At 36.9% G+C, this 144,179-nt stretch overlaps 3 protein-coding genes across 4 annotated transcripts; 1 reads left to right on the forward strand and 2 right to left on the reverse strand.

Moving 5' to 3' along the window:
- Nucleotides 1–28,147: 28,147 nt before the first annotated feature.
- On the reverse strand, nucleotides 28,148–54,259 carry RASSF9 (Ras association domain family member 9). Of its 2 annotated transcripts, none has more exons than XM_079304123.1 (2): nucleotides 53,814–54,259; nucleotides 28,148–31,870 (listed from the first exon to the last, which is right to left on the reverse strand). In XM_079304123.1, the coding sequence occupies exons 1-2, from the start codon at nucleotides 53,858–53,860 to the stop codon at nucleotides 30,595–30,597; spliced, it is 1,323 nt and encodes a 440-aa protein (XP_079160249.1). In that variant the 5' UTR covers nucleotides 53,861–54,259; the 3' UTR covers nucleotides 28,148–30,594. The 2 variants fall into 2 exon arrangements, with proteins under 2 accessions (XP_079160249.1, XP_079160250.1); XM_079304124.1 differs by lacking the exon at nucleotides 53,814–54,259 and adding an exon at nucleotides 49,328–49,644.
- A 17,178-nt stretch (nucleotides 54,260–71,437) lies between these two features.
- On the forward strand, nucleotides 71,438–84,195 carry NTS (neurotensin). The gene is made up of 4 exons (XM_079303726.1): nucleotides 71,438–71,765; nucleotides 75,831–75,892; nucleotides 80,649–80,873; nucleotides 82,321–84,195. The coding sequence occupies exons 1-4, from the start codon at nucleotides 71,705–71,707 to the stop codon at nucleotides 82,465–82,467; spliced, it is 495 nt and encodes a 164-aa protein (XP_079159852.1). The 5' UTR covers nucleotides 71,438–71,704; the 3' UTR covers nucleotides 82,468–84,195.
- A 27,153-nt stretch (nucleotides 84,196–111,348) lies between these two features.
- MGAT4C (MGAT4 family member C) lies at nucleotides 111,349–120,695 on the reverse strand. Its single transcript, XM_079304122.1, has 3 exons — nucleotides 120,548–120,695; nucleotides 116,190–116,337; nucleotides 111,349–114,370 (listed from the first exon to the last, which is right to left on the reverse strand). The coding sequence occupies exons 1-3, from the start codon at nucleotides 120,686–120,688 to the stop codon at nucleotides 113,214–113,216; spliced, it is 1,446 nt and encodes a 481-aa protein (XP_079160248.1). The 5' UTR covers nucleotides 120,689–120,695; the 3' UTR covers nucleotides 111,349–113,213.
- Nucleotides 120,696–144,179: the final 23,484 nt, after the last annotated feature.

Here is a 144,179-nt window from a genome sequence, read left to right on the forward strand (position 1 = left end):
CATAGCACTGTATAAAGTTAAGCAATTAATTTTGAAAAACATTTTTCAGATTACATGTTTCACTTCATCAACTGCAATATAATAATCCATTATTTTTTCACTTGTATATATGCCACAGGAATCCTCTCTTGCCTAGATAAATAGTTGCATTTGCATAACTGCAGTTTGAAAATGAGGCCTCTCAAGAGTTTTAGAAGAAGAATATTATGCAAACGTAGATATCATATTTTTTCAGTATTTTGAATATTAATTTCAGATAAATTAATTTCTCATCATAATTGGTACTTAGTTAAAGTCCTCTTTTTTAATATTCCTTACTTATAATTCACCATGCATATAAACAGTTCCAGGAAATTCAATCACATCTTCTAAGAAAAGTTTACTATCTAAAGTGCTTCAATGATCTTCTAATTTTTGTAAATTAAATTCAAATTTCAAATAGTTTTTATCACATCCCAGAGTCACAATTTAACTCCTATTGAACTAATTGAGTAAGCCTGAAAATCAGGCTTTAAGATAAAAGTCACCTTTATTTTCACTGAAACTAACAAAATTTTTAAAAATTATTTAATACTATTATATCATCTCCTTTTTTAATTAATAATAAAGGTGTTCTGTGTGATTACAAAAAGAAATGGAAAGTAATTATTCAAGAAGCATAAATTCTTTCAAAAGTTTTTCAACTGCTTTCTACTGGATTTTCTTTGCTAGTGCCTGATTCCTTGTGCAATTTTAACTGCAAGTATAGAGTGTAATATTTCTCAAAGGAAACCCTAACTTTAACTAGGAAATGGTCCAAAGATTGAATATGAAAACAACCTATTTTATTAATATTGCATGCACAGATCAATAAAACTTAGATCAGATCTCTTTTAACTTTACCCAGTCTACTTCAATCATCCAGAAGGCAAAAGGCTCAGCAAGAGAAACAAACTCAGCCCATGGACCTTCCTGTGCCTTGAGCACAGCATTTTGTCCAGTTAAAGTTTTCCACAAACAGTAAAAACTGTATTTACTATGTCCATATGCTACAACTAAACAAGGTGCAAAGTTCTAGCAAAACCCATAAAAATGTAATGATGCCACCATTATTTTAATGACTTTTTATGTGGTGTACTGGCATCAGGTAACACTCTTTGTATCAAGTTACTTTTCACTTCTGAAAGGATTTTTTGAAACGTATATTTACACTTATATTCATGTCTTATGACATGGAAGGAGAAAGCTTCCATAATGGGAGTTAGAAGGATGGTTACTTAGAAACACCATCAAATCTCTTTTCATGAGGCCTTGTGAGATGGTAGAAAATTATTTCAATCAGCCAAAATTTTCCACTCTCTTCTCTTCCTTGAGAAAGGAAACCATAGGGGTTTTCAGGGTGCACATTTACTACTGCACTTATCTTGTGCAGGATATAGGAGTCTTAGGCTATCTAGCAATTTCCATTTGCAATATTACAGCATTGTATTTACCCCTTAGCACAGACATACAAATCCACTGTGGTGTGCAAGGTTCCCTGGATTTGACACTTAGTCTTCTGGGAGAATATCTCAAAAATTTTAATGCCTCACTAAACAAAGCATTCATGGGCTAGTGCACAAAGGCATTGAGCAGTAGCAAGTCTGTTCTTCCCAGACTAATAAATGGATTTGGATCACTGCTGCGTATATCTCAGGAACTCCCAGCTCTGAATATGTAGATGAAAAACTTGCATCCTCTGGGAAATAGCTCTTTGAGTTTGATTTGTATATGGAATTAGTGTGCTAATTGATTAAAGGTTAATCTCCATGAAAACTAAGAGCTAGAGGAACACCGACAGGCAGAAAGCACAGAAATGTCACTTTGAACTGGAGATTTATTCAGCAATGCCAAATGGAATTTACCAGCAGAAGATTGGAGTTACTACCTTTGAAACAGAAGTCAGCTCATGGAGAAAGGGTTTTGCAGCCTGAAGGAGGTCTACAAGCAGCACAACAGCTAGCAGTGATCTCTGTTTGCCCACATAATTCTATGTTAATTTCAATTTTTGATTTTTGTATATGCTTCACATGAAAGACCTACTTTGAAAATTTGCAAAATTTGCTACAGAGGAGTTCATAAAATGAGTCTGACAAAAAGTATCTTTTTGTAACTGTTGTGCAAGAAAATGCTGTAGATAATTATAAATGCAGTTTTGAGACATGACCAATCTCTCATGCCTTAGCAGATGAAATTAAACCGTGATCTTTATGCATCTGTCAGGCTCCAGTTGCATGAACAATCACAAGAAATTGTGATTACTGATGTGCTTACACATGTGAAGGAAAACTGTACACTGAAGGAAAGTGAGGTGTATAAACATTACTTAACATGGCCTAGACAGCTAAATATGGCCATTTCACAATCCCTGGTTTCTTGATACCAGCAACCCATTTAATTAGAAAATGCTGGAATGAAATCAGACTTTGTGTAGAGGTGAGTGATCTTCTGTGTCTATGATTAGCTTAACAGGTAACTTTTTAAAAAAGAATAATTCTTTTTGATTAAAAGAAGCAATATAACATATGAGAAGCTTCTTACATTAAGCAAATCACTGAAGGGTGATCATTATATAATGCTTAGATACAGTAATAGCAAGCTAGACTTTCATCTTCCATTACAGTTCACCTTCTTGAAAGACAGAGATGATGAAACTGAAGTATATGTTTTATGTATTTTTAAGGAAAAATGGGACTATCTTGTTTTGCTACAAGATTAAAACCGTGGTTTAATATATCGATTATCTTGTATAATACTCTCCTGTGCATCATTTTACATTCAAATTTGTTAGTATATACAGGTTAAAGAGAAGTATGTTTCACAAAATATTTTATTTTGATATATGCATATATATATATATATATGTGTGTGTGTGTGTGTGTGTTAAAAAAACCTGTTCAAAAATTCAGTTGCAACAAAATCATCTGCAAATATTGTTAGACATTGTTGCAGCATCATTTTAGTCAAGTCAGTTTCCAAAGTGCTAATCTCCATGCGGTGTAAGAAAATAAAATTTTCATTTTTCAGGGCATGAAAAAGATGCATCGGGTAGGGTGGAAAGCTGTTTAGATTAGCACAAAAGGAAGATGAGTCATGCCAAGAGACAATGCCTTCTGTGTTTACATTCTTGCCTCCCAGTGACTTGGCTGATGAACCAGGGCAGGTCGGGTTGCTAAAGGGAGGCAGAAGGTGTTCAGTGGTGACACACGCAGCCCTGGGCGCTGCCTTCACTGAGCCACCTCCAGAGCGAGCACCCTGTGCCTTCCTGGAATAGCCCCTCTGCCCGCGGTGACCAGAGCATGGCTGTTCTGACCCAGAAATCACACTGAAATCTGCCTAGGGAGAAGCACATATTTCACTGGCTCTACAGATTTCATGATAACTGGGGAAGGAGCTCACAATTCAGGACTGTTTGATACATTTTGAAATCCTAAAGTGAGAATGCAGTGTTAGGCGCAACTCATTCCTTGCTGTCCATTTGAATCTGGTGTTCACATAGGGATGGGGCATAGACAACACACAGTAAATCTGTAAGAACAAGATCTGGCAGTGTTCCCTGATGTGTCTCCTGTTTCCTTTGTAGTCCAGGGCTGACATTGTCACTCCTATGTCCTTAAAGCCAGGACCACAGACACCCCAAGAAAAAGACTTGAATATACAAAATAAAACCAGAAACATAAACTGGGAGTTCTGGTTAAAATCTCAGCTCCCTGGGAGTTCCTAAATAAGACTATATTAAAGTAAGTATTAACTTAAAGTTTTCTATTTCACTTTCACATTGAGAAAGATGGGTTTTTTTCCCCCCTGTGCTCTGAAGGGAATCATTGGACTATATTTTCACTAGGGAGAGGAATTGCAGACAAAGCCAGATGTCCTTCCATAAAGATTAAAAGTAAAGTTTTTGTCCTATAATCAGTGATGCAAGGTTGAAAGTCTAGTACGACTTTCAAACAAATGGCAAATTCCAGAGGTTTCAAAATGTATTTTTAGAAGAAACATATGCTAATCAAGATATGCCCCACATAGTTCAAACAGCATGATTCACAAGGGAACTTCATTAGCCTTAAAGATGAATAGTGTTACAACTCCTGGGAGATCCAATAAAATAGGTGATTTTAAAAAAACAAACAACAACAACAACAACAAAAACACCAAAAAATCTGCATTCTCCTAGTTAATCCCCATGGCCTTCCAAAAGGATTTTTTTTTTTTTTTTTCTGTTCTTCCATTACTATTTTTCTGTCACATAGAAGGCAGATTGCTATGTCAGAAAAGAGCAGCATTACTTTCCATTCTGCCTGGAATGGACAGACAGATCATTAATGCTGTGTAATAGCAGGTTGAGTATCTCCTGTCTTCAGCAAAACTGACAGGTGAGCAACTCATCATCCAAAGGGGACTAGACAGGTAGGCTCACAAAATGCCCCAAAACCATAAACCCAGCAGATTTACTAGAATAAAGTAGCACAAATAAAATTAATTGGTAGGCAATTTAGAATATTATGCCTTAATAAAATAATGCCTGCTATCTCTGAACTATGATAGAGAAAAAAGTGAAAATGCAGAATATTAAAATTAATTTTGTTCATAATCCATTGAAAAAGAGCAATCATTGCCAATTTATGTGATGCAACATTTATTTTATTCCTTTTAGCACACAACTACTAATGAGCTCTTAAATATTATTTCTGCTTTTTTTCTTTTTGTATAAAAATGTTTTTTTAGAAAATGAAAATTAAATATAAGGCAACAACAGGCAGAATAACTTCAGCATCGTGCCAGACTTTGTACAGCCGGTGAATTTTTTCTTGAACAGAGGAGCCAAAGGGCAAAGCCACTGCTGACATCTTGCAGGCTTCATTTAAATCCTAAATCAGCCTCTCCTCTGTGACAGGAACAAATTCTGAGATACCAGAACAAACTCACTCCTGGAAAAGTTTCACAGAAGAGCCTCGGGGCTCTTGTGATATTTCATTCCTGCACTTGAACTGTGAGTAAGGACACATGAAAACTGTTCAGGAATGGCTGGGAGCAGGATGAAGTCACTGTGTCTTTGCTATCAGGTCAGAAGTCGAAGTGACTAACTATCCATAATCCATTTACTTTTCAGAACTCACTAAGGCCAAGCTGGAGAACATTAACAACTCCCAGCTTTCTCTAGCACACCCCTGGGCCATAGCAGAGGGGATTTGATCTGAAGGCTCTTGCTGGCGTGAGAGGCCAGCAGAGCTGGTCCCTGGCAGCTTGCTGGGCTTTGGGCCAGGATCACCCAGTGAAGGAATGCTATGGCTGAAATCAGTTTGGCTTCTGGCAGCAAGAATTCAGCATCCACACATGGAACATTAGTCTCATTAATCCCATTCTCCTCAGCACTAGCTGAAGAATTCCTCTATTCTTAGACAGTAAGGTAGTTTTTCTGTGTTTCTAATAGGGAATTAGCAACGACTTCCCCTTTAAAATAATTAGTAGGACCTACAAAGGATTTTAAGTTTCTGCATGGCTGCTTCTTCAAATGTATGTGGACATTTTCCATGAAAACAGTTTGCAGCTGGAACCCAAACTGAAATCTTTTTCTAATGGCAGGCATTTCTCCTGTGGTTGTTCTCCAGTTCTCTGGGATTTGAATCTTTCCATCGATATCTAGCCTGTATAAAATTTTGAATTTAGAGGAGAACAGCCATACTAATTCTTTTCTCCCTCTTTGTTTTTTTGGTAATCAAAAGATTGCAGATTGTACATTTTGCTTACTAAGTATAGAAAATGATGTTATACTGTCCATTGCTTGTTACCCAAGAGTAATCTTGTAGTGATAGAGTAGTTTTCTTGTCCAGTGACTCCAAATAACTTCTCCCTAACACACATTTTGACTAGTATTCCAGCTGTTTTGACGAGTATTTCAACTGGCTTTAGCATGTCTAGTTGCCACTGATCTTCATCTTTGACTCTGCTGTCAGCTCCTGAGTACCATTTCACACTAGTGTGGAAGTGTGTAGAAGTGCTTCAGTATTAAGTATTAAAAATAAATACTACATGTTAGAGACCCAAAACTAAATGGACTTTGCAATAGCAAAATATACAAACACACTAAATATTCTTATCCTTTAACTTGGTTTTTTTTCACTTGGAGATAATTTTGATACCTCACATTACTAAAAAATATCTCTTGGAAGAACAGTTACTAAAAGTGTAGAATTAAGACAAGAAAATGTCCCAGTCTGAGGTTTCTCCTTTGCCCTGAGATCACCCCAGAGGGACATGAAGGTGGTTCAAACCCTGGTTTTCTCTGAAGCAGCCGAAGAGAGATTGCTGGAGATGGTTTTCTCTTGTTCCAAGGATTGTTTATTATATCTTATCTCTGGGACCTTGTGCTTGGCCAGCAGCAGTCTGCTCTGCCTGGCATCCATGGTGGAATCTGCCTGGTGAAGGCAGGGCTTATCTTATATAGTTATTATTACGTACGACATGTTTACAAAATTTTACCAATACAATACAATTTTATTAAATGGTCCAGCCCTGACCCCATCCAATCTAAAAGTGCCAATGTGTCACCCAACATGGATGACAGGGAGAAGAAGGAGGAAAAGGTGTCCACCCCCCAAATTCTCCATCTTGGCCACGTGTCCCTTATCATAAACGTTCCCAAAAGTCTATTTATCTACGTTCTGAAGGTCTAATTTATACTTTACTAATTTTGGTAGCCTGTTTCCATTCCCTCTGGGCTTGTAATTTTCCCCAGGGGTTAGAATTCAGCACCTGTGACACCAAGGTCTCACTCAGAGGTCTTTGAGACCCTTGCCAGGGGAATTTTGAGACCCTTGCCAGGGGAGTTTTGAGACCCCCAAGGAGGCCAGGGGTATGCCCTGGGCTCCCACAGAAAATTATTACATTGAAACTTAAAAAAAGCTCGTTAGGATAAGAAAAGTTACTGGTGAAATGCAACCACATTGCAGGATATTAGAGCTCTATGGTTTGAAGAACCTTATACAAGAATCAGGCTGTTTAGAAGAGACAGAATTTGTAATCACAAAATATCCTAAAACACACATACTTCTCAAAATGAAATTAATGAACACAAGTTACTCCACAGAGTATAACTTCTAACCATCCAAGTTGTAGGGGCTGAAAAAATTTAATAACAAAGCAGTAACCAGTGATTGTTTTGGTTTTCCTTTTGGTAAAATTAAACATTTTCTCACGGGATTATTTGCCTTATTATTGTTGTGTGACTGAAGATTTGTTTGGAAAATTTTGGAATAAAAGACTGTTGAAAAGTTAGCCCCATGAGCTGCTGATAACAGCAACTGCTGCTCTGTTTACTTGTGCACTGAAATAAAGGATGGAGTTTCCTGCTGTAGCTTATGTAAAGTCCAACCATTGTTAATCAAAGGAAGCTCCTTTCCCTGATATCTGGATTGAGATCTGATTGAAATATTCCAGAGTTACTAAGGCTGGACAGAGTTTTAACGACAGTCATTCTTGGCAGATTTCCTCGAGGGCTCCTGAAAATATCAATCTTCAAGAAGAAGAGTTAGCAAAGGCAGGGGAGCTCCCAGCTCACTCAGAGTGCTGCAGTTCCCTGGCTCTGTGCAGCTCCCCTGAGCCCATCAGCTTACAGCTCATACAGGAAAACCAGAAAGCATCAAGGGGGCTGCACCCGAGCTGCTTTGTCCCATGGAAAAGGCATCATATTCTCACATCTAGTCAATAGTAATAATTCATAAAAACAACTACAACAACAATAATATATTCATCTGTTAAGAAATGTATGTGTATAATATATACTATATGTGCTATACATTATATATTAATATATAATATTAATATATTTACACTGTCTTTTCTAGAAGAGGTCGTATTGACTGTTTTTCTCCATATTTGTACAGACAATAAGCACCTTGTAACCCAGCGTTAGGAAACTGCATGTGCTTCTTCTCACTCTTTTATACATGAATGTCACAGGAAGGGCAAATCACGGACAAAGTAATCTGAATTTCATCTACTGACTTTCCAGAAATTCTTCAGCTGTAACACAGCTGAAAACACAACTCTAAACCAGAATTTTTTCTTTTTGTTTTAGTTATTGCAGTCAGAACCTGCATTTGTGATAATGATAACTCAAGAAAAATAGAATTAGATTACAATTTTTAAGTTGAGACTGCATACTTTAGGGAACCATAAAACACTTACTTTCATGTCTAAGAAATACTGTATACACAGTATACAGTATAAATATTCATATCAAACTGTAAAATTAGGATGATGTTTAATATCACTTTAATCTTACTGTGAAATAATGAACTGTAAGAGCAATTTTTAGGTATATATCAAGAAAAATAACTGTTAGACTAAGGATTCACTTGGCCAATAACTGGAGTACTTAGTGAACCATTTAAATAAAAATTGTCAATTCCTGGTTTATTTTAAATCACCTGCTAAAATTAATTTCATTTGGAATCACATCTTTCTTGAGGTATAGATTTCTCATTGCTTCAGCTTTTTCTTCTTTTTTTTCAGCTTTCTTTTTTCTCTTATATCCACATTTATGATACTTTTATTTAATATATTCCTCCTCCTTTCAACTGTTTCAACTTCAGGCAATGCAGTATAAGAGCAGAATGTAACACCAAGGACTGGTGATATACTGTGTTTACTGACATACACTAACGAGCTTTATTACTAATATTTTTTACATTTAAAAAGATACTAAGAAGCATATATTTATTTATACTAAGCAACAGTTGAATGACTGGCTTACAGGACATTTTAAAAACCCCAGACTTGCCAGATAAATAAGCTGAATAAAGTCTGCAATAAACAGAAGTGTGGGGGCTCTACAGGTAGAAAAGGGTTCAGTCTCTGGGGACAGAATACACATATGAACCCACCACCTTTACTCACTGGAGAATTTTAAACTTTATTTTTTTCTTGCCTTAGTTTTCTGCCTACAGTACCTTTTTAATTTTTTAATACAATGTTTCTAGGTTAGTTATATATTTATTTTTCAGTCTGTATTCCTTTATATTCCTGAGCAATAAACAAGATCAAATAAGGTCCAGTCCCAATTTTGTAATCTCTCTATATAGTAAATTTTGATTGCATCATTAAAGTGTCTTCCTAATTTGCAAATTTAAAGTGATAAAATATTTTTAAAGCTCAGCTAATGGAAAAAATGTGGGGTGGTGGGTTTTTTTGTTTCTTTCTTTGTTTGTTTTTTTCCTGGAGTATTTTATTTTCCCACACTGGAAAATATCTCTAATAAGGAGCATGCTCAAACACGCATTAAAATCTGAATGTATTTCAACTTCCCATTGAGAGAAAAAGCAAAATTATGCAAAATTATGTTTCTGTTTTCACCTGAATGACACTACTTTGATGTTATCAGTATTCATCTTTGCAGTGTTATCCTGCTAAACCTGGGAGCTTCCAAAGGACAAGGACACTCTCTCTTGGCCCGTGTTTCCTAGCTCTGCATGCCTGACAAGTCTCCATATGTCTTATTATATATAGATAGCTGCAAACTCTTTGGAAATGTAGCATACGTGTCTCAAAACTTCTAGTCCTTGCTTCTTAGAGGTACTTGTATTGAAACTGGAGGCAGCTGGGTATGTAAGCACATAGTAATTAGCCTAAACAGTATTTCAGGGCCTAACTTCCATCATTTTATCTCTAAATATCTTTCAGGATCTGGCTTTGAAGATTTCAAATTTGTTTTGTTTCCTTACTTTCTTAAAAATCTCAGTTAATTGACATCAAGTTTCCTGTCCTTCCAAGCAATGAATCTTTTTAATAGAGTAACTTACTAGAGGATTTACATTATTTTCTACCTTTCTAAAATTCTAATATTAAATGCAGTCTTTGAGTGATCTTTATGTGCCATGTTGGACCTTCCTTTTTTTCTAGAGAAGTGAATTTAAGAACTCTGGTTGGCTTCATTTGGTGCTAGAACTGTTCTACAATAACATGTATGTTATTGTACAGGCCAAAGGGAAGGTGTTTTCACAGTATCTATTTCAGAGCATGTATTCTCTGCCAATTATTATTGGCACTGCAATAAATGTCCTGCAAATGAATGGGACGCTAAACATGAAATAGATTTCAATATATTTGCCAGCATTTGTCTTACTGCATTTTGGTATGAATGGTCTTTCCTTATTGAGTTATTGTATAATATTGTATAATATGGTATAATATAATATGATTAAAGATTTTAATTTAAAATTGCCATGAGAATTAATTGATTGTCTTCATCTGTTGCTTGGACAAACTTTCCTAAAAAGGTGTAAGAAGCATTTATATTTCCACCATACATTGTTTCCATGAAGAATCATTTAAATCAGAAGGCAGCACTATCTCTGCAAGATAAAAGTACAAGGAAGGCAGGCCTCTTCCTATTCAGGATAAGACACATGCAGAATCACAGCAATATGAGAAAATCATGATGCCTGGGAAAAAGCTTCAGGGCAAAAAAGATGGGTGGAGAGAGGAGGGAGAAAATAAATGAAGTGGGATGGCTCTAGGGTTTTGGTTTGGTTGTTTTTTAACTACTCCATTTAATTTTACCACAGAAGCAAATAATGACTGAAAAGTCTTGGTGAAAATCTACTGCTGTCTCAACACTGTTGGGAACAATGTTGAAAGAGAGCACTTTTGAATCCAAATAAGGCCCTTGTGGGGCAAGGGCCTAATGCTGGGCAAATTTGGACCAGATACCTTATGAGGGGAGCTACTAAATGGCTAGGAAAATAATTTGAAGCTTATTACAGAAGAAGAGAGCAATTGTTTGTGGGAATATGAAAGTACTGGCAATAATAAAATCCTCAACACAGAACAGAGAAAACAGTCCTTTAAAAAAGCTAGAAGGAAATTTACATATATTTAAAAAATAAGTGCAAATATCAGAAATCAGCTTTTCAGTTTAGACAAGGTAGGTAGTAATTTAATTTGTATTCTGAGAAACTGGAATAAGAAAATGAATTAACAATTTGTCCATTATAATTAGGTCAACTTAACCTGGAAACAATTTCTTTTGGCAGGAAAGAATGAACCAATATTTTATTGAGAGCTCTGGAGAGGACTGAGTTCTGATTAATGAGAAACTGAGACACTCAACAAGCAGCAAAGGCTTTGGACTTAGTTATGATTATAATTACACCAATATGAATAAGAATAATATTTTTAATGCATTTTCCAGTGAGAAAGTCACATCACAAACAAGTCGTTCATTCTTCAAGATCTACCTGGAAGAAGTCAGCAGAGAATAGTAAAGAAAATTACTTACACTTACAAATGATGCTACTTAGAAGAATCACTATGCAATTTAGAATAAAGACAGTTCATTATTTCCAAAGGGCAGCAGATAAACTGAATTTGATAGCAGGGAAAAAAAAAAAAAGCAAAAAAAGGATTAGATACTACTTACACTGTTTCCATGCTCACATAATATATCTCTCATGATTACCTTGATTATGACATGTTAACTTTCATAAATAATTATATCTCAGGTAAATATGTTAGATGGAGCTTGTTTTGCTCTTTCTTAATTTTATTTTTTTTTTTTAAATTGGAAAGTTCCTAAACAGCCTGAAGTGATGTGGCTCAGGATGATTTCCTAGGTAATATAGCTAAACTCCATAGATACCACAGCTAGAGATCTCATTACTCTATAAAATAGAGGGAAATTTTCACTATTATTATACATAGAGTGTGAGTTAGTTTGGGAAATATGATGTATAGAGGGGATTGTAGGGCTTTGAGCAATTTATCATTAAAAGGAGACTGCATCTTCATAATACATGGGACACACACAGCTCTTCCTTCATTGTTTTGAACTCTGTAAAAGTCTGGATGTCACAATTTATGACAGGTTGCCAATGCCTTTTTTTTTTTTCCCCAGCCTCATCAGTTATTTTCTTCACATTTGTTTTTTTTCTGTGAGGTCTTGTATCCTGGCCATATTGCCAAAGGCTACTAGACTGTAACATGCCCTGCATAAGAATTTCAAAAGCATTGCACTCCATAGGAGAACATGAAAGAGTCCTTCATGTTCTTTGGAATAATAAATGAAAACAAAGGAAAAGATCATGTTCCTCTCTCCCATGCTACTTTGAAGACATGCTCAAAATGCTTACAAACTAAAATATTGCTAAGCAAAGCAGCCACAACAAAGAGCTGTAGTGGAACATTTAGAGAAATGATGCAGAAATATCAGTTTATCAATTTTCTTCATTTTCCATGAGCTTGGAAGTCCAGCCCCTCTGATCACATTATTCAATGAATAATTTCAAGGAACAAGTTTAGGGATTTCATTGGATGCATTCATAAAACGGAAGCAAAAGTAGTAAATGCAAATAATATATTCATGTTCATAGTAACTCGAAGTACATTCTCATTTTTAATTGCTGTCCAATCCACAAAAGCACTTTAAGCATGTGCTAACTTGATTACTGTATGAAAGTTTAAAAATTAATGGTCCCATTGGGGTTTTTAGCATTGACTTCAAAGGGAGCCATATTAGAATTTATACAGATTTGGCTAGTGGTGCTGCTTGTTATTAAAAACCTTCTTTCATGTTGCATAAAACTTTGCCAGATTTTAACCATTTAGGCTGAAATTCCATATGCTTCGTAGCTGCCTCAGGCTGAATTCTTCTGGAAAAATCCAAACAAAACTATTTAGCTCTTTTCAAGAGCAAGGACTGAAGGGCAGGACGGGTAAATCCGGGAATGTGAGTGGAACAGGGAATGTCTGGAAAACTCAGACTGTCAGTGGCCAAGGCAAACTTGGACTACAAGGAAAAACTGAGAGAGAGAATCAAGAAATATATGTCTTTAAAAAAGGAGAAGTCTGAGGAGCTGGCGATAAAATATTTTGGGTAGGACAATGTGACTGGCACAATGAACCATTTGTGGGAAAGAAAGAAGCTGGGATATGAGGATGGACTATAACACTGGAACAGTCTGTGCTTTCACAGCACCACCTTCTCTGGAGGCTGGAGCAGAGTCCTGAGCTCCATAAACTCATTGTTTATTCTTCTTGTGGGCAAATGGCCATAAAAGCCACTAGCAAAATTTCTCATTCTTCTCTATGGCTTGCCCATGAAGAGATTTTGTTAGCATTGGTAAGTTTATAACCTGTTTCTCATTCCATTGGTTTAAATAAGGGATATAAATATTTCAGCTTGAGTGACCCATACATGTATCAATAGGAAACCACATCATAGAACTAATTTCCTCCAATTTCTTCTTCAAAAAATGTTCACTGATATCCTCACTCCCTTGATATAAAAAAAAAAAAAAATGCTATTTCTCCTGTGAAATACCAGATTTCGTGGCGGATCTTGGAAACTTTTCCTTTTTGACCATGTGAGTCCAGCTGCCACCTAAACTCTTTCTGGTAAGGAATAGGAATTATATGCTAATGAGAGACCAGAAAAAAAAAAATATATATATATACAAGAGAATTTTTGCAAACCAAGTAGGAAAACTCAGGAAGAGTACAGAGAACTGAAATTTTAGACAGCAGCCCAGATTATTCTTAGAAGTTCTGACAAGACTTTGAAGAAAAGTGTGTATTATTTATTTGCTTCCAGCTTGCATATGCCTTCTTCCCTATCACAGAAGGTGAGGGAGACTGCAGAGAAAAGCAGAATAAGAAAGAGGAACAATAGCAAGGAGATGGGAACACAAACCACTATTAGAGATCAGAGAATGGATGTCCCCAAGAAAATGTAAGGAGAAAATACCTGGGGACCAGCAGGGACTGTATCATTTACTGCATGGCTGACTGGCAGATAGACAGGACATGTCTTTAGGGACACAGTGGACAGGCAAGTGTGACTTTTTGCTACTCTTTTTCTAATTCTTTTTAAGTGCATTGTAATGTCTAATCCAAAATTAGCTGCAGATTTGATACGGTTGCTTTGATAGATTTGATTAGATTAGATTTTTAATTTTTTTTAACTTTAAAAACCTTGGGTTGCTCGCCATAAGCAAATGGTCTATGGCATTGGCTGAAAGATAAGAAAATTTGGGGTTCTGACATGATGATGAAATAGATGTTTCAAGGGCAGTTAGTGATCTTGCACTCCTTGACTGCCAAGCAGAGGTTCCATAGAAGGAAGCTTGATATGCCTTCTGTCTTTCTGACAAACAGCACCAACCCAGTGCTCCCTGTGCTGTGCACCATGCGTGGTTGCAGTGCTGAAGCTGCATTGCTTCCCTCCCCCTTCAGCTGGACCATTTTTGCTCCTGACAACCTAATGTATGAGACTCAGTGAAGTGTAAATTAAGTCACTGGAGGGCAGGATCTTGAGCTTGTACCTTGTGTCATTGACCCTGTATCATTGTGGGCTGTATATTACTATGAGTCAAGTGCTGAACTTGTGTTTAACATGCCATACTAACGAAAATATTTCACCTTAAGGTCTTTCTGCTTCAGATTCTCTTCTTCCAAGAGTGACTTTTACAAAGAAATTTGTAAGTTTTTGTGAATCATATGTGTGATTTCATGGATGCTTCCCACAATGAAAGGAAAGGGAATGAATAAGTTTTCTAATTATCTGCAGAGTATGCAGATGGCTACACAGGGAAGAGTAGAGAATAATACCTGAAACAGGTATTATTCTATATTATTCTATTATTCTATATCTACTACATTATGTAGTAGAACTTTACCTGCACTGCATAAAGGAAAGTCCTGCTGAAAAATAGCATGTTAATGTGATTGGTGCCTGCATATTATAATGGAAGAAGTCAAAGGAAGCGAATGCATATTGTGAAAGGAAACTAACCCTAGTATGCTTAATTTTTTGCTAAAATTACATGGTTTGTAGTGCTTTTCTTGAATAGTGCATTTTAAAATAAAAAAAATTGCCTCTATAATCTTCATGCAGATTTAGTACAAATATGAAAAAAATAGGAAACTACATAAATCTACCAAATGTTAATTATAGGAGAACTGTTTTTATTAGATGATTTGAAAATTTACAAATCTTTTGTATACAGTAACTGCACACTGACAAAGCAAAAAGACAGCACTGTATTTTTTTCCATATGAATATTACAAATTATAATTTAACATAGGTTTTTTGCCAAAAATTGATAAAATAATTTTACTATTAAAAAAATTTTAAAAGGAAATTTTATCTTTGAAATTCTGGATTATTTTACAAGTAACTGTTTGATATTTTATGCAATCCCAAAAATCTTAAAAAAGCTGTTGTTCTACTTGCTATTTACTGCATTCTCTGGATTAGATGGAAGAAAATCTAAATGGGTAGAGATTAGAACTAGGCGTTCCCATTAAAAATCCCAAATCTCCCACTGTCTGAATGACTAAGTGATCCCGGCCAATTCCACTTTCTTCTGCCTGGCTTTATCTAGGAAATAGTAATACCAACACATTCTATACAGTGTTACAAGGTCTCAAGATGAAAACCATTAGAGGAGCTAGGCTTTCCTAAAAGCTGTCACTGAAATGGGTAGATGTAATTAAAATGCTGCTGTGTGCTATGAAATTCAGACATTCTCATTTGTATCTATTTTTTCTTTATTCATCCTCCCCAGTACACCCAGTATATGATTTTTGCATGTCCAAAATAATGCTTATGAATCTATCCCACACTACTTGGGTCCAATAGCCTCCCCAGTATGTACTTGCAAAAAATCTCACCCCTGTCAGGAGGCACTTGAGCATGAATTTTCTGTTTAGCTAGCATATAAGAAGGGAAGTTTCCAGAACATATCCCTAGTCACATCTTAATAGACCCAAGTCACAGTCACAAGTGTCAGTGGCTCTGAGGTTAATACCTTTCTCTCTTGCTTTTGATTTGAAAATGTTTCAAGACATGATACTATGTTGATAAAAAATGCCACGAGAACTTCTATATTTTGAAGCAATGGCAGATTCTATGTTATTTGTTGCCACAGCAGCAAACTCCTAACCATGCTCCATATGACGTATTGTAAGGCAGAAAATTTAAAGTAAATCCTCTTCATACCTCAGTACCCACAGCTCCTTTTCAGTATAGAACTAAACAGTGCTGCAAATATAGTAGAGAGGCTGTTGCATAACCCCTGTGCTCTTGGCAAGACCTCTGCTATTGTGTTTGGAAAATGACAGCTGGTAAACACTGAGAAGTTTTGTGCAATAGAGACTTCCTCATGAGGAAGCAATAACTGGCTGTGAATCTGAGGATTATTTTTTTCTGTATGCAATCAATACTCGATGCTCAGCTTACCTGAGGTCTGTGATCAGCTTGGAGCAAGTCCCCACAGATGTGGCAGCTTGAGCTCTAGAAGGAAATCAGATCAGAGAATGATTCTTCTTCCTGGGCATTGGCACTGCCAGCACATTACACAGTTTTTCACCCTCTTGTGAGCTCAGAGAACCCTTTTCTCCCTTCCTCTCCAACATCCTAGTGCTAGCAAGAGAGTATGGAGGGAATTTCAGTACTGCAACTCCCTTTACCTCTAATCATTTTTCCTTTGTGGTACAAAATCCATTCTCAAAGAGTCTAAAGGAGACCTGCTCTGTTGCATGTCTGGATTGCAACTGACCCAGATTTTGTAATGTAAAACTTTGTACAGTACCTTCTTATAAAAAAGATTTCTTCTGTGGGTTGAGATCAGTCTAAAGTGAGTAGCAACTGAGATGATTGGACAGACTTTGAGTATTTTTCAGTATCTTACCATTTTTTCTTCTCACCTGTGTGAAATGCTGTTTTCTTAGAAATCTGCATTGCCATAACTAGTTTTGAACAGTTATTCCTGCATCAGTTTTCTCTCTAGCACATTCTTCCTTTGATGTATTTATAAAATACCTTATGCTCCTTAATTCTTTCCTGACAGAAATAGTTTGCTACAAATTGCTTCACTCTCAATGTTCCTGCAAAATTTTACACTTCTAAGTTGCATGCAAGTTTTCTGAGATTTATTTAAAAACCTCTATCAGCCTATGAAAAGAGAAGGAGCTCAATATTAAAAAAAAAAAGAAAGAAAGAAAAAACAAAAGAAAGGAAAAAAAGGCGGGGGGGGGGGGGGAAGCTACCAGAATTTTCCATTTTTAGATAAAGATCCATAGCATAGGCCTGAAAATTACACAATTTCATAAATTACTCGTTATGGACTACTTGCATCCTAAACTGGGAGAGCATTATGTTGCATCCTGTATAAACACATGGTACTTTCACACAGAAAAGCAGAGAAATTGGTTCTTGTAGTCTCATATAGCATTTCATAATTACCATATTTGCTGTATCAGCCTTGAAATTGCCTGGAGATTCAACATAGTCTTTGCTCAAATTTCAGTCCTGCCTATTTTAGAACTAAGTGTACCAAGTTCCCTGCCAGTTACATGAAGTTAAATCATGTTTCCACATTGACAACCCCTGAGCAAACTTTTTTTTTTTTTCTACCTCTCATGGCTTTGCAGACTTCATAGTACAGTTTCTAAGTATATCTAGGCTTTGAGAGAGACTATCAAGCAACAATCCCAATTCTTCTTTTGGTATTTACTTCTTTTTTTTCCCAAGAATATTGTATCATTTGCCAAGTTAGGTGAGGAGAAGTGTATTTAAATAGTGAGAAAAGTCATGCAACTCTGTATGAAATAGCTACTCTGTAAGTAATAAATTGAGCTTAAATTGCAGATGTTCTTCTGCTTTCACATGTTATTTGTTTCTCAGCATGGGTGTGTATATTCAGAGATCCACAGTTCTGCAGGAAAGGAGGCTGTTTTCAAATGTTTATTTAATAAAAGGCTATTTTAAAAATTACTTTCCAAAGGGTGCTATCAAAAAAGCACATTTGAACCAATAATCTAACAATTTTGTTTTATAGCAAATGATCCAATTTCCATTACAATTGATGGAGTGCAGCAATTAGAGGATGTCTCATATGGGACAATGTGAATTTTATTAGCTGATGTCTTTGCTGAAACTAAAGCAGAAAAATTCACAGGAGCATTCCTACTTATTGTGATCTCACACTTTAGATGAGATCCTTCATCTTACTTTTGTCAATCAGAGTAAACACAATTATACTGAACTTTTAGAGATTGAACTGTCATTGTGTGGAGTCCTTTTTGTGTTAAAACCTGAACAATCCATGATGAATTGCAGTTCAGTGCACCTGAACCTGACATCACAATGAAGTTCTATAGATAATTTAAAGATGGATAGACTCTGGTAACACCTGATTTTTGAGCTCAAAAAAGTGATACTTCTATGGAAAAGCTTTTGTTTTGTTTTGCTTCCCTTTGACTCTTCCAATACAGATATTAGAAGTATCAGTATACAGATATTAGAAGAAAGTGAGATAATGTATTGATGGTAAAATAAGTTTCAGTTAAGTAACTGCTGGTGAAATAATTTCCACAAAATGCTTTGCAAACCATGGGTGAGGAATACCATGTAGGAGGGAATATTCATGTTAAAATAAATTCAGAGAGATCAATCCTTCTAAATCTTTTCCTTTTACTGTCTAATGTGCATTGCCCACAGTCCTATCAAGTATCTTAAAGCACGATTTTGAGGCTGTTAAAATTTCATGCTTTGGTGACTAGAGGTTATCAAACACCCCAGATTTCTCATCCTATATTACTTTTTCAAGTTTTTTTATCATGGCCAGGTATTTTTTGTGTTCTGTTTTGCCACTTTTCTTACTCAGGGATAAGTTTTCACATGCTATTCTTCTGAGATCCTTTTCCAGCCATGACCAGTGTCTGATGTAGAGGGACTTGAAAGGAAGAAGGGACAGAAATATTCTCTTCCTACAGTTTTATGGGGTGGGGTCATCTGAAGAACTCGTTGTGTATAAACTGCTGGAAATATTCTGAAAAATATGAAAAACTCATTTTCCCTTGCATACACAAGGTTCCTTTTTTTTCTGTGCAAGCCTGAGAGAGCTGATCAATACTTTGTGATATAAAAGGGTATAAAAGGATATATGTCAATACTGTGACAGTGTGTTATCATGTTTTTGACATTTGCTACAAGTACATGTAATGTACCTCTTATTCCATAATCATGCAAACAACTTCTGAGAATTTACTAAGCTATGCAACTGGAAGTGCAGGTCAAACATAATTGCAGCATTTCTGTTTGTGTGCTTCATGGCTTAAAGTGAATGCATAAAGGAAAAAATGCAAAATCATCTTTGCAGCTACAGTTTTATGGGAATAAATTAAAGCAACTTGACCATGATTAGACACACAAAAAAAGTTTAGACTGAATCAGGTCAGATTTAACCCTAATAAAATAAAACCAAGATTTATTTTTAGAATTTTATGTACTACACTCTCATGCAGCAGAACTGTCCCAAATCTAAACAGAAATAGTGAATGGAGAATTAAAAATTAAAGTTGCACTAGTTTGAAAATTTATAATTCATTCTAGAAAGGATGAAGTGTAAAGCTAAAAGCTAAAGCAGAATATAGAATTAATAGCTTTTGGCTTTAATATTTGCCATTTCTATCACTTGCACTGGCTCAGAAAAGAGGCAGAAATTGCTTCCCTTCTCTTATCTCATGTGGTAAATTATTTTCCCTTTACATTCATCCATTCTCCCCATCTTCTTCTCGTCTGTTTTTAGTGTTGCACGCAGAAGGCTCCCACTCTCTGAGGCCTGTGTAGTGTCACAGCTTTAGCAAGAGGAAGCAGGAAAGATTTACTGTGTGTCAGGACTTTGATAGTCTACTTCCCTAGGACCTTTTTTCTTCTCTCCCTCTCTTAAAATGCTCCATGATGTGAGACAGAACAGCAAAAACTGGATAGGAGGGAATGCTTCGATACTAGTAGCATGATAGATTCATACCTAGTTCTATTTATTCCCTGGCTCTGACAGAAACTCCACAACTTTGAGTGACTCAGTCATCCTGAACTTAATTTCTTGTATGTAAGAAGACACCATTTCTTTGTCTGCATAGGCAATCATTGCACAGGCAGGTAAATATCTACATGGCTTGGCATGAGTGATGCACACTGCGGAGGTGTAAGCAATATTTCTGTCAACTGCCAGAAGAGAAAGTACTAGAGAACTCACAGTTTGCCTTTTTGTGTTTATGAAATTTTTGGTTAGGCCCTGTCTATGAACAAGTCTGGGGATGTAATAATTCCAAATAGACAGAAATGCCCTATGTTCTTGGAAACAATGGTGCTTTATTGTAAGGAAAACTTTTCAGCTTGGTGTTTCAGTCCTCCTCTTTCCCTTCATCTTTTGTTTTTTGAGCAGCTGTAAATTTTAAGGACAGATTTTAAGACATAAGGATCATCTGGTTTGATCTTTGCCTAACGCAGGCCATAAAATTTCACCAATAATTCCTGTAGTGGAACATATCATCTTCCCTTAAATTGTAAGTGAATACTGTCAAGCCTAATATCTTGTGGTTTACTAGAGCATAAAAACATCCTGTCTCAATTTAAGGAATCCTGGAGATGATGAATTTCCTTCTTCCTTGGCAATGGATGATTACTGTCACTGCAAAACAGTTGTTTCTAATTACTGTTCTGAACCAAAATCAAATACAGGGCTGCCATATGATACTGGTGAGTATGGCCTGAGAATTTGTCACACCCACAACAAGGAATGAAATATTCTGCTTTCTATCTCTGCATATGTCCTTTGTCTGCTGGCCTTTTATAATTATGTTTTAAGGGTTTTATACTATGGTTGGATCCAGTTCAACTTTTACTTTACTTTTAGTCAACCTCACTTAAACTCATTCCTTTCTCAGGCCTCACCAAAGTGGTGCCAGATAACAGAAAAGAGAAGGCAGGAATTATCTGGTATGTCATGGGATGTAACAGACAGTGCACTGTGTGATGATGGTGCTTTTTACTCACAGAAGATTATGTGTTAGGAGAGAAACTATGGTAGCACAAGGCAGCTATCTGCCTTGTGGGCCAAGCATCTGCCAAACATAAACTTACTGACTTCTGTGTAATCACACTGGGACTTCAACTACCAGGCACAACAGGTCGTTTTTGAGCCTGCCTGACTGAATCAGACACAGGGGATCACGGAGCAGCACTGTCTCAACATGGTGGATTGCAGAAATATTAATGTTGTAGCAGGGAAAACTCAAACTGAAAAACATACATCCAAATGCAACAATCATAACAAGTCCATTCCATTTCCATACTCTTTTGACTCTTAAAATAGAAAACAACAAATCCCCTAACCTCTCCCTCAATGAAATCCTACAGATAAGGTTCCTTTATTCTCTTTATGAGTTGGTGATTCTCCATTTTTGTTGTTAATCTATCAGTACTTGGCAAAATCATGTATTTGCCTTAGAAACAGATGTTTTAAAGTACTGCTACAGTCTGTCTCAATAGTGTACTAGCTGCATTAACAAACCAAAGTATCTAAATATGTGTGCACTGATGAGGGTCAAAATGCGATTTTCGCTAAGTCAAAGTCTAAACAAAAGAAACACCAAATATTAAATTAACAAAGTACATATTGAAAACAAACTGTAAGATTATTACTTAGCAACATAAATACTAGTTAATACATAGTGTATAAAAGCCCATAATATGTTTTATAAAATAAAATGGAAGTAAAGTAGCTAATGCTATAAAATTGTGGAAAATTAACAGGGAATCACAACTAACCGTTGTGTTTTCATGCAGAAATATTGGAATATTGATCTACTCTTAAAAAACAGATGAAAATATTTCCTTCTTTTAGTCCACTGAATTTACTTTTAGCACAAATGTGGACTACTGGTATCATTATTTCAGTGTATGAAGGAGTGCAATGCTTACTGAGGAATTTACAGCAATGAAACAGTTACACAAGCACAGGACTTGGCTTTTCTTTAAATGCCTGTACTGCATAGCTCAAATATTGACTTAACTACAAACACCCTCAGCCTGTAATTTTAGACATCAAAACCAAATATATGAAATATGTCTTGGAAAAGAACACTGAAAGCAGCAAGAGTACATAAGTGAGTATTCTGTACAGAAAGGAATAATAATATTTTTAAAGAACACTTGAGCTGAAATCAATTTATATAATTTTGCTCTTTGAAAAAAACAGAAATGAAAACCAACTCAAAATCTGCCTGTTAATGCTAAGCCCTTCCCAAAGAAAGGGGGAACAGAATTTTTTGCATAGTAAAATAATCATCCAGATGGCAAAAACAACCCACCCTGAAAATAGTAAATGTTAAGATGAAGGTTATGTTTCTTGAGGTTATCATCAGTAACAGTTTCATAACAACTCTTACAAGCTCTCAGCTGTAAGGATACCAATGAACTTTAGCCAAACTATATTGCTAATCTATTATTCCAGAAATGTGTGACTGCAATACAGTCCTGGGTTTATGATTGACCTGGCCCTGTTTGACATGAAAATACCAGAAAGATATAGCAGTTCACTTGTTGTTTTGTTTTTTTGGTTTTTTTTTCCTAATAGAACTCCTCTGCTTTCAGAATTCATTATTACATAAATATAGATAATGTTGGAAATATTTTAATGATATTCCTATGTTACATAAAATGATCTTCTGATTCACATTGCTTTTTTCATACATAAAGAACTGCAAAAGTAAGGGCAATTTACTATACAAAAACTAATAAAAGGCTAATCACCTTGGTGAACTGAGATTTAAGAAGTAACCTCCTTCTCCAAGATAGTAAGTATATCTATTTTGTGAACATTTGAGCAAAACAAAATATGAAGCTATTTAATCTACAGTTTAAAACAAACGCATAAACTCAGAAATAAGAACTTGAAATGTATCTGTTCTGAAGCAAAATAACAATGGACATAATATTAAAGAGCGTGATACTTGATGTTGGAAGACATTATTAATAAAATCTGGTTGGACCACTGAAAAAGTAAAAAAATTGCAGACATGAACATAATGAAGTGCTGTGTGGAGCTGAAAATACATAAGATGGGCAATTATTTAAGGTAATTTATGGAGAAAAATCAAATCAGAATGGGAAAAATGGGCAAATAAGGTTTACATCCATACAACCACTGGAAATTTGCAAAAGAATTAAAATTACCATGTGCATTTTTCTGTCGCTATAATCTAATACAAAAGGAGTCCGCATTACTTCTAGGTCATGCATTACAAAAGCTCCATAAATCAGAAGCCCCCTCCCTGTGCCTTGCAAAACTTCTTAATACAGATAGAAAGGTTAACCACTACTTCCTCATAATAAATAACTTCCTAAACAATTATCTCCCCCTATAATCTGTAACAGAGTTTCTGGCAGGTATTATTCCGAGGAATGCACTGATGAAGGGCTCAGTTACTTTTGGATCTCATATACTCCAATTTTTTTGCATTGTGGAACAGTTTTACATTGTGGAATAATCATAGCAAGTGACTGCATGACTTTCTCCATAGTTAATATTATAGGATTTATCCAGCCTCAATACTCTTTAGGATTATACTGAATTTATCGATTGAACTGGACTTCTTGTACCAGCTAAGCTTTTTATTTTATATTAACTGCATCCTAGCAATACAATCACTCTATTGTTCTTAACAAAATAATTCCCCTCTACCCATAGTATTATTTCCTGAAAAATTGATGTTGGGGAATGGATTGATCACAAGTTTTCAAATATTTTAAAATTTCAACCAGCAGGCTAGTAGAGTATAATATATATATAGCCATTGAATAAACAAAAACCTGCACTTGCATGTCCAAAGATTACATTTTCCCACCCTTATGTGGATCCAGAAAACAAGAACAGCAAATTCAAATTCCTTGCTCTAATATTTTTGAAAATTAAATGATCATATGCTTTGAATAAATAATTTATTCAAATCCCCTTAAATTCCAGATGAATTGTAGAACACTGACTGGAATACCAGTCAGATCTTTTAACCTGAAAAATATATGTAGCAAAAATGTAAGCATATAATTCATAATTCAACAAAAGCAATACACTACTCAGACATAAGTAGCTAGACGTTCTTGTGAAGGCTTCTTGAACTAAACCTGGAGGTTTGTAAAATATATGCAAAGTTCCCATTGAAATCAGTGACTGGATTCCAGTTGGACTTGATCTGCCAGCAATGCAAGGCAGCTACAAATCTAATTTCAGAAAATCAGTCTGTAATCATCTGTCTGAAATGCTATATTTGATGTAAGGCATATTAACTATAAATTAGAATCTGTTAAGTATTAGGAAGAAAATCTTGATGCTTGTACTTTAACCACTAACAGTCTTCTCTTTGAAAGATAATAATTTCAGTCCTGGACAGTTTTGTTTGAGATTTTGACATAGTATAATATATTCTGTGTTGCTTATTAAGTTAAAAAAAAAAAAGCAAACAACAGCAAACCTCAGAATGACATTATTATGTCTTACAAAATACCATATCACAAAGGCAGTATAATATTAACCCCCTTATAATAATTTCAAATCCTTTCAGCAAATATTAATGGGTTTAATATATGGAAAATCATTCTATTATAGACATTGAAAATTTAGTAATATTTGTTTTGAGTTATGTTTATGTTGTCAGATAGAGCCCTGAAAAAGACAGCAAGTAACAATTTCTTTTTGGAAGTTATAAAAGGCAAAATAGTGTAGATGTCTTTTAAATGACATAGTAAAACACCCAGAAGGATAAACAATAAAGCTCTAGGAAAAGAAAAATACTCTGTGTGGAATAATCTTGAGCACGCCACTGTTGGAAAAATACAGTCATTTATGTTCAATGTAATTAGACTTGTGAGACCGGATAAGATGGTCTAAGGCAAGTTTAGAGAAAAAAGTCCTTTGGATTAGAGACTTCTGTTCTAAGATGCATGTTTCACTTGCACTGTAAATGAAAATACTTATAATTACCAAAGAACTTTTATTACAAAACCAGAGTTTCATGGGATGAAAACTGAAATTAATAATTTTTTGGTGGGGGTTTTTCTTTGTATGTTTGTTTGTTTTCTTCTTCTAGCAGAATGAAAGTCACAAAAATACTAGAAATTTAACAAGGAATGCTCAGATAAAATTAAAGAACATATAAGCCATACTGTTTTGTTGATCTTAATTGGATACTAGCTGCCCAAAGTTGCTCTATCCCCTTCTCCTCAGCTCAGCTGGGGAAGGAAAACACGGACAAAGGTTCTTGGGTTGGGGGAAGAACAAGAAGAGCTTTCTGTTGTGGACAAAACAGACTCAACTCATGGAAATTAATTTAATTTATTAATTAAAATATTAATGCATTAATCAAACACTAGTAGGATAATGAGAAATACAATCTAAACCTTAAAACACCTTCTCCCATCTTCCCTTTCTTCCCAGGCCCAACATCACTCCTGATTTGGCTCTACTTCTTGACCCAGCAGTGCAAGGAGTTAGAGAATGGGGATTGCAGGCAGTTTATCACAGGTTTCTGGTTCTTTTTCCATCTCTTATTCTTCATCTGCTCCAGCATGGGGTCCCTCCCTTGGGACACTCCTCCACAAAGTTCTCCGGTTTGGAACCTTCCATAGTTTGCAGCCATTCAGAAACAGCCTACTGCAATAAGGGTCTCCCATGGGGTCCCAAGTCCTACCAGCACAGGCTCCTCTATCCACAGATGCCTGATCCAGATACTCCAGACACTGCCTTCTTTAGATGCACCCTCCTGCTCTCTAGAGGGATTCTCCTTGGGCTGCAGGGCAGTACCTACTCCACCATGGACCCTCCACAGGCTGCAGGGGAATCTGTGCTCCACACCTGGAACATCTCCTCCCCCTCTTTCTTCCTTGACCTTGGGGTCTGCAGGGCTGTTTCTCTCATATATTCTCATTCCCCTTTTCAGACACTATTGCCTAGCAGTTTTTTCTCCCTTCTTAAATGTTATTCCAGAGGCCTTGGCCAGCCATGGCCTTGCAGCACTCTTGGAAGTAGCTGGAATAGGCTTTGTTAAACATGGGGGAAGCTTCTCACAGCTTGTCACAGATGCCACCCCAGTAGTCCCACCGTTGCCAAAATTATGCAACACAAACTTAATGCAATCACACAAAATCATTCAAATTACTATTTGCTTAACACTAGATATAACAGTACTTTGCTGGATTAGGTGCACAGATCTGAATCTTTCTCCAAATTAAAGATTAAGCAATCAGAAATAGAAATTATATGACTTTGAAATACTAATTTATTACATTGCATTTGTTTATATCATTACACAGTTAGAAATATGCAGAAAAATAATGATTCTCAGCAGGTAGAGAAATGTAAACCTATCTTAGCAGTCTAAAGTTGTGAGTTGAAGCTCTAAACTCTGAATTTCAATCTGTCAATATCAAACAATTGAATCTGTGTTAGTGATAAGCATGTATGATGAATGTATAGAGCACAAGTCAGCCAGTAGAACAACCACTGAATGCAGTCTGAAGACAAATATATAGTCTATAAGTCTGAAGTGATAAAAGCTCTTAGGGAGTGTTCACTTTTGCAGGAAAAGAAAGACAATAATTTTTTTAATTATATGGTAATTTTTATGAACATAAATGGATAGTAAATAATGCAAATTTCTATATGAATGATAATATATTTTATATTTGAAACAGTCATCAAGGAACTGTAGCAGGTAATTAAATTGGCTCATCTGCTTTCATCAAATTTGTAAAAGTACATAACAAAGTCAGTCAGAAACATGAATTTGGGGTATACCCTATTCCTTGGAAATTGCTGAAATCATATTGTTTGTAAATATATATGTGAGACTATTCGTGTATATAGGATGTAGAAACATTATATTAGGCAACTCTATTAATTTCAGCAGTGTTAGCCCAGATGACAGCCATTGAATGTTTCTGCCTAGGTTTATGTTAGAGGCTAGCTTATCCCACCCCAAACAGCCATAATACAGGCTGAGCCTGGCACCTTTCAACACAATATTCCTCTAATTCAGAGGAAAAGCAGGAATGCCATGGAGCTCTTACTGCCTGGGGACAGATGAGAAGCTGACCAAGAGACACCAAACTCTGTGGTGCAGTGCACATGCTGGAAGGAAGGAATGACATCCAGAAGAGCCTTGACAGACTGGAGAGCTGGGCCCACGTGAATCTCATCAAGCTGAACAGGGCCAAGTGTGGCAGGTCCTGCATCCAAGCTAAACAATTCCAAGCACAAATACAGGCTGGGCACAGGTCAAGACTAGCTGTGGAAAGAAAGACTTGGTGGAGATGGTGGGTGAGAAGTTCAGCTTGGCCTGGTAATGGGCAGTCATAGCCCAGAAAGCCAACCACGTCCTGGGCTGCATCAAAACAGAGGTGACCAGCAGGTAGAGGGAGGGGATTTTTCTCCTCTGCTCTTGTAAGACCCCACTTGGTGTGCAGCATCAGCTCTGAGCTGAAGGCAGGCTGAGAGTTGGGGTTGTTCATCCTGGGGAAGAGAAGGCTCTGGGGAGACCCTATGGCACCTTCCAGTACCTAATGTGAGCCAACAGAGAGCTGCAGAGGGACTTTTTACAAGGGCATGTAGTGACAGGGTAAGGAGGTATGGATTCAAACTGTAAGAAGGTAGATTTACATTAGATATTAGGAAAAAATTCTTTACCGTGATAGTGTTGAAATACTGGAATAGGTTGCCCAGAGAATCTATGGATACCCCATCCCTGTAAATGTTGGATGCAACCATTAGCTACCTGATGTAAAGAAAGGCATCCCTACTCCTGGCAGGGGGTTAAAAAAGATTATCTTTAAGGCCCCTTCCAACCCAAATAATTTTACGATTCTATGAAATAACCACCCTTCTGATTTTTGTTTCACTTTACTTTGAAATGTCACATTTCCACTCCCTGGGTAGAATTTGTCTCTCCTCTTATGCAGGACTTACTTGATCTGCTTTTCTGTCAGTAAGTGTTCCACAGTTCATGCAAAATTTTAGAAAATAAAACCAAATTTGAAGATGGATATGTCAGCTGGCTTAATGGAATGACAGGAAACAATCCAAAGATTTTTATTGCGTATTTTAAATTATGGGAATTTTAAAATAAAATAAAATATAGATAGCTGTGACAAAGGAGGAAGTAAGCAGCATAAAGCTTCATAAAGAATATTTTTAGCATCCTAAAACCAGATGAAACAAATGTATGGAAAGTGTAGAGGTAGATAAACAGAAAAGAATGCTTTAATAATCTTGTACATTCTAAATTCTGAAAAAAAAAAAAAGTTTATTTGAGATATCAAAGTAGTCAAAGTACAAACTTCAAATACATTCTTCAAAACACTGGATTTTTAATATTGCTTTATTTTTTAAGAAATATTCTCTCTCAAACTATTGTTCTTAGTTTCATCTTAAAACACAGTAATACTCTTAAGACCTACAAGTTGCAGGGGAGGTACAATCAACCACCAAGTGTGGATAAAGATTTGCTGAGAGAACTCACAGAAGTTCCTAAGAGCAAAATAAATCTGGTAGAGTATGAGTGGAAATTAATTTTCCCCCCCACGGGTCTTGTACTAGCCTGCACAGCTGTGTATATTACTCTGTTTCAATTCTCTATCCTCTAAGTAATTATATATAAAAAATGACTCAATAGAAATTGTAGCTATTGGTAACTAAACTCAGAAGAACTCATAGAATACATTAGTCTACCCTCAGCATTCAGAACTCTGGGTTTAACTACTTGTCAGAGTGATACCACAGAGATCAACAGATGCAGAGTTGCGTTAATAAATTATTACAAAGATAAGATAATATATTTCATACATGTGTTTCCATCAGGAGCTGATGAGTCTAAATATCACACATTATTATTGAAGTATTCAAATTATATTGTATGAAAAAAATACAACACAAAATATATTAAGGCAACTAGCACACTTTGCTGAAACAGAAACTATTTATAATATCCAGGATTAGGAAAAAGATCCACAGCAAATAAACCACAAAAATTTCTTTTTAGAAAAGATTTTTCTTCCTTTTTTTTTTTTTTTTTTTTTTTTTTTCTGCATTAAATATGTGCCAATCAGCAGTCCTAGTACTTTGGCCATTTTAGAAAATGGTTGAAAGACACTTAGGAGAAGAAAATTATAGAAAAAGAAAGCACTGTATCTGAAATAATTTTATATTTACACCTTCTAGGTACTTTGCATTTGTTTACACTTTAGGCTGCTAATTCCAGCATTGCTTTGAATTTTGCAGAACTTAACTTTATTCAGAAATATTGTAATTGTTTTTCATTCAATTCTTTTAATCAGAAGTATTAAACTGATTGACCTGCAAAATATGAGCATGACAACCCAGAAATTATGCATGTGTTCTGTATTAGCAGATCCTCTAGCACAGAGTTAGAGATCTTGTTTGGTAACTCAATTCTCAATTTTGCAGCTTGATTTAGGACTTAGAGCAATATGTTGGAGAAGGATTTGAGATAAACTACATCCTAAATGAAAAAAAAAATCACATAGCCACACAGTTGTAAAATTCTCATGCTTTGCATTCCTTTTTTTATTATTTTTTTTATTTTATCTGGAGCCCGGTTTTTAATTATATAAAGTGGATCAGCTTTTGCTGTATCCCAAAGTCCTCACTGAGGAAGTAGGATTTACAGGTTCCTGGTCCAAAACAGTATGAGATGGGATTTGAAAACCTACTTGCTATATGAAAATAGTTGATAGCTGGCTATTGAGAAACTGTGTCTAGCCAGAGACTAAAATGTCTGGTTCCTACCTGTTGCTTCTGTTATGCTTTTTTTTGGTAGCCGTGATTTCAGGAGGTTTAAGACACTGGATCCAGCTGGTGAGATAGGTAGGAGAAAGTCTTGCTGAAAATGCCCCTAGGGTTAGGTGTGAGCCTGGGATTTCAGCGTCTCGCACAAGCAGGATTTAAGTAGTTCTGACATGCCTGCTGGCAGGAACTCTGTGGACTTAAACATCACTAGGGCAACTACAGGGTAACAGCAGATAAGTAGGGGGTTTAAGGATCTTAAACCCAGATAAAAGCTGCTGAAAGAGAATCAAAATTAAAAACCCATGTGTGGAAGGTAGTTTTTAAAAGGGAACTTAGGAGTTTTTAAAAGTATCATCCTGATATTATAGAAACTAAATTTAAAATGTGACATAAATGCAATTATATTTCTTCTGTTTTACATTATCATAAAAATTATTTTTTAACAGATTAAATGCTAAATTATATAATCTTTTACAGCAACTTAATAGCAAGGAAACTCCGTCTGCATAAAGCTAATGTAACAGAGCAGAAAATCAAGCTCTTGGTCTAGCTTTCTTTAGTCTCTACTTCACATTCCTAAAAAGTTAGGGAGATGCAGGAGCAGACCCAAAGACCGAAGGATATGAAATCTCCAAACTTTTGGTCCAAGGCAGTCAGAATGCTCCCATTTCACTGAGTATCAACATTACAAATTCTAAACAGTCTTGATGTAGCAAGGCCAACAACTTTGCACCTTTTACCAGTTAACCTGTCCTAGCACATAGCATTCTAGCACAAGTATACTATTAAGGACATAAATAGACACTCTTTACTTTGCTAAAGCAGTGCCACAGCTTCAATACCTTGTAGAGCTTAATTTCCAAGACAATAGGTTTGCTATTTCTTATAAATATTCTCCAAAATAAAATTTTAAAAAACGTGTTACTGTTTTCAATTATGTTGACAACAGTACCATGTCCCCTGCAGTTATTTCAGAGTCCTGACTGTGTGTAGAGCTGATTCCAGTGTCAGAGTCTGTATCGTTGATGTCCAGATTAGTCACTCTATGAACAAAGTCAGGAACAGCAATGCTGTTACTAGAAATGACACTGCCCTTGGATGGCTCTTCATTTGATTTAAGCCTAGTTTCAATGTTGTCTTTAACATGTAGCAAATTAAATTCCTCTGTAAGAAGTTCATATTCTTTTTCCTTCTTTTGAAGAAGTGAGTCCCTGTATGTAAGTTCTTTCTGGATGCAGCTCAGGTATGAGTTGATTCTCAGACCATCTTTCATGCTTTTTTCTAGCTCATATTTTACACTTTCCAAATCTGAGGCTTCCAGTTCGGCATTAGCTGCTCCTTCTGTGTGAACATCCTCTCCGTTTTTTTCCATGCATATACCGTGTACTTCTCTTTCAATTTCAGCACACAGATTCTCTATTAATTGTTTGTGATGTTTCAGTCTCTCTTCCACCTGTAAAATTCCCTCACTTTTGCTCAAATAGTCATGAATATCTTTTTGATCATCCGGCCTACTCCCTTGATGCTCAGCCTCACTTGTATTGATCATTAAATAGGAGTCCTGCACATAATTTTCTCCATCATTCGCCACACGATCTAGATGGAATTTTGCTTCACATTTTTCAATTTCCATATCTAGTTCCTTCATTCTAAGGACTTGTTGATGAATCGTATGATCTTGAGAAATGATCAGATGAATCAGAGTCTCCATATTATCTCTCTCTTGCTGAACACTGTCCTGCTTAAGCTTGGCCAGTTTCCGGAAAGTCTTCCTCACAATTTTCTTTTGCTTGTCTATTGGCAACATCTTCATGTAGTTTGCTGGGCTGAGATCCCAGTGCTTTTCTATGTTTTGTACTACCTTGGCTTCTGCTGTCTTCCACAATGGAAACGAGAGGAAAGCATCTGACTTTACCAATACAAAATGCAAATTGGCCTGCTCTTCCCCCCAGGCCTTCCAAAGTCTCAGAATCTTTGTCAAGGGAGGCAGTACTCGCTCTGAGCCTCTCCATTTTTCTACAATGCAGTAATCACTAGGTTTTCCAAAAAGGACCTTTTTCTCTCCAAATGTTGTCTGATGTTCCTCAAGCAGTGCTTGAACCACTTCTGAGCAAGTTGTGCGCTTTGTCAGGCCACATACAATCTTCTCCTCCTGGCAAACCCAAACCACAATCTCTCTTTCATTTGAAGCCATGTCCTTGCTGTGAGATCTGGAAAACAAGAAGAGAACAAGTATAAATTACATATCAATGGCAGAGACAGTATGAATAATTACTATAATCCTGATATGACTAACACATTGAAAAACTCCTGTATTGTTGTACAAGACAATACGCTTGCTTAAATTGTATGAAGAAATGTTTTTGGATTAAGTAACAGCCTTAATTAACTAGTGCTTTAACATCATTACTAGTCCAGCTGAATGAGAATCTCACACAAAATATCTTTTCTCAAATCTCAGTTTTGTCTGCATAGCAAGAATGCCTTAACAATCAGTGATAAAGTTTGGCAATCTGCATTACACTTTCAGACTGTCCTAGGACAGCATGGCTGTTGGATCTTCATATTTGGTCTCATTACAAAGACTGCACAGAACCTAAGCTCTTAGAAATGGCTTCTGAAGGGAAGAATGCACTCAACATAGGTGGACTGAGGAAAGATGACTGAACACCACCAGTGAATCTGACAATAGAATAAATCTATAGTTCTTCTGCACACTTGCACCCACACAAGTATAAAAATAATTGTTTTCTTTTTTTTTTAATACTAATAAGTGTCAAGACAGTTTTTGCTCTTCCTGAAGTACCAAATACCCTGAATTCCAGTGAGTTGTGAGAGAATACCAGCTGCAAGAGAATACATACATGGGTATGCATTTTATCTTGTTATTTGAAATCATACAGAAATGCAAGAAAAGAATAAAGTTGTTTTACTTAGTTGCTTATTTATTTGTTTATGAATTACAATGAATGTGCTGTTAACCTGGTACATCCTTGTACACTGAGATACCTAACTCCAGGTGTCTGAGATCCCATTATAGCTCCAGTACAACCACTAGTGCCTAGGCAGCAACTCAGTTGGCCAAAGTTAGTAATTCTTCACTTTGCCCCCATCTGGTCTTGGACTGCTGTGGGCTTGTGTTGGCAGTGTTGCCTGGATATTCCTGTCCTCAAGACCTTGAATACTTTTCTTCTTTCACAGACCCAAAGATTTGACCTCTTGCATAAAATGATAAAAGAGTAAATTCCCTGAGGAAAAATGTCTTTGGATTTTTCTGGTATCTCTTTCAGTTGATTTGAATGAATGAGGTTAAACCTAGTCTGACAGAAAAAGCTTGAAAAAGAAAATAACTGTTCAGATGATATTTAAAGATGCAATACAGAATTTGTTTCTATCTAGGACTACTTATTCACAGAACTTTTTTGTTCTTCTGAGTTGTAAGCATGGAGTTTTATTTGGCTTAATTATGGTTATACCCTATGATTAGTAAAGCAATCCAGCTTATATTTTTTTCTTAATTATTACACAACATGACAGACACACTGCAATCCAATAAATTGAACTATGATTGACTCAGCTCTAGGTGCCACTCTGACCAGGAGGCAAAAATCCTTAAAAGAAAGGAAACTGCAAATGAATACTAATAAAACTGACAAGTGTAAGTTTATTAGTATTATTGCACAAGAGAGCTCTGTCCAACTACATTGCTTCAGGTCTTGGAACATTCTCTGTAAAATGTGTGTTTTGGTAGATGACTCTGAGTAATAGCATCATTTTTCCTCTCTAATAGCTCCCCCTCACAGGCCAGCATTTTACAGTAATTATTTTTTGAAACTAGAGCTCAAAAAGTTAATAATGTTTCCATAGACAACTTCTCAAAATAAGAAAGCACATATCACAGGCACAGAAAATGGCAAAGTGGCACAAAGAAAGAGTAATACTCAAGTTTAAGGAGGGGGAAGGAATGGAGGATGATATTAGATTAAGTGACATTACTGTGAAATATATCACATGCTAAAAATTCACTATCTGTTAAGTCCTCTGAGATTTAAAATATGCAGGTTGCTATTTTTTTTTTTCTGTCGACAGATTGGCAGTTAAGTGAAATTCAGGTAAATAGCCTGTTGCAACATAAGTCAGCTGTGACTAAAATAACTCAGTATTTGCTTTACACTACATACATGAAAAAAAAAAAAAAAAGCAACAAATCATTTATTATGCATACAATTATGCAAAATAAGTCATGAAAAATACAGTGTCTCAAACCATGCTCACTACTGATACCTAAATAATTGATTTACAAATATAAGTGTATTACCAGTCATTGAATTTTAATGTATAAAAGTACTGTAAATAAAAAAGAGGCATAAAAATATAAGAAATACCATACTGAGGACTCTGAGGCAGTAAACTCAGGGTGTATGTTTCTTGATTTATTTTGCAATCAAGAAATGCATTTCAGGAAATGAATGTCATCTCTTCCAGCCTTCTTCTGAGTGTCTTATGCAATTTGTTTTCAAATCAAAACTATTCCTATTTATTGGTGGGGGTGGGGGTTGTTTGTTTTTTCTTGTTCTTGTTTGATTGGCATACTTTCTCCTCCCCAATATTTTCAGTAGGTAAACAAATTATGTGAATTAAGCAGAAGCCTACTGTCTCTTCTCCTCCTGGTTCCTTTAAAGCTTTTTTATTAAGCCAGTTTCTCTCTGTGCTATTAGCAAATCTTCAGACAAACCTGCAGACCACTAGACATCCCATCACTATTGTATTGATGAATACTTTTACTATACTTTCTTATATGAAATTCCCACAGAGTTCGGCAGGAACTCTTAAGCAAACTATTGATGGAAACACATTGTATATTGCAAAGCAATCTCTACAGGATCCCTGGAAACAATATAGATTAGAAAATAACATCTATAAATTACTGTTTTCAACCCTTTTCTAGCTGTGTATTGCCCCCTGCAACTTTTGCAGTTATGATGCACCTGTCTGCCCAGACTTTACATTTAGCTTTTTTGGGGAAGGATTGCTCTTTACTTTGTCCATAGTATACAACTATTAGTAGCACAATTGGTTAATGTATGCACATGCACAAAAAATCAAGTAACTTATACATGAAAATAAGTACTTACAAATACTTACGAGTACAATGTATGCACCCTATATCTTTTAATTATATTGTCAAATTTTACAGTAAAGGAGAGAAGAAATTAAAAGAACTTCTGAACATCTCAGTAATTCTTCATCAAAGCAGCATGGTAAAGTACAAATTATTTCCCTGAAGTTTCTGTGTGTTTGTCCCAATATGTACTATCTTAATTTTTATTCAGCCACTTCTCTCAATTTCTGGTCTTTACTTCTAAGCAAAAAGAATTATCCAGACGTTTATAATTTTACATTGCCATGGAATTCTAATATATTCTAAAATATCAAAAGTAGTTCTTTGTTCTCTTCCACTAAAAAGGGTAAACTGGAACCTTACCATCTACCTTTTAAATAAAATTTATTTTATAACCTTTTTTCATAGTTAATTCAGGTAGTTCCAAACAAAAATGAAGCATGATAGTGTCAGTCACAGAATATCAACTACTAAAATCTTGCTTTCAGGATGCAAGAAGATTCCAGTATTAGGGAATCTTTTGTTAAACTTTGCATTCCTCAGAGAAAGTGAAGAGCAGATTCTGCATTTATGAAGTGGAATCCATCTTGAAGTTAAGACTTCAGTAGAAATTCACCATCAAAAATTCCTCTTTGTCGAAAGAAGGCCTGCAAGAAGAATCCTTACTGCCTAGCCCATCTTTGACCACTGGGAATAAACAACAGGAAGTTTTCCCTCTTTCATTAACTATAAGAGACCTATGTGGCCTCCTTCAATCAAATAGCTCACTTTTAGTAGTTAAAATCATGTGAGTTAATCAATCAGATTCATTCAGGTGATATTAATCCAGATTCTGGTTTATCTGAGAAAAATGTAACAAGAATGGTTACAGTAGCAGTTGATTTAATATAACTAAATATGACTAAATATTATTATAACTAATATAACTAAATGTGAGACCTACACATCATAGCTTCACAACTTAGTATAGACCTTGACTGTTCAATTTAACCAGTGATTTATAAGAAAAATCAATTAATTCACTTCAATACTAAGAGGCTTTGAATAATTTTTGGTCATTGACAGGAATTCCTTTCTTTTCTTTTTGCTTTTTTTCCTGAGATGCAATACTAAAGGTTACAATCTTCAGGAACAAGATTTGCTTTTTAAAAGTCATTTAAACAGAAAGGCAACTTTCTCATATTACAGGTTGCTTGAATTTCATGTCCTGTAACTTTGTCAAGGACACAAAAGAACCAGCATTTTTAATAACCTAGCAGTTAATAGGAGTGTAACAGCCAAAGTGTTGTTCCAGTTTAATAGCTGGGTGTTCCTGAGGACCACAATAACAATTTCTTTAAAACTAGCTAGGCAACTTATACTTTTTCAAAAATATGCTGCTGTAAACAGGCTTTGAAGTTTTCAGTTCTGGCTTGAATTCTGTTTCTTTGAATTGATCACTCAAATATTCTACTTATATATCATATCTAAGACTATAAAGTCATGATGATAACAACATGAAAGACTATCTTTTTTTTTTTTTTTTTTTTCCTAATTACTTAGGAATAGATGGGAATTTAAACTTAATAATGGTCAAAAGTACGTTTCCAATCTTTTTTTTGCTTGCTTTGATTGCAGTTTTCTGCCTTCTGCTCCTTGTTTCTCTTCAGGATGACCCAAAACCCCATCCCAATCATGCTCTAGACCTCACACAGTCTTAATTACATCAGCACAAACTGATTGTTGTGTGTCAGATATACAATTTGTTAATTTATTCCTTTGGCCTAAGGGAAGGTAATACATTCCAGCAATGTACAGACAAAACAAAAACATTTATTTATGTCTCACAAAGTCAAAATAAGAGAGCATAAATGCTGGAAGGAGCACTTTTGATATTCACTGACTTTTAGGTATGTCTGGCTCAAAAATATACATATCAAACATAATTCTTTGCCTTCCTGCAATGATCTCCCTCAATATGTAATGTATCAGTTTTACAAACAATCATGCCAATCAAATAAAGGGATCCTCCTACTTTTTAGAATTTCACCTTGACATGTACAAGATGCTTCTTCGTCTTAACTAATTTCTGCAAAGATTCTGCTGGAACTAGGTCACTAGCAACTTAATGCAGTGTTTCTGAAATGTAATGGACACTAAAAGAATATTTCCCGCTTGTTGAGAAAAAAACATAGATATAAACCTTGCCCCATTCATGCAATAAATTCTTTCTAGACTTCTCCCCCCCCAAAAAAAATTAACTCCCTTTTTAATATTACCATATTTTTGACATACCCTTTGCGAAGATAAATCAAACTAATCAATTAAAAAGTACTTAGAACAGGGATTCAAACCTGAGATTTGACCAAAAATTTTACTAGCTACCTCCTCCCAATCATTGAAATAATTTATATGGAATAAATGTCAGTTGGTGAAAAAAGATCGCACACCAAGCAATACATTAACTTTTCCTTGCAAATACATAGAACATTCAATTATTTATAAATTTTACACCAAAGAGCTCATGCTAGAAAGCCATTAATGCAAAATATCTTCATCAATTTTTCATTAGTTTTTTGGGAAAATCATGTTTTATTCTATGACAGCCTAAACCCTCTCAATAGCCCATATGGTCTAATCTGCAACAAATCAGATGACAATTGTGTTTTATAATTGACAGATTGCCATAGTGGGGTCCTCAGCTGACCAGAGTATGTAGGTATGAAGGTATGCCTCTGCCCTGATCTCCCCAAAGTAAGATCAAAATACTTCTAAGCCTCTAAGCAAACCCCTACACTATGCCAAGATACCACCCAGAATAATTCACTTTTTTAATGGAAAAGACAAAAAGGGTCTAAGAGAGAATCTTACTGCTGCCTACTGCATCCTTGCAGTGAAGTGCTTGCCAAGAGATTCAGGGTCTGCCATCTAGGTGCTTTCCTAGAGTTCTTCTTTTCATGCAATTTCTGAAAACCTTGTTATCTCAGTGCCAAGATTATTAATCTCTGTTATCTCTTAGAGCTGAGCAATAACTATCATAAAGATAAAACTGACTATCGATCAAAAATGTGATCGTTTTTAATCATATTTACTTCCTGGAAAAAATAAGAAGTCAATATTACAGGGATACCTACTTGACACAAATGGCCTACATTTGCAGCATAAGGCACAGGCTACATATAATTTGAGAGCTTCTAATACCAGTGACTCTTACATGCCAGGATATATAAGGGCAAATATCAGCCAAAGAATCACAGAGTATCTCAAATAGAAAGAGACTCAGAGGGATCATCGACTCCAATACCCTGCTCTTCACAGAACTATCTAAGATTAAACCATATAACTAAGAGAATCATCCAGGAACTTCTTAAACTCTGACAGGGCTTGGTGCCATGACCAAATCGTTGAGAGACTCTTTTCGCACCCAACCCCACCCTCAGTGAAAAACCTTTTCCTAATATCTAATGACTTGTGGAAATGGTGTGGGAATGCTGTTTCTACCAGACCTCTGACCCAACACAAAGTTAATAATCAAATATGAAGTCGAAGTGTAGAAAATATGCCCATCATCACATACCAATTAGATAACACTGCTTTTACTGTTTTTATTGTATTATTTCTTTTATTGTATTGATTTCATTTATTGCATTGCGTATATTGTTTCTTTTTCAAAATCTCAGCATGTTACTATATGTATATGTACATATATATGTGCATATATATGTATATATATGCATACATGAGACAATAGGTGATGATTATGAAAGCAAAGATTAAAACATATTTTGGCTTTTTGTGATTTTTTTCTGTGAAATTTGCAAAAGGATAAAGTGATTAGGGCTATGTGTTGCAGCTCTTGTGTGGAAGAAGCTAACTTAATTTGATACAAAGAGATTTTTGAAAGTGAGTTTAAATGTTAAAATATAGAAAGCTGGGGTCAGAAGTCTTTCAACCTTTCCAGAATAAATGGCTCATGTTGAAAGTCCATACGAAGTTTATTTAGATTATCTACATTTAAACCACCTTTTCTCTTAATTTTCTGTCCCCTTCTGTAAAGTTATTCAAAAAGCAATAAAGGCCAAATCTTATACTCGGAATGCCTCCTGCCTAAGTACATTATATGCTTCTGAGTTTCCTAAGGGCAGCAATGAGGAAGTAGCTACTCTCTCACTACCCCATGAAGCTGGAATTACTCCAAAGCCTTAGGGATTCAAGGGAGCCTATTAACTAACTGTGTTCCCGTTCCCCTTCACAAGTCCTTAAAAACAATATTAATGGAGGCACAGTTAATATCCATGTCATGTAAGACACAGAAATTCCATACATGACATGTCAGAAACTTGGTTCTTCTTCCCTTTTGCATCATATGAAAGTCAGGGAAAAGGTCACCTGAAAGGTATCATGGCAAGGCAGAACTAGTACTTTAACTGTGAGAATAAAGCTCTCAATACAGATAATCAGTGTAGTCCCAATACTGCAGGTAGACTTGGAAAGAACACCACAGAATTTCTGTAAACAAAATAATTATCATTTATAGAGAGAAATAAATTTCTCTCTACCATCTGTTTCTCTATTCATTTAATCTGGCTCTGCGATAAACCTTCCTTCTTTACATAGGCATTTATTAAAAATGAAAGGGAATTAGGCATCTTGTGAGCCATGTGGTATTTTTCAAACATACATATTTACACAATAGTTTGGATGCTCTAATTGAAATATTTCAGGTATTTGAAGAAATAAAAAAATTTATGAAAGTCTATTTTTATAACTAGCTAGTTACAATGCTTTTTTTTCCCCCTGATATACATTTAAGGTTCATTTTTCTGTTCTTTTTTAAAGGCATAAATTTTTAATTCAACAAGATACCCATACTGTCAGGAAGACTCTATGAAGCATTTTAATTGGCAACAGCTGTTTCAAATTATGTCTATATTAATTAAAGTTTATGTACTTAAAACTATAAGTAAGTCCTTCATCACTTCTGCAGAGAAATGCCATCACCTTAGCTACTGTACAAAATTGCATACATTATAATTCGACAATGATCTGTGGTTGAAATTTCTGTTCCCCTGAACACTTTATACTATCATGATCCTCCATGACAAATTTCAGTGGAATAAGTTTGAATTGCTATGGGATAGTATCATTTTTTATAGATAAAAACATAAAAAAGTATGACAGTTTGTAGAAAATAATTCTGATAATTGTTTTACTGCAAATAACTTATTCACACCAGACTGCTGCTAACTTGAAATGTCAGACTTTGGTAAAAATCCCATGGGAAATCATGTGCTTCATTCTAATAACTGTACTGTTTAGAAACAGGTGTCTGAACAGGGACCAATTGTTAAGAAAAATAAAATGGAAAAAAGCCTTGACAGTACTTAAAACAGATAAAAAGGAAACTAAAGTATCCAACAAGGCTGACAGTAATAATTCTATCATCTGTTAAGTGGATGGATAGCAGAGTTTGTACTACATAGAAAGTAAGCCAAGAAATTGCACTAATTCAGGATATGTCACTAACAGAAAGACAGAAGTAAGAGATACTGTAAGATGAATTATACACCTCGTTCACTAGAGAAGAGCAATAGCTGTGAAGGATTAACCTGAACACTCCCCTGCTACTCTATTTAATAATGGCAGGACTCTGTGTCTTTGCTACAGTGGCCAATATTATTTTGCAAAACCTCATTTGCATGGGCTGAGTGCAGATGTTCAACAAAGCTGACCAGAAGTTTACTAGGCCCTCCCTTTCACTTATTGTGTCTGTCCTATACCATGTTTACACTCCCAGTCAACCTACAGGCAAGTGCAAATGCTGCAGTGGAGACTGCATTTACCCCTGCCCTTTCCTCCTGTCTTACCTCTGCAATTTTCCTCTGCCCCTAAGGTGCACATTCCCTACAAATTACATCTGCTTTAAATCTGCCTTCCTGTCAGACTAATCATCATTTCTCCATTGGATAGTCAAAATTGTAAGGTTGGTAAGTGGATATTAGTCAAAAAAATGTTTGGAATTCCAGCAAGTGTGGTGTGTACACAAAATGACAGGTAACACATTTATCATACTAGGCCTGTATTTGCAGTAGCCTGACACAGTGGAGGTTTCAGTATAGAAGAGAAGAACTAGCTGTCCACCAAAATATTTTCCAAGATGAGTAACACTAACATCAACAATTTACTTTACTGGGAAAACATGCTTTGATGTGTATACTGCAACTGCCGCTGAGGAAGCAGCTGTTATACAGGAATGGAAGATCCAGGGAAAACTCCAGAGCCAAAACAAACACTGACATATTCAGGGACAGTAATTATTTAGATCATGTTAGGGGGATGGGACAATTGGCATTTTCAAATTCCTCAGCATTAATAAGCAACATGAGAAGCTTAGAAATATCAATACAGTAAATACTACATCTTGATTTTGAGCAATGAGTAATTCTCACTAGTGAACAAATGAAAATGCAACTGATACTTTTCATACAAGAATTTTGCTACTTTGCAAAACCACAAATCTTTAAATTGCTCCTGTGTCTAATTTAAGTGCAAATCCATATTTAAGCATAGGTTACACTGTACAAGCTTTATGGAGCTCCTATTAATAATGTACAGAATTAGTTTAAAACTCCATCACTTTCAGTAGTATAGAGGAGGCAGAATAATTTATAGCTCATCTGGAACAGCTTCTAAATGACAGACTTGCTGTTAGAGTTAATAGAAGTTTGTGTTATCTAACTTCTCCCATTAGAATTTTATAACTGCTTTTTAGAAGCACCCTGGCTGTTTATGAGCTTTCAAGATCAAAGAAGTGAGGGGAATTCCAAGCATTGAGAGTATGAGGGGTTTTTTTGTTTGGTTTGCTTTTTGGTTTGTTTGGGCTTTTTTTCCTCTTTTTTTGTGGTTCCATGAGATTCAGTTCAGCTTTTGTTGAAAGGCAGAAGCGTACTGCTTCCCTCCCCTGTCTTTGTTGACATTTTTCCCAGTGAAGAAACAAACACAAAGTATTCTGAGGTTGGGTCTGAGCTGCCAAAACATGAACAAAGCGCACTGTATGTAGACAGATGATAATAAGGCAAGTTAAATAATGGAATGAGATACTGACAAGGAAATAATAAGGCTTCATGCTGCTTTTCCAATACTGATCTGAAGGAGGCTGGGATGGTTACCTTCTTATGAACCTTTATATATGCTGTGCATGTTTTGCACCTCTTCTCTGCTCCTGGTGGCACCATGTGAGACAGGTGCTCTTCTCATTCATAATAAATGGAATGCCCAGTTGGACTTGGTTTCTTTTTGCCAATCCTAACGTTAAATTCAGGCTCAAGAAACAAAATAAGAAAAATACTCATCTGGGTTCTATGGAATCAGGCAAGAGTAGCAGCAATGCAAAGGGAATGGTAGAGAATGACCAGGAGACTGGAAAAGGGGCTTAGGACTGCTCTTTGTGCAACAGCAAGCCTTTAGAGGTGTTTAACAACTTCAGCCATCATTACCCTTTTCTAACTTCTTAGAATCCAGTGATTTGTCCACATAACATTTTTGTATAGCATAAAATCCAGTTTGAGTATCTCTCTACAAATTGCTGGAATTGAGAAAGACAGGATGGGCTTTAATATTCTCCTGTATGTATTGTAATAAATTTCACAGAGTGAACCACCCCCCTCTGAAACTACATTGTATGATCTTTCCTATTAAATTTGCTTTCATTAAATCATTTTGAAAAAATATCACCTCAAAGGATGTTCTATCAAGACTTAATTTACAATCAATTCTTTCTTTTCTTTTTTTTTTTCCTTTTAAATTTCTCCCTCAAACTTTCTGAAAGACAATTCAGTGACAAATGTGTTCCATTACTTGCAATATTTGAAGAACTGGAAGGAAAAAAAGATGAGATAATGAAGTGGACTCTTATATAAATGTTCATCCTAAAGAGCTAAATTGAGTACAAGATACATAATTATGCTAACAAGAAGAGTGGACATAATTGTTTTTCAAAGAAACCTGAAGCATTTTTACTGTCCATTGTCAGATTGAGAGATTTGTGCAGCTTATGCTTTGAAGTAATTTTCTAAAATTGCCTATCAATGAATGCTTCAATATGTGGTTAGTCAGCCACAGGCTGATAGGGTTTCTGAAATATAACCACATCTTCTCTGAAGAAGCTACTGAGCAAATGAAATAAATTGTTAACCTACCAACTGTGCTCTTCCCAAGCAATGGATATGCCTAAAGAGGGCATAGGAGATTGCAAAACTAGCTCAAGCCAGCTGATAGAAAAGGCAAAAAGGGATAAATTGCTGTCTGGAAGCAAGTTTAAAGCTGGATCATAAATATTACCAAGAGCAATGGGAAATTTATGAGATTAATGCAAAGAAGAAAGGTGTAGACAAGAGAGAGATATAGAGTATGGTGTCCAGCAGCCCACACCCCAATTTTTTAGTTGTAAGGGGATGGAGGAATCTGACTGCAGAGGAAAGACATTCCATATGATTCAGATAAAACGCCATGTGAATCCTAAAATATGTGAACAACAATGACTTAAGCCCAAAACCTCTTCTATGACAGACATAATGGATTCAGATAATGTGTTTCCAGCTGGCTCCATATGAAGAGGCTCAAAACCATGTCAGTTGTCCATCACAACCGTCCCACTAGAGCTGAGCTTCTTGTCTGACCTCCAATGAGTATGATTCAAGCCATATGCTTAAATCCAATGAGGATGAATCAAGCCATAAAGATTAAAGCCTTGTAAAACCATCTGAGATGGCCACCCAAATGTGACCAAACAGTTTAGGAAAAAAACTTCAAAAATTTAATGCAGCTGAAAAGCTGGTAACTCCTGGCAAAAGAATTGTGATGAACAGGGAGAGCAGGTATAGGCCAAAAATCTGCACAGCTGAAGCTAAGCATGGCAACAAAACTGTGACCAAAGACCAAGGTATGCCCAAGAAATAATGGTGCTAGTTTTGTGAGATGTACCTATGGCAGGATAGTTATTATACCAAGCAGGCTGTGACACCAGAAAGACACTGCAAGCTACTTGTTGTCAGTTCACAGAAAGTCAGACTGACTCAACATTCAAATTAATCCTATGTTTCTTTATTTCACATACCCAAATGTCTTTGTAGGTGGGGATGCTTTCAACATATGAGCAATTCAGATGGCTTCATAGCTCAGGGAGGATAAAAAGGCATTTTAACAAGGCACTTCATAAGCTGAGTGGTTACCACAGTGACAGCTGGGTGAAGGCATGCTTCCCTCTGCCATGTGAACAGCTCTGTCATGTTGGGAGAAATACACATATTTAGCTTTCTTCCGGGACATGTGCACATTCTGTTTGTCACTTCTGACTGCCTGGTGTATACTCAGGTTTGTAATATGTAGATGCATAAATATGCAATCTACAGAAGTGGCTATTTCTGCATGCATTGTTTATATATACAACGATTTGGGGGCTGTATTGTATTTTATTGTACATATGTGACAGTATATCTTATGAGCTATACATATGCATTCTGTGATCACATCCAACAAAAGCTGCCATAAATGCATTTTATACTGAATATATGCCTACCAGGCACAAATGCTTTAGCACAAAGAAATATGTTTAACATGCAGCTCAGTATTGAGAAATTTCAGACATTGTTGTTAAAGACTTCCATGCTACTTAGTTCAACAAAAATTGATTTGATTCAGTGTACCCATAGAAAGATTCATTCTTTGTTGGTCATCTGCCTCACTTAAATGTGCATAAGAGATGGTACGCAGTTTTGTCAGAGATACAGAAGGTACTGAAGCATTGCAGACACTGAATTTTATAACTTTCAAGTATCTTCCTTGCTGCTGAAATTCATAATGCTCACTTGGACACCTCAACTTCCACAGAAAGTACTACAGAAGGACTGAACTTCTAACAAGGGAGTTTGCTGACACCAGCAAATTCAGCAGGAACTGACCTAAAGCAGTCAGAAACACGAACAAAAGGGCAGGACTTAAATGCTGTTAGATCATGTCCAAATGTTCATTGCATTAAAAAAAAGAGACATATTAATTAGAACAGCAGTCCAAACTCTGATTCTTTTCTCTCCGAAGCTGAAGCTTTCAACACTGATCCTTGTCCTTGTCTGCCTTACCGTAACTTAAGCCAACACAAAATGAAGCAGCTTTCACATGAATTACTGAGAGAATTTCAGTTTAGAATAACTTCACAAGACTTTTCTGAATAATGCATAATGAGGGGAGCACAAATTGCACAGTGTTCAGGACCAGTGTAAGACATGACAGGAGTACAGGTGGCTGGGGAGTGCTACCAGTCAGAATTTAAACATCCTAAGTTCTTAAAAATTGTCTTAGCTGACTAGAATTACATTTAGGCATCTTCACAAAACTAGCCCTTATTACTTACATTTGTTCAATATATGTGCATTTTTATTTGTATTTTTTCTCCTAGGTATGGTAGAACGCCTTTAGAGGACACTTTTCAAAATTTAAACTTTTGATACATGCCCTTTACCATCAGAATATTACACTGCTTTTCAGGCTGACATTACTGAATTTATCTCCACATACTCTTGTAGGGAAAGAGCTTGCTTTTACAAACCAAATCTATCCACTCATTTAAATTCCCACTCTAACTGAATTGATATCCATAGACATATGCAAAGTAAGGCACTCATAAACTTCCTTTGCTCAGCCCTTATGTAAAAGAGTTTACAGGACACCGAATTAGCAAATGAGGAACACACAGTGAATAACCAGTTCTGTAAACTGTGGTTTATGTGTCTTGCCCAAAACTAGGCAGGAATTTTGTGGCAGGGTCAGGGAAGACATCCATGCTATTAGGATGGCTCTCCCTTAATCACACATTATCTACCTGTAATTCACCTCTCCGTTCATGTTTCCCTTTTTAATTTCTAAAATGAGTGGTGCAAAAGATGCCTCATAATCTGCTCTATCTGAGCATGCTCCAAGAAAAGTGATTGGGTGGAGCTCATATCAGCTACCTTAAGCTATTTAAAAATGTAGATGTGCAGTCAAAGATAATTTTCTGACCTTCCTCTGTAATCAGTGGCATAAAATAGGCACCTCCAAAAGAGTGACTAATCCCATACTGACAGCTTGTCTAAGATTGAATGAATTGCCCTCCAGAAGTGTTTAGATGTATCCATTAACTACAAAGAGTACCTAGATGACTAGATACCCAAATTTTCAGTGGCTCAAGTAGAGTAAGATGCAGCTTGACATTTGTGTTTTACTGTGTACTTGAATCTCAGGAGCAATATGAGTGTCAGCAGAAGTACTATGATCGTCCACAACTGCAGTTCCAAAAATAACTTAGATCTTTGTCTGACACCTGTATGGACTTCCATGGGTAAACAAACATTATTAGTTATCTACCTAATCTTTAAAGTACCGGGAGTCTGGGAAAGTGGGGCAAAGTCAATACCAATCCTAATTGTTGTTAGAAAACTGAATTTGTGCAGGGTTTTCAGTAAGGTAGGACATTAGCAACAAAGAGGCCCTGAGAGATACAGGCAATAATCAAGTTTAAAAAAGTATATCCAGTCCCTTTGCAATCAGTCCAGAGGAAGTCTGTCAACAGCTAATGTCCAAAGGAAACAGCAGCTCAGAACATCCAAAGCACCAGCAGCTGAAAAAGATCAGCACAAGATCCCATATTTATAAATATCACTAAACCACTCTTTGATCAGTGATCAAAATCTGATAACTTCCTATGGCAAATGAGGTATACTTTAGGTCATCAAAACAGAGTCTCAACTGTTGCTCTGAAAAATGTTGCAGCTTAAAAGTGCTTTCACAGTGGAAAATACTCTCTGTAGAAATAACTCCTTTGAATTGAAGGAGGCTGGGGAAAGAAAAGTAAGATGTTCTACATGGATGATGGAATCTATTAACACAAAGCAAATTGCATGTTCAAGACCCAGGGGCAGACTCTTAAAAATTAGTAGTCTTCACTCAGCTGCATTATTCCAGTGAGGTCATACACCCTTACAAGCTAAACTAAGGTAAACATATTTATACCTGACCAAAAAAAGGTCTGATAGATTATTAAATTTTCATAAACCTGAATTTGTCCTTGAACATGAGAATATTATGCTTCTGCATATTTATTTTAAATTTATATTCAAAATTTATTAAAAGGAGGAAAAAATAAAACCTTCTTTCCAATAGAGATGATTATATTTACCATTATGATGGGAAATTCGTAACTCAGAACTCTTTACATCAATGAAAGAGAGCAAATAGGGGTGGAGAATAAAGAAAGCAACTTAATCAGATTCATGATTTTTACCCTCGATATAAACAAATCATATATTATATTTACAAAAAACTACATCCCATCTCTATAAACATGCTTTTCTCCTATGATTATTCTGCAACTTACTAATTTATGTGGAAAAAAAAGGTCACAAAAAAACCAACCACAACCCAGAAAAACAGAGGTTTGCATCACCTCCAAGACTAAACATAGACTGGCTTTTTCTAATGCTGATGCTCAAAAATACATGTCTAGTAACCATCTAAACTACAATTTAAATGTCTCAAACTGACAGAGGCAAAAATGCACTTAAGCAGACAGGAGTGATAATGTAACAAGAAAGCTGGGAAAGATAAATATCTTCAAATAAAGGGTATAAATAAAGTGTTGAGAAATGTGCCAAATATACACCAGATTTTTTTCTTGATGTCTTTTGTTCATTTCCACATGGCATCAGGGCTTGTGTTTCATAGCATTGTAAATATGTTACATGACAACTTTATTATCATTACTATCGAGAAGCTTCCTTTCTGTTTTTTTTAGTTTCTGCAGGTAATTTTCTTTTCTTTTGTTCACTTCACAAAACCACGTCAAAGTTAATATTAGGATGCTCATGAAATTTCTCTATTTATTTCTCTTTCTGGGACACTAAACCCTCCTTACAAGGCATTTTTAACATTATGAAAGATTTTAGGCAATTGAAAAATTCCTCAGAAAAATCAGATAAAATCAAACCTAAACAATCCACAGTGTATTCTCACTTCCCTGCACGGCATCTAGGTTTAATGGTCTTATAAGGGCTAGAAAAAAAGAACTCACAGATTTAGTTCATACCTCTCCCCCTAACTGGCTTTCACACTCTACACTTCTACACATTTTACACTGTCTGGTCATGTCCTACTTATTTTCCTGAGGCATGTAAATATTAACACCCAAATTACTGCTAAGGAAAACTAAGTAAGCTTATCGGTTGTTTGAGGTCACAAACAAGTTGGTATCGTTATCACTATTGCAACACCTGCACCCTAGGTGTATTTCTGGCTAGGTCAAACCAGGAAAAGGCAATGTGGTTCATCCTGGAGCCTATTTGTGTCAAGTTCCAGAAAGGTGCTCAAAAAACTTTTGGACAAGGCTTCCTGAAACTCTTATCTGTTTTGCCCTTTGTGATACCTGAGGAACTGCTAGCATGGAAACACTTTGCAGAAGACAGAAAATCATCATCTCAAGCGTATCATACCATGTAAGAGAAACAATAGAAGTGAGAATAATAGCCCAACATTCATGTCCAACATTCAGTTCTAGGCTTCACTTCATGCGTGGTCTTAACATTTTTATATTGCATCATCCTTTCTGTCACTATTAATAAGGATTTACCAACATACTAAATATAGAAGCTGGATGAACTAATTAAGGCTTGTACAGCATATGAGATGTTAATGTTTTCAAATAATAGTGTTTCATACGGGAGTTTTAGATGATTATTAATCATATAAAACAAACAAAAACCTTTTTTTTCCCTGAGCATAGGTAAATCAAGATGTTCTACTCTGTGATTATCACTGACTTGTATTAAAGTTCATAGAATTTTAAAAAACATCCAACTCTGAAAACTTACTTCTGTCTACCGAATTAATTACATATTTAGCAATGTGCCTTTCTTCATGTACAATACTACTTTTTCAACAGTAAGAGAGGAAATGACCACTGACCACCAAGGTTTCTCCTCTTTTAATCTTTCACTAAAAGAATGGGAATTTTGTCTGAAATGTAACTCTCAGACTGACTCTACACTATATCAGTGTTTCAGATTAGCTTCAACTTAACCTAAGTCATGCTCTTTAGATGGTGTAGTATTACACTTCTATTACTCATTTTATTTACTCCTTCAGGATGAAATTGCTGCCTGCCCTCCTGGAATAGTAGATAATTAACTCTTTAGAAATAAGGTTAGTGTTTTGTTAGACAAAAAGCTTTTCCTGAAAGTGAAGTGAACAAATATGTACAAAGATTATTAGAAAATGTATGCAACCATTTTGACCCCTGAGACAAAGCTTCCAAGGCAGACCAGAAAATAAATTACAGTGTATGAAGTCTGGCTCAAAAAGGAACAACTTCTTTGATAGTTCACTAATACATTTCACACTCAGGGAAAAGTTAAAAAAATATGTAAAAAAGAATGCATCCTACCATTACCAAAGAAGCACCATCTTTTCAATTTAAATATTTAGCATAGGTAGCACCACTGATTCTAAAGCTTTTATCGGCCCCCTCCAATATACATACCAAATATTTCGTAGTCTTGTATCAAAAAGCACCTTTATAGCTTCATATACACTTTTATCCGGGTATGCTCATCCAAGAGAAGTATTAGACATCTCACATGGTCCCATGAGACTTACAGTGTGGGTCACACACAGTTCATTCAGACAAGCAGCTGATCTCCAAGAGCTTTACCAGTTCAAACCTCAATGCTGAGCATTTTCAGCTTTACTTCATCAAGGTTTAAAATGTACAGCAGTGTACTCAACCGTAGGTAGAGCAGGAGAGATGTTCAGAGTAATACACAAATCACTGTGCTAACTAGATGCAATGAGAAAATACTGGAGGGAGGGAGAAAGGGAGGGATCATGGAAATGCTAGGGCAGTATCAGATAGATGAAGCCTCTAATCTAATTCACTACCCCGCACTGTAATATATAAACTGAGAGAATAATTGAATGTCTCTCACTAGGGAGGGGCCTCTGACTGTCAGGACAGGAAGAACTCCCTTTTATATCCGTAACACTGAATGGAGATACATGGTCTTTCTTTCTTTTACCTCTGAACCAGAGATAAGCTGATTAAAGAAAGGCAGAATCAAAGAGTAGACAAAGTAAGTCTTTCCCGCCTACAGAGAAACACTAACTCATGTGGCAGTGAGTAAAAGTGAAAACAGTGGAAAAGGGTAAACAGTAAAAGGTAGAAAAAAATACAGGAAGAAAAAGAAAAACCTGTAAACACATTTTAATATTACCAGATTTGTAACACAACTGTTTAATCATGAAACACTACTCCGGGTTCAGAATTGTTGCATGCCAACAGAGCGTACAAACATTTGTGGTAAACATAAGACCAGCATGAAGTACACTGGCAAAATGCATTTCTCAAGGTGTGTTGAGCACAAAGGGCAGTCCTATAGCATTATACAGGATTATATGTACCTGCTTCCTTTCAGTATCCCAGCTACAAGACGAATGAAACAGTAGAGATTCAACAATTTTTTCTAGGCTTATGTGCAAAACCCATGGAAGTGATCTTGACGAAAGAAATAGCAACGAGGTCAATTTTCTTTCTTTGACATAGATCCAGATATCCTTGAAGTATTTAAATAAATCTAGACCCATTTTCAAAAAATTATCAAATCTAGCACCCAAGAGCAGAGAAGTCTTAATCCTACCAAAAATCAGTGCAGTGTAAATTCCTGTTCTGCTTAGCAACTAGGAAATTAAATACAAGGTGAAACCCTGGTACCTAAACACTGCAAGTATGTATGTTCTATATTTCTCCTATTTGGATAGGGAGCTGTTTTGTCTCTCTGCAGAGCAATGTGTTAGATCAATGCTAGACTTTATGAGCAGAGAACTCGGCAGCTTTTCTCTTCCTCCACCTTCAGCTAAGCATTTCCTGCCCTCACTAAACTTTTGAAGTGTGATGTGAGCTGAGCATTCCTCTCACTCTCAAAGTAAGCATCTTTAAGAGATTTGCATAAAAATAAATCCCCTTGAGCTTATTCATGTTGCAGAGCCTTAGTCCTGCAGGAAACTTTCGTTTTTCCTTTGTTGCCTTGGAGGGTACAACCTGTCCCTGCTGCGCACATTTGGGTTTGTAAGTGGGTGGGGCATCTCGGAAGCATTGTTCTCTTGGGGACATAGTGACAAGCACATACACATTTTGGCGACTGTGATTACTTCTGGTTGTCACAGAATGACAAAAAATAGTGTAAAAACTGCTTCTAGGTCTTGAAAAAAGATATCAACTTGCCAAGAAACACATGTTGGAGTCATAATCCTGGAGGCCACTCCCCTGAAATCAAACCAGGGTTTAAGTTATCTATGGGCATGATGGGCTTTGTACTGTCTCTGTGTGAGTGACATTTCAGCAGCCCAAGAGAGTAATACTGACTGAAGATCATTCAAATACTATCAGCAGTTCAGCACAGGTTTTGTCTTCCTGAGTTTAATCTCAGTTTCTCTAAAGACTTCTGACATAATTGTCAACATCCCTCCCCTCTTGCTCAGACACAGAGTAACCTCTTGTTTAAACTCTGAGGTCTTAGGGGCAGACACTGACAATTTCCAATCTGGATGTGAAGAGCCTACTATTAAACAGGGCTCTGATCTGGAACCTCTGGGCAATGCTGCAAGACAAGCACTAATTACAGTGGTGTCATCTTGTTATCTGAGCAAATGACTGCAACGCCTTCATTTTCCTTCTGGCTCTTCTTCCACCTACCTTTGTTGCCTCAACTTAGCTTTATGTCCTCATGTAAACATAGATTTTATTCCTCATTTGCTTATCTTATTACTTTCAGGAGTTGTATTTGCATGTAGCAAATGGTCATTAAGAACTTCCAGAGAAAAAGAAAAAAGCTGAGTTTCCCAGAAATGTGAATGAGCGTTAGACTTATTTCAAAAAGCAGCAGCAGGTAAAGATATACATTTATGTATGTATCTTTACAGGTAGTTAGACATAGTAGTAAGCCACAAGTTCTGACTCTACAACTACTTGCCTAAACCCAGTGAAGGATTTCAAGCTCACTTTTCAAGGTTTCAAACGAGTTCACCAAGATACAATTAAAATGAGACATAATTTTTATCTAGCTCTGAAATCATACTGCAAAACCATTTTACTAACTGCATAAGCAAAGTTTAGTTCTCAAAATTCAGTATCAAAGCTAACACTGAAATATGCAGAAATCTAAATATCTGAATAGATAATAACACTTCTTAAGAAGTATGTAACTTCCTTTGTTCTTGACCCTCTCCCTCTACGTTTCTGTGGTCACACAGTCCCTTCTTATTGCCACAAAGCCTCTCAGCCATGAGAGGCATTAATTTATTTTTGGGGATGTGAGGATAAAATGAATAGAAAGTCCTAGATGTTCACAGTAATGGTACCTTTGGTATTTTAATTTTTATTACCTATTTAAAGCTTTGAATTATGACTTTATTTTCCTGAGGAATACAATATCACATCAGTAAACATAGTGAGATTTATGCAATTAGTGTGAAGATATTGTAAATACCCAAAAGAGAAACAGTTTCACTATTGAACACAGGGGAACTGTGCTTTGTAATTTAATCCTTATTTAGGTAAGTGATAGCAGGAACAAAACTTCTACTTTAAGAGTAATAAATTTCCAGATCTATGTGAAAGCAGTTTCCTAGAAAAGTTCGTGTCCATCTTTCTAGATCTTCTAAACAAAAAAATGGCCATATGAGAATTATATCAGTTTTACTGTTTTCAGATACATTAGCAAGATACGCTGTTTAATCAGTAAACTACAATATTAATAATTCTAAAATAGTACCCTATTTTCAAACATTGACTGTTACAATCTTTCTAATTTATATTCGATATAATATACCAACTTTATATTTTTACACAATCCCAACAAGTACAAGCCCCCCTAAATCATTCTCAGTATATCGAAGGTGAAAACCAAAAGCCGAACATGGAAAAGAAATGGGATCTTTTTACAAGACTATTTAGAGTTCAATTATATTCCCCATAGAAAAATCATCCTTTTCATTATTTTAATACAAACTAAATTTCAGTGAAGAGCACTAGGCGAAATGGGGATGAGATTACAAGTGATTTTAGAGTTTCTCACTGAGACAAAACTTCTGTTTGACCTGTTTCTGCTTCAGCTAGATGGACTCAGCCACTGTACATTGCATAGGGTCCCAACAAATTTACTCTTAAAAAACCGAGTACCACCCTAGCACCCAACATGATTACATAACCCTTCTTCTCCTTTCTGCAGCCCGTGTGTGGGGCGTGTGGAAGCATGTACAGAGTAAGGGGCAAAGTCCCCATAAACTTCGCAGTAGCACACCCAAGGACCACAGCAGTCCCTTCTGAAGAATTTTCTAAAACAAAAGTACAGTACAAGTCCATCCCGGACTGAAGGCTAAACAGAAAAAAAGCATGTCCCCATCCCGCCTCCCCGCGCTGGGAGCCCGATGCTCTCCTACCTCCCAGCTGGCAGCCAGCGGGAAGATACGGGACGGGCTCGATCCGAGGGATCGCCGGCTGCGGTCACTCCCCGGGCAGCGGGGCTAAGGCCGGGGCCCGGAGCCGGCCTGCCGTGAGACCCGGGGGGTCTGTCCCGGGCAGGGGCACAGCTCGGCTCCCCCCGGCCGTCGGGGCCGCAGCCGCTTCTCCCGGCCGAGCCGAGCCCAGCGCGGGGCACTGCAGGGAAAGCTCCAGCTCCGGAAGAGCTGCCTCCCGCTCACGGAAAATACTGCCAGAGTCGAAAGAGACTGAGCAAAGAGGGGCACGGCAGGTCCGGGGCAAGGGGCGAGGGAAAAGCCCCTTCCCTCGGCACTCTTCCCGCTCCCCGCCGCTCCCCCGGCCCGGCCCCGCTCGCAGGTGAGCCCCGGAGTGCAGCTGCGGGGAACGGCACGGTCCCAATAGCACATCCTGACCCCAGAACCGAACAAAAAGTATAAAAAGTCATTCATCCCATAGCTCTCTACCTTTTCCTCCACATTCCCACGCACTTTACCTGTTTTTATGCCGCGTTTTTAATAAATTCCTTCCAAAAGGAGCCATGATCCCAGCGGCATAACATCAGCGATCCCCAAAGAATTCGAGGGTGTTCCCTTCTCCCCTATTTTTTTTTTTTTTTTTTTTTTGCCTGAGCGCCTTCCAGCTTGTTAATAGTCACCGAGCGTAGCGATGAGCTGGAAGTTGTGCAATTTACTGCTAACTTTGAACTCCAGTTTGTTGCTGCTGCTGCACCTTTGGAGTCCTGCCCAGCTGCGAACTTGAAGGAGGTGTTTCGAAGCAGGAAAAAGAAAGGGGAGGGGGGGAATACGCACTTGCTCCTGTGATGCGAAGTTATGCACAGAACTTGCTAAACTCTCAGCCTTGTCACCCTCAGGGCAACAGGCAACGAATGGGAAAGAGGGGGTTTTGCTCCCGAGTGCAACTCTGTAAAGGCACACACACACACAAAAGCTCTGAAAACTTTCCCCGGGAGGCTCCAGCCACTTCAGGTCAAGTCGCTGAGCTTAAGCGCACGTTAATGAAGGGCAAGCTACAGTTGCCACACCAGTTCTCAATGCATAATAACCTGCCTTTTCCGTACCTCACTCCTTCGCAAGGTCTAGAACGAGGGAGGGGAAGATGAAGGGAAAGAGAGCTCTGTGGCCCCTCTGCTCTCCCTGGACTTTTAAGTAAACGAGCTATTTGCATGGGAGCCTTTACAGACTAAACGCACCTTCCAAAGTGTGGCCTAGCAGAGAACCAGTGAGGCAGCAACACGAAAGACTGGATTCGTACTGAGCTGTTCCACGACCTTTTTTGTTATTATTTTAAACTGGCTTTGCCAGACGGGAAGTGAACACACACCATGGTTCCTGTTCATTGCAACCCTCTGGGAATGAGAGATTTGGAGCAGAGCTTCAGAAGGAAAAGTTTTTTTTCCCCCTCCTCCAGTTTGGAGCTGAGCAAGGGAAAGAGGACTCATTGTGCCCAAGAGGCTGATGCCAGCAGGTGAAGGTCCCAGGGCAGGTGGGAAGTCCTGTGCACAGCCCTAGCACACCGTAGACCTCTTGTTTCTGCAGTAACTTAACAGGTATATATTAGATGTAAGTAATGCCTAGTAATGCCTTCTTTTTTTTTAACTTTTTTTTAATAATTTTTTTCCCCCCCCCGCAGGTTAGATTCTTTATGTGGCTGCCCAAAGGTACAGAACAATAGCAAATTGTTTTATCAACCAGGGACAATGATTAAATAGGAGCCTACCAGAGTAAAAGCTTATCTGAAAAAAAAGCTTTTTCTACATTTCCCCTTTCCTCCCTTGTTCAAGAATTCAATTTTCCTGAAGAAAACAAAGCAAAGGCCCATTTCATGGTTTACCTATTACTGGCAGCTCTAGGAATACCCCACATATTTTCAGTTCAGTCCCACGCCTCTGAATTCTCTGAACTGTAACTACAAAGAGAGGGACCGGAGCCTCTTAAAAGCCTTGTTTGTGTATTCATTCAAGTAACAAAAAATAGAGAACCTGAAATGAAATAACTTTCAGATTTCTTATCCTGCTGCCAGGGTAGGTTTGAAATAGTCTGATTTCAGTATTGTGAACATGAGAACACATTAAGCCCATAGAATTGCTTTGAATCAGGTTAGATATGGCACAAAGAGGGGATTTTCTTATATCTAAAAGAATGGGAAAATTTCTCAGTCCCTAAGAGATATTCAAGGCATATTTGGCATAAAAATCAAATCCCTGTAGAACTTCCCAGAGAATAATTAGTATTCAAATGACTATTTATATTGGGAAGTTAAAATGAAATAGCTTTATCTACAAAATAATATTCACTTTTAATTATGAAAATAAATGGGAACTCAAAGATATTTGTAGCTGTTTTTATTACTTCTGAATAGTCATCTCACAATTCTAATTTTATTGAAAATTAAAATACCATGTAAATCGTTCCTCTTCCTCTACCAAATGCAAAATAAATTTCAACCAAATAAATGCAATGTGGGTCCTTCTACAAAAGTAGATCAAAATGTTTGTAGCATTCATGCAAACTATGCAGAAGGATGTAGAAAAGACTCCAGCATAATAAGCAGACATTTTCCCCACAACTGAGGGAAAAGAGAGGCCTTTCAGTCTATGCACTTTTACAATTAGGCTAGCCAAAACCAGGAAGAAAGTATGTGAGTGCATGATAAAGTCTTACAAAGTAATAAAGGGGAGAATCTTAAGAATGAGGAACGTAGCTCTTTCCTAAAAACAAGAGCAAAGGATGTTTAGTATACCATAAAGGAGTGACTACATGCAGTTTCTTCCAATATAAAATTTATCTGTAGAACCCAAAGAAAAGTAGCATATACTTACTTTGTTTATAGAAAAACATAGAAAACCACAAAAAATGGCATGGATATTGCTCGTATTAAAAGAAGGGACTTGAATTTTCATTCCCTAGCACATAAGCTACCTTCTGGATAGAGTAGAAATAGCAGCAGAACTTTGCAGAGAGACAGGTTAATTTTGCAGGCAGTGTTGACACAACAGTTCAGTTAGCTTGTCCTTAAACTTCCAAAGTGCCTCAAATTATCTGTATCTGTATGTACACGTCCTTAGTTTTCTTTAAACTGCAGCTCTGATCTTCCAGGAATACTGTACTAACATTCCAGACCAGGGCCCTGGCACTTCCCAGCATGCCACGTTGACATGAAAAGCAACAACCACTCAAGTTGTGAGTATGATCACCTTCTAATCATACTTTCTGCATGCAAAAATCTAAAAGGTGACTAGCTGGTAGCATTATATTTTTGATCCACAAGCTCACCAAGTCACTCTCTGTCACAGTATCTTCCCTCTAGGAGAATAATAAATGAATTACAGGCATTCTGTTTTGCAGGACTCATTTTTTGAAAAAAAAACAACATATGTATGGAACTTGAGATCTTCAGAAAGACATGCCAACAATTCATTCTTGTATTTAAAGGAGAGGAAAAGGGAATTATAAGCACTAGAGTGTTACTTGCCATCTTCCAAAGCAGGTCATTCAGAGTGTTTTATTCTTTGCAAAAATACTGCAGCACAGAAATGCTTTAAACACCACCTTTAATTCAGATTTAGAGCCCAGCTATAACCATATCAGTCTATAGGTATAGTTTCAAATTAACTTCTTCAATGCAACAAGGAATGGATGTTCTAGTGCTCCCTCTTGCCCTTTCTCACTTCTTTTACCCACCACTAAGCTCCTGTGATTATCTTAAACAGTCTCCAGGATCTCATCTGATCTCCTTGTAAGCTGATGTAATCTATGCAAATTCAAACCCTGCAAAAAAAGTTTGTTTATTCTACTTTGGCTGGTTGCTGAGATGAGTTGACTTACCTCCAGATCAGAAAAGTTCAGTCAGGCAGTGTGATTTCCAGAGCTGATGCAAGCAAGGAATATTAAGAGAAAAAATAGAGGAAACAAAGGGGAACTTGCAAATAGGGGAAGGGAGCAAGACCTCCTTTGGCTGAGTGGTAGGGTAGCTTGGCAGCTTAACCTATTCTAAGAGTGGGTTTACAAGAAAGGACTCCATCTCATTGAATGGCTTGCTGTCTTTAAAAGTTGGGAGGTCTTACTATTTCTCCAGCCACGGATTCCTGACCCTTTCCTTGTGCCAAATCTGGTTTTCAACAGTCTTTATGCTCACACAATTCAACTTTCTAAATGGATGGAAAATGGACTTGACACAGTAAAGTGAATAAACAGCTTTTTGTGGGCTAGGTAGCTAAATTGGCTTATTGAGGTATCAGACAATTGGCAGGCCTGGATGTGAGGAGAGAAACAGGACGATGAGGCCAAGAATGTGGGAAGAGAGATGTGGGAGGAAGATGTCTTGTCTGAGCAGCCCTGAGCAACTGGATTGGCTCAGCCACATTGTGTAACTTCACTCTGGCTGCAGCAGTGAGCAATGGAGACAGCAAAAGGTACCTTAGGAATAGGGCAATTGCCCATTCCTATGCTCTCTGCATAGGTTGATTCAGGCACCTTGGCTTCCTCATTTTAAGCCTCATAAGTATTGTGTCTGCTTGAGCCAGCCAAATATGAATGAAAGACACTAGACCACAGGTCCAGTAGTGTAAGAAGGAAAGGTCAGTATTGGGATTATAACCCACTGAAAGTCAGAAAAATGGGTGGTCAGTATTCAGAGAGGTTGGGGATTTGTCCTGACTTGAAAAGATTAGCATAAGGATCTCAAGAGGACTAGTGGCTGATGATAAAATGACAGGTGAGGGTCATGCTGATGAGTGTGGAGCAATATACTCAGAAGGAAATGTAAATAAACCTTTAAATTAACTGTCACATCATGGAAATGTAACTTATGTGGAACAGTTCATGAAAAGCCTTAGGTTAATAGTCTATGCTGTTAAAAGCAAAACTAGACAAAACAAACAAAAAGAGAGAGTTAACAATTAATGAGAAAGGAATGCAGAATGAATTGGAAAAGGTTGTTATGCCACTGTAAACTCTCACTCTGAGTCTACATTTTGATTAACACAGGTAGCCCTTCTGAATGAGGATATGGAGTACATGGCAGCAGGACTTTAATATACTTTTATACATATATACATACTTTAATAGTTTCATATGTGAGGAGAAACTTAAGTAGTGAGGTAAGACTCTTGGCTCTGAAGAAAGGTGAATATCTGATTAATTTAAAAGAGCTCTATGATAATCTACATCATGCATAAAATAAACATGAAACAATTATTTCTCACAGTGTAAATATAAGGGCCTGCTGAAAGACACGATCATAAAGCAAAGTTAAAAAAAAACACATACAAAGATGGTACTTGTAAGTAAATTACTTTTACTTAAAGATGGAAGTGCTATCTGACTGCAAATAATGACAGAACTGCCATCTGCAAATTTTGGGAAGGAATAAGGTAGGAATAGTTTAAAAGAGAGATTAGGCAAAAACATGGATCTTATGACCAAGTGAAATTAGAAAAATCACTGTATTCTGTGTTTTTATCACCCCAGTCTAGCTGTATCACAAACCTCTTTTTCTTTCCCCTTCCTTTCCCTACAGCTCACTAGCTACTTGGCATAGCCTAAAGTTCAGCAAACTTCACAGGTTACTTTTGACTAGCAGATTGGGTCCACATGAAGAATCACCTTGGCTGCTGTGCCCTCTTGTAGACAGCTTCCATTTAAGACTTTTCCTGTGCTTTAATGCAACAATGAACTAAACAGTCAGCTTGATCCCCTGTAAGCAGTTTTTATTCAGTGTTGCAGATACAGAGCCCCAAGTACTCCTAATCATAGACAAGGAGAACACCTTCAGATACAGAGTCAAGTTCTTTGCACAATTACAGTCAGGCCATTCTTTATCTAGCCTCAAATCCCTTTCTCTCATTTTCATTAGGTGTTGGCACAATGTCCTGTGACTGAATTTACCATTTTTTCATTTCCAAACCTCTCTTCCCTTACATATTCCTATTCTTTCTATAAGGGTGTAAATTTTTGTCAGTTAGGTACTTGAAGAGTGTGCCGTAAAAGGCTGAAGGAAGTTAAATAAGCAGAACATCCTTCAGTCTGTAGTGGGATTTGTTAAATATATTAGTCTAAATAAGCTTTCAGCTCTCAAAATCTTTGAATTGCTGATCACCTGATGCTGGGAGTAAAAAAAACCTACCTGATATTTGCCTTGCTTTTGCACTGTTCTCTAAACATGTGCTACTGCCCACCTGTCAGAGACAGGACACAATGCCAGCAAAGTATTTGAGGTGATCTCCTAGAACAGCTTTTCTGTTAATGATGGGATGTAATGTGAAAATTAACATGAAAATTAATTCTCTTTTTGTCCCTTCTCCAGCTCTTCAGCAGATCCTTTTTCCTGATTGTAAATTGCTAAGAGACATCAACTAAATTCTCAGCTCCTACAGATTTGCATGTTCATCTTGGAAGCAGAGGTTAAGGTTAAATGATTTACCTAATACCCTATTTTTTTTTTTTTTACTCCACCTGTAAAATAAATTATACTATTACTTGTCATAATAGTTTTTGCAGCATGTTGCAATAGTATTTTGTGGCTATATTCTTTGGTGTTAAGTGACTGCCTTGTGGCATCTAAGTCAAAGAGAGAAGTTTAGATGAACTGCTGTATCCCAAACTGCCATACTGGGTCAGAAATGCTTGGTGTAGATGATTGATCACCAAACTTAAAATTGATCTGAGTATACACTTCCAGCAACCCTAGCTCAAACTGCATCCATTGAGAAAGACACATTGGAAATATACCAGGTACATCAAAGAAACTTTCTATGACTGTAAGGCTTTAGAAGTTGAAGAGACACAAAGAAAATCTTTTTTCAAAGTTGTGACAAAAATACTTTACTGATACAAATATAACATAGGGTTCTGAATATCTTTAATAAAGCTTTTTCCATATAAAAATATTTTTCATTCAAAAGACATATGCTAAATTTGCATACCATGCTACAACCTACTGAAAAAGTCCAGTTATACTGCCTAGATCCAAAGATAATCAATGTGAGTTCTTGCAGCACTAGAGGAAATATGATCACAGTATTTGTAGATAAGTAAGCTTTAAGAAGGGCTAGGACCCACTATGCACCAGACAGCCTCCAAGATAAGGAGCCTTCACACCCTGTGTATAGAATTTACTTCTCTTCTTGAAAGATATATTTTTAAATTGCTTCTTATCATTGTCACTGGAATTGAAGATAAACTGTTGACACACTCATGGTCAGATAAGATTCCTCAAATACACACATATACAGACAAAACATTTTTCTTTTGGCTGCATTTCAGAAGCTTTTGCTCAATTGAGCTGGATCCATTGATTCATTGTTTAAGTTTGGGTCATTATTTAATCTTTCACAAGAGGAACTAATTTTTAGGTAATTTAAGTAGATTTTACAGTATTTAGAGGAACTGACCTTTTCAATCGAAAATTATTTTCAGAGAGAAACCTCTGAGTGCACTCATCTCTTAAATGAGAACATCTTTTAGAGGCAAACATCTGAAACAAATGTCCCCTGGAGGTGTACACTATTCCAGTCATTACAGAGGGAGTACTCATGTTCTTATTTAATGCCAGTCCCTGAGATCCTGTCAGTACCTGCACCCATTAAGCCTATCACTTTGCAACTTTGCACCAAAATCCTTAATATTGTTTTCCTGTGTAAGCTTCCAGCATGCCTGCTCTCGTCTTCTTGCACAGAGAGACAGAGATCCCCACATGTTGTCTCTCAGATGGGCCAGACACACTTTAAAACCCAAGCCTTCTGCCTTTGCTAGTTTCCAGCCATGCACGGAAAATACTCAAGCCCTACTTATATGGTAAAATAAATCCATCTCTCCAGTCTGTTTTTCAGAAAAAACAGAAACAAATTTTTGTACTCCACTCATCTTTTCTCATCTAGGAAAGCATGGAAACATCACAGTGGCAAAACACTGCTGTTTCCTAATCTCATACTGGCACTATAACAGTTCATGAATTACTTTTAAATGTGATAAGGGCATCATGAAGAAGAAGGAATCTTCTAATACACAACATATGATAAATTCTAGGCTGAAGCAGCTTTTAAATCTATCTCTCACTCCATTTCTAGTAATAAAATCCTAAAGCCAGCAGTGTAGGAATCTATATATGATGTAATACCTGGAGACAATTAAATTCACATTTCTGTGTACCTTAGTTGAAGATTTTTCATTGAAACCAGTGGGAGTTTTGCCTGATCAAGGTTTTCTTGCACAAATGAAGAACTGCAAATGTGTTAGGAAAAACTGATATCTGGGGCAGTGAACCACAAGTGGTTTATCTCCTTTAGAAGTAAATAAAAGAAAAACCAACCAAAATTTCTTGAGACGGTTCGTTAATTCCTATCCAAAAGAATTTCATACTTTTGTTCTAATTGGAAAGCAGATTTACTGCACAGAACATTAACTTAAGAATAAACCTGGTATTAACCTCAGAATGAAGCAATTAAAATAAAAACAATTTAAGACAGAGAAATGAAAGAAAAAACAAGCAAAAAAACCCAACAAAAACCCAACAAAACTGACCAAAAACTATATTGAGCTTACTCTCCAGATGGGGCAAAATATTTTATATAGCATTTTCTACCATCTTTGTCTATTTCAAGTACAATGATAAAGTCAAAACTATCTGAGTCCTTCAGAAATATGCTCTTTCACAGATTTAACACTAGTTCCAGTAAGGAGCATAGGTCTCTAATGAATGTTTTGGGTGGATTTCACCTGCCTGAATGTTTCTGACACAGATGCCTGAGGTGGCATTTCAGACCAGCTATCATCAGAAACATTTCCAAAGGGCAGGAGACCACATGGGCTGCATGTTTGCATTTGATAGACCAACACAAAGGAGCAGAATGAGACAGTTTACAGAGGTACACATGCCAAGACATATGTGTTCTCCTGAAGATATTCTCATGTATTGAGCTGGGATATAATGCCTCACAGTGGAGGATCCTTGGCTCCTGTTACATGACTGCTCCTGTGAAACTCTTCTGTGCCTCTTGGTCAAGTACATATTTTTTCACCCCTGAGTTGTTAATTATTACTTCAGAAAGATTATTCCCTGAGGCCCTGTGACCTAAACTCTAGAGAATAAAAGGAATGTATTCCACCATTTCTTCTCTGTTCCGCTAGCTGATGGTATCCTAATTCCTGAAGCAGTATAAAGGAAACAGACTTATTTATTAGAAGGTATAAAGACTTTTGACTTTGTATTGATTCAGTCCAAATCCATAGAGTTGTTTGGATAATTATTTCGCGCTGATATTAATATGTATGGATATTTTTAATATTTAAGCCTAACTCCCCTGTGCTAAAATGTAGCACTAGATGGAAGCCAGGCAGCCCCTGACTGTGGCTTACTGTGCAGGCTCTTGTGATGGCTTCAAGGTCTTACTCCATATGGACCTAGTTGGTTGAGAGCATAAACCTGCTATAAAATCAGCTATATAATCACAACGAGAATGGTCCGGAAAGAAACTAGTGCTATTGAATTTTATGTGCAAAAGGACATATTCTGCATTGCAAATATGGATGATAGCAAGCAGTAATGTGTTGTGGAAGGGGGAAATAGAATTGTTGCTATGCATGGCAGAGGAATGTACTGTTCTCTTCTTGCTTCAATTACTGTTAGAAACACACAGAGTCTCACCTTGGTACCAGGGCTGTAGGCTGTTTGTGATGATGCTGGTGTCTGCACACTGCAAGAATTTCAAACACAACTGTGCTATTGCTAGAAGAAATAGTGAGCAGGATCACCCACCACAGCTATCTGATGAAATCAACATTATATCAAGACTTCATGTTTTAAACAAATCTGTTTAAATGTGTGGAATAGCCAATTCCTTATCTTTGGTGTGCTGGTGTTGGCTTGGATAGGGTTAATTTTCTTCACAGTAAGAATTTTCTTCACAGTAAGAATTTTCTTCACAGGCAGTTATGGGACTGTGTTTTGGGTTTGTGTGGAATGCAGGGTTGATAACACAGACATGTTGTTACTGCTGAGCAGGGCTTACCTAAAATCAAGGCCTCTTCTGCTTTCTGTACTGTTATGCTGACAAAGAAGTTGGGGATGCATGGGAAGTTGGGAGGAGACACAGCCAAGACAGGTGACCCCAAATTAACCAAAGGGTTATTCCAGACCATATATTAAGGTATATACAGCAGGGGGAAGAAGAGGGGGAATTTGGAATGATAGCCTTTGTCTCCTCAAGTCACTGTTATGTGTGATGGTGCTCTCCTGGGAATGGCTGAACACTGCCCATGGGAAACAGTGAATTAATTCCTTGTTTTACTTTGCTTGCATGTGTGGCTTTTGCTTTCCCTATTAAGCTGCTTTATCTCAATCCATGACATTCCTAGCACTTTCCCTTCTGATTCTCTTCCCAGTCCCAATGTCAGGGGAGTGAGTGAGGGGCTGGATGGGGTTGGCTGCTGGCTAGGTTTAAAGCATGACACCAGGTTCCTGAGAAATTTTGTTGAGTAAATTTTGTTGCTTAAAGTACAGTGTTTAGTTTTGGGCCCCTCACTACCAAAAGACATTGAGGTGCTGGAGTATGTTGACAGAAGGGTAAAAAAGCTGATGCAGGGTCTGGAGTGCAAGCCATATGAGAAGCAGCTGAATAGCCTTGAAAAGATAAGAATCATTGCTCTCTTAGACCACCTGAAAGGGGGTTGTAGCCAGGTGAGTGTCAGCCTCTTCTCTCAGGTAACAAGTATCATGATGAGAGGAAAAGGCCTCAAGTTGTCCCAGGGAAAGTTTAGGCTGTCTATTAACAAAAAATTCTTCATGGAAAGGGTTATCAAGCATTGAAACATGTTGCCCAGGGAAGTGATGGACTCACCATCCTTGGGGGTATTTAAAATATGTGAAAAATATAGGACATGGCATAGTGGCTGATATAACAGTGCTGAGCTGATGGTTGGAGTTGATGATGTCTTGACTTGATGACTTGAAGACTTTTCCAACTAAAAGATTCCAGGATTCTAGTAAGAGTTGAATCTCTGAAGTGAGGCATTGCTCTGTGATGAGCAGCCCCCTTCTGAAGCTTTACACTGTAAGGAGTTACTGATATATGATGGACCTGTGTAAGCCTGCCAGAGGCAACAAGCATATCTACTTGTTTTTTTGACTCCTTCACACCTTCTAAATCTCCTTAGGTTTATAGGGGTGGTCTCTAACATTATTTTTTCTGCAACAGGACTTTAGCTGACTATTCACACAGCAAAGGGTCTCATCTGTGTAAATAAACCTATTCCTTTTCGATATTCACTGAAATAGAGTCAGAGATGTTCACTTCCCATGTTTTACCTTACTCCTAAAGATATGGCTGTATGGAGAGAGACCACTGTATCTAAATGAATACATTTACTTGTCAGCCCTTACAGTTTATGTCAAGCTGTCTCATCAGTTATCATGAATACAGATGGAACACTTGTTCATCCAAGGGATTGGTGACAATGAGGAAACAAGCGGGGAGAAACTGAAGTTTGTGTCTGTACTATTTATTCCTGATTTTGAAAATTTTAGTTTTACCTAATTCAACAATATGAAAAGCCACAGGGTACCTTCAGGTGACTGTAATTTCTTTGAACCTGCTTGTAATCTTTGACTGCTAAATATTTTCAGTTGAAGTCCAAAGTATTCCATAGGTCCCTCTACTAAAATCAAGAGTTGCAATTCAGGCCTCACTGTTTAAATCAACAATCCATGCTCCTCTCAGTGTGGGTACATGAAATTTACAGATACAGACAAGCTTAAGTTTTAGCATTTGAGTCATGCTGCTCATCTTCTTAAAATTAGGCATGTATGGAGGTGTTTTCAGGACTGGGGCTACATCACTGAGCGATTAGAAAACAGTCCCCTCTGGGTCTCAATTAAACATGGCTCCAGCAGCACAAATCAATGTGCTGGGATAGTGATTTGAAGCTGAGGTCATGTCTACAGCACAAGGCATGGCTGACATCAGCGTGCTAATCTGGGGTGTGAGCTCTCTGTGCCTGCTGAATCCCTCCGTTTACCTGCAGTTATAGCAGTGCAACTGTTCTCTTGCCAGTGTAACATATTTCTGCTGGGAGGGGGCCGGGGGAGACAGGGAGAAAGGAGTGAGTGCACCAAGGCTTGATGCCATTATGATATGGATGGTGATCATAGATGTGGAACTACTGTCAGGACACATACCCAGGAGGATGCATTGCTCTGGATGTCCTGGATAAGGGATAAACACTGCAGCTCTTCAGCATTGCCTGTGATAAGCCTTAACAGCAAATCTAAGCTGCTGTAGGCTGCTGCAGATGACAAACTTTTCTTTCTAGAGCAGTGTATATTTATAAGCTGCATTCTAGTTTAGACATGGCTATAGTTAATTCATGTTTATAAAGCACTGAAATTGAAAGGTATTATGCAAATGCAAAATATTCTTCAGATGCAAAGCCTCTTTTTACTTTTCAAAAAGGGTGCTTTCTTTATTTGTCGGTGATGTTTTTGCTTATGTTGTAAATGATTGGTTGCCTGTGTTTGCTGTTGTAACATGTATTCCTATTACCACTTTGTTTGTCTTTATTGGGATGTCTGCTTTTCAATCTCCAAGGAATTTCTTAAATACTATGCATGCAAATTTCAGTTCACAGATGTGCAAATTACATAAACACTTTTCATCCCTCTTAGGTAAAAAAGCTGGAAGTTGCAGAAGTGGTATATACTTGGTATGTGTGTGCTGGCACAGTACTGAAACCACAGCTCTTTGAATCCATATTTTGTTTCTGAGTATCACTCCTAAATCCAGAACAATTAGATTTAACAATTTCTAAATTATTTACTCATAGTCAAGCAAAAAACCTTGTATATTGAGAATTAATTTAAAACTGGTGCTTTGGCCCTTTGGCTTAATACAATTTTCTGAAGAAAATTAACAAACAAACTGAAAAAGGAAAACATTTCTAAGTGATTCTTAGTAATTTCTTTTGTTAGAGTGGAAGAAATGTGGAAGGATGTCTGTGATTCTTTGAGGCTACTTTATTTTAAAAAAAAAAGAAAATAAAAAGAATTTAAAAAGCAAATAAAAAAGAAAGGCTACTGGTTGTTTGGAAATCTCTTAAGGACTCCTGGGGAAAAACTCGTATCTGATAAAGTTGAAGGTCTCAGCATAATCTCAGTGATTTACAGTACTAATAACATATTGCCTCTTTACTGTGCACAGAGGAAATATTCCTCAGTATTTTTAATTCAATATCTCTTCATGGCTGTGTGATTTTAAATAACTAGTTAAAGTAAACTCTCTTTTGGGTACAAGGAAAAAAGCACAATTCTTGGGGAAATTTGTGAAGGAGGCAGGAGAGATGATTTCAAAAGTTTCAGAGTGTGTAGTCCAATTCCTATTTATATGGCATAATTGAACCAGTGTAATATAATAGTGCATGCCTTCTGTTACCATATTCCACAGAATGCTGAAGAATAATTGCTGGCAAAACCTGAATATCATGGGATAAAGAGATTCAACCCTCTGAATTCACATTAATTTATTTTTGCTCTTTCAGGAATTGTCAATAGTCATTGTTATCAGTCCAAGATTAGCAGTATTAAAACAATGATTTTGCACCTTCTAACTATTTCATCAATTTCACACAAAATTTCAAAGCATGATTAGTCTGATGAGGTTTACATGAATATGCAATACTCAGCAAAGTCATATCAGGCCTTTCACCCATGTCTCTTGTATATATTACACCCTGGAACCTATGAATTAAAATATTCATAGCTCACTGGAGAGAAATGAAAAATTGATTAACTAAGGTATTTAGGGAAAATGTGTAATCACAGAAATGAGAAAGATGCACTCTGGCCTGGGAATGAATTTCTGAGAAGTGAGAGTAAGGAGAAGGTGCCCATAGCATAACTCCCATGACACACTGTGGTGGCACTTCTAACTGCACTGTTTGCTTTCTCATATAGAAAGATTTTAGTAAAAGGGGAAAAAAAATAAGAGGAAATGGAAATTAGGAGTAGGAGTGAAGATTGTTTTCTTATGGCCTTTTTTATCCAAACTGACTTTTATTAAACAATTTCCAAATAGTTATATATATATATACGTGTGTGTGTGTGTGTGTGTCCGTCCCTTAAAACTTTGGATTTTCAGTTGTTTTAACTGTTGGTATGCAGATGCATAGTATGTGTATTTTATAGTCATGTAAATATAGAATCTATTTTTTTCATGAGGAGGGTTAGAGAATCTCAAAGTTCAGGAAATGTAATGGCTGCGCTTTAATGGGGGAAAAAATGGAGAAATGATACTTCAGTTTATTCTGTTGAATTGATACTTTTAAGTTTTCTGTGATTTGAGGATCATGATTCCCAGGCCACTGAGATGGTGTTGCTGTTTGAAATTCCATCAAAAAAAGCACTATGCCATGCATGTATACCTCATATGGAAAAGCTACACGGAATGCCACTTCCACAGTTTTAGACCCCAGAACTTTAAAACACAAAGGGTGAGCTCATTGGACACCCAAGATGTTCCTACAGATTTGTGGCTCCTTAAAAATGTGGCAGAAATTTGTTGCATATAAAGAAATTCTTCTGATTCAGAATAGTGTGGTTGCTTATGCATTTGGGTTTTTCTATATCAGTAAGCTCTTGGATACTACTGTCAGCTTCTCAAGGATTTAATGAAGTTCACAAGCTCACAAACCTAAAAAATTGAGTCGTAGAATGACTAAAGGAGATTGGCTTTTTTAATGTTTTACTTACTCTAAGTGATCTAATGTGTAAATCGCCATCTGTCTTTTACTTTTCAATTCATTTCTAATATTCTTTTCAGCAGAGGTAGTCTCCAGGACTTTCAACAGTTGAATATGCCATCAAGTTTTGAGCATCACTGTGCTCACCAAGCACAATAAACCCCCTTGATTTATTCTTAAGCTCGGGAAAAGAGATGCTGAGAATTCACAGTTCCTGGGAAATTCTGCTGTGGTGTCTGACTACATTCATTATGTAAATGTGCTTTGAATACAGTTGCCTGTCTGTCCTGTTGCTTTGCTTGAGCTTGCCCCTTGACCTGACATAATAGAAAGTGAATCATCACTTTTCTGCCCAGCATGTTAACCTAAACTGCTGATGGCCAAACTGTTGTAGAGGCAAAGCAGGTTAATAACCACAACTAAAATCAAATTCAAGGGTTTGAGTGTCTTTAGCCAGTTTGCTGTATGAAACATTTTCTGGATGATCACCCCCAGAGTGATTCCCCTTGGAGTTTTCATACTTGTATAACTACTACCAGGTTTAACTAAAAAAATAAAAAGAATTCATTAAAAAATTCTGAGACATAAATATATTTAATGGCAAGATTGAACATCTTGAATTTTCTTCTCTTCATTCTGTGTTTATTTCTATGCCAAAGGCATAAGACTGATAACTGGAATACTGAGTTCCTTATTATAATCCCCAGTACCTTCTACACAGGAACATGAACAGAATGGTATTCTCCTTCTGTTTGGTGATTACAGCTTTTGTGTTCCATGCTATCCATATGTTATGATGGTAGTTTTATGACAAAGTAAATAGAGGTTTATATATCTGTTCTTCCATGAATCTGCCATTTACCTGATTGTTTCGTTATCTCCAGTGCTTCACAGTTGTGAATTGACCTGATTTATAGGCCTGGACAGGCCGTCCAAATCACATGCTGAGAGCAAGCAAAGATAAACTGAGCTTCTGAAACTGACTGACACTAATGACTAGTTATAAATATTTTCTTTAGCTGAGAATATTAAAAAAAAAAAAAAAAAGGGAGAGAGAGAGAGCTCTGCAAAGTGGTTGGCTTTTTTCCCTTATAACAGCTTCTCTTCTTCATCGGGACAAATGTGATATGAAAATTACTTGGAAGTTGAGGTGATTTGGAAAATTACTTGTTGAAAGGGTTAAAGTTCCTATTATACAATTCTTTGTGAAGCAGTATGAGGTGCAGATGTAGGAAAGAGGTAGAAAAAGTAAGTAAAGGAGTATCTGAGAAACAGATGATAGCTTAGTTCTACTGAAAAGAAAATGTAATTGTCCAAGTTCAGTTGAGCCTGACCAGGGAACTTAAAGATAATATGTCAGGAACATAAAACATAGTAAGAAAGCAGAGAAGTTTTCCAACACTGAAGTGTCTACCTTCTCAGTTTCCAAGAAAAAGAAAATGGAAACTGACCAATGGCAAAAAAATGTTATGGTTCAAAACATACCATATACTTGTCCCTTTCAAATCACTAACAAATATTACCTCAGGGAAAAAAAAAAAAAAAAAAAAAAAGGCACAGATTTTAATGGCAGGAAAAATGGCAATTACTCTCTTCCTGAGGAAAAATAAAATCATTCCTTTAAATTCCAGTTACATAAGAATATGGGTAATTAGACTATTGAAGAACTCCGTGACAGAAAGTGGGCACTAGAAAATACCTATGAAATAAGATTCTCATTCATAGAGTTTTCTGAACTATTGAACACCCACAGAGTGAAATTAGCTGCAGATTGGTCTTTCTGTATCACGGAAATAATAGAAAATAGGACCAGAGGGAAGTGCTACTGTCTACCTCATCTAACCTCAGTTCTCAGGCAATTGAATGATAGCTTCAACTTTCTGCTGGACTAGCACATCCATAAAATGAGATAAACATGTTTCAGGGATTTGGGGGTTTTGTTTGGTTTTATTTTCTCTGTCAGTAGTACAGAAGGATGTGTTCCCAACTGTATGCAAAAGTCTCTGTGTTCTTAAAACGTCTAATACCACCACAGTGCACTCTATTTCATTTCAGTGTGTATTTATTCCACTATAAACCAAAGTAACATTTGAATTTAAATTATCTTGTGCTGCAAAAGTTCTTTAGGGGAATAAAGAATTCAGTTAATTAAACTTTTTCTCACCAGGTGTTCTCTGTGCATTTCTGAGCCACCTATTCAGTCGCAGAAATATGGGAGGAAAACAACAACCATCTCTTTGCATTTTAAAAAACATTTCTGCAGTGAAGGGAACATCCACGACAGAAGAATCTACTCGCAGCGTGTGTTCCTGCAACGTGTGACACGTGTATCTGTCTTTAAATGTATTCAGAGAGACAGAAATGTTCTGCATTGTATCTGAATCTGTATTCAACATATGGAGCATTCGTCTGTATCTGAGAAGAAAAAAACACAATAAAAAAAAAACCCCTTACAGCAAAAGCAGTAGCGTGATGGAGGCTGACGCCAGTCTTCAGCTTTACGTTTTTATACTCACACGTTGGAGGTTACCCTGCCCTCACCTTCGGGTCGTTTTGCGGGGTTTTACGGCTCAGAAGCTGAGAGCTGGAGGCAGACAGGGAGCCCGGAGCAGCTTTGGGCAGCCGGGGAGGGCAGGCAGGGGATGGAGAGGGGGACCCCGCTCCCCCGCCCGTCCTGCCGCCCTCCTCCGCGGGGGTCCCGGCGCGTCCCGCTCCCCTCCCACCTCTGCCGCTGCCACCGAGCCTCTGCTCCGCCAGTCCTTCAGGAAGGATGCCTAGCGGGAAAAGCAACAGGCAAAAGCGCATCCTGACAGAGATGTCTCTGAGGAGCGCTCGCTCTCTTGAAACCCCAGCGGGTGGCTGTGCCAAGCGCTCTCCAGAAGTAATAGGGAGTCTCGCCTGGTCGGCTCTCAATTTTTTGCGCGTTTTTGAAACACTGTATGAAGTGGCTTTTCCCGTTATCTTCCTCCATCTCTCACGCACGCAGACTTCCCTTTTGTTTCTCCCCCTCTTTTTCCTACTACCCGTGCCCGATGCAGCACCCCTGCCCACAGCCAGGGTTATATCCCTGCCCCATGTCAGGCATTCCGTGCCCAGCCCCGGTTTAGTATCCCTGCCGTCACCGGTGCGCGGTTCTTTCCCTGGCTGTAGGGAAAGGCTCCGCAGATGAAAGACAAAGGGCGTCAACCGCGCGAGGACGGCGGTCGCTCCCCACGGGGACCGAGCACCTGCGGAAACTTTTTTCGGTGATAACGCTAATGACAGTAGGATCCCCGGGCAGCTCCCTTTGGCCGCGGGTGCGGGGGCTCGCTGCGCGCCCCGCGGGGCTCGGCGTGCGTCAGGCGGCGAGTGGCGTCAGCGGGCGCGGAGCGCGGAGCGGGCAGCGGAGCGGGAGGGGGCAGAGGGAGGGAGCTTCGTCAGGAGGCGATGCCGGCACCGCCGTGACATCACCCCGCGGCTTATATAGTTGGGGAAGGGTCTGGGTCCCCCGTCTGGTGCCTGCAGCCGCCCGTCAGCACGCGTGCGGAGGGCGAGGAGCGGCGCGGCTCTGTCTGTCTCTGTCTCTCTGTCTCTCTCTCTCTCTCCGTCTCTCCCCAGGATTTATGGACTTTACTTTCTAGAGGGCGGCGCGGCAAGGATGAGAGCCCAGCTGGTGTGCGTGGTGCTGCTGGCCCTGGCCTCCTGCAGCCTGTGCTCCGGTAAGTGCCCCGCGCCGCTCCGCGCTGAGCCGCTCCCGGGGCCGAGAGGGGCACCGAAAGCACGGAAGGTTCACCCAAAATGAGGTCGCTTCAGGCTTCGCCGGCTGTCCCCATTCGGCGCCCGGGAGCCGGCTCTGATAACGGGTTCTGGCCAGCATCATTTTTTTTTAATCACTTCTCTAACTTTCTCCCTTCGTATAACCCATTCCTTCTCACAGCATCCATACCACGGCAATCAGGGCAGACTAGTCATTGGAAATACAAATCAGTGCAGACCATCTGCTTGGTTGTGCTGCTGTTCATTGAATATCATGTATTTCCAAATTAAGATACAAATTGTAATTTCTGCGACATATGAATAGCTGCTGTAATCCAAACCATCCTGAATATGTATGCCTTTCAATCACTTTTTAGAGAGAAATATAATTTTATAATCTGGAGGAAAAGTTGCTAGTGACCAATCTGAAATTATGACTGAAAAAACCCCCCTGAAACACAGGCAGATCACACAGTAAGAAGATTGATGTAAATGTATTTCTTTCCCAAGAGCAGCTGTCTTAAAAAGCTCCAAAGGAGAATGATATATTAAAATGCATTTCCTGCTTCTTTGAAAAATTACACATCTTAAGCATATGCCATTTATGTCTAAAGTTTATGACCAAATAGATATGGTGAGAGTTAAACAGGTGTATGCACACATATATGAAGCAGAATTGTCTGCAAAATCCAATCTTAACTAACTTGTAAATTAATTTTTCACTCCACTAAATTACTGGGTAAATTCACAGGGAAGATCATTTTTCAACTTTAACATTCAGAGGGACTCAGAATTATTAATTCTCATTTTAGATGGAAGTTTCCAGTTTGTATTACTCTGCAGAAGAAAAATGGAAACCACATGATACCTGCATTTTGTTACAGTCTAAATATAATCGTTCTGTATATTTTAGAGAATGCATGATCTTACTGACAAAGCTTAACAATTTTTTCCTCGCCTTATATTTCTAAGATTTAAAAAAATATTCCTCACTACTATTTTCTGTGAAGCAGTTTCAAATCGAGCTCCTTATAGAGCCTGAATGAAAGACCACTAAGGTAAAAATATTTAAGTGGGGATTAAAATAGGTTCATTTAAAAACCCCAGAAGACAAATTGTGTGGGGAACTAACACAATGGTTTATTTGATTGAAAATTTGAAATTTTTTTGTAAATAAAGAATGCCAAAGAGGAACTTGTGTGAAGCGGCACAAGTAATTTGTGGCTAATATGACAGTTATACCATTAAGTAAATTATTGTTAAATTTTCTTTTGAAAATGCTTCCTCTCAAGTGAAAATATGTACCTGTAGAATGTACTTGTTTCTTTAAAATGTGAATATGTGAATAGAAACTATTTTTCTTGTCAGTAGAATCAAGAATACATCAAACTGTGTGAATTTCTCTCTGATTTTAACAATAATGTGTAACCAAACTTTTTATGCACTGCTCTTTTTTTTTTTAATGCTTTTGCTCCTCATCCATCTCTTTTTAAACTCCTGAATTATCTGAACTTGCTTCCTTCTCTCCCTCCAAGCCTTGCTTTACTCTTCACTCAAGGAATCGTGACTCCTAAATAATGTCCTCTATATTTATTTTTTTTTTTTTCCAATCCAAATGCTTCTTAATACCCTCCTCCCATCTTTTTCACCTGCAGCTATCTTCCAGCCTTGATGTGTGGAAGCTATCTTCCATCCTTTATAGAAACAAAAACCAGCTGCTAACCAGGCACAAATCCTTTTATTGTTCTCAATTGCTGTGACTCAGGACACCAAAAATCATGATGCTGTCATTGTGTGTGTGCTCACCTGCTCACAGGAGATGCTATCAATGAAATTCAGCTAAGGTGATCAGTTCTGCCAGCAGTACTTTGGCTAATGGTAAAGTTGGGAAAACTGACTGCCATTCCTACTGAAAGGGCTGAAAGGATTTAGCTTGGAGATCAGTTGCTAATGACTTGCTGATTCGTCTACAACTAGTCCTATTTAATATGAAAATTAAAATATTAAATAAGGCTGGTTGTAGATCAGCATTACAGCAAGTCACCTAAATGCAATAGCTTTGATACTAAAAAATTGAATTAATCTATTGTGTTGGTAATGCAAAGGTGAACAGGAGCATCCCTACAGAGGAAGGGGATATGCATGACACTCAGAAGTTTTTGATGACCTAAATAATAGGAATAAGAAACAGTACAACAATACTAAGTGCATTGGCTTAGGAAATAATAGAGATTCCTGTTAAAAGCTCCTTTTTAACCAAAGCACAACTATTGGAAATCTGAAGAATAAAAGACATTATCTTGTTACCTAACCTGTTTTTGGGGGATTTTTCAGCTACAAAAGATAAATAAAACCAAAAGATATGTAAGACAGATGCCCTCTATATCTAATGGTAAGCATTAAGGTTGTTAAGTATTGAAGCTTCTGGACCAACCTGTACTAAGCTGTTCTCTCTTGAGAACATATCAAGTACAGAAGAGGGCTGCTCTGAAGGCTTTTGGAAGGAAGGAAAATAGATGAGAGTCCAATAAATCTGTGCATAGCTTTTCAATGAAGCATTTATCAGATTTCTAGGGCAATGTTTTTTGATGAAACGAGACAGTGATCTTGCACTTGTTTGTATCCTTGTAAGGATACACAAAAACACTAAGCTGGAAAGAGCAGTGATTCCTCTAAATAAATACATGATGGGTAAATACAACAAATAGAAAGGTATCATACATAGTGTAGGGATTTATTTGCAAACCATGGATACATTAGAAATAAATTAGACTTGAAATCAGAAGCGAGTAAGCATTGAAGAATTTCCTAAAGAAGAAAGTGCCAGTAGTAGTGAGATTTATTAAGACTGAACATGACTGATTTTAAGAGCATTGTATTGGGTAGCTTCTGTGCTGACAGAAGCCTGTGGCACATTAGCACATGCTTGTGGCTCCTCACAGTCTCCTGTTCTGTGAAAGCTAGTGACACAGAGTGGCAATGGTCCCTGAAATGAAGACAGAGGCAGAATCTATCCAGGGATTCAGTGGTGGGGACTTACATGCCAACAGCACTGATTATTTTAAAGGAAGTAAGATGTGACCTATATGACTATGAAATATGTTTTGGTTTAGTGTGGTTTGAAATATTAGTGCATTGTTTGATTTTGGACTGTTGGCATTCCAGGAAAGGTAAAAGCTATGTGGAACTCTCTTTCACCTGAAGACTTAACAGATTCCTTCAAGTTTTTTTCTTTATGAGTTGTGATTGCTGCTACCAAGGCATCAGATCTTCATTGTGATTCTCGTCTTCATCTTGTGATGCTGTGTGGAGAAATGTGTCTGTGTGTTTTCTCTTTCCATAGCAATCTCTACCTTATTTACCAAATCACAGGACTTGCAAGTCTACTGTGTTATCAAAGTTCAATTGCATTAGTAAAGAAAATCCCTAGACTTCCAGTCAGAATACTTTATTTTTGTATATACATGGTCAAGAGCTTGTATCATAAACTGGTCAAGCTCGACTCTCTCACATGAGTAAAAATACCCTTAATTTAATTAAGATTAATTGATTAATTCATTAAGAATAATCAATAATATTGATTATTAATCAAGTAATCATAACTGCTGTTTACCTAAATAATTGCTACTTAAATGAATATTATTTGAAAATAAATATTCAAATTTTTCTTCAAAAGTAAGAAAAGGTGGCAAATATTTATTATTAAAAAATGAAGAATATTGCAGCAGTATTTTATGCTGAAGAAATTGCAGTTTAATGAGCCTTTCTGCTATGAAACTGAGATAAATGAACATTTCCATTCAGTTCAGTAAGCTTGATCATGCTTTAAAAATGTTTTGAGTATTTATTTTAACACAATATTGCTGTTAACTAAAGACTCCTGACAGTCCCTGTAGGTTACTGGTGTTTGTGTTTATTGCTTATTTAAAAAAAAAAAAAAAGTTTAAATGTCTAAGTTCTGCATACTGAGTTGAAATATCCATGATTTATGATCAAATAATAAACATATGTTTCTGGTTTATTCCCAGATTCAGAAGAGGAAATGAAAGCATTAGAGGCAGATTTATTGACCAATATGTACACATCAAAGGTAATTATTTTTCTTCCTTTACCTGACAGGGAGGGAGCAAATGAATTCTCATTACAAACCCAAAAGTCTTTGCACAAAGTAATAACCTATGATCTAGACAGAAAAGTTCAGTGTTAGGTTTTACTTTGGTGCAAGATTTGCTGCAGTTCAAAGGAAATTTAAAGGTGTTGATGTGACACACTAAACGTGTTCCTCAGTTGTAACACTGGTACTTTCATTAAACTGTCAAAACTGTGTTATGTACAGAGATGTAAATTTATGTGAGGAAATGTGTTTCCAATAAGGTTATGCCCGATGAAAGCTAAATTAACCTTGAGTCAAATCTGTAAGTGTGATTTTTGTGCATAAATCTTCTTATATGCATATAAAATTAAGATAATCATAAAGCAAAAATAGTTAATACATATGCCAATTTTGGTTTAAGGATTTAATCAGAGTGTCCATACAGGAACATGGGGACATGATTGTGAAAATACTAACATTGTAAATGGCATTTCCTTGACAGGTTTCCAGACTGTGAATAATGTTTATGTTATTTAATGTGAATATTTAAAAATTCAGTGAAAACCTCAAATTGACAAGGTGAAGCAGAAAGTGTTGCACGTATGTATTGGATAGTCTGATAGACACTTTCCCAACACAATTATCTTCCATAAGTGATTTAGGAACTATGTATGTCTGATATATCTGCAGTGACATATCAAGAACAAACTGTGAAACAAGTGCTATGGATTTAAGGGTGGATATTTTAATTTATTATTTGAATAATGTTTAAGTGGTACTTAAATGTAATGAAAAATAAAATGAGAAATTAACAGTTTCTCCCCCCAAAAAGAAATCTTCATAAGCCAATGACTAGTTGAAGGCTAAGGACAAAACCTGCCAGGAAAACTCCTGCATATATTGTATTTAAGTATATGTGATCTTTTCCACAGGGCTATTGGATAGATTAGAAGAAGTGCAAGGCCAGAAACTGCATTTTCTTTTTTTTGGTCTGGCAGTTATTAGATCTCAGTGTTCTTTACTGGCATGAAAGTTAACCTTAGATTACAAATAAACCTGTTGGCCACTCACTTTTCTAAGGTACAGAAAGATTTAGCGACTACTCCTTTTCTAACACAAGTTTAAATGTAGGAGGCTTACAAAAATAGATTTTTTTTTTTTATGTGTGGCAAAGCATAGCCCTGGAGTAAAATCCTGCAGCTATTAGTTTTTCTGATATTGACTTTAGTGGATCAGTGAACATAGTGTCCATCTTATCCTCCCTCTCACCACAGAGCACAAGCTCAGGTAACTCCAAATACACAAATATATTCCACCAGTTAATTATGTCCTGATGTTTGCTATAATGCTCTCATGCTTTTGATGTCATATAGCTTCCTATTCCTTAGGGTATTTACTGCAGTCAACTGACACCTGAAGTTGACAGAAGCAGTAGATTCGTGTTGGAGACATTGCTTTAATTCTGCATTATACTGCCTTAAATCACCATGTAAAGTTCATTAGTTGAATATATGTTGCTTCTTGAGATCAAAGCAAGACATGGTGGAAGCACTAAAAACTGTGTATCAAATCTTCTACAAGAGTAATATCACTATCTCATTCATTACTGATTTTTTTTTTCTGCTTTCTGCTGCTAGATTTTAACCCACATTGCAACAAATTATGGTTCTGGTGTGATAGACAAATTTGAAGACAGTATGTGTAATAGTTGTCTTGTGTTGTGCCTGAGATCTGGTTCCATTTGAGGGAAATTACTGCTAAATTCCACTAACTGCATTTGACACTGACTTGGTAATCAGCAAAGGAAATCTTAGCAATTTAAACAGCATTAAGATGGGAAAAAAGGTACTGTTTATGAAAGCTGAGATCTAAAAGTGCAGCAAAATGGATTATCACTTGTGGATTTAGTATTTGATAGAACAAAAAATCTGCCTAAGTAGGCACTTGTGGACTATAGTATGAGGACTACAGCCAGGTTTAAGCACGCCTCTTGCAATATTCAGTTGGCTGTCCAGTATTATGGAAAGAACTGCCTTATGCCTTTAACTTCACAGACTGCTGTCCAGTGCCTGCTGCCCCTTTTCAAGTTGCTCTTCAAAGCCACCTATATGCTGAATCACTCTCCTTAAAGAAGTAGTTCATGGTGATTGCAACCTGTCTTCAACACCTAATACAGTTTGTCACCCTTCCCTGATGTTACATCTGAACCAAGATACAAGGATCCAACAAGCCCTTAAAGTGCTCTTTTTTTTTTTATTTATTTTTTTTTTTCCTAAGATAAAATGCAAAAAGCCATTTGGAAGATCTGATAAAACAACAAAATCTGACTTGTCAAAAATATGTGGGCAGTTATCTCATCTCTCTCTTTTTGTTTTAAATAGAAAACTCTTTTAATATCAAAGAGATAATTCTATTTCCAGCTTCCTAAATGCTTGCTTGAAAATACTAGTTGCATGAATAATATTTTGAACTCAAAGAAAATTTAGAAAAACTCAAAAACAATTAGAAAAAAGTGAAACTAAACTATTCCTTGGAAAATAATAATATTCCCTAGAATATACTCCACCTTTGGAATCCCACTCAACATTAATTTTATGAAATCATGGACCCACTGAGGTTTTTTTGCTGTAGGATGCCTATTTATGACTGTATTTGCCCAGAGAGTTTAGCCTCCTTGTCTGAGGAGCTGCCTAGAAGTAGAGGAACCTACAGTGACCTAGGAGCTACTGACTTCCTGACTCAGTCATCACATAAAAATTAATAAGGTTTACAGACATTAATATACCCCATGGAAGAACTCTTCTTTAATAGAAGTCAGTGCTATATCTGATTAAAGATATCATTTCTATGGTTACAATCTGAACAAAATTCAACTACTTTTATGGAAAGTAACCAGAGAGATCCTACACTAGCTTGGGATTTTTACTTCATTATGACTTTGCTTTTTATCTGCTTTTACTAGATAAAGAGAAGAATGTAAAAAGCTAATGAGAAATAGCATTTGGGATGTATGGATGGATTATAACAAAAGAAGTATCTTAAGCAAACTATCAGGGACATCATTTAACCAGAAATGGAAATAAAATGTCATATAAATTTTATCTTGGGAATCTCTTTTGTCTTGCATAGGACAAATAAGATTTCAGATTTGTTTTCTCAGCCTCAAAACTGTCTTATTTTTTTGGAATGTTGTCAGGAATCTGAGAATGCACAGCAGTTTTATTAAAAGGCTAAATCATTTTCTTTTTGAAGGGTGTGTATGTATCAGTGCATGTTGGAGTAATGATCATAGCAAAAAGAAAACTTTTTGTAGCTAATGCTTAGTCATGCCAACTTTTCTCGTTTCTTCCTCATTTCTCTAAATTTTCTTTCTTTTCCTTCAAAAATAGTCAAGTGTGATGAATATATATAAATCTTGCATTCAAGACCCCTTTGTTAGGAAGGTGCTCTGATGAAACAGGTAATGTGGTTACCTGATGTTCAGCCAAGTAAGCACTGCATTAGTGCTGTCAAGTATGTGTGAAAGGCAATCTCTGTGTTAGTGTCATACCTATATTTAACTTCCTACATACAGGAAAAGAACAAATACATTTCAGTTTATAGGTAAGGTATAATACTATAGTGCTCAGCAAGGAAATCCTTGCCAGGAATAAACAGGAATTTGCCATTTCGCTTTTGATTGGAGACTGATATGTCACAGTTCTAGTTTAAGGAAACTAAATTCTGTACTCAGCACTAAAAGCAATACAGTGTGGAAGAAATAATTAATAGTGGGAGAACGAAAAAAAATGACAAAATCATAGAAAGCAGTAAATTATATAGGAATTAAGTTTTAAACTTACTCCTTCCTATTGGTAATCAAAATGGAAGAAGACTACTGCCATAACTGCTTGGAAAAAACTATACCAGTTGAAAAGTAAAAATCGTGATTATCAACCTTTCTTTAAAATGGTTTAAAAACTCATGCATAATGCAATGATGCTTTACTGGAACAAGAAAATTTGATACAAACCATGGTGAAATTTCCTTTTTTCTGTCTTTCTGTATCATCTCTGGACAGGTTCACTATGGACCACCTAAATACAGTGGGTCTCAGTTTTTCAGTCCAGTCACCAAATCAGGAATACTTTGTTTTCACAGCTCTGTTTTATCTTTCATCCATTTTCCTATACCCATAGACCTCCAATTAACAACTCCCAGGCTATTGACTTTCCAGCCTTCAAAACTCCTGGAGCTTGCAGATTCTGTAACTTTGGATCCAGACGCATCAGACAGCTTGTCCTGAAGCAGGGACTCCATTCCTTTTGTCTGAGATGATTGGTATTTGTTCTGAACTAGGGAGGAGTGTCTAGTTAACCACAGGCATCCAGCTTGGATTCCTGAGCTGGGAATTTATCCAGTGGGTTTGATTCATTATCCTTATTTACACCTGTGAATTTATATTATATTAATTTCCATCTGTGTTTTTGTTTGCACCTGTGCAGAATGACTATGAAATGCTGCCATTCTGGTTTGGTAGCAGTTTAGTTTTTTCATCATTTATATCTAGCTGGGGGGCAAGGCTACAAGGAAGCAGACTTGGCGTGTGTAATAAATGAGCTGTCCTAGGTTCAGCACTCTAATTATTGTCTAAAAGCTGACCAGATGAAAAACACTTCAGAAACATAAACTTGTTTCTAACAAAACGTTTGAATGTAGCACATGACTACAAAAAACCCAAAATGCATCAAATAGTGGGTGTTTTTATTTTCAGATTAACAGAGCAAAACTTCCTTACTGGAAAATGACCCTGCTAAATGTCTGCAATCTCGTCAACAACATAAACAACCAAGTGGGGGAAACAGTAGAGGTAGATGAGGAGGATCTGGTTCCAGGAAGACAATTCCCTGCTGCTCTGGATGGCTTCAGCTTGGAAGCAATGCTGACAATATATCAACTCCAGAAAGTTTGCCACAGCAGAGCCTTTCAGCATTGGGAGGTAACACAAACTGTCACAAATGCACATTTCTACTGCTCAGGCTCTGTTTGTAGTGATGTTGTAAAAATCCTTATCCATGTGACCTCCATCACATTATCTGAGCTTCCCTGCCATTTTTATATTCTCTAATACCTCTATGCCTCTTTCAGTAGTGAATTAGTGAACAAGAGCAGTGAGTTAGTGCAGTTTCTGATGATGTGAGTGTATGTTTCTTAAAATGAGCCATGGATAAATGAGAGCTTTTCTTAACTACATACTTCCCCCACTCTTTGTAGCCATTCCAGGTAATCAAACATATGATAATAATCACAATGCCACAAAACATAATTAATATCAGCTTAACAGATGTGAAGTTACTATAGATATATTGAGGCATAAATAAATGTAGCCAGTGTTTCCGTTTTAAGACCCTAAGGCAAACTGGATTCAAAATGTAGGGATACATGCCCGTGTGCACACACCATTTTACTAGATTCTCTGGTTTTCTTATCATTGCTAGGAAACTGGCAGTAAGGTAACTCCTGCTTTTTGTTTTCCTACACCTAAAGAGGGCCCTGGAAGTTGACATTGTGATTGTATGAAGATTACTGCTCTTAATGCTTGTTTATAGCCCATTTGTGATATTTATTTTAGTACAGTGATTACACAAGCACACTAGGTGCAATCCACTTGCATTGGTAGATATTACACTAAAAGCTGTTTGTGTAGTGGAAAAAGATAACTCAATGTCACTACCCGCTTTCCAGTAAAGCAGATTTCTTCATCTATCTCAAGCTCATGTACAGTCTAGCTGAATCCAGATATTTTTCGTTTGTTTGTTGTTTGTTTGGGTTTTGCTTTGTTTGGCTTTGCTGTATATAACTCTGTATATTCTCAATCCTCAAAGTAACTCAGGTGGTCTGTTCAAAGGACTGCAAACTCTTTGAGAACCAGACTTTTCTGAAGACTCTCCATCAGTGCATTTATTGCTAGGAAGGAGCTACCCTAGACCCAAATATGTTATAACCCATATGTCTTAACCACAGTTCCCTGCTTTGCAAGAAGTTGTAGTTTAAAATATTTCTCAAAAGATGAAACCAGCAAACAGTGTGTGTAGGTGTTTAACCTAAATGTGTGATAACAGAGTGATAGTCATTAAAAACTTTCAGTCAGTTTGAGTTTTAGTCTAAGGGGGATATACCAGTTTTCCTTTCTAATCAAAAGCAATTATCTAATTTGTTGAAGTGGAATTTAAATATTTCTGTAGGGCTCAGCTCACATTTGCCTGATTTTAGTTTTGTGCCTTGAGTTTTGTCTTTTTTCTTTTTTGATTAATGCTGTAGCTAGTATAGTAAAGATTTTTCTTGGTGGCAGATATAAAAAAATATTTTATTAAAATTTTGAGGGGTTTATAATCTTCATTACTAAAATAAGTAGATAACAGTGTATCTCTTCTTGCATCCTACAGTTACTTCAGCAAGATGCTTTTGACCTAGAGAACTCAAGCCAAGAAAAGGAAATCACAAAGAGAAAAAATCCCTATATTCTGAAAAGGCAGCTACATGTGAACAAAGCTAGAAGACCATACATACTCAAGAGAAGTTCATATTACTGATGCAGCAGAAGAAAACAATGTATATTTAGTTTATAGGTAACTGTGCGTTATGGTTATCTTATCTAAATTCAAAATCATACTCGTGTGAAAATATACTCTGGAAAATCAAGATGATAACATAGCTGTGTCTTTTTTGCAATTGCTGTTTCTTGATTGTGAATTTTTCCTACTTGAGATTAATTGGACTAATACATTTGCAAATAAAACTAGTTTTTAAGCATGATGTATTGTACAAAACTGAGATTTCAACATGGTTTCAAACAGTCTTGTAGTCTTTTATAAAGCACATCAACATAACACCAAGTAAATTGATATTGTCCATAAATCCTACCAGGAATGCAACACCTCAAACATGTAAATGTTTCCAAATTTCTTGAATAATATAGTACTAAGAACTGCCATATTATTTTATGTTTTAACAAGTTTAATTTATTAGGGTATAGATCTAAGGAAGAAAAGGAATATTATCAATTAACTATTAAGTAGAAATTTCAAAATGAATCCTTTAATAGCCTTCTTGTAAATTAATTTCTGTCTCCTAATGCTCAGGAAAAAACCTAAACAACATAAAGCAGAATCATGTCAAAGTGCTGTCACTGTTAAAACTTAAAATAGTAATCTGTTTACACAAGAACTTGGTGAAGTGTTTGAAAGATTAATTGAAATTAGAACATCTTAAAATTACTATTAAAAGGCATTTCCTTTCCCTCCCTCCACAAATTTGTAGAAAACAGGAAATTTCAGAGTTGAAAGCAGTCTTGGAAGCTAACATAGAGGGAGGGTCACAGCATGGGGAAAAATTGTTTTCAAACCATGAAGAATCAACTGCTGGCTGAAAGTTACACATTTTCCAGTTCCATGTTTGTGATGTGTGCATGAGATTTGGGATCTCAATGATTCTGGGCTCCATTTAGAAGGAAAACAGTCTGAAAGGACTGAGGGCCACAACAACTGTCAAAATTGAGGGGTGTGAAGCCTGGATGCTCAGACCAGCAGGCAAAATGGGACAGACATTGTTTTTGAAAACTTCTCTGTTTCCTGTTTGAGGTATTTCCTCAAGGCCACACTATTCCCCCCTCCAACAAACAAAACCCCAAACCATACAAAGAAAACCCCCCATGTTCTGCACATATAAACACCCCCAAATAACCAAGAATCCAACAGAAAACCCAAACACATGGAGAATTTCCAAATCCTCTCTCAAGTTTGTTACACTTTGTTGCATGGAGTTTTTAAAGCAAAATATATTTTCACCATATTCAAGCTAATTATATTTCCTTTTCTTACTGCAAATATTATTAATCAGTTTATTCATTCAATAACCCTTAAATGCATGCACTGACAAGAAATAACTGAGCATACACTAATTATTGCAATAATCATTATGACTCAAATACAGCAAAGCAATTAAGTATGTTCAGTCTCAATGTTTTAAATACTTAATGTGCTTAAGGGCTTTGCTTAAATAAGTAAAATCATATCCCTTCCTTTTTTTGCAAAACACATTGAATTAGACTGAAGACCCAGCATGCTCTCAAGTGGTTAAGAAACATCTTCTTTTCAACAAACCTGTGAGATCCCTGGTCCTATTATGGATATTTGCATTCTAAAATATTTTTTTTCTCTAAAATAACAAAGCAGAACAGTTTGTTCCAAAATTTGCTGCTTGTAGTACCTGAGGAAAAAAAAAAAAAAAAAAAAAACCACCTCAGAACACTTTTTCATGGGCAAAACCAGAAAAATAAGAGAAAAAGAAATAAGTTGCCACTGTATTTTTCTCTCATGTTAAGTTTAAGAGTATAAAAGCTAAAAAAAAAGGTAGGGTAGGCTAATGTGGTTGTCATCTGATAGAGAACGTAAATGTTTCAGGAACAAAGACCCTTTCATGTCTCATTTTGGAGGTAATTTAGACAGTCACGGTAATGGCATATGACCTCAAATGATGATACTAACTGTTCCATTCTCATCTAGTGTTCCACACTACCTTGTGACCATGTACTTGTTCCTTGCAGTGCAGAGCTGACAGATTAGTCAGACTGACTGGAAATGGCATTAAATAACCCATTTCCTTTCAGCAGACTGTGAATCCACACACAGCCAGCCACTATCTGTCACTGGTGGAGACAGAGCTTAAAGACAGGCAGGAAAGTACATTTTGTCAGTTGTCCTAAGTCTCTGATGGGGGTGTCAGAGGAATGTCATTCAGTGTGATAGTCTGAACTAGATGAGGAAACAAAAACTGTAACTGTGATATGGTCAGTTCAGCTAAAAAAGCCAGTGCTGGCTTTTCAGTTTATTGGTCATTCAGTATTAAAATACTAGAACACAAACCATAGATTAATCCAGGAGATGAGAGTGCTAAAGGAAATTTTAAAGTCTGGGAGACTTCCTTGCTTGGAATCCTTTCTCTCTTCTAGCTGTTGCTATGTTCTGATGGCCTCACTGCTGTGGAATTGCAGCCTTTCTTTAGCCATCATTTTTGGATGACGGCAGAAAAATAACAGACTTATGCGTATTTGTCTCTAATTTGCACATTCTTTCAGTGAGATCCTCAGGGTACCTGCCTCATCCATAACTGCATTGCTGGCAATATCATGCTGCCAGATTTGCAGCAGCAATGAGGGTTGGATGAAGTTTAAGTCAGAGGAAGCTATCACAATATATAAAGACTTATTAATTCAGAAACTCAGTTCTTCCCTTCCCTTCCCTTCCCTTCCCTTCCCTTCCCTTCCCTTCCCTTCCCTTCCCTTCCCTTCCCTTCCCTTCCCTTCCCTTCCCTTCCCTTCCCTTCCCTTCCCTTCCCTTCCCTTCCCTTCCCTTCCCTTCCCTTCCCTTCCCTTCCCTTCCCTTCCCTTCCCTTCCCTTCCCTTCCCTTCCCTTCCCTTCCCTTCCCTTCCCTTCCCTTCCCTTCCCTTCCCTTCCCTTCCCTTCCCTCCCTTCCCTTCCCTTCCCTTCCCTTCCCTTCCCTTCCCTTCCCTTCCCTTCCCTTCCCTTCCCTTCCCTTCCCTTCCCTTCCCTTCCCTTCCCTTCCCTTCCCTTCCCTTCCCTTCCCTTCCCTTCCCTTCCCTTCCCTTCCCTTCCCTTCCCGTTTTGAAGATCATTTAGAGACTGCTACCTTTTTTTGAAGACCATCTTTTAATATGGAGAATTTTGTTGTATAAAAGCAATTATTGAAAGATAGTTTGTCTCTTTCTATGGCTTCAGAGGAGCACATTTTTCTTATAAATTCCATTGCTGACTTTTAAATTAAGTTCATAGATTAATAATTATACCAATCATTCAGAAACTTTATACTTAACTACTCCTTAGCCTCCTAAAATATAGGATATAGTCATAGAGTTATTGCAGAAACCTGTCAGTACTTTCCAATGGAGAATTAAATGGAACTGAGATTTGCTCGATTGTATGTATTTTTAGGATATCGTCCATAATATTGCAAATGCCCTATAGTGGGCATTTGAAGTAAAAAATGAAACAAAGCACAGTTCATAATTTTATAATCTCTGATGCATATATATTTGTTACTTTTTCTTTAAAAGAAACATTATAATAGTTGCTGTTATCAAGTTCTTAAGTCTTGCTTGTAGTATATTATAAATTTTGATCTTTTCTGTATTTTCTATTATAAGTCAAAATTTTGTTTTATGTTTTGGGTAAGAGTTTAATGGATATGCTGCAAAGTGGATGAAATGTTTAGTTTTTATGTTAAGAGAGATTTAATTTTGAAATGTATGGTACTGGTTATGTCTCATACCCAACTCCTAGTGAACACAAAATGTAGATAAAATTGGTCTTGATCTTTATTCTCTTCCCTCAAGATTAGTTACCAATTTGCACTGTGGGGTATCAAATGGAAGACATAACCTACTACTACAATAATTTCATGTTGGAGGGTAGAAAGAGGAGCAGGTTTTTTAAATTCACCAAGCTTCCAGACTGATCCAATTGATGTTCTCCACATCCAAAATCCTGGACTGACAGCAAGCAATGAGAAAATAAGAGTTTCAGAAAATCTGCAAAATAAAGTGTGCTGGCTTCTGTGATATAACGAAAGAGCCAGCACCTGGATCTCACTCTCCAGGAAGAAAAAAAGGTGGAAGGGGGTTGACCTCTGCAAGGAATCTGGAGAATGAGATTTTTATTGCTGCCAAATGCAAGCATTTAAAATTCTTGAGTGAAGCAGGTAAACCTTGAAAAGGATAAATACAAAACCTTGAAAAGGATAGATAATAGATGGATAGATAGATAGATAGATAGATAGATAGATAGATAGATAGATAGGTCAATTTAAATAAAGTGAAAAATATGTGTCAAATTATTTTTGTTTCTTTCCATTTATCAGATTGCCAGAGAGGAATAAAATCACATATCTAAGTTTTTGCCAGCAAGAAGAGCTTAAACATATTTGTTAGTTAATTTTAATTTCTACTGAAACTAATATTAATTTCCACTGAAACTTGATATTCTTATTCAGCCTCTTGAATCCAGAGGGTGTTGTATTTCAACACACACAAAAGCACCATGTTGATGACCAGATTTTGAAATCATCCAAATCCAGGATACTTGGATGGGTCTGCCAGACCTATCAATAAGACATTGGAATAGAAAGACCTTTGTGGTACCTCATTAGCAGGCAAGCTTTGAATGAATGAATGATTCCTTTGAAGTAGCAATATGAGAAAATGACATGGAAGCCACCCAGTAAGTTCTGAAGTGTGACAGCTATTGAGAAACAGAGCCTTCAGGAGCTCCTGGTTGCCCAAAGAAGACTTTCTTTTTCCAAGCAGATGGAGTCTACAGCTGATATCTCAGGAATTGTGCCACATTCCATTGTACAGAAGGAAAAGAGGGACTATACAAAACTGGACTTGAATTACCCAGGAATAGTATTTTTGTGTTTGAGCTCCCAACGGGTCAAGTACCAGTCTGTTTTGTTGCAGAAGTTACAATGTACCGTTAGTCTGGAACCATTTTCTATTTTGCTCTTGCAAATCAGTTGTAGGAAGGTTTTGCAGGGTATGTTTCTCTTATGGATACACAAAAGGGCTGCTCAGGTGGTTTACACATTACGTTTTTAATGACTGGCAGGCAAATGAAGGCCTCTGTCCAGGTGCAGTGTTCTAGCTGTTTAATAAGTGTCAACACTATTATTCGTAACCAGGAAATCTAATAGAATGGAAACATCCTAAATTACAATCTCGCACCATTATTGCACCTGATTTGATGAATGAATTAAAAATCCAAGATGTATAAGAGATTTTTATAATCCATTATTCTAGAATTTAAGATTATTTTATCCCCTATAGGCATTTAACTCAAGGCCTAAAAAAAAAAAAAAAAGGAAAGGAAAGGGAAAGGGAAAGGGAAGGGAAAGGGAAGGGAAGGGAAGGGAAGGGAAGGGAAGGGAAGGGAAGGGAAGGGAAGGGAAAGGAAGGGAAGGGAAGGGAAGGGAAGGGAAGGGAAGGGAAGGGAAGGGAAGGGAAGGGAAGGAGGAAGGGAAGGGAAGGGAGGAAGGGAAGGGAAGGGAAGGAAGGGAAGGGAAGGGAAGGGAAGGGAAGGGAAGGGAAGGGAAGGGAAGGGAAGGGAAGGGAAGGGAAGGGAAGGGAAGGGAAGGGAAGGAAGGCAGGAAGGGAAGGGGAAGGGAAGGGAGGTAAGGGAAGGGAAGGGAGGGAAGGGAATGGAAGGGAAGGGAAGGGAAGGGAAGGGAGGAAGAAGGAAGGGAAGGGAAGGGAAAGGGAGGGAAGGGAAGGGGGGGGTCGGAAAAGGAAGGGAAGGGAACGGGGGGGGGTGGGGGGAGGAGGGAGGGAAAGGGAAGGGAAGGAAAGAAAGGAAGGAAGGAAAGGAAGGAAAGGGAAAGGAAAGGACAGGAAAGGGAAGGAAAGGAAAGGAAAGGAAAGGGGGGTATGGTGGGAAAGGAAAGGCAAGGAAAGGAAAGGAAAGGAAAGAAAGGAAGGAACGGAAAGGAAAGGAAGGAAAGGAAAGGAAAGGACAGAAAGGAAAGGAGGGAGGGAGGAAGAAAGAAAGAAAGAAAGAAAGAAAGAGAAGAAGAAAGAAAGAAAGAAGAAAGAAAGAAAGAAAGATAAGAAATACAGAAAGAAAGAAAGAAAGAAAGAAAGAAAGAAAGAAAGAAAGAAAGAAAGAAAGAAAGAAAGAAAGAAAGAAAGAAAGAAAGAAAGAAAGAAAGAAAGAAAGAAAGAAAGAAAAAGAAAGAAAGAAAGAAAAAAAAAAGAAAGAAAGAGAACTAGTATGTGCTTTATTGTGAGTTATTTTCTTAGAGTTTTTACAGAGTAATATGAACTGGGACTCATTTTATCTGAAATGAATGGCTTTGTTCCTCCAATTTATTTTTTCAAATCTATTGCTTATATGTATTTAAAAAAAAACTTTTCCTATAATCAAATATTCTAAAGCCTTTTATTAGGATGCAAAGAGACACATTTTTTTAACTCAAACTCTATGCTTAAAACTCAAGCATTCTTGTCTTAAAAAAAGGGAAAAATATGTAAATATTTCTTTCTATTTGGGAGATATAGAGAAGACCTTAGGAAAAGTTTATTCAATAGCTCCTACATGAATGAAATATCTTGATTATTTTCGTGCACTATCAAGTCCTTAAGGTAGTTGTATAATCATATGCTGTAGAAGTTGTTGTGTTTTGGTATCTTATTTAATGATCTTTTAAATAAATAGGTGTTTGAAAAAGACAACTTGCCTTTTGTTCAGTTTACAAGAAGGTAACAATAAAACTACACCACACAGACCGAAGCTATATGTATATATGCCCACAAATGAGGGGTTTATTCAAATTATTCTGTATTTGGCAGCATGTAAAGTATAACTTAGAATAATATGTAACAGCAGAGTACTATAGTATAGTACTATGGTATTATAGCATTCTGCATCTGATTGCTCCAGAAAGAGATAACAATAACACAAATTTCTAAATTCTTGTCTTTAATATGCAAAGGCACTGAAGTGCTAAAACTGCATCTGTTTTGAAGATGAAATCCTTTCTCCTCAAAAGTCCATTTACTGAAGGCAGATTTTTCAGATTTTTTTTGTAAAGAAGTTAAGAGTTACTATTTCAAGACCTGACCTTTAGAGAACAAGGGAGTAATGAATATTAAAAACTGGGTTTTTATAATTATCCTATGCCTCTCTACTTTACCTCTGTGGTTTTAGATTCCTGAGTTACAGTGTTGACCTGCAAGGTGCTGTAAAGGAACAGACAAATGGGAAGCAAAATGCAGGTATGTAAGGGGCTTCATGAAAAAATGTGCAAGGATGCTGGCTGGATATTCCTTCTGTCTGGCTCCAACCAAAGAGTGCCAGAACTGGCTGAGGCATGGGTTTGTATTTGGAGGGAGGAAATAAGGGAGGGGAAAAAGAAGAAAGGGAATATAATAACAAGTCTTGCTTTTGTAGTGTTGGTTAACTGTGGGTGAGTTAGTATAAACTGGAAAATACAGGATATTCTGAAAGATAGGTGAGTTCCCATCAGTGTATGGGAAAGGCAACATCTGGCTGGCATTCCCAGCACTTCCGTTAAATCAGATTTGTTTCAAATTGTTTCAAATTGAAAGGTTTTTAGCAGAAACTGGATCAACTAAAGAAAGCTGATCAGGTAAAGAAAGGAGGGCATGGCAAGGGTCAAGAACTACACAAACCAGAGTCAGTTGAATCCTTCAGTAAGCCTGAACTGCCAGTACAAGACAGAAATAAAGATTGCTGATCATAGCTTGAGATAATCAAAACAAATCTGCCCAGGTTTGAGAAACCTTGTTGTTTGAGTCCATGTCTCAAGCTAGTTAACAATATTTTGTCTCACTGCTCTCAGAATTAGAAGATATCCTAGTGTGCATACAAGGGGACCACTTTTTTAGGGGAGGTGAAAAAAGGAACAGAGGAAAGCTTACATCCAAAGTGAAGGCCTTGTCATAAAGCAGAAGTTCATTCCAGTCTTGAAAGGTAAAAAGAAACCTACATTTGTAGGTAGCTTTTTTCAGATTATTTTCTCCAGACATTTACATTCTCAGAAAGAAAGTAATCTACAACTGCTCTTCAAAGCAATTAGATTTTCTTCATGTATCTAGCATAGTTGTGGCAAGTCAGACACTGTACGTCAATGCATGGTACACTTGCCTGGACCTGAAATCCAGGTTTTTGTGAAATACATGGATGTAGATTATAAATAAATTCTTTTCTGAACATTCAAGGCAGAAGGCATAAGAAGCAATGCTGTGCTATAAGATTTTTGATGCCTTATTAGCAGCTTTCAGTAGTGTGTGAAGAAACATAATGTACTATTTGCAAGACTTTCCAAGGCATATCTTGATGTGAAGGGAACTGACATTTACTGTGATAAGTCTTTATTTAGATAGAGTGTTAAAATATTGGTAGCATGGTGCTTAAAAACCTAATTTCTGTTCACTTAAACACGTCAGTGCTTTTCTGCTAGGAGTGTATCTGCACCTTTGGCAACATGTGTGAATAAGAAAGGATTGCTCAAATTCACCATTACAGATAATTAGTCCTTCAGACTGATTATATATAAAGTTAAATATTATTTAAACATTATAGCTTTGTACAACCAGCTGAAACAGTTTGGGGAAGCAGGGGAAAATCAAATAAATGGACAGTATTTCTTTTGCTTATATATACGTACACAATACACTTACATCATTCAATACACACAAGCACACATTTGTGTATGGAGACACTGCATACAGTGTTCTCTTGCCTTATCTCTCTTAGGATGCATCTCATCACAAAAAGAGCTTCACTGGGATGTTACTTGATTTTCCTGGCCAGGCAAATGAATATTTATGCTTGTTTTGTGAAAAACAACAACAACAACAACAACAAAAAAACTTAGAATGCTACTATTTCATAATTCTTGCTTGTGTTATCAGATCTGGCCAAAACAATGACCCATCTTCATCTTGTCTGGGTGTGAGCTGCACAACTGTCTAACTGATAGTCACCTTCCAACATTCAGAAAATCACTGGTCCTGAGCTGAACATACAATTTGAAGTGGGAGAAGAGGAAATGATTTGGTGATGGAGAAGCTTCAGCCTTCTAGGGCAGCATCAGACATTATAAACCTCAGGTGTTGCAAAAATGATAGGAAGGAAGCCTTCTGTAAGTTTGAAATTATGATTGGGTAAAATAGCATAAGGAACTCAAATAGAAAGTGGAGTGAATGGTCACTATTAAAGCTACATGAAGAAAATAGGGAACAGAGAGAAAGATGTCATGTTTTTCTCTACATAATATCTGGGCTGGGAACCATAATTTCTTTCCAATAAGGTTTGTGATTATTGTTGATTTTTTTATCAGATTTTATACACTATCAACAGAAAATTCAGGATTTTAATTAATTCTGGAATTGGGAATTAAAATTTTTGCTATATACTGTTTATCAGATGTGTACTCTCCATTTAAATCTTGAACAAAAAAAAGGGGGAGAGTGGTGAGTTGTTGAATAGCCTGGAGACAAGAAGACAAGAAGGAAAGAATCTGAGAGGCACTGTCAGGATAGTTCTTTTTTCCTTTTTTTAAAGCTACTTAGTAAACAGCACAGTCTTAGATCTTATTGTTACAAGACACTGCTTGACCTGTTGTACAGTAGGGAATCAATTTTTCTGTAGTTACTAATAGGTCTGCATGTCTGATTTGTACTACATCAATTAAGACTGCCTTTAAGAAAATCATACCTTCTGCATGCTGCAATTTACTCAAACTATATCAAATGGACCAGTTACAAATCAAGGTAGTGCATAAACTATAAATTCCCACTTGAAAAATTGTCATAGTTTTTTTATTAAATTCCCCATCTTAACAAGGTTTCAGGCCAATTGTCAGATGTAAATAAAACTATGAGTTAATTAAAAAAATTCTATGATCCAAGCTGTAAAAAACATTTGATATTAAAAGAAAAAAAACAACATGTATTTTCTCTTAATATTCTTTATGGGTGGGGTAGATTAGTTTCTACAGTAGACTTGAGTAGAGGAGTGGCAATATAAGAAATTTTATAGAGAATTCTGTGAGTTCAGCCATACTATGGTGTAGCAGACAATTTGTAATTCAAAGTAAGGGGACCAAATGAATAGCTGCTGTTCATGATCAGTGGTCTTATGAGGATCTGCTTTATTGGTGAGCACATAGATGAGAAGGCAGCAGTCAACACAGCAAAGAATAATTTGGCAGAGTATAGATGACAGAGCTGGGAATTTGGGCTGCTTCATGTTTGGTACCAAAGGGTAGAATAACTGTTTTAATTACATTTAGCTTCTGAGACTTTGACTTTCACATGAACAGAGGATAATTAGAAAACAGTCCTGCTTCAGGCTTGAAGCCTGCTTTTCAGATCCACACAGCTTAGGGTGGAGTGTCAGGACTTGTGTTGAACATCATATTCCCAGGGGCCCCAAGCTCAGCCTCTGGAACTTAAGGATTAGCAAACGGAACGCTTTTGCTCATGAATGAATATCAAGGCACTGCCTGGAGAGACACAGTGAATAAAGCATAGACAACAGCATTATATTCTGCCTTTTAAGTTTTTCCTTTGTTAAAACCCTTAACACAGAGCTTCCATTTAGTTCAGATGCTGAAATAAGAGTTTCTCAATGACAGAAAACATTTCTCTACTCTCAGATGCAAATAAAAAGTTTTTAATGCGAAGATCTTTAGCAATTTTTTTGGTTTTTTTGCTTATAAGTGCTTAAATGTCTACATGTACAGATTCGAGTACAATACCACAATACTTGGAAATGAAGTGTAGGAATGTTAATTACCTAGAATAAATCTTGAAACATCATAGGTCACATCACTCTCTTCCACTTGCAAAAACATTCATACCCTGTAAGGACTTCAGAATCCAGAATTCTAGAGAGTTTCTCAGTTCTAGGAGGTAGTAGGAATGCTGATGCAGCTTTACACACAATCCCATCTGTTAGCTGAGGCAATGGTTTCACCATCAGTGGGAATCTTCTTGCATTGAAGCCAAGGACAATCTTTAACCCAAAGTTAAATCTTCCTTGACCTGGTATCAAAGGATTCATTCAAGAGTTGTATCATGATATCTGATTAAGTATCTGCTTTGGAGTGCCCAGGGCCTTGCACTTAATCCCCTAGAAAGGTGCATTGGTATTGCACGTGAGACACAGAACAAAATGCAATCAGCAAATTCTTCTAAGAAAAAATAGATGAAAATAGATCCCTGGAGTCAGAAATCATTGCTGAAGTGGAATATAAAAACATTAAAACATTTGATTAAAATATAATTTGTCTGAATATTTATGTCTCCTACACTATCTATTGAAAATAAATCTATCTGACATCTTAAAGAATAAAGAAGGGACTAGAAGAAAGTCATACTCCTTCTACCTACAAAAAATCTGTAAGGGTTAGATATAACTTTAAAAAATTAGGATTTAATTTTTGTAAAATCCGTATTGTCTCATAGAGATTCAATGTGCTCTTTTTAACTGATGAATTTGTCTTGCTTTGTAGGCTTTGAAAAGAAAAATTGGCTTCAGGAGTTGTTTTTTGCAGTATACCACCATCTGGTGGAAATCCAGAGAAAGACAAAGATTTTGAAGGTTAACCTGTCTAGATAATTGAGAAGTTTTAGTTTCCTTGTGCTAATTGTCTTAAATGGGCTCTTGAGGATTTAGAGCACCCAATCACTTTAAACTATGCAATTTTCACACTTCTCTATTCAATTTATTTGCTTCAATTATTTACTTTTAAGGGGCCCAAGGATATTCTTAAAACTAAATACACTTCACTATTTCTTAATATATCTGATCTGTAAGACAAGACAGAATTTTCCATATGGTTATATAAAATGCTTCTAAATGTATTTCTAAATATAAAGCAAGATTTATCACATAAACTATACACTACTGCTGTACATTTTAGGTATTGTTAAAATTTAATTTTGTTCTCTTTCCAAAAAATTGCTAGCACGATTACCTTCTTTGTGCTATTGTGGCCTTTTTTTCCCCACCAATTTTAGATTAAAATCTCATGGAAAAAGTTCTAGTCTTATTGCCCATGCACTCTAAGAGCTAAATTTCATTTTACACTGCATTGAAAATTCATAGGTTACCAGAATTCGCAATATCTGCTGATAGTATCTGTGCTCTCTCTGTGGTCACCATGTTCTTTCTGTGCTGTCACTAACAAATGTTAAATATTGTGGACACAACGAGATTGGAAATAAAATATATATAAAAAAACCCAAAAAACAAACAACAAACCAACCCAAAAATAACAAAACAAAACAAAACAAAAGCTTCCTAGAAAAATGTAGGGGTAAAAAAAGCACCAAATAATTATGTTGGTATTTGTTTTCCACTAGAACTAAATATTCTGCTCTGGAGATTTTTACTAGGATCCTCAGTGTCTCACCTACTTTTTTGCTACCTGCTAGGCTCACAAACTAGGTAGGAAGGTATCCCAAATGCTCACTGGAAAATTATTTATTATTGAGGTGTGTTGTCACCAGATGTTTTGGAGTCTGCAGCAGAAGGACCTAAACAGAGTTAGAGACAGGGCCCTTATGCAGTCTTGGCTAGCAGCAAGTCAGCAAATCTTTCCAGAGAATTAAGAGTCCTGCTGAGCTCAGTGACATGATCACAGCCAAGGATCAATCTGTCTGCCAGTTTCTGTTGCAGCTTTGGTAAGATCAGCCAGTCCACAGGAGTGTTCCAGGCCAGACAACTGTCATTTTTAAAATGGAAAAATGTTTCCCTATCACATTTTAACCAGCCCTAATAGCACAAAGATAGCACTGTGGCCATAACTGTGGCATTGGCATTGGAACAACTGCCTTTCATGTACTTGATAGAAGGATTATTTCTGATCTCTAGAAAGCCAGAGGGAATGCAGCTGGCAGGGGAAGATCTTGGATGGTGTAAAGCTTCTGAGCCCTTCCAGTGTGCCATGGAAACAGAGATCTCAACAGTGGTATCAGGAAAATGTTGAATGTGGCACGTGTTCACAGTGGCTGCCACACATAAGTGTTTGGAGATGTTCTCTTTGTGTTGCCTGCTGTTTCCAGTGGGTTTGTGTTCAGGATGACACAATGCATAGCTGCACCCGGTGCTTGCAGATACCTGGCTGCTGCCCTTTGCAAGAATAGGGGCTACCTGTTACATGCAGTGCCATATCCATGACTCTTCTCCTACCTGACACATTCTGGATGGAATCAGATATAACTTAAAAAAATTAGAAGTGTATTACTGTAAAAATCATCATTTTGTGTAGATTATAAGGGGACGTTTAAGAACTTTATTTTTGTTTAATTTTCAATTTAATTATGAAGCATATGAGTAGAATAATATAATTGTACTTTATCAAACAGATATCACTTCGATAGTGCAATTAAGCATTCAGAACAAGGACTCCAATTTGCTGGGAACAGAAATTAATGTTTAAGCAGTACTGCTGAAATAAAAATGGGAAATTTAGATCCAGAGAGAAGTGCAGCTAAAATGACCCAGCAGATCATACCATTTTAATGCCTCAGGTATTTATGAACACAAGATGTGATCTATCACACTTACAGTAATTTTGAATGGCTGTGTTATAAATGATATTACCAGTTTTGTAAGGAGCTGTTCATTCTTTTTCAATCACTTGATGATAAGTTTCACAACTTAATTGTGTCTTGAACCCTTTCTTGATATTTTCAAGCAGGGTAGATTTAAGGTTTTTTTCTCAACCTATGTCAGCCTTTAGAAAGTGACAAACAGCATCATTGTTTAAGTGAGGGGAATTTTTTACAAATATTTTATATTTTAGTGAGTCCTTCTCTTTCCCTTCTAAAACTATCATAACGTTGCTGTATCACATTGCTTAAGCTCTGTTGCACCAGAGAAATGCTTTATTTCTCTAAGAGATCTTAGGACCCACAATACTTCTAAAATTATCACATGGCTTTTTCAGTCATCTCCATATGTTGTGGTTTAACATTGTCAGGCAGCTAAGCACCAAATAGCCCTCATTCATTCCCCACTGAAGTGGGATGGGGGAAAAGTAAAGGAATATTAAAATGACAAAAAAACTCTGAGTGTCTAACCATTAATTAAAAAAAAAAAAATCATAAATGCAGGATTAATGGAAGAAGAGAGGAAGAAAACAAAACAAGTGATACAAAGACAATTACTCACTACTACTCAGGCATACCAATGTCCAACCAATTCCTCTTTTACTTTTTTTTTGGCTGCTGCTGATGCTGTATGGCATGGAATATCTCTTTGGTTAGTTTGTGTTGTCTGCCTTTTCCCTCTGTAGCTATTTTGCACCTCCAACCTAATCAGACTCGGGGTAGAGTGAGAAGCAGAGGTGGCCTTGGTGCTGTGCAGACAATGTTCACCAACACCTATGAATGACATCACTGTGCCATCAGTATTGCTTTGATCACAAATATAAACTCTAGCACTGATTGAGCTGTTATGAGGAAAGTTAACTCTATCCTAATCAGGCCATTACTGCTGATACTCCCCAAAAGTTCTGTACTACTACAGCATCAAAAGCAGTTTCATACACAGCCTTCACCAAAATAAAAATTTATTCAAGAAAAGACATGACGCCCTCCATTCTGCTCTTCACCTGAAGGGAGTGCAGGATTAGTCTGCTGTCACCTTTGTCACTGCTAGGAAGCTGATTTCATTTGTCTTATTTTAAAGCAAAGGTTTAGTTTTTCCCTGCTTAGGGTCACAAAATTAGTGAACATACCTAGTAGTCGATGAGTTTAATTGAAAATAAAATCCTACAAACACCAGCACAATGCCCCGAATTATGGGTGGCCAGGACTAAAGTACATAAAAGGGAATTTTCAGAAATTTGGCCTAAGATGTGAGACTGGAATAGTGTTTTTTCATGTGTAGTGTGAGTGTGCTGAGTGAGAAGAGTAACTGCAGACCTTCTCCTGACCCAGGTAGATCACCGTGCTCTTGACATGCTCAGGACTTCATAATCCATCTGTAGACCCTTGTGGCTCCTAAATAGAGCTCCACCTCTTTCTCCTCTCTTTTCTGCTTCACATGCTGGCAGGAAAGGAAGTCTTCAGAGGCAGAAAATGTTCTTAATGGGGTCAGATCCCCTGGGATGAAAACCATGAGTAAGAAGGTTTTATTATCGCCAATGACCTTAAAAGAGAGAGAGAGGTAAGAGCATATCATTTTACATTTCCTTGTAGGAAAGCATGCGATTTTGTTGCTGCCTCATACTAAGAAAATCAAGCTGTTCTTTTATATATGACTTTGACTGCATTAATAAAACTATATATTAAAGCAAGAACAGTCGGCTCTTGCTCATATCTGTCTCATTTTACCTTTATTGATATATATATATAAAAGCAAAAAAAATATTTGTTCAAATCCACATGCCCAGGGTGGTAAAAAATGATGGGAAATTAGGTTGTGTTAACCAATCAGGTAGGAATAAATGCCACTGAACAGAAGACAAAGATATTTTCAGATGATTTAATAAAAATCCTGATGGCCAGTAGGTGGTACCCTTATTCCAGATAACAAACAAAGTGGGGAGGGGGTAGCGGGGGATAAAACCAAATAGCTAATATTTAGCTCAAAATTGTGAATATTTTCCTTCTCTATTAGCCACTTCATACTCCAGCACACACTCTGTAAAGATCATTGGGCAAGTCTAATGAGAGTTTGGGCAAGGCACCTGTGTGTGAGCTGTGAAAGGGTCAGATTCTGTAATCAACAGTCTTGTATTGCTGGAATTAGACACTGTAGTTTTCCACACAGAATACTTTAACCATCTTGTCATCAAGCTTTTATGGATTGAAGAACTTGATATTAGTTAGTACATAAACCTCTGACCCATAGGTTGTACCACTGATGAATATAATTTACTCAATTATGCTAAAAGATGTTTTAAACTTGATGTTTAATTTGTGAAAACATTGCAACGTTTTGTTTTGATTTTGGTTTGTTTTTTTTTTCCCTGAAGCAAGCATATTTACTAATTTAAGCAGTTCTTAGACCATGGAAGGATGATATGCACAAAATTAACTTCAATAACATATTAAAAAATGCTTCATGATTTAAAGGGCTGTGAAGCTGGAACAAGTTTCCCAAGGAAGTAGTCAAGTTACCACCTGTGCAGGTATTTAAGATATGCAGGTGCAGCATTTAGGAATGTGCTTCAGTGGTGTACTTGGCAGTGCTGGGTTAATGGTTGGACTGGATGGTCTTAAGGATCTTTTTCAATCTAAATGATTCTATGTTTCTAACATTAATTAGTTGATGTACTGTTCCTTGAAGATATACATTGAAATTTGATTACAGCAAAACATCAGTGCCTGGGAGATAAAACCAGTGACAGGATGCTACAGAAGAATGGAAATCCTTTCAAACTGATCCTGAAGTTTTTGCGCTGTTAATTGAAATTAGTATGACAAGTTGTTTGTAAGAATAGCAGTTTGGGTTTTTTTTTTTGTTTGTTTGTTTGTTTTCTTTAGTTTTTTTGGATTTTTTGTTTGTTTTTTGGGGTTTTTTTGGGATTTTGTTTTTTTTGGGGGTTTTTTTGTTTGTTTGTTTGTTTGTTTGTTTTTTTTTAATATAGACACAACCATCTTCAGTTTGAACTATCAGCCTGAATACTCTTTGGGGTGGAGATGTAGGAGGAAATTGAACTAACAGATAAAGCCATAGGATACATGTCACCCCATCAGTGTGCTTAACACTGAAAGCCATGTCTAGGCTGGTCATCCTCTTGTGACAGGAGAACTCTGAGAGGTCCCACCTCTCTTTGGCACTCAACCTAGCATGCAGTGACCTGCCCTCTGGAGACCTCCTGTCTCTGTCCTGACTGTAGATGCACCTACACTGATTACCTGCAACCAGATACCTCTCTCTTTACTTGATTCAACACTGATTTCTATTGCTGACTTTTATATTGAGAAATATTTGGCCACCAGTTGTCACTTTGGAAGGCTGTTTATTACCTAAGAGCCATTGTCCTAGTAAGTCTGGATTTCAGATGTCTCCAACACCAAACAGTACCTAATAATGCCTAAAATGGTACTGAACACCAATACTCCTGAAGACAAGAACTGCAAACAATTACAGCCTTTACCATCTCTTATTCCCAGTTATATAACTAGAATCAAGTTGAATTAATTTGAAAATTATGAAATGTTACCTTTTATTTTCTTCTTTTTTCCACTACTGTATCTTTAATTTTCTTAACTTTTAATTTAAACCAAGAAGCATCGTAAATATTAGATATTGTGAGAACAAAATCTCTGAAATTTTTACACTAATCTGAAACAGATATATAAGAATTCATAATTAAAAAAGGAACAGTAGGCTCATGACACCCAAAGAGACCAGCTTCAATAGAAAGTATCTTCTGACCTAAAACTCAGCTTTAGGCCTTTCAAGATGCACAAAACTCAGAACCCAGAGTTCATACTGAAAATCTACAATTAATACTAGTAGAGATTTGGCATCTCAAATCTAACTTCATTTTTTTTCTATTCTAAAACTAAAGGAAACCAAGCCAAAACAGAAAAAAACAATAGGAAATAAAATTTTGTCTGAATTGTTGGCTTTTTTGAGTGACATTTCTGGGAAAAATTTTCATATGAGCACAAATTTTCTTGGTTCTCATTCTTCATCCCTATTTTCCATATTTTCTCCTGCCCTCCTGTATCTCCCTCCAACATCCATCTGATATTGGTCTATGCTATGATTCTCTGACATCTCTGTCTCTTCTCACCTCTCAATGGGCCTGGATGCACTATCCTTTTTAACACCCTTGGAAAGTTTTTTTTAATGCTTTACTAAAGGCCATAAGTTATGTGTCCAAGGTGTATAAAATGGAAGGGATTGACGTAGTTTTATCCTTTCCAGCCTTAGAATTCCTCTCTCATACTGTAACAAATTTTTTTCCAATATAATTTTAAAGCTGAACGCACCTTTCCATCTTGCAAACAAAAAATGTTATTTTACAAAAAAATGCAACTCCAAATGTTCTTTTCAATCTTAAAAAAAAAAAAAAAAACCAAACAAAACCAAAAAACCCCCAAGTGATTGTGGAATTTACTTTACAAATTTATAAAAGACAGCTAAATTAGGCTTCTATTTTCTATCCCTAAGTTTAAAACTGCCAAAAATCCACTCCTCTATTTTTATTCCCACAACATTCCTTCCACAGTGTCATGAATTTGTATGGTCTTGCTGTGAAACTTGTTTAATGGCAATGAAGTCTGCCTCCACAAGTTTTCTTCTGATTAAACTCTTAGATTTCTTGGGTGAAGTAGGAACCTTCACACAGTAGTGGGAGCTGTGAGATATGCAGAAGGCAGACATCTAAACACTGGATAACTCTGAGGTCCTGCAGTACTAAAAGTGCCTTTTCCCTGCAACTTCATGCACTCAACTGACAATTGTCAATGGCATGCCATGCACATTTAATTGCATTTTTGCTGTCATCATGTATTAAAAATATGCATAAGCTTATGAATTTTGGAAAAGAATTGACAGACATATCAGTTCTAATTTGAAGAATTTTTAAATGCAGACAGAAGATTATTCCTAGGTTTTCTGGTTTTAGATTTCTTATAATTTCTTTACTATTCACTAAGTTCCCAGTTTGGACTCAGTTGTCTTCACCAGTCTGCTAGCAGCAGCATTCACCTATTTGGCTATGGAGACTAAAAACAAATATCTGTTATTCAAATAAGCCTTATTTGCGGATTTTAAGCAGAGGATAAATCAGTATGACTTTGCAGTGTTGGAAATCTTTATATATAAAACAATACGTAGCAAAAATGTAATAGGAATTTTTAATTAAATTTAAGAGAATTTATTTACAGGATTTGGTTTTTAGGTTAAATAATCTAATAGGCAATGATTGTATTTGAGAGGGCTTTTCTTATGGCCATGAGATTATATTTTATGCAAAATTATATGAGGCCAAAAAACTAAAATCAGAATAACATATTTGCAGCCAAACAATGAGAACACATGGAGATCTGGGCCAAGCCTGTGTATCTGAAATAATTTTACTTTACGGTCTTGGTAACTCAGTGTTTTGCTGTTTTATTTCATCTTCTTGGATTAATTCATTTTTATTTCTCTCTCTTCATTTCTCATTTGTAAGTCTTCAGATCTGAGACAATAAGAATTGTCTTATTATATGTGCTAATACAGACACTAAAGGAAAGGGTTTAGAAATATCCATGTCTGCACCCAATTGCTTAGTCATTAACCACAGTGTCTTCTTTCCATCCAACTGAATCCTGTTAGCTCCAGTCCCTCAACTATGCCACTTCAAATGCAAATATTGCCCAATGGTGACTGAACTATCACCATAGATTTTATTTCCTTCTTAATTATAATCCATGTTATATTTCTCTATTAGGTTCACTATCTGATTCACTGGGTACTTGTGCCAGCATAGTTCATGGAGTGAGTGGAAACATGGGAAAGAAGAGAAGCAGCACGATTAAACCCCTATTTTCAGTGCAGGGGAAATAATGGTGAATAAATTTTAATTAAATTCTGTGTCACTCTGAACACAATTTCTTAAAAATCTTCAATGACAGCAGTGCTTGCTTTTCATGGCAATGGTCTCACTAAGACTTCACTAAGTGAAGTCTTCACGAAGAGTAGTTTAATGATCAGAAGTAATTTCTAAATTAGAATGTGATCAAACCTGTTGAAATGAAGATATGCATTCCTTTTGATTTCAGTGGTCTTTGGATTTTTTTATATATTTTTAGTTATAGAATATTTTGGGAGCACTAGAAACATCCAAGTCACCCTTTGCTTTGTTACCAACTGTCCACTCTTACATCTGATTGCTCTTCAGTAACTATGGAATTGCTGTCTTCAACCTCAAGGAATAGTTTAAGCTAAAGCCATTTCCTTGCTTTTTTCTGCTTAGATGGTATCCAGGGTGACACCCTGCTTGCTCACTGCCAAAGCATGGCAGGGCATTCCAAAATAAAAGCGTAAGAATGTTCAGAAATTTAGCCCCACTTCTTGCTGTATCCTTTCTTTTGTAGTAGCAAAAGAGAAAAAAAAGAGCTGCATTTACCAAATGATTTTTTTCTTACCAATAGTACCCATTTTGATTAAAAATAAAATAATTTTAAAAAATATCTCAAAAAACCCCCCAAACAAACAAACAAACAAAAACAGCAACAACAACAACAAAACAAACAAACAAACCCAACAAAAACAACAAAAGAAACAAACAGCTGGGCATCCACATTTGAATTCCAGTACAACTGAAAAAGGAGAAAAAATAAAAAGCCAAACACAAAATATCACCTTGGATTCATAACCGAAAATGATTGCTTGGACACTAGAGAAAACTAACAAAGAAGCTGAGGGGAAAAAAAAAAGGTGCATTGGCATTTAGGACTATACTTTAGCTCTGTTCTGAGGTGCCACATAGGATAAAATATTTGTTCTCCAACAACAGGGATTGAAAACAAACAACTCTTCTGAACGCTATAAACATTTTTTCTAATTGTTTCTTTATGTCTCTCACATTTTTGTCTGAAAACTGCAGTGAGCTGAAGAAAACAGTAAGAACAGAAATAATCCCTGATTTTAAAATTTCATTTAATTAAACACTGAAATCTGAAGTTCAGTGAAGACACAAGCTACTGAATGCAGTATTTTAGTACAGTGGGACAGACAGGAGAAGTGCCCATAAGAGTTCTAGGTCATGCACACTCCATTTATGAAATTATTAATTTTATCCTTTACAATAAAGACTGTTTCAGAAGAAAGGTGCTTTTCTATAGCTCACACTGACATAAGGAAAGAGGCCCTCTGTTCCAGGTTCCTAATCTTCAAAAGTTCAGATTCTTGGGAAATCTGCTGAAGCACGCCCTTTTGTGTGACAGAAGGAACCTTAAGCTTCTGACTTTTCATTCCAAGTTAAATTAAAGATCCTTAAAAGACTTTTGAGGCTATTTAAATAATCTTAGCTTATTTAATTATTATATTAAATTGAAGAAGAGAAAATAAAGAAGAAAAAACCTAACCAAACTTTTGCTTTTTTCATTAACATTGAAAATGCTTATTCACAGCAGTGTAATTCAGATAAGCATCTGGCCCACAATGTTGGCACAGACAAACATTTGTTTTCTTTTTTAAGATCTAGGAATTTTTCCAAGATATCCTGACTACTGGGAGCATAACATCTGACCAAAGTATGTTCACCAGATGGTAGATGTTTCCATGTGGGTAAGTATTAAAAAAGTTCAAATTCTGTGCAAACTGTGAAGCAAGGGTGGGAAAAGTTTGCTGTTGTTTTCCAGTTTTAGCTGCCTCTGCAACTCATAAATGCGAGAGAAAAAAATCCAAAACCGCAAAACGAAGCTAATTTGAGTGGGGAAAAAAAAGATAAATTTATTGCAATTTTTATGGTATATGACCTATCTTTAATGACTATTTCAGAGACTTTGGAGTTGAAAACTTTCTTTTAATCTTTTTTCTTTAATTTGCTTAACATCTTTATTACTTTGATATAAAAAAAAAAAAAAAAGCGAAACAACAAAACAACATCTTGCTGCTCCAAAATGTGTTAGTTTTACTAAAAACATCAAGCAAAATAATTTTTATGGGGAAAGCCATGTGAGGGGAAAAAAAAACCCAAAAAGTCTGTTTTTAAGACCAGCTGAATGTTTCATACAGCCAGCTCCTTGTGGCCATTCTTCCTGCTGGGCAGGAGCAGAGGCAGCATGGGGCAATGCATTGGCATGCCAGATCCTCATCCTCTCAGAATAGTTAAAATACTGATGGATGCATATTTAGCAAAGACACTGCATTGAGCACTTTTCCTCTTCTGGCTGCTCTGGTGGGTCTGTAAGCAAGCAGAGTGAGGAGAGAATACCACAGAGCTGGCTGGTGGTAAGGTGTAAACCACTCCAGCTGTCGGCTGGCTGGCTGCGAGTCGCAGACCTGTGGTGCTATAGTGCATGGCCAAGCAGTCCTCTAGGTGATGCAGCACGCCAAGTTTGGCTCCAGTGCCCAATCTCAGCAGGAGCACACACCTCTCTAATTTAAACAGCTGCAACAAGGTTTGCTGGTTGGTAATTTGTCCCAGATTTAAAACCATGTAGACAGCTAGAGGGTACACTGACACCACAGAGTGTAGCTCAAGCAGAAAGCAAGCTGGTTTGCATGAAAAAAGATCTATAGCTGAAGTGGAATAGCAAAGAAGTGCAAAATTTTTAGAATATTTCCAACTAAGTGCAGTGGGCTTCAGATCACATATCCACAGAGGCACATGAAACAGAAGAAATGTCAAAAGACATTAGCAGAATAAAATGTTCTTTAGCTTTTCAAGTTGTGAACTTGAAATAGCAAAGACAGCTTCTTACTCTCTCATGCTCCCTCTACCAAAATCCTATTGCTCACAATGCCTTTCCACTTATTTGTGTTTCCACTGCATGAGCATGTGCCTGCAGTAATCGAGTGAATAGTGAAATCTGGATATGAAGAAGGTGATGACAGAAATAGGTGATGCAGAAATGTGACCAGTTTTTTTTCCCCTTTAACTCTTCAGGAAAGCTATGTCTATGAAGATAAGTAAATAAAAGCAAATATTAGCTAAAATTTATCAAAACTATAACAATATTTTTTCTTTAAGACAGCAAGATAGATATTCAATCTTTAATAATAATAAAATCTTTAATAATAATAAATGTTGATTAACTAAATGCATACAAACCTAGTGGGGATCTGACTATAAAGCAAAACTGAAAAAATGCAATGCCTTACTGCTGGCAAAACAAATGAAAGTGAGGGAAAGGGAATTTTCCTATTCATGTGGTCTTAGATAGGAATTTTTTCATTACAGTGTCCTGAAAAAAAGATATTATATGTTTCTTTAGATAAATGCTTCAATATACTTTTATCACTTAGATACCTTTTATCAAATATGATATTACTAAAACAGTTGATTTCAGTTTCATAACAGATTAAACATATGGCTCCTATTCCCATGTTCTATAATGTTTATGCTAAAGCTATTGAAAAAACCAAATTTATTTCTTCAGTTTAAAACAGAAAAAACCTGAGCTTTCAAATAAACCAGAACAAGAAAAAATGTTATCAATAGCTTGTGGACAAGGTAAAAATATTAATCATAATCAATATTCAAGAAAAGTAATATCTGTTTACAAAACAACTTGGCAAGTGATATAACCAAGAGATTACATTCTATGGAATTGGCTTAGTATCAGAAGAAAGCGTGATTAATGATACAAAAGTTAATATCCTAATTATTTCTGACACACTGTTTTCTCTCCTTAGGCAGAAACTTAAAGTCTTTGGCACAGAAGACAGCCATAGAGGTGGGGATTTTCAGCACTTTTATTAATGCACTTATGTACACACATGCCACACTTACCTAAGAATCCTTACCTGACTTTTTTCTTTGTTTGCTTTTATGTGAGGATCAGTTATCACAAATATGCTTGAGTAAACATGTTTTCTACTTTAACAGAACATATTGCATATCACAATTTGAGTGTTTAAAGAGATGAACCTCGACCTTTGAAAACATTTGTTGGCAGTGTTGTGTTGTTTATTCCCCAAATTTTAAGATTGTCTGCATAAACTAAAACTGCAAGTTTCTCTTTCCAAAATCACACTATGAGTGTACAGATGGGAATGCGTTGAGGTATTGAGAAGAAGGGAGGACCTCATGTTGATTTTAATACACAATTTTGAGTAGGGAAGAAAGGAAACACAGGGAAGAAATTGCATTTCTGAAAGGTTGCAGACTACCACTAGGGAGAAGACCTGTTAGGGATTTTTTTTTCTTCCTTGAAAGTTACTATTCAGCTCTGTGCAAGGGAGAAACCTGGCTCATTTTGCAAATGCAAAGCCAGACTGCTGCCAGGAACCACTTGAGGAGTGATTAACAAAACCTGTTTGCTTTACAGGGTTTCCATGGAGGTGAAAAGGTGTGCATATAATTTTGACACAATCAGATAGTGCACTCTTAGAGTTATATGGCAGAAAAAGAATTAGTATGTCTCTTTTAAAAGGGTGTCTCATTAGAGCATGCTTCTATGTGGCATTTAAATGTAGTGAGCAATGGCCAAAAGCAGGAAGTAATTCTGAGAAATAAATGGCAGTAACCATCCCCATTTCCTGAACGGAGGTGAAAGTGGTTTGGCAATACTCACCCAAGATGATATTCATTTATGCAGTATTGAAATTAAAGAGAGAAGAAGGGAATGGCTTTGTGCACTGGTAGAAACATAACATGAAAATAGAATAGATTCTAAAGTTGCAAATGAACTGAAATATCCCAGGTGGCATGAGAACACAGAAAGGGACTTTCAGTAGCAGCAACGGCTGGTGAAAAGGTTTAACTTATACCTTTTGATCTCTGCTGTCTGTGGTGCATGGTATACTAAAGAAAAAAAGCTCCAAATTTGTTGCTCCAAAGACTTCAGTCTGGTAAAACCAACATTAATGGCTAAATAGCAATAAAGAAGGAAGTCAGCTATTTAACTGAAGAGAGGAAATGAACATCAGCTTTTGATATTCAGTTTTACCTGCTAAATGTGAAATTCTTGCATAAGCTCAGCAAAGGACTGGCAAGTGATTTAATCAGCAATATTATCCTATTTAAGTACTTTCAAGTTCTACATGGAATTTTAAAAACCTTTTTGCAACTATCAGAACAAAGTGGAATTTTACTTGAGAACAGTAGTAGGTAGTTGAAAAACATCTAGAAAAATGGTTTATATCTGCTCAGATGCCAATTCAATTTAGTGGTAATTTATCAGCAGACTACTATTATGGATATGGTATTGAAATTAATCTTTCTCTGTACTTAATTTCATTGTTAAATTAACATGCAATAAATAATTATTTGGCTTGAGATGGAGATACATATTCATTTTTTTAAGGCTCAACAAATTATTCTCATTGCAAGACAGTATTTATGAGGGAGACACTGAACATCCCTTCTGGGAAGAAGCACTGCTGATAGCAAATTATCTGTAAAAGTTACTATGTATCATGTAGCTTTATCTGGATTTATATGCATTATATGTAATAATACGAAAATAGATCTGTATCTCTAATTATCTAGGACATAAATGTGCAGAACAAACCTCTTGCATGGCCTCCCACCATTACGAAGGACTCAAATAGAAGGAACCAGATCTTAGACAAACGTGGTACAGTGGGATGACTCTGGATATGATCCTGTTTCTCTTCTTTTATAGCAAAAGCAGGAATATAGCCTTGCTTTGCCTGGCTGTCTGTTCTGCCAAAGGTCATGCATACCTGGGTGACACAGTAAGTATTTGCTCTGACAAAACTTGTAAAAGAGGCAAGATATTGGAGAAGGTCATCTGAAGGTACCAAAATACACCTATTTGGAGAATATCTTCATTTCAGTCTTCCAGGGTTGCTAAAACTAAAATGAAGACATTAAGACAAATATTTCTGTATGTATATATATATATAATTATTTTGCAAAATCACCCTTTGAGTTTTCTACGATATATAGGTCAATATAGTTTTGATTAAAGGGAGTAGAAATTTAATAATTTTTGCCTCCAAGGACTAAGGTTGTAAAACAAAGATTAAGCCCCTTCTTTGTTTTATCTGAAAAACTGATGGAGTGGTGGAGATGTTCCAATAAATTTGTCTGGGTATATAGCATATGACATAAAAATAATATAATTTGCTTTCATTATGATACATATGTATTTTCCACTTGTTTTAACAAAATACTGTATTTTACCATTTGAGGCTATGACACTGCTAGAACTCGTGACACATGATCTGCATTGCAAGTCATAATTTAATACTTATTTAAATGTAGCCTAACAGAACTGAAAATTTAACCAGAGAGCAGTAAGAATTATTATTTCCATTTCAGATTCTCTGAAATGCTTCACAGTGAAAACTGATGTTATTTACAGTTTATAAGACAGTTAACTATGTGGTTTGTTATTTTAATTAATAAGCTTCCAGAATAAAATCATCTCTAAGGTGTCATAGTTTGCTTTTTATTTAATATTCAATAATTCAATAATGAACAAGTTTCCAATGTCCTTTTATAAAAGCAAAAACATTAGTGTCTTACATAGGAGAATACTGAGCAGAGTAAAACAGAGCACCATGTTAGAAGATTGATCTAAAAATATCACATTTTTATAGAACCTTAGTGAATTACTTTTATCATGGTAGTTATCTTAAATATTCTAAAACTGGTTTTCCTGAAAATTGTAATGTGCTGGGTTTATTTATTCTGCAGTAAGGGAAATTTCTTCTTTTAATTTGCAGTGAATAGTATTTTATTTCCCAAGAACTCCCTATGTTACACAATGAGCAATCCCAAACGGTGTTAATATATGTCAAAAAACCCAGAACAGATGCATCACTGTAAAGACGGAAGTGCAATATTTTCAGTAATTGTGGAAAGTACAGGTGTCTCAGTCTCATTTCAGTGCCTGGTCATGTTATGATGGTTATTCAGGTGAGAAACACCTGAAAGACAACTCAGTCATTGGTCACAGCCAGTACAGCTTCATGGGAGGAAGTCCAGCTTAACAAACCTGATTTCCCTTTATGACAAGGTAACCCACCTAACTGAGCAAGGGAAGCCAGGTAATGTGATCTTTTCAGATTTCAACCAAGTTTTTGATAGTGTGTCTCACAGGATTCTTCTGGAAAAAATTTCCAGCATACAGCTAGAAGAAACACATCATGTGATGGGTTAGCAACTGGGTCACAGTTCTGGCACAAAGGGTTACAGTGAATGGGGTGACATTGGACTGGGATCCTGTCACTAGTGGGGTTCCACAGGGCTCATTCTCAACCTTATGCTCTTCAACACCTTCAGAAATGACTTGAAATGCAGGGCTGAGAGGGATACCAAGTGAGTTTGCAGATGACACAAAATTGGGAGGAACTGTCAACTTTCAGAAAGGCCCTACAGAGAGACCTCAAAAACTTAGAGAGGTGAGCAATGACCAACCTTGTTCAAAAGGACAAGTGCTGGATTCTGCACCTGAGATGGGGCAACCCTGGATGTATGGACAGATGGGGAGTGGGATGCTGGAAAGCAGAGCTGTGGAAAGGGACCTGGGGGTTATGGTCAGTGGCAAGTTCAACACAAGCTGGCAGTGTCCTGGCAGCCAGGAGGGCCAGCCCTGTCCTGGGGGTATCAGGCACAGCATCACAGCTGGGCAAGGGAGGGGATTGTCCTGCTCTGCGCTCACCTGGGACAGCCTCACCTCAAGTCCTCTGAGCAGTTTTGGGCCACAATATAACAAATATATTAAGATATTAAAAAGCAGAGAGTGCACCCCAGAGGATGGCTGGGAACTGGCACAGGTTGCCCAGGGAAGTCTTCACAGCACCAAGCCTGATAGAGTTCAAGGAACATTTGTACAATGCTCTCAGGCACATCACCATGTGCCTTCTTGGGATGTCCTGTGCAGGGCTAAGGGCTGGGCAAGGTGATCCTTTTGGTTGTCTTCTAAATCAGCTTGTCTGTGATTCTGTGATTCATTTTGGTATGAAAATATTGATTCAGTTCAGTCCATAAATGAAGCCAGGAAACACACACTAGCAGAATCAACTGAACACACAAAAGACTGGAGTTTTGTAATACTGCTAATTAGTGGAAAAAAAACCAGTCAAGCTTTGTAAAGCACTAGTGAAGGTACAAATCTTGATTAAATATTTTCCGTGTCCTTGAAGACAATCACCTTTCCTAACACATGAAAAAAACCCATATCTTCAAATATATCTTTTTGAAATCTTCCTGAAAACTGATTATCATAGATTTTATGGCTTTTTTTTTTCTTCCAAAACCTGGTAACATTTTTCATGTGAATGTGATAGATAAAATGTGTGTCCAGTGATGGAGAAGATCAATGCCCTACAGTGAGTACTCAAAACATTTGTTTCACAACTGAATTCTAGAATCTCCTGGAGTAAGTGTAGTGTTAATTATTTCTTCAAAGTTAGGCCAAATTAAACAGGAAGAATGGTGCCTACCTCTCATTTTTAGCACTTACCAGTAGTCACAACCAAGGAAAGCTTTCTCTGAGGGCATTTGTGGGTTTGATCTCCTGTGATTGGTAACAACCAGATGAGAGATCTTCCTGCTAAGCCATTAGGCCAAAAATGAGACTCATTACTAGTGTTATTTTGAAAAGAAACTAGTTTTGTTCAGCTTGTAATTCAAAAATACCATTTAGATTGCTTAGGCTTATGTTGAGAGCATTTCACTTGTGCTAGCCATTCACATTGTCTATTTTTTTGATTACAAGAGTATTTTGAAATCTTGGGATTGAGTATATTTTCAATTCTAATTTAGAAGAATGTTCAGACATATTGCATTTCTGAATAAAAGTAAAAGTTCCTGGTTCATTAACCTAGTAATGTTTGTTTTGGCCCCAATAGTTAGAGATCAAGGAAAGTTAATGAATCATAAGTTAATGATCAAATGATCAAGTGGATACAAAGGAGAACTACAAAGATGATCAGAGGGCTGGAGCACCTCTGCTATGAGAGAAGGCTCAGAGTTGGGGGTGTTCAGCTGCAGAACAGAAGGCTGTGTGGAGACCTTATAGCACCTTCTAGTACTACAGGGAGCCTACAAGAGTCCTGGAGAAGGACTTTTTACCTGGCCATGTAGTGGCAGGACAAAGGGGAGTGGCTTGAAACTGAAAGAAAGTAGGTTTAGAATAGATATTGGGAAGAAATGTTCTTGTGACAACAAGGCACCAGAACAGGTTGTCCAGAGGAGTTGTGGGTGCACCATCCCTGGAGGTGTTCAATACTGGTCTGGATGTGGTTCTGTACAACCTGATCTAGTGGAAGACATCTCTGTCACCTTTAATCTATTTTATTGAAGACATGTATATAAAAACACAGAGATTTAGTTGTGCATGAAGGAACATAGAAGCAAAAACTTTTTTTTGAGAAAAAAGATGTTTTTCTGAGTTATGTAGAAGAATATATCAGAAAATTTATTTCACAATATACGTTATCCCTGTATTGGGTGGTTTGCCAAAGCTGGACTCAAATTTATCCAGATTTATGAACCAGGAAAATCAATTGTATTGATGTTTTTTGTGGATTTAAAAAAAAATCCTTCTGAAATAGCTATGTTAGGTTTGTATGTACTCACCCAGTAGCTAGTTCACTCTGTCAGTGCAAGCATTCTTGAAATTTAATTCTTGCCTTCCAGGTTTAACTAAAACCCCTAATCACATAAGCACAGTATTCATGAGATGGACAACACAATGTTCATCTCTGTAACATTTGCTACTCATGTGTTTCTCAGTGTGTCTACTGAGACAACCTAGGGAATTTATTAGAGGAAAAAAACTCCATAGATTCTGTTAATCTAAATGCATACATTTAGTGTAAATCATATGCTATACAGCCTCCCTGTGTGATGCCCTAGAAGCCTAGAATAACACTGAAGTCATGTGGACTGCAGGAACTTTTTTGCTTGTTGTTTAGAGCCAGGCAAAATATAGGAAATAGGAATAATAGGAAATAACCAGAGACAGTGGGAAGATGTCTACAATACTAATAAAATCAGAATTAGAAAACTCAAAAAAAAACCCAAAACACCCCAAAAAACCTAATTCAGAAACATATTAATTTTTCATTGTATATCAGGATTCTTCATTTTGTGTCTGTTCTATTGACTACAGATCATCCAGAACTGACTGGAGATTACATTCACTCCCAAATAATTAACCTTTGCATTTGTATCATGCATGAACTGAACATGTAGATATGGAAGGTGTGACAATCCTTTGAAACCATGCTGTAGTATTCAGCTATCTGCAAATTTCTCAGGAGGAGTACTCCATATCATGAAGGAACAGAAAATGTTGAAGCTGAGATCTGTTGTGTCTCTAAGAGAACAGTGCTGCTCTTGAGGTACCTGTGTTTGATACTGACATTGGTACTTAAGCAGAAGGCTTGCTTGGTGTGAGGCAATTTGAGCCAGTAAGGAAAGCAAATTGGTCCCTTAGGTAATATAGAATCCAAGTGATGCTTATTTCAGTGAAAGGACCCAGGAAAAAGCACAAAGGATATTTGTTGAGACAGAATAACAGATGCAATTATCTATTTTTTACATAATTTTCATGTCAGATTTATAATTTTATACATTCCCTTTTGACAAGAAGTTGCAATGACTAGCCACATTATTTTCTTACAGTGCTCGAACGTAAACTGTCTGTTTCAGGACAGATCACCTTGTCACAACTGCCTGGAAAAGAAACACATTACCAACTACAGTACAAACGCATACTACTGTAAGATTTTAAATTTTTATGTGCATAAGGTGCAATCCAATTTCTTTCCTCAACATAAGGGTCATAGATTTAAATCTTTTGGCAATTATAAGATGGGATTCTTTTTTTGTTCTGTATAGTCCACAAAATCTCTCTAACAGAGAAATAATAATAAAAAAGGGTTTAGAGATCTGAAGAGAGGTTTGAGAACCTTTTGATTTCTATAAAATTCAAAATTTTCAACAAATAAATGTTTGTATATTGCCTGACCAAACTGGTAAAAAATAAATTGCTTTTACTTGTTTTGTGATTTCCCCAGATATTCTGTGTCTCTAGTGAAGAGCTGGAAGTGTCTGTTTTCCTGGGGAGTGGCACCAGTTGTGACCCAGTTGATTGTATGCACATTGTACCTCCTCAGTTGGTCTTGCTTTATTGGTTTGGTGTTTGAGAAGTCCAGACACTAATGCTCCTAATGATCAGCCATTCTTTTTGACTTTTAGTAACAAGTATTCTCATGCAGTTAATATCAAACAGAACTTTGTGCTCTACATCTGTTATCTCAAAATTCCCATTTTTGAACTCCCCTAGTCTCAAGTAAGTCGTACATTGTCTTCCTTTTTTACTGCCTACAATCTTTTCACCTACTTCCAGGGCCCCATGATGTAAAATGTCATTTTGGCGATCTTCAGTTCCAGTGACAACTTTAATTTTACTGATTTTAATGGGCTTTTCAAATACAATCCCATAGAAGTCTCCAGTAGAAGGAGCCTTGCCCCAGAAGTACTCATCAATGCTGCTGTAAGCCTTGCTTGCCTCATAGTTTTCAAATACATTCATATTGGTGTGCAAGTTTGCAGGTGGGTTGTCAGGGATATCAAAGGATTCCTCTTCAAAGTCATCATCCTTTAACTTATTTTCAGCTCCTTTGTAAGATGAGTAGTATCCCATGTGCTGGAAGAGAGATGGCTTAAAACGTATCACTTCCTTTTGAGCTAACAGCCCACGAAAGTGGATGAGCAGCCAATCACAAGGCATTTCTTGGTAAAACATTAATAGAAAATGGGCCAGGCGTGGTAGGTCATGAGAATGGTAAAGCTTTCCGATGTACCCCAGCTTGGAGAATTCCAACGTCACCCAGTAGGATCCTTCTCGTGAGGTAATTACTTTCTTAACAGCAGTCAAAAAATTCTTTGAGCAGCGAACGTCGTCTTCCAGCATCACATAATAGTCAGAAAGGTTAGCACAAAAGTTTAGGAGGAAAGCATAATCTACATTTTGTTTTGATCGAAACTTCACACGGTCCTCGGGGTCATTGTAATTTCTCTTAAGGCCATCCAATACAGGATAGTAATCCTCAGGGACGTGAATAACTATTAATCTGCCCGCAATTATATGGTGTGCAAATTTCTGTGAAATATCCTGGACCATCCCCTCGCACCAGGCTGAGTCAAAATCTGCCAGCTGTACTACCACTGCAATTTCTTTGAGTTCTTCATAGCTTGACTGCTCAAATATGGACTTGATGGTCTCAAGCAAGTAGTTTCCCTTTTTCCGTTTTACGGAGGATAGTCCAATTGTAAGATACCCTGTACAAAAAACAATTCAAATAGAAACTGAGTATCTGATATTAGAAGCAATTTCATCACAAAAATATTCTCCAGAGTTCTGCTTATATTAAATAAATCTCATGAATGGTGAAGACTGGGAAATTTGATATATGAATTTATTAAACCACAAATAAAATTGAAAGACCTTTATTGCCTTTTCATTAGGATGTATGATACTGCGAGCAAATAGATGTATGGACACTATTGTGTTAAACATTCACTTGTTTACTGCAAGCACATTGGGCTACTTTGGGCAAATGGCAAAGCAGTGTGTACATTTATGCCTTGTAGACAAAACCATATATACAATGATAAAGCTGTAAATCTGCTAAAATAAAGGGGATTATGAGGGGATTATTCACACCATATTTTGAAAGCAAGGAACTACTAAATGCAGCACTTTTATAAATTTAATCCCTCTAAAAGTCTACTTCCATCTATGCATAATTTTAGAGTTTTATGAATTTTGCATGGATAATTATTTCTCAGAGTGTTCATTTTTAGGTGAATTTGTCCAGTTTTTCCTTGCTAGGAGTTTTTCTTCTTACCCTCTTCCAGGACTCATTAAGCATTTTACAGGAAATACTCTCTTGGCAAATACCATTTATGCATTATTTTATAATAGAGCTTTTGTACTTGCTTGTACAAATAATTTTGAATGCTGTTACATTCTTTCTAGACAGAGATATGTCTTATAAAACAAGAAATTTAATCTCTGCTGTCTTGTCGTCACTGCTATAGCATTTTTTACCAGCATTCCAAATCAAGATTTTTTTTTTCAGATATTTGGTAATATATCTCTATTTTTCTAACTTCTGATGTAAAAAATGTTAAGACTTTGTAATTGATAGGGTGTACTTAAGTTTAACCTACCCCCATTTCCTTAAAATATAGTCATTTGTAAAAGACTGCTCTGATTGTGATTCAGGGTTTCCCTTGAGGTTTAAGTTTGCTCAAAATGAAGTTGTACAGTGAAGTATAATCCCCAGAAGTCATTTACGCTGCCTACAGAGACCCAGATTTTTCAAATCTAATTTGAACAAACTTTATAGCTTTCTACAGCTCACAAATTATTTTATTTTACCTTCTGGGCTTGGACTTCTAGCCTTGTTTGTGTATGGGAAATGGTTGGTTTGGAACCCAGAGGACACCTGCCTAGGTATGATTGTATTTCACTTTCAGAGGGAAGTCTTGAACTACGTCTGAAGTAAAAATAACTAAATAGTCCATCTGCAGATGGCTGTGAGAAGAATCCTCCTTTACTGACCCAATAATAGCACAATCCAGATCCCTTTTTAGCACAGCCAGTGAAGAAAGGAGGTTCATTTGCAGCTCCTGGGTCAGCAAAATAGTGGACCTGAAGGGTGTATCCATGTGATGCCAAGCATACTTAAGATTTGATTTACCAGTTATACAGAGAATGACAGTATGGTCTCAGAGGATGGTTGCAGAACACCACCAGCACATGCCTTGCTTCTGCTTTCTAAATCATCTTCCTCTTGCCTGGGGGGAGATCCATGGAATTATGCTCACACACACCATCCAGGGGCTGCCTGCAGGATATCTACAAGTTGGTCACGGAGTTGGCCAGAAGACAGTCAGGCTGTGGGGTAACCACTGCTAGGTTTGGACTAGCAGCCACTCAAGAATGGTCTGTCCCACTACCTATCTGGAGACTATCTGGAGACTGTCACTGCTTAACTCAGCCCCCTTGCATAGAAATATCACAGGGATTATATGGATTTCACGCCTTTTTAAAATTACCTCATTTTGCAGCATTCAAATTGCAGTTACTTACTTTTCCTTGGCAAAGGTGTGCCAGCTAGGTAACGATAGGAAATGTTTATAGATCCTGAGAAATTAGACAAATCTTTAAAACTGTGAACATAACGCTCTGGGTTGAGCTGGTGTGTGGCTGTTTCTCTGATTAACTGCTTGTCCCCTTCCTATTAGTTGGAAAACAAAAGTAACAAAAAAGAGAGAGAGACAGAGAAAAACACATTTGTGAATGCAAGCTAGAGAGGAAACATGGACAGGCAGGTTTCCAAGGAAAACATTTTTCAGTTTCAGCTTTCATGAAACATGTTCATGTCACCTCATTTAAAACAAAAAAAAGCCAAACAAACAAAACCCCCCAAACCAACAAGCAATAGTGAATATCATACATATTTGCTACAGAAAATCTAACATAAACCTTCAGATTACAGTAAAAGGAAAAGGAAAAAAAATACTTTGCATAAAACTTTGAAAAGTTAGAAAACAATAAATTGGCCAAAAAGTGCTGCAGTATTCAAAAGTGGGATAAGAAAACATCACTTAGCAACAGATAAGATAATTTTTACAGATGTAGAAATGGGGAAGATTTTTAAAAAATATCTTCAGTGATTAAAAAATCTACCAAAACTACTAGAAAGGAAAGACAAATCTAGATCCTGGCATCTGGCTCATCTTGACAATTTTTTGAGAAGCTTCGACTCAAGTTTGTGATGAAAAGAAATGCATGTGATCAAGCAAACAGTAAAAGTTTCTCTGAATTTGGAGAACACTTTTTGATGGCATAATCAAAAGGTACATTTATCACCACGCCTCCTCTTCCTGCCTCCTTCTTCAGACCTTTTCTTCCAAGAGGATTCCCTAGTCATAGTAAAGGTGCAGAAGGGAAAGAGTGGCTTCATCAGTAGTGCTCTATCCATAAGATCACTTGGGCCTCAGGGAAAATCTGTTCTCAAGAAAAGGGAAAATATCTAAGTTTGTGAAGACTGAATTTAAAAGTAGGAATGCTTATTTAATTTATCTGGTTTGATTTTAGTCCGATAGCAGGCACATGTATGAATGAGTTTGTTTCTTCTGATATATGCAGTATGTTAATGCACTAAAACTTCTGGATCTGTCATTAAATGGGAGCATTGTGCAGTGATAGTACTGCTACTAGGAAGAACACCATTGAAACAGTAAACAGCACACATATTAAATGGCATAAATATTAAAAAATGTGTCAAAGTTATATTTTTCAGCACAAAGAAATATTTCTGTAAACTGATCTTGCATTCATTTATAGTTTGTTGTGTTTCTTGCATAGAAGTATTAAATAATGCAATTCTGAGCTTAGTAAAGATCTTTGGCAGACATCCAGGGGCATCTACCTGCACTTTTATGCTCTCTTGATCTTCAGTGTCTCTTGAGTAATTTCTCTCTAGTGCTTATGTGCCACTTTGCATTTGTTCATAAATTATGAGATGAAGTTTGATGATCAGGCTCAAGATTAAAATGTAACTCAATGATATAAAAAGAAAATACACCAACATTTCAGGAGATTTTCCATGAAAAATGTCAGATGGTAAAGAAAAAAGGCTGGTACAAAAACCCTATTTTTTCAAAACCCTTTCTTTAATATCAAAACATTGTGTCATGGAGTCATATTCCTTGTTTCATACGGTTTTGGAATGGAAATTTTTTCTGCCAAGATTTTGCTACATAAAATGCTTAGAAATAGACAAATTCAGAAGAAAATATTTTGATTTTAACAAGCAAAATATCTAAACTGACCGTAACAATTTTCCTTTTCTCCCCCTCTTTAATAAACACCTTTTTTGTCTAATATTTCTTTTTAATAGTTGCTATCTCATTCTTTTGTTTAATGACGAGCCAAACTGAAATCTGGTTTTTTTGCTTCTTTTTTTCAAAAGATTTAAATCTGCTTTTCCTATCTCTGAATACTATGTAGAGGTCAGTGAAGTTGAGGAGCTTGATTAACTCTACCTTGGTTTTCTTCTCCAGCTTTTTCTACAATGGGTTTGGCTTTCATCTGTTAGCTAATCTCTAACTTACATTTCAATGTTTGCTGGGAGTTTCATGTGGGTGCCATCAAGTGAAGTGCCATAGTTCTCCCCCCTTTCTGCTCTTTGCTCTGCTAAGGATGCTGTATCAAATACCATAGTGCTATTCTTTGCATAGTGCCAAAATAGTGATTAGTATTCTTAGAAGAGTGCAGAACACATGCTTCACTTACAATCTACTTACAACTCTGAATAGGTATGAAATTCCCCTGTGCATATTGTGATACCTGGTATATTTTAGCTTAGTATGTCTTCGAAATGCTCGATCAAATGTAGTACATATGCTGCAGATGAAGTACCTTAAACTGCTTTTCTAATACACATGTATCAACACTCCATAACTGCATACCCTCTACCCAAAATATTTCAGCTATTTTGCCACATGGGACCTTACTTTCCACTTCTCCAGAAAATGCCCAGCAGAAAAAAGTGAAGAGATTCTCTGGATATGTGAGACCCTTTGAGAAAAACCAGAAAGTTTGTCTTCTCCTTTCTTAAGGTTTACCAAAATTAATGTAATTTTAATATTCGAATTTTTTTAAAAAGACCACTTGTATTACACCTGGTGCCAGAGACACCAGCACCACAACCCCTTGCACAGCCTGCTGCCTAAGACTGGGAGGAGGAACTCTGGGTCAATTGTTTTCCTTTTACCAGTTACCTTTAGAAGATAGTCCAGCAGGACACTGGCTGTAATTCACAGAGTATTTGGGGCTCTGAGGATTTTCAGATTTTCACTCTCTGAGGGAAACTGGGTAGCCTGCTGTCCTCAAAAGCTTTCCCCAAGTATATTTCTCTTCACCACAAACACTGAAATTGCTCATTTTTTACCTCAGCAGACAAAAGACACCAGACATGGTGTGTTTGGAGCTGTCAGACAGGGTCAGGAAATTTGAGAATAAAACTAAATAAATAAGCTAAAAGGTCAACATCCTAACACACTTGAAAAACACTTGAAGGACCATAAAGGTATCAAGAGACCTGGAAGAATTCTCAGGAGACTTGGGAAGAGACTTGGCTGAGAGTTCCACGAGTGCAAACATGCCAGAGCTGTGATGAGAGAAGCAGTGAAAGAGAATGAATTTATAAAAGAGGTGGAAGGAAAGAGCAAATTAAGAATAAGACATGGAGCCATCTGGGAAGCTGGCAAATAGGACAGGAAAAGATTTCTAAAACAAGCCAAGAGGAACACCATTAGCAATGATAATAAAAGCACTTTCAGAAACATCTGGGGGACTTTGAAACAATTAGTGAACAGAGAAGAAGCATTAGGGAAAATGCCACTAGGAAAAAAAAGTGATAAGCCAGGTCAAATTTAATCATAACCAAGAAATGTCTGTAATGGAGTAACATTGTACAGGCATGGGCTATCTTTTCAATAGCTTAAGAAAGTAATAGTGTAATACTAATATTGTAAATATTTACAATACTCTTACAAGTAATTTTATAATTATAATATTTATATTAAAATAATTAGGAATGTATATATAGGTTCTGATAAATAATGTAAGGATTTTACTACTTGTGTATTACACTTTTGATGCAGTATTATGTTTCTTTTTAGATGCAAGTGAAATCAGAATTCACCATTCAAAATATTGGAAAATCCATACTTACAAGATAAAGACAGCACTATCTAGTCATATCACAATATAACAGTTTCAGTTTAGTCATTTTACTATTTTCAAGATCCAGTTTTTCAACCACTGTGTTCTTTTACTGATACCAGTCCAATATCCAAAGAATTAGAAAATCAATGCATTAATCGAGTCTCCAGGACTCACTTGTCATTCAGCACTGAAACCCCCCTAGTTTACAAATAAAGCATAGAGGTATGTTATGTTATGTTATGTTATGTTATGTTATGTTATGTTATGTTATGTTATGTTATGTTATGTTATGTTATGTTATGTTAGTAGGTTATTTGTTGAAATTCTTAACAAAAATATTTCCACATTTTTTTCAAAAGCATAAACTTACGTTAGATTTTATTTGTCTAATTTTTAATGCTGTAGCACTGAACCTGTTAGACTAAAATCTGACTTGCAAAAAGTAAGAAAACCACAAAATAAATCACTAAAATGAAATTATTTATGCAAGGAGCTTACAGTAGATGGAATGACTGCAAATTTTCTTTTATAATTTTATTTCTATAATAGCATTTAATGCAGTATTTAGAGGTGAAATTTGCAGTGTATACTGTAAAACAAGACCTTAGCTTACACAAATAGTTCAGATGTAGTTTATCCTCAGCAATTTACTGTTTTACTAGGGGTATTTTACTATTTTGTTTTTCCAGGATCACTTCTTCTCGACTTACCAAAACATAACCGTCCTCAATGTACAAGTTCATGAACAGCAAGCAAACAACAAGGATTCCCAAGAACGACACTGCTGATCGTTTCCGCAAGCATCTCATTTTATCAAAATATTTCAAGTAGTGCCTCATGAAGAACTGCATACAGTAGTGTCACCTATGAATAAAACCACACTATTACAAAAATGGTCCACCTGATAAGAATGACAACAGCTAAACTTACCTTCATAGGTATCAAATCACTTCAAACATACATAGACTGCACTTTCAGAGAGCATTAATTTAATTTAATCATTGTCATCTTCATGTTTAATATACAATCTCAGCTACAAGCTAAGCTTTTTTTTTTTTTTTTTGTGTCAGTAAAGAAAAAACACATACCTACTGTCACACCCATTTTAAAGCGGGTTTATGATGTCACTGTGGCAGTGTCAGTTTAAACAATTTAGTTAGTTATGCCTAACTGTCAGATCCCAACTTGGTGGCTAGAGATGATGTTGAGCATTGTTCCCCCAGTTACCTGTGTCTCCTCCCAGTCACAGGCCAGGTCGACAAACAAGGAGGAAATTATTGCATGACTCACTGTTGTTACCAATAGAAGAATTTTATATACCAGACCTTCCAGGAAGAAATAAGGTACCTTCCCAGAAGTGAAAAAGCACTAGCAAGACTGTATAACATCCCTTAGCCTTGGGCCTCTGTACTAGGATGGAAAAACTCTCAGTGGAGTCATTATTTCCATTTTCAGGAGAAGGGTGAGTGTCTACCTTAGACCAGACACATCTAAGTATATTGGTAAATCCTTACCAACCTGATTAGATCAATAAAAAAAAGTGTGGCCATAGACCATGAAGCCCCTCTGTATTTCTGCTCAAGATGAAGAAATAGGACTGTCTAGTCATATCACAATATTACATGGTCATTTTAGTAATTTTACTCTGTAAAACAAGATGAACGCTGTTCTTGTCCACCAAATTGTAAGCACTAACCTGTCTAGGACTGTGTATGTTTGAACAAGATTGGGCCTAAATTAAAGATCTCACTGCCCAAATTCTGAGGGGTTATTAGTTAAACAGCAGAATACAAACTTCTTATTTATGTATTATGTTCTTACTCATATTTTGACTATTTTACACAGCAATTAATGATTTTTCAATATAATTTATTGCATAGAAGTTATATATGAATGAAGACTTTAAAGCTAGCCTTTGTGAAGTAGTAAAAAATACTATGTGTGCAATGCTGAAACCCTGCACTTAAATACCTTCATTTCTGAAAGTGCTGAACATTTACACTGACACAAAGTAGGCCATATTAGGTATTCCATAAATGATTTGTCATGTTATATAGAAAATGTTCTGTCCTAATAACAAAAAAACTACCAAGGACAAAATCCAATGTATATTTGTTTTGCCAAACTAAATAAACACATTTAAGAGTATAAAATTAGACTCTCGAGAGCCAGGATGTAAATATATCAAATATCAGTAATGCAATTAGTAATTGCAAGGAACCTATAGATTCGAAATTCACTGCAGTAGATGGAGGTTGGTTGTATACAGAATGTTTTTATATTCACTATGTTGAGAATAAAACCAATTTACAGGTTGCATGAAGAAAAAAAAGGAATCAGTAACAATATATATTTTTGTCTGTCTTTATTTAGGGTGGGCTGAATTACAGAAACCTGATTATTCTGAAGCTTAAAACCCCAATGTAGATATTTTCAAAATTTACATCAAGGATTTCTTTTTTCTTAATATGTAAGGACATTGGAAATAAACATCAGGAAGGAGGTGTTAGGGACATGAATCTCTAATCACTAGGCCTCCCTAGAGCCCTGCAATTCCCTGTGGCAGCAGGGTGGTTGCTAGCTGTCTGTGAATTCCAGCAGGCTTTTGTGGAAATGTAAGGTTGCCCCTGTTTCAGAAAAGAGTGTGTTACACATACAATTTATGTTTAATTTTAATTTAATTTTTTTCTGTCCTCTTCTCCCATGCCCCCTCCCTTCTTCTTCTCCCAGTACAATTACTGATTTTCAAACCACTAGACTCTTTAAAAAGCAATCAGAGGATCACTGGATGGATAAAATACTGACACTTCTCATATTAGTGGCACTAACTATCCTGACTATTGAAAATGCAGTTAGTCTGTGTTAGAGTGCTTGCAGTCACAGTCAGTGTATTATATTTACCTTGGGTTTAAAAGAAAGAAGGCAAAAAAACACCTGGGAATAAATAAATGTGGTTTTTTTTCAATTACAGGATGAATGTATGTGACATATTTGCTGGCTGGACTGTAATGTTACCCAAGTCCCCAATTTATGCCTGAGTCACTTGTCTGAAGTCCCCAAGGGTGAGGAAGAGGAAGAACTCTATTTCCTCGTCATGCTGTATTAGATCATTCCTATGTGGATTAGAAATAATCATAGAGGGAATAACATAGTTGAGGCTAGAGGAACATGAACTCATGGCTAAAGCTGATGTACAGAGAGGAAAGCACAGTGCAGCCACCACGCAGAGAGCACCCACATTGATTGTGCTGGCTGCACACGAAGCCATGGCATCAATGTTTTGCACGTGGAAACATCTGGAAGAAAAACATCGTGCTGGTGGGGAGTTTTTTTTCACCAGTTCTCCTGGTAGACACGCCCCGTCCCGGAGGAGGCTCTGACAGCGCTGCTGGCACCAGGTGGCAGCGCAGGCTCTCCCATGCCATCCCCAGACACTGCTCATACTGTGTCCCCATGCTGCTGCTCACACTGTCCCCATCCTGCTGCCCACACTGTTCCCATCCTGCTGCTCACACTGTGTCCCCATGCTGCTGCTCACACTGTTCCCTTCCTACTACTCACACTGTGTCCCCATCCTGCTGCTCACACTGTCCCCATCCTGCTGCTCACACTGTCCCCATCCTGCTGCCCACACTGTTCCCATCCTGCTGCTCACACTGTGTCCCCATGCTGCTGCTCACACTATTCCCATCCTGCTGCTCACACTGTGCCCCATCCTGCTGCTCACACTGTGTCCCCATCCTGCTGCTCACACTGTTCCCATCCTGCTGCTCACACTGTGTCCCCATCCTGCTGCTCACACTGTGCCCCATCCTGCTGCTCACACTGTGCCCATCCTGCTGCTCACACTGTGTCCCCATTCTGCTGCTCACACTGTGTCCTCATCCTGCTGCTCACACTGTGCCCATCCTGCTGCTCACACTGTGCCCCATCCTGCTGCTCACATTGTGTCCTCATCCTGCTGCTCACACTGTTCCCATCCTGCAGCTCACACTGTGTCCCATCCTGCTGCTCACACTGTGTCCCCATGCTGCTGCTCACACTGTTCCCATCCTGCTGCTCACACTGTCCCCATCCTGCTGCTCACACTGTTCCCACCCTGCAGCTCACACTGTGCCCATCCTGCTGCTCACACTGTGCCCATCCTGCTGCTCACACTGTGTCCCCATGCTGCTGCTCACACTGTGCCCCATCCTGCTGCTCACACTGTGTCCCCATTCTGCTGCTCACACTGTGTCCTCATCCTGCTGCTCACACTGTTCCCATCCTGCTGCTCACACTGTGCCCCATCCTGCTGCTTACACTGTCCCCTCCTGCTGCTCACACTATTCCCATCCTGCTGCTCACACTGTTCCCATCCTGCTGCTCACACTGTTCCCATCCTGCTGCTCACACTGTGCCCATCCTGCTGCTCACACTATTCCCATCCTGCTGCTCACACTGTGCCCATCCTGCTGCTCACACTATTCCCATCCTGCTGCTCACACTGTCCCCATCCTGCTGCTCACACTGTGCCCATCCTGCTGCTCACACTGTGCCCCATCCTGCTGCTCACACTGTGTCCCCATCCTGCTGCTCACACTGTGTCCCCATGCTGCTGCTCACACTGTGTCCCCATCCTGCTGCTCACACTGTGTCCCCATTCTGCTGCTCACACTGTGTCCATCCTGCTGCTCACACTGTGCCCATCCTGCTGCTCACACTGTGCCCTCAGTCAGAGCTCAGCCGAAATTGCTGCTGGATCCTAAGAATGTGCAGAATTCCTTACATCTTCTTAGAGCTGCTTCCTCTCGCATCTCTGCATCCGGTCTGTTCCACGATTGCATTGTGGAACACATCACCAATGAAATTTGCACAGAAAAATAAAAAAGTCAATCTTACCTTTTATTTTTTTTTTTTAATTTAAATTTTATTTTTAAAATCAGATGTCATAAATATTTTGAAAAACAGTCTCAGAATTTCCTACAGTGACACCTCTGATGTTAAGACCATTTGAGCAGAATATTCACCATTAATAAGAATCTTTGACTTTGATATTGAAAATAAAGGCTTCCATTCATAATTCAGTTCTGAAGGCACATCTTTCCTTGAAGATTTTATGCCTTCATTATTCATGCACAATTAAGTAGCTATCAGAATGGTATAAATGCAATTTGTTTCATAAAGTTGTCATTAAGCAGTCAAACAAAATAATTAATAAACATGCATAAATTATCAATCTTTTCCTTTCTAAATGAGATTTATTGCTTTCCTCAGTCTCTAGGGAGGGAACTTGTAAAACCACAGATCTCTATGTACACGTATGTGTTGCTATCAGACATATGTGTACAGTTTTACATAGTAATGTGAAATTATAACTCCTTTGACTTCTAAAACAATACACAGTGAAAAGATGCTGAGCAAAAAAAATGCAATGAGATACCTTTACAGTGTGTAGATGCTACTCTTTATAGGATCTACAAGGTGTGAAATCTGCATAAAAGGTCAAGAGCTGATTTTGACAGGATAATGAGAGGTTTTTTCTTGCAGAATTTACATCACTCCAAAGAATTCAAACATTTTTTTAAAGTAAATTCTAAATGGCCATCCAGAAAGACTGTTTTTAATAAGTCAAGTTCTTAAAACCAAAAGTTGAAATATTTAAATTTATGTCTATTAAAATCTTAAAACATACTTGAATTTGTATTTCAATATGGCTATTCCCAAGAGGAAAAAGTTATATAAAGCCAGATGGTTTTTTCTTTATTTTCCTTCTTTTCAGAGGAAAAGATTTTTCATCATTCATAGAATAATTTCTTTAGGCCGTGTTCATCCACACTCACTCTGGTAAATAATTTCATATTTGATCCATTCTGATTCTTCATCACTTTCTGATAATACTGGGGATTTTGTGCTTTTCCCTGCTTTTAGAGATTATCACTTACTTTCCTTACATACTTTCTCCATAGACAGATACATAAAAAGGCCTTGTGGTGTTCCTTTAGCCATAAGGATGCCAACATGAGTTAAGGATTTAGCTTTACCTAACTAGTACAGGTAGTCTGCTTGATTCCACAGCTGTACAGGGGTGGAGCTACAAGGTCATCTTCATATTATATTCTAATCTTCTTGAGTGCTGTGCCCCAGCAGCTCAAAAAAGTACTTATTTACAGAAGCACTGATGGCTGTGAGAAATGGCAACTTAATTATTTTAATATTTTCAAATGAGGCATGTAGCTCTATCTGTCACTGTAGAGTCCATATTCCTGGAGGTAGAGCTGATCCACTGCCACATTTGTTATATGAGATAACACAGAAATAACATGATTGGATTATTAAAACACTTGTGAAGTTTATTGTAAGAAGTAGGCATTTCAGTCCTCAGTTTTGTGATATACCATTCTACCACTGTTACTGAACTGCTTTACTTGCAGCTCTTAATGCTTTTCCAGTGTGTTTTTCAGGTTTTTCTTTCTGGAAGGCTGCACACAATACCCCAAAGATTGCATTCAGTTATCTTTATAAAGTCACAAGAGAAACACTTCCAAAAAAAGAAAAAAAAAAACAGAAAGGGAAAACCCCAAAGCAAAATAGATTTTTTTTAAACAAAGTTATTATTACATTTTGCATGTGCAATGATTTTCTTATACAAGATTTAAAAAACCAAATTCTAAATTGTGATGTAGAATTGAGCTAAAGGAGGTAGTGTACTAGAGAATTGTAATAGATAGGCTATTCCATGGGTCTCAGCTAGACTCCCAGGCAGATTCACTGCCTACTGAAAGTCTGAATGTAATATAAAATGTTTAAGGCTGACAGGCAGGATGTGAGTTGCCACTGCAGCAGGGAACTAAAAACTAGCTTGAAGGAAAGTTTAACTCAGAATGAGGCTAGCAAATCCAGAGGAGCTCAGGCTTTAAACTGGCCATAAGTATATTTTTGGGGGGCACATGCTTAAATAAATGGTTTAAAGATTATTATATCATCTGAAATCTGGATTCTAGATACAGGAGGTTAAAAAATGTTAGTAGGCAGATTATTCAAAAATAAAGCTGATAAAAGGATGGGCAAAAGAAGTAATTTCTACAAAAGAATTTGAAAGGCATAATTATCCTTGATCCACAGAAAGTGAGACATTATTTCAAGCACTAATGTAGCATAGAGATATGTACAGACCCCAACAGTTTTGGAAAAGCAATGAGAGTTTGGGAAGAAACAGATTTATTCAGCTGAGGCAAGTTACTGAACAATACAGAAAAGCAAAGAGCTTAAATTCAAAGCAGGTATTGGTGGATGAAGTGTCTTTCCTGTCTGACAGCTTCAGAGTGATATAAAATAGAGTCAAAAAACTCTGTCTGTAATGCTGAGCAAAATGTAAAGCATTTCTTCTGGCATGAAAGAGTCAAGTCTAATCAAGGGGAAGAGATGACTAAGAAGTGTGAAGTTGCATTGACTTAGATGGTAAAGCACTCTCTCATCCATCACTGGATGGATGGCTGTATACCACTGGATATATTTTCTCAGGTAAATTGTAGTGTAAAATATGGATTTTGCCAAAATGATATAGACAGTGAGTTAATGGCATGTGGAAAAAGCCTGGAAGATAAAAAAATAACAAAGAAACCTGAAATAACCCTGAGTTTCTGTTCCACAGAGACAAAGCAGAGAGCAAAATAAAACAGCATGGGCATGAAGAGGGAAGAAACAGATAACTGTGGTAACCAGGGAGAGTGAGATTAGAAGTTTGTAGAGATACAGGAGTGGGGTATAAGTCTGCATCAGAAATATAGGAAGAAACCCTGTGCATTGAAAATAGCACACTGGGCATCATTCAGAGAAGAGAATTTTTAGATAGATGAGGATAGATATGAAGTTACATATATACCCAGATTTTATCCATTGACTCATCAACTAATGAAAGGAATACAATACAAAAGAATGTAGTGGACACAAGTATTAACATATTCAACAGAAGATAAAACGTTAATGAATAGCTCTTACACAGTACATTTACACAGTATGAGAGCACTGGGATTATGAGAAGCTACTAAATATCTATCTATTTATCTATCTATCTATCTATCTAGATATATAGATATACTAAATTCCTTGAGTCTATTAGGCATCAGTATGAATAAACTAGAGGAATATCCTGGTGTGAAGATACCTCAGCCCTCAGACCCTTCACCCAATGCACAGACTATATGAGCTAATGTCTCAGCAACACTTCCTTCATATCTTAACTTATACCTCAAGAGCTAAGAACTTGCCAAGTGCCATGGACAACATGGACAACAACAATAATAGAATTGCACTGGAACAGAAGCAAACATCTTTTTGGGAAAAAAAAAAGAATGAGCAGAAGTGCTTGACCAAAGCCGACTAATCTTGATGAAGAATTTAATCTGATTCTGGTGGAATTCGTTCAAGGTGCTCTGGTCAGCACACTCTGTAGCCTCAGAGAGGTGGGTGGCTGTTTCAGAGAACTGCAAAATCACAGAAAGGTTGAGGCAGGAAGAGACCTTGAGAAATCACCTGTTCCACTCTCCATGTCTGTGTAGCACTGCCTGGAACCAGGTGCCTTCAGTTATGTCCAGACAGCTTTTGAATACAGGCAAGGATCCACATTCTCTGGGCAGTGTGTGCCAGTGCTCAGTCACCCTCACAGCAAAAGATGTTCAGAGGGAACCTCCTGTGTTTCAGTTTGTTCCCATTAACTCTGTCCTGTCACTGGCTGGGTCTGTTTGCATTGTTTATTCAGGTATTCACATACAGTGTAAGATTCCATCTGAGCCTCGTCTTCTCCAGACTCAACTGTCCCAGCTGTCTCAATCTTTTCCTACAGCAAAGATGCTCCAGTCCCTTACACATCCTTGGGGCCCTTCCTTGGACTCTGTTTGTCATGTCCATGTTTCTCCTTTACTGGGGAGCCTGGAACTGGGTACAACACTAGGAGAGAGTACCAGTGCTGAGTCCAGCACAACCCTTGACCTGCTGGCAGTGCTTTATCTAAGGAGCCCAGGATACCACTTACCTCTGTGTGAGTCAGCACAGGCAGGATGCAGAAGCAAACATAAAAATATAAACAAAAATGAGCAGAGTAATTTATTTCTGTTACTCCACCAGCTGGGGTCCCTCCAAGCAGCACCCAGGCACACAAGCAGAGCTGCAGGCACTGTAGAGCTTGGCTCATGGAGGAGGGTCACTGAACCTGCTGGTTTTGCCTGTGTATCAGGGATTTGCACAGGCAGAGTTTACCACTGTGCTTGATCTTTCTTGCAGCAGAGAATAAATCTCCAGAATGTTTGATAGGGTGTTTCTAAGCCTATCACAGGCCTGTATTATCTAAACACAGATGTTCTGCTTGTCAAACACACAAGGCTAAACAGCAATTAATATGATATATGTGTTTTTTGACACCCCAGCTGTAAGTCACTTGAGTGTGTGTTTACAATACTCCTTGCCAATCTTCTGTTATTTCCCCACAGTCTTTGCTTCAAGGGCACATTACTGGCTCTTCTTCAAATTCATGTCGACTCTGGCTGCCAGGTCCTTTTCTGTTAAGCTGCTTTCCAGCTGGGTGGTCCCCAGCATATATTGGTCTAAGGGGTTGTTATTGGTGCAGGATTTTAAACTTCTCCTTGTTGACACCCAAGGTTTCTGTCAGTGCAATTCTCCAGCCTGTCAAGGTCCCTTTCAATTACAGCACAGCTCTGTGGCAGATCAGCCACTCCTCCCAGTGGAGGACTGTCATCTACAATAATTTAGTTATTTGTAAACCTGATGTGGAGCAAAACCCCTCAACTAGAAAAGGACAAAGAGCCTCCACGCAATTGCATATATGTGTGGCTAATTTCAACCCATCATTTGATGCAACCTTAACCCTAAAGGGGGTTCTAAGCACTGAGTTGTGACAATAATTCTCCATCCACTTCTTGAGTCACAGTGTTTGTGGCTTGTCAGAAGGCATCATTGCCAGAGATGCACAGCCTTGAGAGATTTTTATCTGATTAGGAATGAGTGACATTTTTTGCAATAACTATTCACTTCTGAGGAGATACTCTCGGTGTTGGATATAATGGACCTATGTCAAGTATTGAAAAATGCTTTCACCTGGCATCCTTACATATTGTTTCACAGAGCTTACAAAGTGATACGAATTTGGGGGACACTGCCAAGATCAAAAATTAAATATTTTTGTAGTGTGGCTTCCAAATATTTTAATTACACTTTATATATATATATATATATATATATAATTTTTTTATTTCTGGCATGGTAGGGTACTTTAACATCTACTTTGACTAGATTTAACTTTTGCAGAAGAGGAAAAAAGTCCTAATAGAAAGTTGGCTAACTTTTAAGGGGCAACTCTCAAATTCATGAGATTCTACCATATAATTGGATATTTGCACAAAGCCATGTATCTGTAAAGGTCATGGTACCCCTGGGAAATAACATAAAATAGATTAGAAAATTAAATGCCAGAAATTTTGCTTTCACTGGCCATACTACTAACTTGTTGCTAAGATAAAATTTTCATTAAGACATTCCAATAAGCACCCAGGGCCCAGCTTCCTGATCAATAAAATAACTTGTTTTGTAGAGAAGGCTTAGAAAACTACGGATAGGTGTGTGTGACCAACAATTGGCTTAATATTTAAAAAACAAACACAAACACAAACACAAAAACAAAAACAAAAACAAAAGCACAACAAGCTTCAGTAAATTTTAATGAATAACCATATATAAGGTGAAACAAATTCTTTACAAAATGCTGCATTTTTTTGTCTTTTCTTTTAATGTTTTGTGTCTTCATCAATTGCCACATCTAAAACATACTTTTTGATAATTTATTTACAACAGAAGCAATCCAGTGTGTGGAAAAAATATATCCAAAATTTGTTATCTTCTGCTTTGATTTTGCAGTCAGACTAATAGCAGACACCCAGCTTATATCTCCAAAACTGTTCATGAATTCAAAACCCAGTAGTCTTGATTGCTTTGGTTTGGTTTTCAGCAAGAACTAAAATTATTTTTGCTGTTGAGTGGACTGTGTTATTTATGGAATAGTCTGGCCTTGATCAATGGCATTAATTGATGTTGATCGTGTAAGGAAGGAAGATGGTTTTTACCTAAAATCTGCAATGCTATATTGTAGTCTAATGCAATTAGATCATACAAGCTAAGCAGGATCTGTAGTGGGAGGGGTAAATAGCTCTGCTGCCAGTATCAGAACTGCTTTTGCCTTCTGAGTTAATATAATTTGGAGACCTTGTGAATAAATCCTTCATAGAAGGGAGGCAGACCAGGTGCACTAGCAGCTTCCAACGGCGATGATGATGAATTGAACTTTAATCATCAGATTTCCCACAGACTTCATAGGAGTGGCTCTAGGCAGAGTGCAAAGAGACCTTGGATGAATAGCTTCATGCCAAGCTAGCAGGCATTTCAGATCCATGAAGCTGAGTAGCATGGGATCTCTGCAAGCACAGTGTCTTATCTGAAGCTGCTTTCAGTGAGCATGGCCATACTGCCCTTTATCTCTGTGACCTGTCAAGTAAAACTAGTTCTGTTTGAGAAGGGAACGTGTCTCCCAGCCCTGTGCCTCTGGAAATCTCTGCTATTCAGTGAGCAGCTGAAGCCTGATTTCATTGAACTGATGCACCATTATTCAAAGGGATAGTGGAGAAGGTGTTAGTACCTCTGTCTTGCAGCAGATTAGTTTCCCATTTTTCTAGGAGATGTTTAATTCATTTTACTTCTAGGTTTGATTTATGTTTTAGTAACACTTTGTCTGGTGGTATCTGTGATGTTGTGCCAGAGATAATTTTGTAACCTAAGCAAAAAACTTTCCCCCTTGTCTTTCTTGAAAACACAACAAAACAAGAGTGAAGAAAAAACATCAACAAAAGAGCTGGATGATATAGTCAATATGTCAGGTGTACCAAATAGGCTTTTTTATCCTTACCATATGTCAAACTTGATGATCAATAAAGCCTTAAATGACTTTTTTCACTATTCTATATTTCAATTAGTATAAATAAACTCAAACAGTGGCAATAAAATATTATTAGTTATCAAAGTTTCTAATACAAAAAATATTTTTAATTCCTTATTTTTCCAAATAAATTGCTAAATAATCAAACCTTAGAAGCAGAGGGTGAATAAATATTTAATAAATATATTTGATGTTTTTTTCTTGAGTATTTTAAGGTAAACTTCAAAACCACTTTTCCTCTAAAGAAGCTGTGAAATATTGTTCCACATCAGTGACTGAAGACTCTTTCATGTGTCTTAAACCATATCAATATATAAAAATATGGTTAAAAAATAAAACAGCTATTTCAATTACATTCGATACATGGACTGGAAGAAATTTCTCACTATATGGAGAAAAATAAGCTCAATAAATCTAAATGTGCACTTCTAACATCTGTTTTTTTCTCATTTTGACAATGCCAACAGCTACAGTGTCATTTGGAAAGAAAAGAGAATTTTAGAATTTGGGGAAACAAAAGTACTATAAGAGTTTCTCACTAGAAAAAATGACATTTCTTTGCAAGTCAAGTTCAAACAAGACCAACTAATAAGTTAAAATTTTAATTGGACCTATGTACTAGGAGCAAAGTGTACCATTTTTATGGAGAGAAAAAGCAACCAGAAGATCTACGGTATCATAAATAATATAAAAATAAAAAGAACAGAAATAAAATCTCCATGGCAAGTTAAAAAATAATTTCCTTTTTATTCTATATTTTGCATCACTTCCTAGCTTTGCCCCTTGTAGGTATACTAGCAGGCTTATATTTAAATAGCTCCTGAAATGCAGGAAAAGTTTACTGATGGGTCTTATTTAATGATGTGTTCCACTTTGCTCAAATTGGTTCCTTTGGAAAACCAACTTTGCAATATCCTTCCAATCACCTTTGGTAGAGACTTCTCACCACCAGTGATATTACAGAGAGCTCATGGAAAACAAAAGTGGAACTCAGCATTGGCAAGAAACACTGTCGTAAATGCTCATAGCATCTCAGTACCCTATGATTTCTAATGAATTAAAATATAAATAGATTTAGTGAGCCTCAAGGTCAAGAGACATGGCTTCATCTTTTCAAATAAGGCTTTCAGGAATGACTACAACAGAAGAAAATTTTATTAACAGATGCTCAAAGTTCCTGAGGTGATACTTTCAGGCCTCTGCTTCACTATTAATTGTTGGGTGATATGTCTATCGGATGTATGCCCCATTGTTTGAGAATTCATTGGAATGGTGCTTAATTGTCTTCTTAAAATGACATTTGCTTGGCCAAACATAGGCACCTGAGCTAGCCACACTTAGTCTGCATTTATAGTCAATGAAGAAAACTATGTCTAAACCATGATTCATCTCACTAAAAGACTGTTTTCCAAAATGCATCAGATGAATTGCACCCCTAAAATGCCCACTTCTCTTCACTAGCTACAAAAACAGCCTGAGAGTTCATACTCAGTTATAATTACACAAAGGAAGGAATTCCTTTCATATTCCTTCAGTAATTTTACTTTTGATTCCTTTTTTTAAGGACAGCACATAATCAATAAGCCCCTGTCCTTATCTCCACAGCATGGAACCACAGCACAGACCTACACCTATCCCCATAAATGTCTTAATTCTTCAATAACTCAAGGTCACATCCTCTGTCATCCCCATCTATGGCACCATAGCTGGCATGTCGTCTCTACAGTACACTGCTACAAGCTCCTCTCCATTAAAAAGCTCAGGTGTGGTTGTTTATCTGCAGAAAGTTCCCTTTGTGTACTTCACAAACCAGTTTTCTGACTCCAGGTAGCAGAGTCTGCAGCTTCCCCACCTGGCTTTACCCAGAACACGGTTTTGCTGCTTCTAGAGTTTCCATTCAATAGCTTAATCACAGTAGAGCACACAGTAGACAGACAGCAACCTGTATGTCACACAGTAGGTACCTAATAGCTCTACTGCAGGATATATGAAAGTTCAAAGAGATGCCCATTGAACAGCTTAACAGCCAAAGCAGACTCATGCCCTTAAGTTGAGTTAACAGCGGAAATTATTTTAGGTGGAATAAGTTTTCTGTATGGCAGGACAGGAGGTCAGAGAGCTGTTTCATTTCAATGCATTTTGGGATATTCAATCCACGTGCTGGGTCTGGCTGAGATGGAGATCACTTTCCCACAGCAGGCCTCAGTGGTGCTCTTTGCATTGGTAGCTAGAAAGGTGCTGACAACACACCAGTGTTTTTTGGCTATTGCTGAGCAGGGCTGGCACAGCACCAAGGCTGTCTCTCAGTAGGCTGGGGATGGATAAAATCCTGTGAAGGGACACAACTAGGCCAGCTGACCCAAGCTGATCAAAGGGATATTCTGTACCATACAATTTCTGCTCAGACACGAAAGGTAAGGGAAGGAGGAGGAAGAAGAGCAACCTTATTTACAAAATTTGACTTCTGGAGCAAGTTCTCCACTCTGTTTTCTGCCTGCAAGATGTGTGAGAATATGCTTTTTGATGGAAGCTCTGGAGATCATGGACATATCTTCATCAACTGTAGGCACAATGTCATTGAGAAATAAATTATTCACAGTATTGCTGATGATCAATATTTTTCAACTGTAAATATTTAGCAACTAAGTTCTATGACAGAATCTTCTGTGTATGGATTAGGGAATTGGGTCTAAACACATCTGCAAATGCAGCCAAGCCAGCACAGAGTGACTTGCTGATTTGTATATTGGAAATCTGTGACTCAGACATATAACTGGAGTAAACAAGAGGAAAATGACTGAATTGTCTGCAAGTGCAAAATCAGGCAGATACTTGACTTCTTTTGTTTTAATTATTTATGAATTATTTATTAGTAATTAGTTATTAATTTTATATGAATCCTTAATGCAGATAATAAACACAGGAAGGATAATGAAGGAGAAAAGCCAAAAAAATCTGTCTTTCACTGTTGTTAATCTTCGATTGAAATAAATATGGTAGTAAGAAGAGCTTATATACTATAACCTTTTTAGGATTCTTTGCTGGAAAAATTTCTGCATGCTTGTGCTTAGGATATTTTTAATGTTTCACCATGAGTTTTGGAAGTAGCACTTCAAGAAGAGCTGTGAAATTACTTGAAAAATTATGTGATTGCTTCCCAATCTTCCTGATTAATTCCAAATAATATATATAATACCAAAAGCCATAATACAGCTGTGTTTTTTGGGTGTCATCAGCTCTCAGTATGACATAGGACTTACGTAGTATTTTTCAAGTTTGGGTTTAGGAGGAGAAGTAGAAGAATTTCAATATTATTGACATTTTTATACCATTGAATGCTTGAGCTCTAAAGGCCATTGAAACTAACTTTTTGTGCGTCACTTTCTAACACATCTGGACTGTAGATATCAGCCTAGGCTTTTAATATTCCTTTGACGTCTGACTGTACAAATCCTGTAACATCAAAATGATAAAACCTTGTAACATCAGAAGGTGAAATAACATCTTTCTGTGAGTCCACTGAGCTATATCAATACATTATTCCAACATGATACTTGAAAAGTTGGTTTGTTGCCTAAAAGAAGGGTATATCAGCAAGTTTGTGTGCAATAAAGAACCTCATTATTTTATTTAGTCCATCTACAGAAACAAAGATGATTAGAAATAAATTGCATATATACATTTCCTGCATTTTTGTATTGTTTATTTTGCATGAATATTTCTTGTTCTGTAGCTCAGTAAGTACACGGTGATTTTCTATTTCTAGTTGTTTCTGTTAAACTACATGACAATGCAGTTTGTGCTTTTATACTGGTTTAGAGTATGCAATGACTTATAAAGAAGTGCAAAAATAAGAAATACTTCAGTAATTAGATCATGGAATCATAGAATAGTTTGGGTTGTAAGGATTCTTAAAGTTCATCTAGCCCCAAGCTCCCAAGGTGGGAAGGCACACCTTTCACTAGACCAGGCTACTCAAAGCTCCACCCAACCTGGTCTCAAACATTTCCTGGGAAAGAGTATCCACAGCTTCACTGGCAACCAGTTCCAATGCCTCACCATCTTCACAGTAAATAATGTCTTCCAAATATCTAATCTAAACCTGCCCTATTTCAGTTGGAATCCATTTCCCTAGTCCTGTCACTACATGCGCTCTCTTTAGATTATTTGTGTTTTTCTAAGTTTATGTAAGTTAAAAATATAGAAACACACTTGCATGAGGTAATAATTAATTAATTCATCAAAAATATTGTAAAACCATCAACTAGCAGATCACTTAGGCTGACTGCTAGACAATTGCTCTCTTCCATGTAGTCAAGTTGAAAAACATTATTTTACTTCCATAAGTGGATACAGGAGAGAAAAAAAAAATTCTCTTTGCTAGAGAAAACTGTATTTTTCGAAGAGTTTTCACTTTAAAAAATTACTTTATTAAATTCTTTGAGAGATTTTTACCTCATCTCTCTATACTTTCAAATCTGTATATGTTGGCTTGTAAACCTCTTATTTTTACTGCGCTTTCTTTATAAATGACTTCATATTTTTATAGAATACAATGACAAAAATTACTACCTAGAAATGCTTAAGAATTTGAAACATTCTGGAAAATTAAGAGAAAATCTCCAGGTGATATGTGAGCTCAGTTTTCAGTTTGATGTTCTATTGTACACATAAGTAACAATTATGTCTCCCTTTACAAAAATAATTTTACATTACTAAAATGAATAACCATTGATTTTGAATGAAAAGCAGAGCATTTTTATTAGTGTATATGATTTCAACCAAGAAAAATGGCTCATGGAATTTATTTTTCTATCATACTAGAACTGATATTTTAATTCAGAATTATTAGAATTAAAATAAGCTTTACCCTTCTGTTTTCTTACAGTGTAGCTCAAAATTTTGATAGCTGTGAATCAGAGACTCGATCTTAGTATTTCAAAGGCGAGATCTAGACTGCAAGTAAATGATAAGACATAAAGGCAGGAAAAAAAAACATGAAATAGATTTAAGATGGAGAGAAGCAGAAAATGTGCTTTGATTAATGGAAAGGTTAATTACTGAAAGACTTCCTCCACATAGCATACTGTTAATTAGAAAATCTGAGCAATGTGTGATTTAATTTAACACTATGCAAAAGGGCAACATGACATAGTAAACTGCTAGATTCTTCTTGTGTTTGTGAAACTTATAACTTGGTGTTTCATTCTATTCTGGACTGAAAGAAAGCTGCTTTTCCCTTTTTCTTTATTTTTAAAATATGAAAGACAAGGTTAAAAAAATGAGACTTTGGTTGTGATTACACCAATTAAATACCATGAAGTAGTGTTCTCACCCTCCACTGTCATCTTAGCTCTGATCTGTTAAGCACATTGGCCACAGGACAGAATTGTTCTGTACAAAAGGGTTTCTGGTCACCTCAAGAGGAGTATTATGGTATCTCCTAGAAAGCAGCAAGTCTTGAAACTTACATTCCTTTTTCTAACATTTTGAGAAAAGGGTTCTCATAAGAATGGAAAGGATAATGCTAAAAGTGTTTCACAGCAATAGGACTTCCAGCAGAGTGCCAGACTGTCCTCCTTATGTCTTGTGAGAAACTCCTCACTCCTTATGTCTTCTGGAAATACTGTAAGCAAACCATAAGCTGCCCACATGGGAAGGTACTGATAATAAGCAAAATATATGTGAAGCCCAGATACTTCATCAAATTTGGCATCTTCAGGGGCTGAGGGACTGGCAAATTCCTGATTTACAAGGAGCTATAGAAATGGACAGAATGGACACAATATTGGATTTGAGGGAGTCTGAGACAGAGATAATGAGATTTAAGTCCCACTGTTGGTGGATACATACATTTAATAAGTAATTTTGATGGGAAAAGTTATTAAAGGATAATCAAAACCACAGATTTGAATTACCAATCTGGTACCCAGCCTAGACAAGGCATAAACCCAAGAATTAATTACTGTGTCACTGTCTCCCACTCTCTGAACTATGAAGGCAGTACCTTGAGGCTGGTTGATAGCATTGTGATCAGAAATAGCAACATTTTAAACCACTGGGAAAGAATTTGTCCTATGATTTTAGTCACCTAAGCATTAGTCATACAATTCATGCTGCTTACACAGGTACTCATTATAAAGTAATCAAATGTATGCTAAGACAGTTGTTTCAGAAAGGTGTTCTGAATAGGTAAACTCTTTCCATTTACTACATGTTTTCAAGAGTAAAGATAGGTAAGATGACTCTTGTCTCTAGATATTGTTTTAGATTTTGAGATGTCTAGAAATGTAGAGTCATTTTCTTCAAATTTTATTTGAAGCAGGTTGATAGAACCCCATCACAGTAGTAACTAGAGGAAAATGGAAATAACAAATGCATGGCAAGCAGCATGAGCCAAGTAGGAGGAAAAATGTAAAATCTTCCTAGTGATATACAATTAATTTAAGGATGTGAAAATCCACATTTTCACAGGCTAATAATTAGAGGCAGCTTTTTATCATTCAAGGACTTTTAGCATGACCTGTTCATGTGTAATTTTATTTTTCCTTGCAGTGTTAGGATACCCATTTCTATTATGCTGCTTTATGGATAATTCATTTAAATCTTTCCAACACAGGCTAACATTAATTTGGAAAAAATGGCTGCCTCCTCAGCCTTTGAGTTATTTCTTTTTAACTAACCCATGTTAGTTTAACTAAAGAAGAAATTAACTAAAGAAGAAATAAAAAAATAAAAATATAAGGCAGTGCAACAAGAAAGATAGAACAAAATATCTCTCAACCAGAGAAAAGTTCTACCCTATCCTAGTTTTGATACCATTTAGTTTAATGTAAGCAAGCCTCAAAAACATAGCTTAAAAAAGGTCTTGGAAAGAAAGAGGGAATGATCACTTCCCATTCCTCTTCAATCCCCAAATAGCAGGGTCTAGTCAAAAACTAGAGGTGTCTCAGCAGCTGCTCCTGTAACACACATTTTACCCACCATGGCAACTGCCTGGTTCAGTATCTTTTCCCTGTCATGGCACAAGTTTACAAAGGAAGGTATAATTTTCCTTCTCCATACTTCTATTCTTTCTTCTAGCTCCACGTGTTCTGTAGGATAGTGTCATAATTGGAAAAAAAGAAAAGAAAACAACATACTGGCAATCAGGTCTGCTTTTGACAACAAAACTACTAAAAAATGTAAAAAATTCTTAAATAAACTTGGAACCTTGAATAAAAAAATCAGACCATTTTTCTGCTCTGAGAAACCACATATGTTTTGAACACACATCATACTTTTTACAGTACATCATTTCTGATGGAGTTTAAAAAAGAGAAATAGGTTAGACTGAGAAAGATTTGCCAACAAGACAAACCTACAGTCACAGGCATTTAATTCTCTACACTTTTAGGATTAATTTTATAGCCCACACTGATCTGCCCAATCTTGAGGAAAAATGTGGCACAGCTAAAGAATTCATGTGTGTCAAACAGGAGGTAAAATGCAAACTACGATAAGGATGTCATAGTGAAGTGTTGAGTTTGCTCACTGTTAGCTGAAACACTGCAAGGAGTGCTTTATTTGAGCAGCAGAAAAAAACATTAACATAGAAGTATGATGGCACACTCATTAAGAGAAAAATGTGATGAATGCTATTTTTAAGAAGGTGGATTTTTTTTAAACTCTACTTAAACACTTCAATTTATACAGTCATTCTATAATGTAATGACTTTATAGAATGAGTATATCACTGTCATGACTGACAATCTTTGCTGTAGATTTCTGTAAGAAGTATTTCAAGTTTAGCCTATCAGCATTTTTTGATTTATCAACATTAGAAAAATATAGAGAGGAAATTTTTCTTTTTCTCCATTCACTGAAAAACCTCAATAATGCATCAAGGACCATTTACTGTGGTAAAGACACTGGAGGAGACCATACAGTTCAAATAGTTTTGTTACTGAGTCTGCTTGCCTTAGTGAAATGCAAAAATATAACAATAGAAGGACTGTACTGTGCTCTGTAATAACTTTATTAGTTAAACTGAGGTGTAGCAGGAATAACACACCTGACTATGGCAAAGAGGAAACAATGAATTTACATAGAAAAATATATTAGTTATAATTTAATTAATACATGCCTGTTACGAAAGGCTGACTATGAATCATCATTTAATGGTAATGTAGTGATGTGTAAGGTTTACAGACTGGCTGAAAAATCCCAAGGTTAAGTTTCCTTTCTTTCCTGCCTATACGGTGCTGTGTGACTCATGTCACAAGCACACAACTATGTAACTTGCACACAGTCCAGAGCAAACATTGGTGCAACTTCTTATCAGCCTAAAATAAATGAAAATTAATTTTATAAATTAATGAAAAAACTATGAAAATGAAGCTCTGATTTCTGATATACTTCTCTGTACTATCAGCTGTACAAGAGAAGTGACCAGCTTCATCATCATCCCTTTTAATCACAGGATGTTGGTGTGATATTGAGCAGTTCCTGAAAATTGAGAAGTCCAAAGACACTAATTCTCCAGGATGGTTATCCTGATATACAGCCCTTGTGGTGGAGGTTGTTTTATGGAGTCACAGAATTTCCACTTCCAGGTTAGAAATAGTGGTTGAGGGGGTGGTCAATGGAGTTTATGCAGGTAAATTCCTACATGGAATAGGGCTATAACCATCACTGGAAAAGTGTTCTACAACCTTCTTGCATGCCCTGCTCCAGTGCTGCCCTGCACTTCCAGAAGATTTTTCTTCCCCAGGCATCTAATCTGAAACTCTCAGGATGCAATCTCTGACATCAGTAGAGAACTGAAGCTACAATTACATTACATAGTATTAAATAAGAAAATTAAATATGAAAAAAAAATCATAGAAACACTTACAACATTCATTTGTGCCGCCAGATGCAGGAACCAAAAACTTCAGTGCAATCTCACAGCAGCTCATAAGAAAGACATGAAAACCTTCCTAGTAGAATGCCTTACCATTTGAAGATCCAAGTGAGAAACTGAAAGACAAGAAATAAAAACACACCTTTCAAATCTCACCAACTTGATTAGGACAACTATGGTAATTACTACCAGAGTAGATCAATGGGAAAGTTATTCTATTATTTATAAAACAATCAAAATGCAGATGATATTCAGTCATCTGTATTTTAGAATCTAATAGTTAATAGTCAGTGTAACCAATGTTCAAGTAAACCCACATCCTCATAACACAAACTTAACAGCAGTTCAAAATTCATATCTGGGAAGAAATAAGAAGTGCAAAAGAGAAGATGGAAGGCAAATCACAGCTTGAAGCAGGCTATCTGTTGAGATGCCTTATTTGAGTGAATATAGCCAGCTGAAAATCTGCCTGTGAATCTCCAATGAATCAGCAAAGTTTTCATCAAAAGTAAATCAGATTACTCTAATTCCAAAACCATTATTGAACAACTATAAAAAGGGGAGAGTGCTACAATAAGGGGCATGTTAGGAATATGAGCACACACTTCTTACTGTCCTAGCAGCTGTTCTACAAACTGCAGAAGAAAATGTTTTAAAAAAGGATACCTGGAGAATAGAGAATAGAGGGAAGGGAAGGGAAGGGAAGGGAAGGGAAGGGAAGGGAAGGGAAGGGAAGGGAAGGGAAGGGAAGGGAAGGGAAGGGAAGGGAAGGGAAGGGAAGGGAAGGGAAGGGAAGGGAAGGGAAGGGAAGGGAAGGGAAGGAGGAAGGGAAGGGAAGGGAAGGGAAGGAAGGGAAGGAAGGGAAGGGAAGGGAAGGGAAGGGAAGGGGAAGGGAAGGGAAGGAAGGGAAAGGGAAGGGAAGGGAAGGGAAGGGAAGGGAAGGGAAGGGAAGGGAAGGGAAGGGAAGGGAAGGGAAGGGAAGGGAAGGGAAGGGAAGGGAGGGAAGGGAAGGGAAGGGAAGGGAAGGGAAGGGAAGGGAAGGGAAGGACATTGTTTCAGGAGTCAACAAATCTAGCTGCAGGTGAGTAATGCATAGTATGGCAAACTGTTAATCTCTTAACCTGGGACAATGTTACAACATACAGTTTCCTGCTCATTAACACTACTATAATTCTGCTATCAAAATGAAACAAGAATTTTTTATTGAGAAATTAGAGTCTTAAAATTATAGTTTATACCTTCCCTGTGTTGGAATGAAGACAGCATAGGGATGCAATACTAAGATAAATGATTCAGCCTGTCCTTTGCCATTAAATCCTTAGTGATGTTGCCTGTTAAATACAAAATTTGAGTAGACAGATAGATTGCTTCTGTGTTTCCTCCACATATTAAAGCACCTCATGATCTTCAGAACAAAATGAAACCTGAGTAGATAGCATAAAACTCCCTTTGCAAATAGCCAAGGAAATTGCTGAAATGATAAATTATTTTATTACAGACATAAATGATGGTCAATGGTGTATTTGCTTAGACTGTGGGGACTTTAACACAGCTATAAAAAGACAGTTGTTAAATTATAGATGATGATGATGATGATGATGATAATAACAGTAATAATAATGTTACAACAAGGAAAGCATGTCAAACTGACAAAAGAAAAAAAAAATGAGAGCACAGTTTGTTAAAAAAGAAATCATGTCTAAATTGTAGGGATCCTCAGGCTTCCAACAATGAAAATCATCTCAGCACTAAGCATTGTAGGGAGTAAAGATTCTTACAGTGTCAGCTAGTAATAGCCTCATGTCTGGCTGTTTATCATGCAGCTGTGCACATGAACACTACAACAAAAAGGGAAAAAATACTCAAAAAAATCCAAGTCTGCAGAAGTTTAATCCTAATCACTGAAAAATAATTAATATACAATTTGGTTCTAATGTTTGACATTCATATATTTCACTCTATGACAATAATATTCTCCTCTGATAATAACAATTCTAGCTTCTGGCTCCTGTCTCAGAAAGAAGTGACTTCTAATGAAGAGTTTCTGCTTGTCATAGAGGAGTAGAAACAACACAAATCAAACTGATCAAACATGAATAGGCAAAACTTATGCTGCCCCCCCTTTTTATTTTTGGGGTTTTATTGTTTTCTTGAGAAGGCTGGAAGAAAGATCCTTGGTTTATGCAATTGCCACAGGTCTACTGAAAATGAAATCACCTTTTTCTGCTCTCTCAGAAATTTTTCTTTGGTTTAAGTTTCACAGAGTCGTTTTTCATATCAATGACAAAGAAAAGGAAGGTAAACCATGAATGCTGTTTCTTAATTTCTCTCCGGTTACAGATAAAAACTGTTACTGATTCTTTTTTTCATGTGCATAAGCTACAGAAAATAGTGATTCAGAATCATGGAAATTATTTGTAAATGGCTTTTCAAATGGCTTTGATTTTCATATGTATCCATAATACACTGTCCCCATATTTCTTTGTGCTAAGGGCAGTATCTTATGATTGACATGTGATGGCATTCTAGAACAGTACTGGGAGTCCACACCAATGTCCTTTCTAATCTCTTAAATAATCACAAAGGAGATTTTTCTCTTTTTAGTAGTCCTCATGGATGATAGGCAAGCCTGTCCACATTCTTCAAGTATTTATTTTCTAATACCTTGAAACCTAGCAAAAGGCTTTTGCATGGCATACATCTCCTTTTGCTGTCTGCCAGGAATGCTGGCAGCTGCTCTGAAGCCCGTTCATTGAACCTGCACCATTCCTAGAGCAAAGCTCTGCTAGATGTGAGGGATGCTGTGCCAAGTCAGACAGTGTTTGTACTAGGCAGGCACTGCTCCTGTGCCCAGCGTGAACCTCGAGGGCTGCCTAAGGATTTAAGGAAGGAAAGCAGGGGATGGAAAAGGGCTGCTTTTACATACACTCATCTCTTTTAGCAAAGGCAGCTTCTGAAGTGGAAAGAAGGGGACATTTTCCAGGGAGATCAAATGTAACTGTTACAGGAATTTATATAACTTTGCTGAAAATGTTAAATTCAATTTGCCTAGTGGAATCCATGAATCTTTATAAGACCAGGAAAATAAAATAAAAAAGTAAATTGCATATTATTTTTTACATATTTTTTCCTTTAAATTTAGCAGCTGATATCAGCTTTGATTGTTTTGCACAGCAATAGAGAAGTTTTCATGTCTGCAAGTTGGGCTGGAATATGTGAAGCCTTACCTGAATGATTTAAAGAACTAATTTAACACAAACTCTGATTTTCCTGAATGTCAAAACTGATCCATATCTTAATTTTACATACTATTTCTCTTGCATCTGTGAATAAATAAATGCTTGCTAACACACATATGTAAAAGACAATTAGAATTTAATAAGATATTAAAAGCTACACTTGGAGTTTTAAAAACCTTTACTTTTATCTTCCATTTTTACTTATATATAAGTTTTAATACCTGTCTGCCTTACTTCTT

The sequence above is a fragment of the Erithacus rubecula genome, assembly GCF_903797595.1.
Source record: "Erithacus rubecula genome assembly, chromosome: 4".
NCBI lineage: Eukaryota > Metazoa > Chordata > Aves > Passeriformes > Muscicapidae > Erithacus > Erithacus rubecula.

Coding starts and splice junctions, on each gene's coding strand:
- MGAT4C (XM_079304122.1), bottom strand. CDS start 120,688: ATGCAGTTCTTCATGAGGCACTACTTGAAATATTTTGATAAAATGAGA. Junction 116,338..120,547: donor TTGAGGACGGTTATGTTTTG/GTAAGTCGAGAA, acceptor TCCAACTAATAG/GAAGGGGACAAGCAGTTAAT. Junction 114,371..116,189: donor CACACCTTTGCCAAGGAAAA/GTAAGTAACTGC, acceptor TTTTTTGTACAG/GGTATCTTACAATTGGACTA.
- RASSF9 (XM_079304123.1), bottom strand. CDS start 53,860: ATGGCTCCTTTTGGAAGGAATTTATTAAAAACGCGGCATAAAAACAG. Junction 31,871..53,813: donor AAAACGCGGCATAAAAACAG/GTAAAGTGCGTG, acceptor CTTGTTTTCCAG/ATCTCACAGCAAGGACATGG.
- NTS (XM_079303726.1), top strand. CDS start 71,705: ATGAGAGCCCAGCTGGTGTGCGTGGTGCTGCTGGCCCTGGCCTCCTGC. Junction 71,766..75,830: donor CTCCTGCAGCCTGTGCTCCG/GTAAGTGCCCCG, acceptor GTTTATTCCCAG/ATTCAGAAGAGGAAATGAAA. Junction 80,874..82,320: donor GAGCCTTTCAGCATTGGGAG/GTAACACAAACT, acceptor TGCATCCTACAG/TTACTTCAGCAAGATGCTTT.